The sequence below is a fragment of the Suncus etruscus genome, chromosome 6, assembly GCF_024139225.1.
Source record: "Suncus etruscus isolate mSunEtr1 chromosome 6, mSunEtr1.pri.cur, whole genome shotgun sequence".
Taxonomy (NCBI): Eukaryota; Metazoa; Chordata; class Mammalia; order Eulipotyphla; family Soricidae; genus Suncus; species Suncus etruscus.
Window position 1 is genome coordinate 31,999,481 of NC_064853.1, and position 143,015 is coordinate 32,142,495.

General features: G+C 44.3%; 4 protein-coding genes, 1 long non-coding RNA gene and 1 other non-coding gene across 11 annotated transcripts in view; 3 read left to right on the top strand and 3 right to left on the bottom strand.

Moving 5' to 3' along the window:
• MAST2 (microtubule associated serine/threonine kinase 2) overlaps nt 1–238 on the bottom strand; it is a 163,713-nt gene extending 163,475 nt beyond the window's left edge. For both annotated transcript variants that reach the window (XM_049774613.1, XM_049774612.1), the window contains exon 1: nt 1–238. This exon is cut by the window's left edge and continues 11 nt beyond it. In XM_049774613.1, coding sequence (XP_049630570.1) covers nt 1–157 — 157 coding nt within the window. In that variant the 5' untranslated portion in view covers nt 158–238.
• Nucleotides 239–48,779: 48,541 nt separating this feature from the next.
• Nucleotides 48,780–99,728, top strand: IPP (intracisternal A particle-promoted polypeptide). Of its 2 annotated transcripts, XM_049774766.1 has the most exons (9): nt 48,780–48,984; nt 51,628–51,966; nt 63,582–64,013; nt 69,708–69,863; nt 77,031–77,198; nt 81,828–81,965; nt 84,784–84,906; nt 87,998–88,218; nt 99,389–99,728. In XM_049774766.1, the coding sequence occupies exons 2-9, from the start codon at nt 51,675–51,677 to the stop codon at nt 99,611–99,613; spliced, it is 1,755 nt and encodes a 584-aa protein (XP_049630723.1). In that variant the 5' UTR covers nt 48,780–48,984; nt 51,628–51,674; the 3' UTR covers nt 99,614–99,728. The 2 variants fall into 2 exon arrangements, with proteins under 2 accessions (XP_049630723.1, XP_049630724.1); XM_049774767.1 differs by lacking the exon at nt 69,708–69,863.
• A 990-nt stretch (nt 99,729–100,718) lies between these two features.
• Nucleotides 100,719–100,825, top strand: LOC126012939 (U6 spliceosomal RNA). The gene has a single exon (XR_007497281.1). It is a non-coding gene; the product is annotated as a U6 spliceosomal RNA (small nuclear RNA).
• A 3,559-nt stretch (nt 100,826–104,384) lies between these two features.
• Nucleotides 104,385–110,443, bottom strand: TMEM69 (transmembrane protein 69). Of its 2 annotated transcripts, none has more exons than XM_049775015.1 (2): nt 110,371–110,443; nt 104,385–105,171 (listed from the first exon to the last, which is right to left on the bottom strand). In XM_049775015.1, exons 1-2 carry the CDS (start codon nt 110,410–110,412, stop codon nt 104,461–104,463), a joined length of 753 nt encoding a protein of 250 aa, XP_049630972.1. In that variant the 5' UTR covers nt 110,413–110,443; the 3' UTR covers nt 104,385–104,460. The 2 variants fall into 2 exon arrangements, 1 of the variants encoding a protein (XP_049630972.1); XR_007496747.1 differs by lacking the exon at nt 110,371–110,443 and adding an exon at nt 108,659–108,902 and having other exon boundaries at nt 105,037–105,171.
• A 24-nt stretch (nt 110,444–110,467) lies between these two features.
• On the bottom strand, nt 110,468–115,455 carry LOC126011443 (uncharacterized). Of its 2 annotated transcripts, none has more exons than XR_007496755.1 (3): nt 115,390–115,455; nt 114,595–114,655; nt 110,468–110,509 (listed from the first exon to the last, which is right to left on the bottom strand). It is a non-coding gene; the product is annotated as an uncharacterized LOC126011443 (long non-coding RNA). The 2 variants fall into 2 exon arrangements; XR_007496754.1 differs by lacking the exon at nt 110,468–110,509 and adding an exon at nt 113,064–113,171.
• A 23,072-nt stretch (nt 115,456–138,527) lies between these two features.
• The window catches only part of GPBP1L1 (GC-rich promoter binding protein 1 like 1), a 37,340-nt gene continuing 32,852 nt past the window's right edge, over nt 138,528–143,015 (top strand). For both annotated transcript variants that reach the window (XM_049774822.1, XM_049774823.1), the window contains exons 1-2: nt 138,528–138,559; nt 138,671–138,785. In XM_049774822.1, the coding sequence (XP_049630779.1) occupies nt 138,726–138,785 (60 nt within the window). In that variant the 5' untranslated portion in view covers nt 138,528–138,559; nt 138,671–138,725. The remainder of the gene's footprint in view (nt 138,560–138,670; nt 138,786–143,015) is intronic.

The following is a 143,015-nucleotide window of genomic DNA, read 5'->3' on the forward strand; positions in this document are numbered from 1 at the left end:
CCTCTGACCCCGAGAGCCGGCTGCGCTCCTCCGGCCGCTGCCTCCCGGGCGGAGCTCGCCGGCGCGGCGGCAGGGGCTGCGGCAGGGGCTGCGGCTGGGGCTGGGGCTGAGGCAGCTCCGGCGGCTGCGGCCGATCGCGGCCCCGGCTCCGCTTCATAGCTGCCGACTCGGGCCCCCGCGCGGGCGAGGCTCAGCGCCGCCACAGACCCGGCCGCGCCGCCGCCACCGCCGCCACCACTCGGCGGCCCCGGGGCCGAGCGCAGCCCGCGGCCACCATGACCGCGCCGAGGCGACCCCCGCCCGCCCGGCTCGCGGCCTCCCGCCTCAGGGACGCGGCCGCATCGCCGCCCGCCGCCTCGTCTTCTCTCTCTCTCTCTCTCTCTCGCTTTCTCTCTCTCTCACACACACTCCGACCGCCTGCCCCGCCCCGGCTCTCTCTCTCTCTCTCTCTCCCCCTCTCTAGCTCTCGCGTGCGCGCGCCACAGGAGGCGGCCCGCCCGCCCGCCTGCCCGCCTAGCGCCTCGGCCGCTTTTCCCGCGCACGCGCACGCGCACGAGCCGGCGAACGGTCGCGCGAGGCCCCGCCCGCCGCCCAACCGCGCCGCGCCGGCGGCGGAAGAGGGCGTGGCTACGCGCCGGCCCCGCCCCCGGACGCTCTTTCATTGATGTTTTTGACTTTCTTTTTTTTTTTAATTGAACCGTCCATTCATGAAATGGTGCGGCCGGCTTGACTTACCCCTGCTGGGATGCATCTCAAGTGCGTTAGGAACCATCCGGAGAGCCTCCAAGGAAGGGAGAGGTTCGGGACGGGATGGAGGCGGATTAAAGAATTTAACGTTGGGGCCCGAAAGAGGGTGTTCGCTTGCCTGGCACGCGGCTGATCCCGGTTCGATTCCCGGCCTCCCCATATGGGCTTCTGAGCCTGTCTGGAGTGATTTCTGAGCGCAGAGCCAGGAGTAACAACCCCTGTGTGCCTCTAAATGTGGGCAAAAAAATAAACACTAAAACTAAAGAATAGGAGAGCTGAACAGCAGAGATTGCCTTGTTTGCGCTGACCCGTATTTGATCCCCACTTTCCCATTGGTCTCCCCAAGCATCGCCAGGAGTAATTTCTGACTGCAGAGGCACTTCTAACCCCTTGTATGCCGGATATGGCACGTACATACATACACACTTAATAAGTAGGGGCCAGAGTGATAGTAGAGCTCTTGCATTACAACTGGTAGACTTAATTTTAATCCCCTGAGCCAACCAGGAGTGGTCCCAGAGCACAGAGCCAGGATCCCTGAGCATCATCAGGTATGGAGATATGGTACCAAAAATAAATAAATCTATGAGGCCAGAGCGGTGGCACAGGGTGTAAGGCGTTTGCCTTGCCCACACTAGCCTAGGACGGATCTCGGTTTGATCCCTTGCCTCCCATATGATCCCCCAAGCCAGGGGCAATTTCTGAGTGCATGGCCAGGAGTAATCCCTGGGCGTCACCGGGTGTGGCCCAAAAACAAAACAAAACAAAAAAAAGAACTTACCAACCTTCATCTGATCGTGCTTTAGAAGCAGCTCTGCTCAGTCTTACATTTTAGGTAAGAAGACAGAAATGGGAGCCTGTCCTGGCACTCATCCCCAGCACTATTGGTATGGCCCTGTTTGCCCCCTAAGTACCTCCCGGCCTACCAACATTTCTTCAGGCTGAGTGAAGAAGTGTTGGCAAGCAACAGCCTGAGCATTTGACTACTGCCAGGATGAGTATCATAGGAAGTGACTCCTGGCTCCCAAGCACTGCCAGGGAAAGGAGGCCTCACACACACACACACACACACACACACACACACACACACACACACACACACGACAAATAGAGGAAAAGAGGAGGACACACACACACACACGACAAATAGTGATGTGCATCTGCTCTCTCAGTGACTAACAGAGAAAGGATTTTAGGCTTTTCTGTACCTTTCTCTATTTTCTGATGCTTTCAAAAAATGAGGGTGTGAAAAGACCTAAGAAAGAAGAACAAGTGATGAATTCCTTCAGGAGGGAAGAAGAGGACAAAGAATCTTCCAGAAGATCCTTTGAATACTCATTTCCCCACTGACAATGAAGTCATAGTATTATAGCCCCATCCAAGCTGACCACAGCCTCCAGCTGTGGCCTAAGCAGCACAGCAGGCCACTTCCAGTGACTCATCTGCTCAGCAACGTGTCTATGGTTCTGCCTTGCTTCGTCCGCCGCCTCCTTCAGGCCTTAGCTAGTCTACCACAACATTGTATTTTTCTCCTTTTCACTTGACCAGAGTTCTTTCCCAGAAGCCTTTCCTGGAGAATTTGCCCTATTTTTTTCTTGGACATCCTTCCTGAACACTTTTTTTAGAAGCAGTAATATAGAGTGCCTATGGAATACTACTGAACGCCCTAGCTTCAATTTACACACATAAACAAGAAGTGGGTTTGTTTTACATTAGTAGTTTTCCTTAGTTAAGGAAACTGGCCCAGAGCCTGAATGATAGTACAACAGGTAGGGCATTTGTGTTGAGCTTGGCCTACCGGGGTCCCCATACCCAGCATCCCTTATAGTCCCTCAAGCACCACCGTATTTTTTTTCTTTTTCCCTCCCCCTTGCACCACCATATTTAATTTCTGAGTACAGAGCTAGGAGTAACTGCTGAGCACCACAGGGTGTGGCCCAAAAACAACAAAAAGGAAACTGTGACTCAAATTCTATAAAGTGCTCAGTATGACATAGCTAAGAAGGTAACCCCAGGGCTCAAACAAAGGTCTATCACACCAGAACCTACATATACAATCAATGTGGTCTTACAGCCTTCACCAGCCTGCTCCTGTATTCCATGTTTCAGTTCCTCCCCACAGGCTTGCCATTTGCCACAACTTGAAACCTGAAAGTCTTCTTAGATTCCTTCCTTTCCCTCCCTTCCCTATTACCAATGAATAAACAAGGACTTTTGCTTCTGTAACTTCACTATCTCTCCAGTCTATCTTCTCTTACCAACCCACTGCCACCACCTCAGCTCAAACCTTATCTTCTCTCACCTACTTGGCTGAGAAAACTTTCTAACCTGTTTAACCTACATTCAGTGCCTTTCTACTCAACAACATCCTCAATAAAGTCTGTAAAAAAATATTGATATAGGAAAAAAATATATTGATATAGGAATCGTGGTAGTAGTAGGACATAAAGCAAGTCCTTGAGTTCATTCTCAACATTATATAACCCCCCCCCAAGTACTGCCAGGTATGACCCTGGTACCCCCAAGCACTGCTAGATGTGACTTCTATATTTTATATTTTAATAGGCAAATAAAAATGCCATGTAACGAAGCCAGAGAGATAGTACAGCAGATAAGGATGTTTGTCTTACACGGTCAACCCGGGTTCAATCCCAGGCATCTCTTATAATCCCTCAAACTCCCAGGAGTAATTTCTGAGTGGAAAGCCAGAAGTAAACCCTGAACAACACTGGGTGTGTCCCCAAAAAACAACAAAATTAACATGTGACATTACTCTTTATTTATTTATTTATTTATTTTGGTTTTTGGGCCACACCCGGCAGCACTCAGGGGTTACTCCTGGCTAGCTGCTCAGAAATAGCTCCTGGCAGGCACAGGGGACCATATGGGACGCAGGGATTCGAACCAACCAAACGCCGCTGTACTATCTCTCCGGGCCCAGGACAAAAAAAAATTTTAAATTAAAAGTCAGGGGCCGGAGAGATAGCATGGAGTAAGGCATTTGCCTTTCATGCAGAAGGTCATTGATTCGAATCCCGGCATCCCATATGGTCCCTGAGCCTGCCAGGAGCGATTTCTAAGCATGGAGCCAGGAGTAACCCCTGAGCGCTGCTGGGTGTGACCCAAAAACAAAAACAAAAAAATAATAAAAGTCAGATGGAGGGGCTGGAGTGGTTTCACAGTGGGTAGGGTGTTTGCCTTGCATATGGCAGGCTCAGGGTTCAGTCCCCAACATTCCATATGCTCTCTTGAGCATTACCAGGATTGACCGCTGAGTGCAGAGTCAGGAGTAAGCCCTGAGTACTGCAACGTGTGGTCCAAAAACAAACAAAAAATCAGATGGAGGGGTTGAGAGGTAATGCAAGGGATTCACTGCAGCCCAACCCTGTGGTTCCTGGCACCATTAAATCCCAAGCAACAAAAGCACCATCAAGCATTATCCCTAGCACAAAGTCAGGAATATCTCCTAAGTATTGCAGTACAGCCAGGTGTAGCACAAACACCAAAAATAAATTAATTGGTATTTTTGGGTGGGGTCACACCCAGCAGCACTCAGGGGTTACTCCTGACTCTACGCTCAGAAATCGCACCTGGCAGGCTCAAGGGACCATATGGAATGCCGGGATTCGAACCACTGTCCTTCTGCATGCAAGGCAAATGCCTTACCTCCATGCTATCTCTCCGACCCCAACTTAATTGATTTTTTAATTTTTTTTTTTTTTTTGGTTTTTTGGGCCACACCCGGTGTTGCTCAGGGGTTACTCCTGGCTGTCTGCTCAGAAATAGCTCCTGGCAGGCATAGGGGACCATATGGGACACCGGGATTCGAACCAACCACCTTTGGTCCTGGATCGGCTGCTTACAAGGCAAACGCCGCTGTGCTATCTCTCCGGGCCCAATTTTTAAAATATTTAAGTGTTTGTTTTGGTTTGGTTTTGGTTTTTGGTTTGGGGGCCACACCCAGTGACGCTCAGTAGTTACTCCTGGCTATGCACTCAGAAATTGCTCCTGGCTCAGGGGACATATGGGATGCTGGGGACTGAAACAGGTCCTCCTGGACAACTGCGTGCAAGACAAATGCCCCATCACTGTGCTGTCGCTCTGACCCCAATATTTTTTGTTGTTGTTTTGTTTTTTGTTTTTAGGTTACACCCGGCGTCACTCAAGAGTTACACCTGGCTCTACGCTCAGAAATCGCTCCTGGCAGGTTCCGGAGACCACATGGGATGCCAGGATTTGAACCACAGTCCTTCTACATGCAAGGCAAACGCCTTGCCTCCACGCTATCTCTCGGGTTCTCTGACCCCAATATTTAAGTGTTTTCAAAAGTTAGAGGGCCGGGAAGGTGGCACTAGAGGTAAGGTGTCTGCCTTACAAGCGCTAGCCAAGGAACGGACCGCGGTTCGATCCCCCGGCGTCCCATATGGTCCCCCCAAGCCAGGGGCGATTTCTGAGCACATTGCCAGGAGTAACCCCTGAGCATCAAACGGGTGTGGCCCAAAAACCAAAAAAAAAAAAAAAGTTAGATGGAGGGCTAGAGAGTTCAATGGTCTGAGAGCATTCTGAAGTCCTGGGTTCAATCCCCAGGATCCCCTGAGCACAACTAAGAAGGACCCCAAGTACCAACCCCCTGAGCACTATAGAGTGTGGCCACTGTGCTGAGACCATTAATCCCTAACAATTACTTCCCTGGCACTACCCTTAGTTCTAGCAGCAGTTTATATTTTCAGTAGAATATAGCAAAGGTTGGAGCCAGAGCGATAACACAGCAGTAAGGCGTTTGCCTTGCACACAGCCAACACAGGACTCCTGGATCCCGGTTTAAATCCTGCCATTCTATATGGTCCCCCAGCCTGCCATGAGTGACTTCTGAGCACAGAGCCAGGAGTAAACCTTGAGTGTCGCTAGGTGTGACCCCCCCCCACCAAAAAAAAAAAAAAAAGAAAAAGAAAAAGGGGCTGGAAAGATAGCGTGGAGGTAAGGCATTTATTTGCCTTGCATGCAGAAGGATGGTGGTTCAAATTCCAGCATCCCATATGGTCCCCCAAACTTGCCAGGGCGATTTCTGAGCATAGAGCCAGGAGTAACCACTGAGCGCTGCCAGTGTGACCCAAAAACAAAACAAAAACAAAAAAAAAAAGAATATAGAAAAGGTGATATTACATTATGATTATGATTACATTACATTATATATGACTCTTCTTGCACATACAGGAAATCTTTGACAACAAACAAAAAAAGTTGGCCATCTTAGGTCCAAACAGGGATTGGAAAGGCAGTCTTCAAAACTGTCAGATAGCAAGCTCCACTAAGTGCTTGCTGGAAAGTTCTAAGACACTCATCACCACTAGTCCCATACCACCATCACACAAGATGGTGTGCTATTACCACATCTATTTACAAAGTCTTCCAGTCTTCATACTTGCATCACCATTACAGATTCATGGTCTCTGTCGAGAGAACTTATGATTCAGTCTTGGCAACTTAGAGACAGTTCTAGTCTAATTTCTCATCTTGCATTATAATGACTGGGTGTATATGGCACAGACTTCTCAGTACTAATATGTTCTCCAACCCCTGTTGTCACACTTTTGCATGATCCCTTCCCCCAAGTAACAGCAGGATTTGTGACTTGATTCAACACAATAGAATATAACAACATGGGGCTGGAGAGATAGCATGGAGGTAGGATGTTTGCCTTGCATGCAGAAGGACGGTGGTTCAAATCTTGGCATCCCATATGGTCACCCAAGCCCGCCAGGAGTGATTTCTGAGCGTAGAGCCAGGAGTAACCCCTGAGTGCAGCTGGGTGTGACCCAAACACCAAAAAAACAAAAACAAAAAAACAAACAAAAAAAAACAGAAATTCAAAGCTATGATACTACAAATTTTAGGAACATATACTCAGCTGCAGGGCCTCCTGGAAGAAGTCATCCTTACAGGGAACGATAGAGGGTCAGTGATAAGGCAGGCTATTGGAGAAATGTGATTCTGGGTGACGGAAGCAGCAAGTGTGGCTTTGGTAGGGTGAGGCTTGGCCCATTCTCTCCTCCTGATGGGCTGGATCAATGGTGCATTGGTAGGGCATTTGCCTTGCACACGGCTGACCCAGGACAGACTGTGGTTCAATCCCCAGGTGTCCCATATGGTCCCCCAAGCCAGGAGCGATTTCTGAGCATGTAGCCAGGAGTAACCCCTGAGCTTCACCGGGTATGGCCCAAAAAACAAACAAACAAACAAACAAACAAAAAACAATAAAGGTAAACTCTCTCCTCCCAAGATGACCAGCTTTGTGCTGCATAAGCTGGCATAGTCATAACTTTTCATGACTAGGCTTACATCTCACTCAAGAAAAGAGTGAGCAACAAAGATTTTTTTGAGAACAGAAAATCCTTTTCCTTTGGGTAAAGCTCAGACAAAATTTCTTTCCTTTAGGATGATGACCAAAGCAGAGTTGAAGTTCTTAGTCCTATACATTTTCAGATACCATACGGTAGCTTACCAAGAAAATTATCAGTCTCAGGACAAGTTTTCCAAAGAAGCCACATCTTAAAGATCCATAATTCAGTTCATCCCTTAAACATTCAAATTAAAGAGGGCCTAATTATAATACTTTTCCCTGGGTAATTATTGCTTACTCATATGTTTAAGGTGAATGCTCACAGTTTTTAGGGGGCTGCAGAATTTCACACCCCTTCTTGGGGTAGTCAAATGCTCACAGCTTTCTTTCCCACCATTGAGCCAGAAGAGTTCTGTGGAGCCAGACTTCTTTTGACAAATACCAGAGCAGCTCACACATCTGTGGTACATAGAGAAACAAGAGAATAGACGGTATTCAACTATTACAAATCCTTGACTCTGAATTACATACGTGAGGTTACCAAGCAGAGGAGAAGGAAGAGGCAGACCAGAAGTAATATGAGGATATATGTGAAGAATATTGAACACTTTGGGGGAGGGTTGAAGTGCAGAAAATGTACATCAAGATCATAAATGTTGTAAATATATTACTTAAATATACTAATAAAAATAAATTTAGGGGCCGGAGAGATAGCATGGAGGTAAGGCGTTTGCCTTTCATGCAGGAGGTCATCGGTTCGAATCTCGGCGCCCCATATGGTCCCCCGTGCCTGCCAGGAGCAATTTCTGAGCCTGGAGCCAGGAATAACCCCTGAGCACTGCCGGGTGTGACCCAAAAACCACAAAATAAATAAATAAATAAATTTAAAAAGAATTATGTACTGGCAGAATTAGCTGTTTTGGGACATGAGCAGATGTGAGGGAAGTGGATAGAAAAGGAAAAGGAGCTGTAATGAGCATTGCCACACATTTTCTCAGTTCCCAGACAGTGCCTATAAAAAAGTTGCATCATTTTGGACTTTAAGTTACTGAACTTAAAACTTACTTTCCTAAAAAATAATTCTATGCAGCAGATATTGAGTCATAATAACTTCTCTCACCACTGGAAGGGTTATATATCTCTTTAGGAGTGCACAGATGAAAGTCAAAGTTATTTCTATGTCTTTATTTATTTCTTTTTTGTTTTTTTTTAGGGGGCCACACCCAGTAGTGCTCAGGGGCCACTCCTGGCTCTGTGTTCAGAAATTGCTCCTGACAGATACAGGAGACCGTATGGGATGCCAGGATTCGAACCACCGTCCTTCTGCATGCAAGGCAAATGCTCTATCTCCATGCTATCTCTCCGGCCCTCTACATCTATATCTATGATGTTATATAACATACAATAGTATACTTATCATTCAGGGTATGTAACTGAAATGAAAGCTTAAGAAAGTCTAGAACAGAGGTTGGAGCGACAGTAGAGTGGTAGGGCATTTACCTTGCATACAGCCAACCCAGGACAACCCCGGTTCGAATTCCGGCATCCCATATGGTTCCTGGAGCCTGCCAGGAGTGATTTCTGAGCATAGAGCCAAGAATAACCCCTAAGCCTACCAGTGTGAACAACAACAAAAAAAAAAGTCTAGAACAAAGCCTGACATTTGAGGAATGGATAGTGAGTGAAAATTCAGTGAATGAAAAATGAAGATGGGGGGGGCCGGGCGGTGGCGCTGGAGGTAAGGTGCCTGCCTTGCCTGCGCTAGCCTAGGACGGACCGCGGTTCGATCCCCCGGCGTCCCATATGGTCCCCCAAGAAGCCAGGAGCAACTTCTGAGCGCATAGCCAGGAGTAACCCCTGAGCGTCACAGGGTGTGGCCCAAAAACCAAAAAAAAAAAAAAAAAAAAGAAAAATGAAGATGGGGCCAGAGTGATAGCACAAAGGGGAGGGTATTTGCCTTGCACGCAGTCCACCCCAGTTTGATTCCCAGCATCCCATATGGTCCCCCAAGTCCACCAGTAGTGTTTTCTGAGTGCAGAGTCAGGAGTAACCCCTGAGCACCCTGGTGTGACCAAAAACTAAAACAGAACAAAAAAAGAGGAAGTCAATATCTGAAAGCATCTTTACAGATGTTCCATTGCTACAATTGTACAGGACTTGAGACTTAACGAAGCATTATCATTTCAGAACACAGTAAAACATTTAAACCTGTAGCACCAATTATAATAATATAACTAAATGTCTATGAAATAGAAAAAAGTAAGAAAAAGAAAGTAAATGTTGTTTTTGATGTGACCACTTCAAATGCTCAGGACTTACCAGGACTCTGTCATGCAAAGCATGCACTCTATCCCTTTGAGTCATCTCCCTGGCTGATCTTCATTCTTTCTCATAGTCTACCAATTTTCAAAATAATGATTGCAATGCTCTCTCCAACCCCCAGTAAGTTTGGGAGGTATATAGTTATGATCTCATGATTTCAATCCTTGTTAGTAATTTTTCTTCGATGCTTAGATAATTTTCCCAGGTTTGTTTTTTAGGTTTTTTTTTTTTTTTTTTTTTTTGCTTTGTTTTGTTTAGTTTTGTTTTTGGGTCACAACCAGCAGCGGGTGTTACTCCTGGCTTCACGCTCAGAAATCGCTCCTGGCAGGCTTGGGGGACCATATGGGATGCCAGGATTTGAACCAATGACCTTCTGCATGTAAGGCAAAAGCCTTACCTCCATGCTATCTCTCTGGACCCTGTCCCAGGCTTTTAACTCTAAATTTTTTAATCAATTTTAATTGAATTTGAGACCAGTTGGAACTCCTATAGATTGACCTTTCCTTTTTCCTTTCTTTCTTTCTTCCTTTCTTCCTTCCTTCCTTCCTTCCTTCCTTCCTTCCTTCCTTCCTTCCTTCCTTCCTTCCTTCCTTCCTTCCTTCCTTCCTTCCTTCCTTCCTTCCTTCCTTCCTTCCTTCCTTCCTTTCTTTCTTTCTTTCTTTCTTTCTTTCTTTCTTTCTTTCTTTCTTCTTTCCTTCTTTCTCTTTTTTTCTTTCTCTTTTTTCTTTCTCTCTATTTTCTTACTTTCTTTCTCTTCTTTTGTTCTTTTTTTTTGGGGGGGGGGTTTGGGCCACTCCCGGCAGTACTCAGGGGTTACTCCTGGCTGTCTGCTCAGAAATAGCTCCTGGCAGGCACGGGGAACCATATGGGACGCCGGGATTCGAACCAACCACCTTAGGTCCTGGATCGGCTGCTTGCAAAGCAAACACCCCTGTGCTATCTCTTCGGGCCCTCTTTTGTTCTTTTTCCTCTCTTCCTCTCTTCCTTTCTCTGAGCAATTCTCAGAGGTCCAGGGATCTGAGCATGGAGCAATGCTCAGGGGACACAGGATCCTTATACTTGGCCAACCTAGAAGGACAATTCAGTGTTAGGATCTGAAAAAGTAGTACTGCTTGAGCTTCAAGTACCCCCTGATTGGGGGTCCATATGCGACCCAGGGGCCCAAGCAATAGTGGTAAGGCATTTGCCTTGCATGTGGCCAACACAGGACAGAACCTGGTTCGAATCCCATCATCCCATATGGTCTCCGGAGCCTGCCAGAAGTGATTTCTGAGTGCAGTGCCAGAGTAACTCCTGAGCACCACAGCCGGGTGTGACCCCTTCCAAAAAAAAAAAAAAGGGTTACAGACAGTAATATTTATGGGGGCTATACTGTGCCAGGAATTAAACTTAGCCCCCTGCTAATGCAAAGCATGCCCCACTTGACTCCTCAACTGTTTTCCTGGACCTATATTCTACAGCTTTTTATCTTTTTTGGTAAAACCCTGAAATCATTGAATATTTCTTTTTAGAAAAGAATGCCCCAAGATTATCTTGTACATTCCCTATATCAAACCTGGAATCAGCCCATTTCCTTCTTTCTGATGCATTTTTAAAATATAACTGATTACCTGATAAAGGATACTTTTAGTGTTGGGAGGTTGTTGGGGCCACACTTGGAGATGCTCAGGGATTAACTCCTGGCTTTGTTTTCAAGGTTTTCTCCTGGAAGTTCTCAGAGGAACATATACCATGCCACAAATCAAACTAGGGTCAGCTGTGTGTAAGGTAAGCACCTTAATCGCTGCACTACCTCTTCAGAGACTAAATGATATATTTAGCTGACTAGCTGTTTAAACTGAACATTGGAAGTTATCCTTTAAGCAGCTGACTCTCTTATCCATTACATAAAATCAATTACCAAATTTTTTATTCGTTTGTTTTTGGGCCACACTCGGTGACGCTCAGGGGTTACTCCTGGCTATGTGCTTAGAAATCACTCCTGATTTGGGGGTCCATATGGGACGCTGGGGGATCAAACTGCGGTTTGTCCTAGGCTAGCACAGACACCTTATGCCTTGCACCACTGCTCTGGCCCTCAATTACCAAATTATTTCATGTCTACCTATAGAAAAAAATTGTATTAATTTTTTTTTTTTTTTGGTTTTTGGGCCACACCCGGTGACGCTCAGGGGTTACTCCTGGCTATGCGCTCAGAAGTCGCTCCTGGCTTGGGGGACCATATGGGACGCCGGGGGATCGAACCGCGGTCCATCCGAGGCTAGCGCAGTCAAGGCAGGCACCTTACCTTTAGCGCCACCGCCCGGCCCCTGTATTAATTATTTTATTGAAACACCTCGGTTACAAGATTGTTCATAATACAACTGCCTTATTTTTCCTCCACACTTCAAAGTTGTTCATGATTGAGTTTCAGTCGTACGAAACTTCACTTGTGAACATTTGCTGCCACCAATATCCCCAGTTTCCCTCGTACCTAGAAATACATATTACCATTCTCCCCCCAACTGCCCTTGGTAGACATTCTTCTCCTTCTCATTCTCATTCTCCTTCTCCTTTTCCTTCTTCTTCTTCTTCTTCTCATTCTCCTCATTCTCCTTTTCCTTTTCCTTCTTCTTCTTCTTCTTCTTCTTCTTCTTCTTCTTCTTCTTCTTCTTCTTCTTCTTCTTCTTCTTCTTCTTCTTCTTCTTCTTCTTCTTCTTCTTCTTCTTCTCTTCCTCCTTCACCTTCTTCTCCTTCCCCTTCTCTTCCTTTTCCTTCTCCTTTCTCATTTCTTCTTCCCTCTCCTCCTTAACTTTCTTTCTTCATTTTTCTTCTTTCTTCATCTTCTTTCTTTTTTTCTACTTTACTTCTTTTTCTTCTTTTTTCTTCATCTTCTCTCTTTCTTTCTCTCTCTTCCTCTTTTTCCCTTTTAGACATTGTGGCTTGCAATACTGTTACTGAAGGAAGTGATGCCTATCACTTTATCTTCTTTCAGTACCCAGTTCTTGTCCAGAGTGATCATTTCCAACTATCACTGTCCTAGTGGTCCCTTCTCTGCCCGAAATATTCCCCCACTATTTGTGGCAAGCAACCTACCATGGACTGTCCTTCTGGTATTTGTCTCTATTCTTTCTGGATACTATTAGCATACTATCTTATTTAGAAAAAAATTTTATCCCTTTTTATTGCTACTGCTGCCTCTCTAGGTCAGAATATATCATCTTTCATTTGTACACTCTAAATGACCTCTTTAAGAGAGAGAAGAAAAAAAAGTGTCTGCCATAAAAGCAAGCTGGAGGCAAGGGTGGTTGTAGAGGTAGAGGATGTGAGGGTAACTGGGAAAATTGGTAACAGGAAATGAACATTGGTGAAGGAATGAGTGTTGGAACATTGTATGACCAAAACTCAACTATCAACAATTTTTGTTTGTTTGTTTGTTTTGAGGACACACACAGAAGTGTTCGGGGATTACTCCTGCCTTTGCTCTCAGAAGTTACTCCTGGTAGGCTAGGGGACCATATGTGATGCCAGAGAACAAACCCGGGTTAACCATGTGCAAGGCAAACACCTTACAGCTGTATTATCACTCCAGCCCCACAACTATCAACAACTTTTTAACTCTATAGCTCACATAGATTTAATTTTAAAAAATGTAAGAAAAAAGGGGCCAAAGCAGTGGCACAAGTAATAAGGCATCTGCCTTGCCCACATTATCCTAGAACTGACCGAGATTCAATCCCTTGGCATCCCATATGGTCGCCCCAAGCCAGGAGTTCTGAGCACATAGCCAGGAGTAACCCCTGAGCATCACCAGGTGTGGCCCAAAATCCAAAAAGTAATTAAATAAATAAATAAATAAATAAATAAATAAGAGGCTGGAGAGATAGCACAGTAGTAGGGTGTTTGCCTTGCACACAGCCAGTCCAGGACAAACGTTGGTTCAATCCCTGGCATCCCATATGGTCCCCCAAGCATTGAGTGATTTCTGAGTGCATAGTCAGGAGTAATCCCTGAGCATCACCGGGTGTGGCCCAAAAACAAAACAAAAAAAGAAAGAAAAATAGACTCACCCAATGTAATTCTTCTGACTAAATCCTAGAATTCTATTCTTTTAAATAAAGTAACCCCTTCTAATTATTTTACCAATTTTTATTTGCTTTTTCTAATTCATTCATTGTCCAATACTTTAATTTAATTTATTTTTTGTTTGTTTTTTTGGGGGTCACACCTGGTGGGGCTCAGGGGTCACTCCTGGCTCTGTGCTCAGAAATCGCCCTTGGCAGGCACATGGGACTATATGGGATGCCAGAATTTGAACCACCGTCTGTCCTGTGTTGGTTACATGCAAGACAAACACCTTACCGCTGTGATATCGCTCTTGCCCCTTTATTTATTTTTGAGGGGGGTTGAGTCACACCCGGTGGTGCTCAGGATTACTCCTGGCTCCATGCTCAGAAACTACTCCTGGCAGGGTCAGGGGGCCATATGGGATGCTAAAGATCAAACCCAGCTAGGTCCCAGGTCGGCAGTGTGCACGGCAAATGTCCTACCAGTGTGCTATTGCTTTGGCCCCCCAATACTTTTTTTTTAATATAAGTTAGGAAACTTTGATTAATATAGTAACTGAAGGGACCAGAGCTATAGTGCAATGGTAGGGTGTTTGCCTTGCACATGGCTGACCCAGGATGGACCTGGGTTCAATCTCCAGCGTCCCATATGGTCTTCCAACCCAGGAACTATTTCTGACCACATAGCCAGGAGTAACCCCTGAGCGTTACTGGGTGTGGCCCAAAAACAAAACAAAATAAAAAAAAATAGTAACTGAAGGGTTACCTGAAAGGTAGTGTAGCAGGGAAGGTACCTATCTTGCACATGACCTCTCTAGATTTGATTTCCAGCATCCTATATGGTCCTTCAATCCCTGCCAGGAGTGATTACAAATCATGGAACAGGGCATAATTCCTGAGCACAGCTGAATGTGGCTCTAAAACTAACAAATAAAGTAAATCCATAATACAGTTACTGAGTACATATTCTTATAACATGCTTTTCAAATGAAAAAGTCAAATGGATTTGTACAAAAATGTAATCAAGTAATTTTTTTTTGCTTTTGTTTTTGGACCACAGCTGGTGGTGCTCAGGGATTACTCCTGACTCTACTCAGGAATTACTCTTTTTTTTTTTTTTTTTTTTTTTTTTTTTTTTTTTTGTTTTTTGTTTTTTTGTTTTTTTTGGGCCCCACCCGGTGACGCTCAGGGGTTACTCCTGGCTATGCGCTCAGAAGTCGCTCCTGGCTTGGGGGACCATATGGGACACCGGGGGATCGAACCGCGGTCCGTCCTAGGCTAACGCAGGCAAGGCAGGCACCTTACCTCTAGCGCCACCGCCCGGCCCAGGAATTACTCTTGTCGGTGCTCAAAAGACCATATGGAATATTGAGGACCAAACCCACAGCCATTTTTGTTTTTTTTTGGGGGGGGCCACACCCGGTGATGCTCAGGGGTTACTCCTGGCTATGTACTCAGAAATCGCTCCTGGCTTGGGAGACCATATGGGACGCTGGGGGAATGGAACCTGGGTCCATTCTAGGCTAGCGCCGTCAAGACAGACACCTTATCGCTCAGCGCCACCACGCTGGCCTCCACAGTAAAAACAAAACAAAACAAAAAAAAAAAAAACATAGGGGCCGGAGAGATAGCATGGAGGTAAGGCATTTGCCTTGCATGCAGAAGGACTGTGGTTCAAATCTTGGCATCCCATATGGTCCCCCGAGCCTGCCAGGAGCAATTTCTGAGTGTAGAGCCAAGAGTAACCCCTGAGCGCTGCCGGGTGTTACCCCCCCAAAAAAATAAAACAACAAAACAAAACCAAAACAAACAAACAAAAAAAACATAATTTGGGCCGGAGAGATAGCATGGAGGTATCTCCATACTAGGGCTTTTGTCTTGCATGAAGAAGGACAGTGGTTCGAACCCCAGCGTCCCATACGGTCCCCTGAGCCTTCCAGGAGGAATTTCTGAGTGTAGAGCCAGGAGTAACCCCTGAGTGCTGCCGGGTATGACCCCAAAACAAAACAAAACAAAAACATAATTCAGGGGTCAGAGCAATTGCAAAATGGTAGGGCATTTGGCTTGTACAAGGACAACTAAGATTTGATCCCTAGAGCCCCATATTGTCCCCTGAGCATCGCCAGGAATATAGAAGCAAGAAAAAAAAATCAACATACAGCTTAAAGACAGAATAAATTTAAATAAATTTAAATTAAATTAAAAATTTAAATAAATTTAAAAATATGACATTGTAGTGATCAACAACATATAAGAAAATCCATTTAAAAAAAGTAGAAGAACAGATCCTGGCTTCTGGCTCTCTCTCGATCCTCTCTTGAGCTGGAGGCTAGCTCTAGCCGGCATGGGATTGGGGGAGACCTCATGTGGAAGGCCTTCTCCCTAACTTCTTCCCCTCTTCTGCCCATGGCCTCCAGGCCTTCTGGGGTGGCAGCCCAGGCGGCCAGAAATGATTGGTTCAAACTTGGGCTGTGCTGAGATTTGCTCGGTTGCGCTAAGTTTGTCACTGGCAATTTCTGACCACTCTGCATATGAAAAAACCGCGCGGGGGCGTGTTCCTTATCTTTATGTTATGTTTTGCGTATCCAGAATGTCCATTTTGTATTCTGCCCTTTTCCACACCCCTTCAAAGCTCATTTTTACTCCTTAACTCTCTCACCCAAACATCACTAACACACATTACTCTTTTTAACTTGAGTATTGCACAATCCTAATCACAGACCTAAGCCGTGCATTGTGTGTAACAACCCTGAACTGTTTCAAAAGACATAAAATGGACACGTATGTCTTTAGAATATTTTGTCTTTCCCTGACAACTATAAGTCTTACTAAATATTCTCTTATACAATGACAATTCTAACCACTTTTTTTTTTTTTTTTTTTTTTTGGTTTTTGGGCCACACCCGTTTGATGCTCAGGGGTTACTCCTGGCTATGTGCTCAGAAATCGCCCCTGGCTTGGGGGGACCATATGGGACGCCGGGGGATCGAACCGTGGTCCTTCCTTGGCTAGCGCTTGCAAGGCAGACACCTTACCTCGAGCGCCACCTACCCGGCCCCATCTAACCACTTTTTGTCTTCTCTTTATGAGCTGTTCAACAAGAAATTTTGGTGAAAAGAGTCCCCCAGTTTAATGCTTATGATTGAACCATGTCATGGGGATTATTGGACTTGTTCTTATGTCCCCCATTTGCACCAATAACGCCACGTGGCATTGCTCCTTTTTTGCATAGGCACATTAAAATGAGAAAATACTATACATACAAATAAGATCCTATCTAATAGAGATTGGAATACACAAATCTTGTAGTGCAAAGGGATCTTACACCCTGAACATTGACATAATGACCTGGCACAGGCCTCAGAAGAAAGGGCATTTTCCATTCACCCCTGAACCAGGGAAGCCATCCATGAAACATCCAGGTTTGTCTATAACATCACCTGGAAGCAATCCTCTACCACGGAAGACCCTACCACTGCTCAGACATTGACCTGCTCAAAAGAGACTTCCCTTAACACTGAGAAGACTTAACAACAACAACCTATTACAGGACAGGGTTTCCTGCATTGCCCTTTAATGGTGAGGTGAAATGAGAAGATGCTCCACATCATGACTTCAATGTAGGATATGCAGATTCCAGGATCTTTAATACAGAAACATGATACCAACAACAGAGATTGTGTGAAAAGTGTGTTGGCACTACGGACAATGTCTTGGATTGGACGATAACTTGCCTGGAGCCTAGAGTTGGTCTTATGCCAGGAAACTTCAGGGATAGGATCTCTTTGTATTTAGGCCAAGGTTATTCCTTTCCATGTCTCTCATATTTTGGTGGGCCTATGCAAACAACAATTGCCACTCTAACACCCTTTTTACTGTGCTCCTTTGACTCTAATCCTTAAAAAAACCACTTAAAATTTGAGGTTAACTTAAGCTAATATGCATGTACATGGAAATGTAAAAAAATACTATGCCTCTAATGTTTAAGGAGTTACATAAGTTTTATGGCTTTAGATTGCCTTGTGTGCTGTTAAGAAATATTATAATGTGTTACAATCTGGGGACTTGAGGGACAAAGTAATTGTACATGGATTCTGTTTTATTTGTCTTAACATTCTTTGGCTGAAAGTTCAAAGTTATCAGCAAGGGGACTTCTTCTGAGAATTATGTTATGGGTGATTGTCCTTCCACTGTAACTTTACCTTGTTCTCTTTCTTTGCATCTTTGTTCTCATAATTCAAAATAAAAAAATTAAAAAAAAAGTAAAAGAAAATCTATTTAGCCCTAACACTTCTAGATTTTTTTTAAGTCTTTTTTTTTTTTTTTCTTTGGTTTTTGGGCCACACCTGGCGGTGCTCAGGGGTTACTCCTGGCTGTCTGCTCAGAAATAGCTCCTGGCAGGCACGGGGGACCATATGGGACACCGGGATTCAAACCAACCACCTTAGGTTCTGATCGGCTGCTTGCAAGGCAAATGCCTCCGGGCCCCTTTTTTTTAAGTCTTAATAGACTTGGAAATGCATTTTTTGTTTTGCTTTTGTTTTTGTTTTGTATCAAACCCAGCCATGCTCAGGGCTTACTCCTGGGTCTGTGCTCATGTGTCATTCCTGGCGACATAGGGGACCACATGGGGTGCTAAAGATTGGACCACATGCAAGGCAAGAACCTGGAAAACTCTTAGTAAACTTTAGTTGTTAATTGTATGAGTCTCAAACATTTCTTCCTTTACTTTGTTCTCTCCAAGGATTGACTGGTGCAAATATTTCTAAAGTTTAGTTGATGGGAGCAATATGGAAAGTTTGTTCTCTTTTGAGCAGCTTCTCCCATACTGACTGTGTCTGTCCTTTCCACAGTTCCTAGACTCACTTGTATAGCTTCCTCCTTAATTCAACTCCCCCAGGGCAGTCCTTCCCCCTAAAGTTTCAGTTCCTACTGCAGGACCCCAGCTCATGTTTCTTTCTATTTATTTATTTTTGGGTCACACCCAGCAGGGCTCAGGGGTCACTCCTGGCTCTACGCTCAGGAATCGCCCCTAGCAGGCCACGGGAGACCATAATGGGATGCTGGATTTGAACCACTGTCCTTCTCGCAAGGCAAACGCCTTCCCTCCATGCTATCTCTCCGGCGCCCCAGCTCATGTTTCTTCTTTTTCTTTTCTTTCTTTCTTTCTTTCTTTCTTTCTTTCCTTTCTTCTTTCTTTCTTTCTTTCTTCTTCTTTCTTTCTTTCTTTCTTCTTCTTTCTTTCTTTCTTTCTTTTTTTCTTTTTCTTTCTTCTTTCTTTCTTTCTTCTTTTCTTCTTTCTTTCTTTCTTTCTTTCTTTCTTTCTTTCTTTCTTTCTTTTCTTTCTTTCTTCTTTCTTTCTTTTCTTTCTTTCTTTCTCTCTTCTTTCTTTCTTTCTTTCTTTCTTCTTTCTTCTTCTTTTCTTTCTTCTTTCTTTCTTTCTTCTTTCTTTTTCTTTTCTTTCTTTCTTTCTTCTTTCTTTCCTTTCTTTCTCTCTCTTTCTTTTTCTTTCTTTTTTTTTTTTTGGTTTTTGGTTTTTGGGCCACACCCGTTTGACGCTCAGGGGTTACTCCTGGCTATGTGCTCAGAAATCGCCCCTGGTGGGCCCGGAGAGATAGCACAACAGCGTTTGCCTTGCAAGCAGCCAATCCAGGACCAAAGGTGGTTGGTTCGAATCCCGGTGTCCCATATGGTCCCCCTTGCCTGCCAGGAGCTATTTCTGAGCAGACAGCCAGGAGTAATCCCTGAGCACCGCTGGGTGTGGCCCAAAACCCCAAAAAAAAAAGAAATCGCCCCTGGCTTGGGGGGACCATATGGGACGCCGGGGGATCGAACCTCGGTCCGTTCCTTGTCTAGCACTTGTAAGGCAGACACCTTACCTCTAGCGCCACCTTCCCGGCCCCTCTTTCTTTTTCTTTCTTTCTTTCTTCTTTTCTTTCTTTCTTCTTTCTTTTTCTTTCTTTTTCTTCTTTTTCTTTCTTTCTTTCTTTTTCTTTCTTTCTTTCCTTCTTTCTTTGTCTGTTTCTTTCCTTTCTTTCTTTTTTCTTTGTTTCTTCCTTTCTTCTTCCTTCCTTCCTTCCTCCCTTCCTTCTTTCTTTCTCTTCCTTCCTTCCTTCCTTTTTTTCCTTCCTTCCTTTCTCTCTCTCTCTTTCTTTCTTTCCTTCTTTCCTTCTTTCTTTCTTTCTTTCTTTCTTTCTTTCTTTCTTTCTTTCTTTCTCTTTCTTTCTTTCTCTTTCTTTTTTTTTTTTTGTTTTTGTTTTTGGGGCCACACCTGGCGATGCTCAGGGGTTACTCCTGGGTGTCTACTCAGAAATAGATCCTGGCAGGCACGGGGGGGACCATATGGGACACCAGGATTCGAACCAACCACCTTAGGTTCTGGATCAGCTGATTGCAAGGCAAACACCACTGTGCTATCTCTCTGGGCCCTCTTTCTCTTTCTTCCTTCTTTCTTTCTTTCTTTCTTTCTTTCTTTCTTTCTTTCTTTCTTTCTTTCTTTCTTTCTTTCTTCTTTCTTTCCTTCTTTCTTCTTTCTTTCCTTCTTTCCTTCTTTCTTCTTTCTTTCCTTCTTTCCTTCCTTCCTTCCTTCCTTCCTTTCTCTCTCTCTCCCTCCCTCCCTCCCTCCTTCCCTCCCTCCCTCCCTCCCTTCCTTCCTTCCTTTCTTTCTCTCTCTCTCTCTCCCTCCCTCCCTCCCTCCTTCCCTCCCTCCCTCCCCCCCTTCCTTCCTTCCTTCCTTCCTTCCTTCCTTCCTTCCTTCCTTCCTTCTTTCTTTCTTTCTTTCTTTTTTTTTTGTGGTTTTTGGGTCACACCCGGCAGCGCTCAGGGGTTATTCCTGGCTCCAGGCTCAGAAATTGCTCCTGGCAGGCACGGGGGACCATATGGGACACCGGGATTCAAACCGATGACCTCCTGCATGAAAGGCAAATAAATGCCTTACCTCCATGCTATCTCTCCGGCCCTCTTCTTTTTATTTTATTTTTTTAAGTGCTCCTCTGATTCTTCAACCCCTAGAGATAATGGAGGTCTCCTGCTCTTGCTAATTTCCAATCTGCTTCTTCATCTCTTTCTTTTTTATTATTATTATTATTATTTTATTCATCTCTTTCTTTTCTTTCATTTCCTTTCTTCTTGCGTTCTGAAGAAAGTTTTTCTGCTTGGGAGGTACAGGTTACTTTTTCACCAAAGCTGACAGAAAGGAAAGACAGGAGTCCGGTCTTCTATAACATTCTGTAGTCTGGAACAGCTCTGTTTTTGTTATTGTTGTTGTTGTTGTTGTTTTTGGCCCACACCCGTCTACACTCAGGGCTTACTCCTGGCTATCTGATCAGCAATAGCTCCAGGCAGACACAGGGGACCATATGGGACATCCTGGATCAGCTGCTTGCAAGGCAAACGCTGTTGTGCTATCTCTCCAGCCCCGATGGAACAGCTCTTTTAATCTCGAATTCCTAGAATGTCTAACTTCAGATCATTTTTGGGAGTTAGGATTCACGTTTGGGTCATACCTACTGGTACACAGAGCATGCTTCTGGCTCTGTGTTGGCATTTATTTTTTTGTTTTTGTTTTTGTTTTTTTGGGTTTTTTTTGGTTTTTGGGCCACACCCGGCAGTGCTCAGGGGTTACTCCTGGCTGTCTGCTCAGAAATAGCTCCTGGCACGCACGGGGGACCATATGGGTCACCAGGATTCGAACCAACCACCTTTGGTCCTGGATCGGCTGCTTGCAAGGCAAACGCCGCTGTGCTATCTCTCCAGGCCCTGTGTTGGCATTTATGCCTGTCAATGTAATGATGTGATGCTAGGGATTGAACTCAAAGGGCTTCCAGGTTCCTGGTTGCAAAGCATGGACTATCTCTCTGGTCCCTCTAATCATCTATATATGGGAGGAAATGTAATTGCTGTATAGTTATTTCTGTTAATTACTTGCAGCTGAACACATCCCTAAGCAATAAAGAAATGTTGTGGAAGGAGCCTACAGTTACTCACAGATACATAAACTGGATACAATAAACATACATAAACAAATACAATATACTGTTCTCAGACAGTTGTAATAATGTCATAGATTGTAATTGTAATGTCATAGATCTTCCCACTTCTATTTATTTTTTATTTTTTTATTTTTTGTTTTTTTTTTGGGTCACACCTGGCGGTGCTCAGGGGTTACTCCTGGCTGTCTGCTCAGAAATAGCTCCTGGCAGGCATGGGGGACCATATGGAACACCGGGATTCGAACCAACCACCTTTGGTCCTGGATTGGCTGCTTGCAAGGCAAACGCCACTGTGCTATCTCTCCGGGCCCAGATCTTCCCACTTTTAGCATACTTCACAGTACACTAGGTTTGATCCCCGGCATCCCATATGGTTCCCCATGCCCACCGGGATTCATTTCCTTTTTTCTTTTTTTTTTTTTTTTTGACACTTGTGTTTTATTTTATTTTTATTATTATTTTAATAATATAATGAGAACAATGTGAATTACAAGTCTTTCACAGTTGTAGTCAAGGTACATAGTGACAGTGAATTAGGGCCATTCCCACCACCAGTTTGACCTCCCTCCGCCCATACCTCTACCCTCAGCCCCCTGGGCTGCTAGTGTAACAGATACCTTTTGTGTGTAGTTTGTTGTAGTTTGGGTTTCTTGATTCTATTGTCATAGACTTTGGTTTGGGTATTTAGATTTCACCATTTTTTTATTTCCACTCAATGCTCCTGAGACCACTTGGCCCCTGGGTTCTATCCACTTTTTTTTTTTCTCAGTTTGTAGGAAGACATATAAATAAGAGGCAGGGCTGAAGAAATAGCATGGAGGTAGGGCATTTGCCTTACATGCAAAATGACGGTGGTTCGAATCCCGGCATCCCATAGAGTCCCTTGAGCCTGCCAGGAGCGATTTCTGAGCATAGAGCCAGGAGTAACCCCTGAGCACTGCCGCATGTGACTTAAAAAGAAAAAAAAAAGCAGGAGGGAGCTCCTGTTTAGAAGCTATAAATATAAAAAAATTAAAAGAAGAAAAAAAAGGGGGAGCTGGAGAGATAGCATGAAGGTAAGGCATTTGCCTTTTATGTAGAAGGTCATTGGTTCGAATCCTGACATCCTATATGGTCCCCTCTGCCTGCCAGGAGTGATTTTTGAGCATAGAGCCAAGAGTAACCCCTGAACACTGCCAGGTGTGACCCAAAAACAAAAATAAAAGAAAAAAAAAAGAAAAAGAAATAAATAAATGGGGGGAGATGTGGCAAGTTTTTGTATTTTGTTGTGTGTGTGTGTGTGTGTGTGTGTGTGTGTGTGTGTTTGCATAGGCACAGTAAATATTGGGGAAATTAGAAAGGAAAGTCCATTCTCTGAGAGCAAAGCCAAGAAGGAGTAATCCCTCAGTGCCTCCAGGTGTGGCCCAAAAACAAACAAACAAACAAACAAAAAATGAAGTATATATATACTTCTTTTTTCTTTGGGGGGGGGCCACACCCGGCGGTGCTCAGGGGTTACTCCTGGCTGTCTGCTCAGAAATAGCTCCTGGCAGGCACGAGTGACCATATGGGACGCCGGGATTCGAACCAACCACCTTTGGTCCTGGATCGGCTGTTTGCAAGGTAAATGCCGCTGTGCTATCTCTCCAGGCCCAAGAAGTATATATACTTCTTAGTATACTGAGAAGTATACTTAGTATACTTTTCTTCGGACTAGAGAGAAATACAGAGAGTAAATCACTTGTCTTGCAGGCAACCCATGCTAGTTTGTTCCCAAGCACCACTTGAGTGCTATCCAAATCCACCCACAAACTTCGCCAAAGAAAATTATTGTTCTACCTTGGCTTTCTTTATTCTCCAGACTTACACAATAAAGAATATGGTCTACGAGACTTCTTCAATTAACTTCTTTAATATTGGAGGTGGGTGGGGAATGTTGGACTACACTCTGCATTGTTCAAGGACAAGTCCTGGCTCAACATACTTAGAGGGCAGGCAGGATAGCGAAGCGGTAGGGTGTTTGCCTGGCACATGGCAGATCCAGGACAGACCTGGTTCAATCCCCAGTGTCCCATATGGTCCCCCGAGCCAGGAGCCAAGAGCAATTTCTGAGCGAATAGCCAGGAGTAACCCCTCAGCATTACCGGGTGTGGCCCAAAAACAAAAACAAACAAAACATATCTGGGAGCTGGAGAGATAACATGGAGGTAAGGCATTTGCCTTTCATGCAGAAGGTCATTGGTTCGATTCCCGGCATCCCATATGGTCCCCCAAGCCTGACAGGAGAGATTTCTGAGCTTGGAGCCTGGAGTAACCCCTGAGCACTGCCGGGTGTGACCCAAAAACCACACACACACACACCCCAAAATACTTAGAGGATCATGTGCAGTGCTTGAGACTGAACTAAAGTTGGTAGCATGCAAGTCAAGTGCTTGGACCTCTGTACTATCACTCCAGTTCCAATTTCTTTTCTTTTCTTTTTTTTTTTTTTTTGTTGTTGTTTTTTTGGGCCACACCCGGCCGTGCTCAGGGATCACTCCTGGCTATCTGTTCAGAAATATCTCCTGGCAGGCACAGGGGACCATATGGGATGCCTGGATTTGAACCAACCACCTTAGGTCCTGGGTCGGCTGCTTGCAAAGCAAACGACGCTGTGTTATCTCTCTGGCCCCTCCAGTTCCTCCATCCCCTCCAGTTCCTCCATCCCCTCCAGTTCCTCCATCCCCTCCAGTTCCAATTTCTAATTTTTTTTACAATTAAAGTAATGTTTAGTGCTGGAGTGATAATACCAGGTAGGGCACTTGCCCTGCATGCAACTGATCTGGGTTTGATTCCCATATCCCCTATGATACTCCCAGAGCCTTCTCGGAGTGATTTCTAAGTGCAGAGCCTGAAGTAAGCCCTGAGAACTACCAGTGTTGCCAAAAGACCAAATAAATAAATTAAATTAATTAAAGTTAAAAATGTTGAGGGCTGAGGCTGGCGAGGTGGCGCTAAAGGTAAGGTGTCTGCCTTGCAAGCGCTAGCCAAGAAAAGATCGAGACTGCGGTTCGATCCTCTGGAGTCCCATATGGAGTCCCAAGCAGGGTCAATTTCCAGCGCTTAGCCAGAAGTAACCCCTGAGCATCAAACGGGTGTGGCCCGAAAAACCAAAAAAATAAAAATAAAAAAATGTTGAGGGCTGGGGCCAGAGAGATAGCACAGCTGTGTTTGCCTTGCAAGCAGCCGACCCAGTACCTAAGGTGGTTGGTTCGAATCCTGGCGTCCCATATGGTCCCCCGTGCCTGCCAGGAGCGATTTCTGAGCAGATAGCCAGGAGTAACCTCAGAGCACCGCCAGGTGTGGCCCAAAAACAAAAAAACAACAACAAAAAATGTTGAGGGCTGGAGCAATAGCACAGCAGCTAGGGCATTTGCTTTGCATGTGGCAGAACCCAGATTTAATTCCCGGCATTCCATATGGTTCCCCGGGTCTGCCAAGAATGATTTTTTTTTGGGGGGGCCACACCCATTTGACGGTCAGGGGTTACTCCTGGCTATGCGCTCAGAAATCGCCCCTGGCTTGGGGGGACCATATGGGACACTGGGGGATCGAACCGCAGTCCGTCCTACGATAGCGCTTGCAAAGCAGACACCTTACCTCTAGCGCCACCTTCCTGGCCCCAAGAATGATTTTTGAGCAAAGAGCAAGAGCAACCCCTGAGTGACGCTGGTGTGGCCCAAAAATCAAAACAAAATGTTTGCAAGAGGACTAGAGAAATAGTCAATAGTCTAAAGAGCATGTCTTTCATGTAGGAGGCCCAGGTCCAATTCTCAGTACAAGGTGCCCTGAGCATTGTCAGAGCAACCACTGAGCACAGATTCAGGGTTTTTGTTTGTTTTTGGGTCACACCTGGTGACACTCAGGGATTACTCCTGACTATGCTCTCAGAAATCACTCCTGAGGGGCCGGAGAGATAGCACAGCGCGTTTGCCTTGCAAGCAGCCAATCCAGGACCAAAGGTGGTTGGTTCGAATCCCAGTGTCCCATATGGTCCCTCGTGCCTGCCAGGAGATATTTCTGAGCAGACAGCCAGGAGTCACCCCTGAGCACCGCCGGGTGTGGCCCCAAAACAAAAACGAAACAAAACAAAAAAAATCACTCCTGACTTGGGGGACTATCCGGGACGCCAGGGGATCAAACCGCAGCTCGTCTGAGGTTAGCACGTGCAAGGCAAATGTCCTACCATCTACACCACTGCTTCGGCCCAGATTCAGGAATATTAAAATAAAAAAATAGCTACAATTACTGAAGAGAGATCATCCTCACATTTTTGTTCTTAAGTATAAAAGGCAAGAACAATTCATTGACCTGGTTTGAACCAAATGACTTCCCATGATTCTATCAGAAACATATGGGAAAATATGCAATACAATTGTCAGCTTGATCCATCTGATTAGAATTGGAAGCTAGGTACTTCCCACAATAAAAGTGATGATGGTGGCTGGAACAATAATACAGCGAGTAGGGCTTTTGCCTTGCATGTGGTCCACACAGGTTCGATCTTCACCATCTCATATTATCACCCCTAAGCACCATCAAGAGTAATTCTTAAATATAGAGACAGGAGTAATCCCTAAATATCACTGGGTGTAGCTTCAAAACAAAACAGTGATGAAGGGCCAAAGAGACAGTTTAAGGGCCAAAGCGATGGCGAAAGCGGTGAAACGTTTTGCCTTGCATACACTAGTCTAGGACAGACCGCAGTTCAATCCCCGGTGTCCCATATGGTCCCCAAGCCAGGATCAATTTCTGATCACATAGCCAGGAGTAACCCTTGAGGGTCACTGGGTGTGGCCCCAAAACAAAACAAAACAAAACAAAACAAGAGACTGCCCAGAAGGTAAGGATCTTAATTGTCATGAGGCCCTACTAGACTTATTCTGTCAAAATTTTCTCAAAGCTAAAATTCAGGAAAATGTTTGATGGAGAACTGAATTTACAAGATTTATAGTGAAGGGGCCGGAGTGGTGGCGCTAGTGGTAAGGCATCTGCCTTGTCCACGCTATCCCCCAGTGTTCCATATGGTCCACCAAGCCAGGAGCAATTTCTGAGCACGTAGCCAGGAGTAACCCTTGAGCATCACCGGGTGTGGCCCCAAAATAAAACAAAACAGAAAAGAATATAGTAAAGGGAAACTAACATTTTCTAAATACCCACTGCCTACCCAGCATTTGTTTTATTTAATACTTATCAGGCATCCTGTGAGAAACATGGTGACCATCATTCCTCAGGCATATGATACCAAATAAAAATCTGAAATAGGGGCCAGAGATATAGTACAGTAGATAGTGTTTGCATTGCTCAGAACCAACCAATATTTCACTCCTGGCATCTATTATGGTCCCCTTAGCACTGCAACGAGTGATTTCTGAGCACAGAGCCAGGAGCAAGTTCTGAACACCACCTGGTATGATCCTCCCTAAACTAAAATATTTTTATCTTGCTATTGTTTTATTTTGTTTTGTTTGGGGGCTATACCCAGCAGTGCTCAAGGGTTATTTCTGGCTCTGTGCTCAGGAATCACTTATGGCAGGACTTGGAGAACCATATGTGATGTCAGGGATTAAATTTTGGTTGACTGCATGCTAGGCAAATTGTCTGCTCACTGTACTATGCCTATGGCCCTTTAAAAAAAAATTTTTTTTTGTGGTTTTTGGGTCACACCTGGCAGTGCTCAGGGGTTATTCCTGGCTCCAGGCTCAGAAATTGCTCCTGGCAGGCACGGGGGACCATATGTGGCGCCGGGATTCGAACCGATGACCTCCTGCATGAAAGGCAAACGCCTTACCTCCATGCTATCTCTCCGGCCCCCCAAAATTTTTTTTAACTTAAGGATTCTAGGGCTGGAGAGATAGCACAGCGGTAGAGCATTTGCCTTGCATGTAGTCGACTGAGGACAGACAGTGGTTTGAATCCCGGCATCCCATATGGTCCCCTGTGCTGGCCAGGAGCAATTTCTGACTGCAGAGCCAGGAGTAACCCCTGAGTGGTATCGGGTGTGACCCAAAACCCAAAATAAATAAATAAGTAAAACAAAATAAAAATTAAAGATTCTGGGGCCGGGCGGTGGCGCTGGAGGTAAGGTGCCTGCCTTGCCTGCGCTAGCCTAGGACGGACCGCGGTTCGATCCCCCCGGCGTCCCATATGGTCCCCCAAGAAGCCAGGAGCAACTTCTGAGCGCATAGCCAGGAGTAACCCCTGAGCGTCACAGGGTGTGGCCCAAAAACCAAAAAAAAAAAAAAAAAATTAAAGATTCTGATTAGTTCTACTTTGGTCATGTCTCCTGTAGATCAATCCCTGAATAAGGGAAATGAAGTCTTATTAACTATGTATCTAGTTGTTCGAATTCCGGCATTCCATATGGTCCCCCATGCCTGCCAGGGGCGATTTCTGAGCATAGAGCCAGGAGTAACCCCTGAGCACTGCCCGGTGTGACCCCCCTCCTAAAATATATGTATCTAGTGACCAGAGCAACATGTTACCCAAAAAAGAGGATTAAAAAATGTGTTGATTAACCTACAGTATTAGTTATAAAAGATGAAAGTATTGAAGCTTCCATCTGCCACAGGGACCTTTCCTTTTATAATATAATATTTTATAGTAAAGATTGCTTTCTGGTGTCTTTGGAGCTGGATTCCCAGATCCTAAGAACTCTTTCTGCTTTCTGGCTGAGAGCTAACCTGAAACTGAATAGTTAGCAGGATCTAGTTAGCACATCTGGGTGGATGTGCTCCCACCACTAGGTCTTCAGGGCTGATGTTAGGACAGATAGGGCATTTCAGGTCTAGGCAGAATCCTTATCAGTCCCAAGCAACTGCAGTTGTTTGGAGACCAAAACACAGTCACACCCCATTTATTTGACTGACTTCATTACCAGAACTCCTTCTAATTTAGCTTTCTTCCTTTTACTCCCTTGTTAAAAGAGGTTTGATAATTATCCTTCAAAAATAATTTGTGAATTCCTACTATACTATATGATATGCTGAGACACCTTAAATAATTTAAGAAATAATTTTATAGTCGGACAGATAGATAGTACAACAGGTAGAACATTTACCTTGCATAAGCCAGCTGGAATTCAATCCCTAGAAGATAGATTTTTGGTGCCCAAAGCTCCTCTAGAAGTGATCCCCAAATGCAAAACAGGAGTAAGCCCTGAGCACAATTAAAACGAAACACACAAAATATAGACTAGAAAGCTAAGGGGCTGCTGAGATATAGTTTTCAATATGTTGAGTGCATTTTCTGCATGCAGGAGACCCAGATTTGATTCCTGGCACTGTATGTTCCCTCTAGAATCACCAGGAGCAACTCCAAAGCACTGAGCCAATAGTAGACCCTGAATTCCTCCAGGGGTAGCCTCTCCCAAAAAATTAACAAAAAATAAAACAAAAAAAATTCAGATCTTGGGAGCCAGTATGTGACTCAGAGATATGGGGACCAGAGTTCAATTCCTGGCACTGCAGGCAAACAAATACAAACAGAAAACCTGTAGAGGTTTAGATGTATAGAGGTCAACCTGACCACAGGAAGCTTTCAATGGATCCTTTTTAGCTCCTTCCTGACTCTCAAGTGTGCAGAACACTGAACAAAGCAAGAGTGACCTACCAGGTATGGTTTTCAATATCTTGGCTCATCCTTTTTTCTGAATCAGTCACCAGAAAAATATCGGACATTTTATTTTTTTTTAAATGGAGCCTATCCAAATAATTAAGATATGACTTTTTTTTTTTCTGGAGGTGGACTTTATACATGTCTCTGCTTGTCAGCTTGCTTGCACTTTGGCCCAGGGCTGAATGATTTTAGCCTCATCTGCCATCCATGCTGTTGGCTGTTTTCATTAGCACAGAACTTATCAACATCAAGAAGGGCTGATAGCAAGGTCAATTGCTTAAGGGCATAGATGGCTTCCCATAAAGCTGTAGAAATAGTCTCTCTGAGAATTCTTCTCTGCTCAATTCTGTTATTAAGGAAAGCCATTGAGCTAATTTTCTCGACTAGAGTAGACCACTCCTCAACTCTAATATTTCTAAATAATAATAGTTAATGAGGGTTCAAGAGTCAGAGGTACAAGGCTGGAGAAATAGTACAGGAGATATAATCTTGTATGTGACAGCTTCTACTTAGTCTGATTTAATCCCAAGCATCACATATGTATGGTCTCTTGAGCACCATCAGGGAGTGATTCTTTTTTTTTTTTAATCTTTATTTAAACACCGTGATTACAAACATGATTATAGTTGTATGATTACAGTCATGTAATCCCCCCTTCACCAGTGCAACATTCCCACCACCAATTTCCCAGATCTCCCTCCTCCCCACCCCCCTACACCTGTACTCGAGACAGGCTTTCTACTTCCCTCATTCATTCACATTTTATGATAGTTTTCAGTGTAGTCATCTCTGCAACTGCACTCATCACTCTATGTGATGAGCTGCATGTCCTGAGCTGCACCTACCGGCCCTCATCTCTCTTGTCTCTGAGATATTGTTAAAAATGTCCTTCATTTTTCTTAAAGCCCATAGATGAGTGAGGGAGTGATTCTTAAGTGAAAAAAAAAAAAAACAGAAATAAATCCAGGTGGGTGTGACTTCCAAACCAAAAGCAAGAGAACAAACAAAAAGAATATGGTGGGGAGGGAAGAGGGAGAAGAATCTGGGGATTATAACACTCTCTGGTATCTCCCATGAGCTCAGAATACTAAATCCTGTTTGTACTGTGTGTGGGATAGAAGGACAAAATGGTATTATTGGCTGATCAATCAGGGAACTGAATTTTTCCAATGTGAATGTTCAACCTGTCAAAACTTTAATCTTCATAGGGCACAAGTAGAAATCTTCTTCCAATTTTGAGTAAATGAAAATCAAAAACAGGGGCCGGGCGGTGGCGCTGGAGGTAAGGTGCCTGCCTTGCCTGTGCTAGCCTTGGATGGACCGCGGTTCGATCCCCCGGTGTCCCATATGGTCCCCCAAGCCAGGAGCGACTTCTGAGCGCATAGCCAGGAGTAACCCCTGAGTGTCACGGGTGTGGCCCAAAAACAAAACAAAACAAAAAATAAATAAAGCCATGCATTCCCTCTCATTGATGATGAGGAGAAATGGTAACAAATCTGCAGGCAAAGCAAATGAAACTTCCAGAGTAGTCTCTTTATGCACTATGGCTGCTGTACTCAGAACTGGTGAAAAGGCTAAAGCACTGCGAAGGAGCGATAGCACAAAGGGTAGGGCATTTGGCTGACCCAGGTTTGATCTTCAGCACCCCGTATGGTCCTCTGAGTCTGCCAGGAGTAACCCTTGAGCACCACCAGGTGTAGCCATAAAATTAAAAAACAAACAAACAAACAGGGGCTGGAGAGATAGCATGGAGGTAGGGTGTTGGCCTTGCATGCAGAAGGACGGTGGTTAAAATCCTGGCATCACATATGGTCTCCCGGGCCTGTCGGGAGCGATTTCTAAGAGTAGAACCAGGAGTGACCCCTGAGCACTGCCGGGTCTGACCCAGAAATCAAACAAACAAACAAACAAACAAAAAAACAACTAGAGTAAGAGAGGAAAAGCAGGGCCCGGAGAGATAGCACAGCGGCGTTTGCCTTGCAAGCAGTCGATCCAGGACCTACGGTGGTTGGTTCAAATCCCGGTGTCCCATATGGTCCCCTGTGCCTGCCAGGAGCTATTTCTGAACAGACAGCCAGGAGCAACCCCTGAGCACCACCGGGTGTGACCCAAAAACCAAAAAAAGAAAAAAAAAAAAAAAGAGAGAGAGAGAGAAAAAAAGCAAACACCTGCCTGTGGTCTCATCTTGTGTAAGGAAATCTCTGTGCTTATTAATGACTTGGGATCACATGGCCTATTGAGTCAGGTTGTTAATAAAATGTTTATATTCCCATATTTTACAATGAACAATAGTCCTGGAGGTATGGATACTTGTGTCTGCTGCAAAACTACAGTGGTTGGAGCATAAGAATTATAAAGTTTTCCTGGATTCTTCTTGTTGTTACCAAGTGTTGTGGAGGTAGGGAGAGAGGAATGAAAGTTGGTGAAGGGTTTTGTTAGTTTTGTGGTTCAAATAATCAAATCCATTGAACCAGAGCCATAGTAAAAGAGGTAAAGCATTTGCCTTGCAAGCAGTCAATCTGGATTTAATGCCCATCATCCCAAAGTGTACCCCATGCCTGCCTAAGTGATCCCTAAGTACAGAGGTAGGAGTAACTTCTGAACATTGCTTGGTGTGGCCCAAAAGCAAAAACAAAACAAGAACAAAATGTTTAGAATGTTCCTTAGGGCTGGAGTGATGGCACAGCAGTAAAGTGTTTGCCATGCATGCAACTGACCGGGGACGGACCTGGGTTCGATCCCCGGTATCCCATATGGTCCCCCAAGCCTGCCAGGAGTGATTTCTGAGCATAGAGCCAGGAGTAACCCCTGAGCGCCTCCAGGTGTGCCCCCCACCCAAAAAAAATAGAATGTTCCTTAGATTGCCAAGTTCTTTTATGAATAAGGTATTTCCCCCGTCTTTTATCTGACTGGGGAATAATAGCTAATCAAAGACAATCACCTTTCCCTACTTCAGCCAACCTACTTGTGTCACTGTGTATTTACATATATCAGTCAGGGTCATTGTGTCAATATGCACGTCTCTGTAGATATATGATGTGTATATTTAATTTGTGGGGCTGAGGAGAATACCATATGGGTCCTTTGCTCTGTTATCTGTATCAAGTTTCAGGTGTCTCACCTCCCTAGCTGCTCTGGGATCCTAGATATGGGAGAAATTAGAGGAGTAAATTATTCAGACAGTCCTTATGCTTAGGGCCAACTACCTAGAGCAAAGTGTAAGCTAAACAGACTATCATTAGCCAGGCATAGCCTGGACCTGAGCCTAAAGGCTGGAGAGAAGTTAGGATACAAAACAAAACAAAAGTAGAGAAAGGTGAGGTTAAGAATAGGATTGGGGGCCGGGTAGGTGGCGCTGGAGGTAAGGTGTCTGCCTTGCAAGCGCTAGCCAAGGAAGGACCGCGGTTCGATCCCCCGGCGTCCCATATGGTCCCCCCAAGCCAGGGGCAATTTCTGAGCGCTTAGCCAGGAGTAACCCCTGAGCGTCAAAAGAGGTGTGGCCCAAAAACCAAAAAAAAAAAAAAAAGAATAGGATTGGGCACCTCAGATGCTGGAATCTTGAGCCAAGAACTGCTCTTTTCTATTAAATGCTTTAGCCATATAATGATTTTCCAGTTCCCTATCTTAGGAGACCCAGATTGATTACACAGAACTTCCTGGATAGTCCCTATTTAATGCCAGCTCAAACTGAAGCAGAGCCAAGCTGCAAAGTAAACTGTTTGGATGAAGGCAGAAGTTTGGCTTCCCTGGGACCCAGCACAGCAGTCGGTCTCTGGGCAGCAGCACTTTCCATGTACAGGAAATTCACTAGTCACTTTGGTCATACAGGAAGCAATCAACCTCACAGTGCCAATGTTGTGTGTTTGCAAAAGGACAAACAGTTTATGAGTTCCTTTAACTCAATGAACTTGAAATATAGCCATAGTTATTCAATAAGTGTACTTTAACTATATTCTTTGTCTCACTTACTCCTCATTTTGGGCTTTTGGGGGTATCTATGTTACAGATGATGTGATATATAGCTTAGAAACTAAGTGATCTTCCTGTGGCCATAAAACTGGTGTACGTTTAGTTTTGTCCGTTTCCAAAGTCAGAAAAGCCTGACTTATGTTTTTTTTCTAAATTAGTCTCCATGGTGTCCCTTCCTGGAGACTCCATAGGGAACCTTGGAAAAACTAAGGTTCACTTTGGGGCCCTATAAAGTCTCTAAACCTGACTTTCTTCAAGTAAACAGAATTCTGAACCACATGGTGCCAATTCATCTTGCCAATATGTCCCAGAAACTTTGTATGAATTGGAACAGGGAAGACCTGTGGGTAAGATGTCTCAGATGATGTGTAGAGGTATTAAAGAAATCTTCCTCAGAGGTTGGAGAGATAGTATAGTGGGTAGGGAACTTGTCTTGTACCCAGCCAACGTGTGTTCAATTCCCAGAACCCCAGATGCTCCCCAGGATTAATTCCTGAGTACAGAACCAGGAATAACCACTGAGCACTACAGGATGTATTCCAAAAACAACAACTACAACAATAACAAAAACCTTCCTGAGTGTTTAAAGCTGAGACTGTTTCAATTCAGCAGGAAATAAGTAGAAAGATCTCCACAACCATTCCATTAGAACCAAGGTACAAGTTCTATAGTCCTGGTAAGAAATCTGGATGCCCTTACTTCCTGGGTCTGAAAATGGCAATCTTCTAGAAGATTCTCAAATTCCTAACAATACTGATTCTAAATTGTAGAGGAATAAATGAAAAGAGGCCACATGTATGCATTTCTTTTCTTTTCTTTTTTGGTTTTTGTATCACACCCAGCAGCGCTCAGGGGTTACTCCTGGTTCTATGCTCAGAAATTGTTCCTGGCAGACTTGGCGACCATATGGGATGCCAGGATTCGAACCACTGTCCTTCTGCATGCAAGGCAAATGCCCTGCCTCCATCCTATCTCTCTATCCCCATGTATGCATTTCTTTGTTCCTTTAGTTTTCTGCCTTTTTTTTTTTTTTGGTGGGGTGGACACCCAGTGATGTTCAGGGGTTACTCCTGGCTCTGTGCTCAGAAATTGCTCCTGGCTCAGGGAACCATATGGGATGCTGGGAATCGAACATAGTTCCATCCTGGGTCAGCTGTGTGCAAAGCAAACGCCCTACTACTGTGCTATCGTTGTGGCCCCTACTTTTCTCTATTTCAGAAAGCTTCCTGACTCACTGACTGCAAGGAATCACAAGCCAAGGTTTTTTTGATGTTTGGGAATTCAACCCATAGGCAGTAAGTACATACCATGTAAGAGCAAGGCTTAGCAGCCTCACTTGGAGATGTTGAAGTAAGGTAGAATATTTGAAGTGCAGCTAAGAGGATGGAGAGGGACTAAGTCTGGACTTGGCTGATAAAATATGCTCATAATGAAATTTTTGGTCATAGAGAGAATCCAAGCACAAACCTTTGCAATTAGGTAGAGGCAACAAAGGCAGCAAACCCCCAGAGTAGTGATAACTGGGAGGAATACCTGGTCAAACAAATCTGAGATCACTGTACAGAGCTCTAGGATCCCCTATAGATCAAGATAAAAAAAAGAGTTGTAGAATGATCCTGGGCCTCTTTATGGAGACTAAAAGGGTCCCGAGAGAGCTCATCTTGCAGAGTCTGGTCATTGAAGTCATTTGTAGGTCTCCCAAACTACAAACCAATATGTGTACAAGATTTGCTCTGCGGTAATATTTATAATGACAAAAAATGTGGAAAGATCCAAAATGTTATCAATGGGAGAATGTTTGAAGATCTTCCCCCTCCTGAAAATGAGATATGCTCTGCTGCTCTAAAAGGAGAATTATTGTTATCTAGTAGTTCCACTTCTAGATACACTCAAGTTGCAAAAGTTATATAGGGTCTGGAGAGATAGCACAGTGATAGGGCGTTTGCCTCAAATGCAGCTGATTCAGGACAGATGGTGGTTCAAATTCCAACATCCCATATGGTCCCACATGCCTACCAGGAGTGATTTCTGAGTGCAGAATCAGGAGTAACCCCTGAGTGCCATCGGGTGTGACCCAAAAACCAAAAAAAAAAAAAACAAAAAAAAAAGAAAGAAAAAGTTATCTATTATTTTTAGTTGGAAGTATGAAGTGAAGACCATACCCAGTGATATTTAGGGATTACTTCTGACTCTGTGCATCCAGGAATCACTCCTGGATGGTGGCAGGGATCAAGCCAGGGTCAGCATTATGTAAAGGCAAGTTACTTAACCCTGTGCTATCTTTCTGGTTATGCTTAAATGAAAAAGGACTTGATTGGATAATTTTTGAAGGGGTCTCACAACTGGTGGCGCTCAGTACCTACTCTAAGCTCAGAGATCATTCCTGGTGGGCTTAAGGCACCATATGTGGTGCCAAAGATCATACTGGAGATGGACATACACAGGCAATTACTTTAACCCCTGTGCTATCTCTCTGGCCTATTGACTCGATATTTCAAATAAATCTCATGGTCAACTCAACTTTATTCAGGATATCCAACACTTGGAAATTCACTGATAGATAAATTGATAAATAAATGTGTTAGCTACATACAATGAAATGTTATTCAATTATTTTTTTATTTTGGTTTTGTTTTTTGGGTCACACCCAGCAGCGCTTAGGGGTTACTCCTGGCTCTACGCTTAGAAATCTCTCATGGCGGGCCGGGCGGTGGCGCTAAAGGTAAGGTGCCTGCCTTGCCTGCGCTAGCCTTGGACGGACCGCAGTTCGATCCCCCGGCGTCCCATATGGTCCCCCAAGCCAGGAGTGACTTCTGAGCGCATAGCCAGGAGTAACCCCTGAGCGTCAATGGGTGTGGCCCAAAAAAACAAGAAAAAGAAAAAAAAAGAAAAAAAAGAAATCTCTCCTGGCAGGCTCAGAAGACCATATGAGATGGAGGGATTCTAACCACCATCCTCTGCATGCAAGGCAAATGCACTACCGCGGTGCTATCTCTCCAGTCCCCGGATTTTTATTTTTATTTATTTATTTTTTTTGTGTTTTTTGGGTCACACCCGGCAGTGCTCAGGGGTTATTTCTGGCTCCAGGCTCAGAAATTGCTCCTGGCTAGCACAGGGGACCATATGGGGCGCCGGGATTTGAACCGATGACCTCCTGCATGAAAGGCAAACGCCTTACCTCCATGCTATCTCTCCGGCCCCAGGATTTTATTTTTATTTACAGGATGCTAGTGGTTAATGAAGGTAGTTTCAGTTGGGGAAGATAAAGTTCTAGAACAGATTAAAAACAACATAAAGGTAGTAAATGTGTGAAAGTAAAGTGCCAGTTAATTATATATGTCCACATGGTTAATATAATAAGTTTACTTTGATTTGGGTATTTTTTGGAGGGGAGAGGAGAACATCCAGTGGTGCTCAGAAACTACTCTCAACTTAGTGCTTGGAGGTCATTCTCAGTTTGGTGCTCAGGAGGTTATTCCTAGTGGTATTCCCAGGACCATGCTATGCCAGGATTGGGGTTCCCACATGAAAAGAATATGCTTCTTTGGGGCTAGAGAGCAAGTAAGGGAAGTACACTCAAGTGACCGTGGTTCAGCATCCAATATGCTCCTCCAAGCACCAACAGGAATGATCCTGAGTGCAGAGCCAGGAATGACTGCTGAATATTGCTGGGTGTGGCCCCCAAAACAAAAACCAAAACAAAACAAGCATGCACTTCTGCCCTCTGCTGGGTGGAAGAGGGGCCATCTCTTCCTCTTTAAGTATTAAGTTTTTTATATATGTCCACAATAAAAAAAAAAGTTAAGCATATGTTCTATTTATATTATGTTCTGACTTCCAAGACATACATATATTTTTGTTTGTTTGTTTGTTTGTTTTGGAGCCACACCCAGTGACGATCAGGGGTTACTCCTGGCTATGTGCTCAGAAATCTCTCCTGGCTTGGGGGGCCATATGGGACACCAGGAGATCAAACAGTGGTCCATCCTAGGCTAGCACTTGCAAGGCAGACGCCTTACCTCTAGCGCCACCACTCCGGCCCCTCCGAGACATATATTAAGTGAAAAAAGCAAGATATAGAATAAACACAAAGCATACTACTTTTATACTTTCTTTTGTTTGGGGATCACACTTGGTAATGCTCAGGGATTACTCCTGGCCCTGAGCTCAGAAATCACTCCTGGCAGGCTCCGAGGACCATATGGGATGCCAGGAATCGAACTCAGGTTGGCCACATGCAAGGCAAATGCCCTACTCATCATGCTATTGCTCCAGTCCCATGTTATTTTTCTTTCATAAAATGTAGTACGCTGGGGCCGGAGAGATAGCATGGAGGTAAGGCGTTTGCCTCTCATGCAGGAGGTCATCGGTTCGAATCCCGGCGTCCCATATATGGTCCTCCCGTGCCTGCCAGGAGCAATTTCTGAGCCTGGAGCCAGGAATAACCCCTGAGCACTGCCGGGTGTGACCCAAAAACCACAAAAAAAAAAAAAAATGTAGTACGCTGGTCTAGAGCAATAGCACAATGGGTAGGTCATTTGCCTTGCATGTGTCCAACCTGGGTTCATCCTTGGGCATCCCATATGGTCCCCCAAGCCTGCCAGGAGTGATTTTTGTTTTTGTTTTTGTTTTTGGGCCACACCCAGTGACACTCAGGGGTTACTCCTGGCTATGCATTCAGAAATTGCTCCTGGCTTGGGGGACCGTATGGGACATAGGGGAATTGAACTGAGGTCTTTCCTAGCTTAGCCACATGCAAGGCAAACGCCTTACTGCTGTGCTATTACTCCGGCCCCTTGGGAAATTTCAATTCTTAAAAACACAAAGGCCTGCCAGGTTTTCCACCTATTTAGGACAATGGTTCTTTGTCCTTCCTAGCTGTGTACTGGAAGTACCTGGGGATTCTTTAGAAGCTAAGAAGCTGTACCCTACTTCAAACCAATTTAATCAGTATCTTGAGGGGGGGGGCTTAGGCAGGGTGTTGTTTTAAAATCGCCTCAGCTTTTTATGGACATTCTTATGGACAGTCAGAACTGAGAAGTATAGACCTTGAAATTGTCTTTGAAAAGTACTTTGAGAAAAAAAGGCCCAATTGGAAAAACATCCTGTTTGAGGTGAGATTCTCTGGCTAAACCCAACTACTGGAAGTCCTGAAGCTGACCCCTTGAGGAAATATAATCCAGATCACAAGATGTCCAGCCAGCAATTACCTCTCTTCTCTTAACCAAAATAAAATCCTGATAAAGGTCAAAGGCAATACATGTTTAAGATAAAGAGTGGTCCTCAACCAAAATTCAAGACATCTTAAGCTATAAGGGAAGTAAGAACAATGGTTAACTGTGAACTTTGAGTTCAGTTCTGTTGTGTGTAAATAAACCACCTTACTTACCCTTGGCTTTTCTAATGAGTTGCTTGCCAAATTAGTATATACAATGACTCGGCAGAATGGGCAGTTCTGGGCTGCTTACACACACATACAAAAAGCAGTAGGTACTTCAAATAATTTGCTGAAACTTCCTTCCCTCTATAGCCTTCTTCCTGAAAAACCACAGACTGCATTGTTTTCTAACTCTGTATTTCAAGGTTATATTCAAGGATTATATCCCCTTGAACAATAAAAGATAATCGGGGGGCCGGAGAGATAGTATGGAGGTAGTGCATTTGCCTTGTATGCACAAGGACGGTGGTTCGAATCCCGACATCCCATATGGTCCCCCGAGGCTGCCAGGAGCGATTTCTGAATGTAGAGCTGCAGGGTGTAACCCAAAAACCAAAAACTAAAAGATACTCTTTTGTTCGTTTGTTTTTGTTTTGGGGCCACACCTGGCGATGCCCAGGGGTTATTCTTGGCTCTGTGCTCAGAAATTGCTCCTGGCAGGCTCGGGGGATCATATGGCATGCCAGGAATTGAACCCAGGTCTGTTCCAGGTCAGCTCCGTGCAAGGCAAACGCCTACTGCTGTGCTATCTCTCCAGTTCCAACTCTTTTATTTTATTTGTTTTGTTTTGTTTTGTTTTGTTTTGTTTTGTTTTGGACTTCACCCGACTATGCTCAGGACTTCTTCCTGACTCTACTCATGGATCACTCACTTCCAGCAGTGTTTAGGAAACTATATGGGGTGCTGGTAATTAAAACTTGGTCATTTGGTCTCATATGGTCCCCCGTGCCTGCCAGGAGCTATTTCTTAGCAGACAGCCAGGAGTAACCCCTGACCACCGCCAGGTGTGGCCCAAAAACCAAAAAAAAGAAAAAAGAAAAAAAAAAAAAACTTGGTCATTTGCGAGGCAAGGCAAGCATTCTATTCACTATACTATCCATTCAGCCCTAAGAAAGTTTGTTTTGGGGGCCGGAGAGATAGTATGGAGGTAAAGCATTTACCTTGCATGCAGAAGGTCAGTGGTTCGAATCCCGGCATCCCATATGGTCTCCCGAGCCTGCCAGGAGCGACTTCCGAGCATAGAGCCAGGAGTAACCCATGAGCGCAGCCGGGTGTGACCCCCCCCCAAAAAAATAAGACATTTTGTTTTGGGGCCGGAGCGATGGCGCTAGAGGTAAGGCATCTATCTCCCTTGCCCATGCTAGCCTAGGATGGATGGCGTTTCGATCCCCCGGCGTCCTATATCGTCCCCCAAGCCAGGATTGATTTCTGAGTTCATAGCCAGGAGTAACCCCTGAGTGTCACCGGGTATGGCCCCAAAACAAAAACAAAACAAAAAACAAAAAATAAATTTTTTTTTCTGTTTTTTTGGTTTTTGGGCCACACCCGGCAGTGCTCAGGGGTTACTCCTGGCTGTCTGCTCAGAAATAGCTCCTGGCAGGCACGGGGATCATATGGGATACCGGGTAATTCTACAGTTAATTTTCTATTCAAATCTAGCAGTGCATGGAGCATATGGGATGTCAGGGGTTGAAATCAGGTCAGCTGCATACAAGGCTACCTACCTGCTATACTATCTCTCTGGCCACAGCAGATTCTTATTAGACCATCTTTTCCAGAACTCAAGAGAAAAAATAAATCAGAGTGAACTTCTGATTTGTAATTATACTCATTATAAAATTGATTGTTTAATTATAAGTCTCCATTTGTAGTCTAACACTCTTCAAAGGAAAACATTAATATTCTACAAGTTGTGTAGTAACAAATCAGAATCTCTAAAAATATGTTCTAAATCAGTAGCAATTATTTTGGCATCCAAATTGTGGTCTCTATGTACAGTTTTCTATTAAAAAATTGGCTGGTCCCATGGCAGTGGTTTATCAGAACTTATTAATGTTAGTATCACAAAAGTTTGTATATAATCCTCCCACAGCTCAATTTGACTGACTTAAAAAAAATAGTGTACTGTGGCCAGAGAGGTAGGGTGTTTGCCTTGCAAATAGCTGACCCAAGACCAATGACAGTTCGAATCCCGGCATTCCATATGGTCCCCCGTGCCTGCCAGGAGTGATTTCTGAGCACAGAGCCAGTAGTAACCCCTGAGCATCATCGGGTGTGACCCCCCCTCAAAAAGAAGTTGAAAAAAAAATAGCGTACTTGCTTTGCATGCAGCTAACCTTGGTTCAATTCTCAGTACTTCATATGATTGGTCCCTGAGCACTACCAACAGTAATTCATGAACACAGAGCCAGGAACAACTGCTGAGCATTGCTAGGTGTGACCCAAAGAACAAAAACAAAAAGGATCTAGAGCTTCTTGGAAAAATTGCTTCCAGGGAAAAAATGTCAAGGGTTGGAGAGACAGTACAAGGGATAAGTATTTGTCTTGAATGTAGCCATCTCTCGAGCTCAAATCTCAAGCATCACCAGGAGTAAGCCCTGAGCACCACTGGATATGGCTTCAAATTAAAATCATAAATAAATGTCAAGATGAGCTTGATTTATCTTAACTATACTTAAAATGTAATCAAAGACTACTTGGTGTTTGGGAGCTAGAGACAAAGTAGAGCCAGTAGGGCACTTGTCCACAGCTTTTTTTTGAGGGGGTTGTCACACCCGATGGCACTCAGGGGTTACTCCTGGCTCTGAGCTCAGAAGTTGCTCCAGGCAGGCTTGCTGGGATTCTAACCGGGTCCACATTGTGTTGGCTGCATGCAAGACAAACGCCTTACCACTGTGCTATGGCTCCAGCCCCTCCAGGAGTAATTCTTTTTTTTTTTTTTTTTGGTTACTCCTGGCTTCAGGCTCAGAAATCGCTCCTGGCAGGCTCAGGGGACCATATGGGACTCCGGGATTCGAACCAATACCTTCTGCATGAAAGGCAAACGCCTTACCTCCATGCTATCCAGGAGTAATTCTTGATCACAGATTTGAGTAATCCCTAAGAATGGGAAGAGTGGGCGGGAGAGATAGCATGGAGGTAAGGCGTTTGCCTTTCACGCAAAAGGACGGTGGTTCGGATCCTGGTATCCCATAAGGTCCCCTGTGCCTGCCAGGGGCGATTTCTGAACCTAGAGCCAGGCGCAACCCCTGAGCACTGCTGGGTGTGACCCAAAACAAAAACAAACAAAAAAGAATGGGAAGAGGAAAAGGAGAAAACGGGGGAGGAAAAGGAGAACAAACAATTCGATGTTTATGTGTGTGGTGTGTGTGTGTGTGTGTGTGTGTGTGTGTGTGTGTGTGTGTGTGTGTGTGTGTGACACCTGGCTGTCATTTCCAGTAGTAGAAGGAACCATGCAGCACCAGGGATTGAAACATGGGTTTCCACATGCAAAACTATGTACCCTGGCCTTTTAAATCTCTCTGGCCCTTTGACTGGAATTATATGTGAACATGTGTGAAAGTCAATTGTTATTTGTAAACCAATGTTTCCAAGTGACAGTTTGGTTTCTGACAGGCATTTATTCTTACAAATAACAGTAACAACAAATACACACAATTGCATGACTCTTCACTCAGAAGAAAAGTTCTAGCTTACAAGCTCCTACATTTAATAATGCTTTTTTGTTTTTGTTTTTGTTTTGTTTTTGGGCCACACCCGGCAGCTCTCAGAAGTTACTCCTGGCTTTCTGTTCAGAAATAGCTCCTGGCAGGCACGGGGGACCATATGGGACGCTGGGATTTGAACCAACCACCTTGGGTCTTGGGTCTGCTGCTTGTAAGGCAAACACTGCTGTGCGATCTCTCCGGCCCCTTAATAATGCTTTTTGCCTTTATATCTTATGATTCTTATTTCTTTTGCTAGGGCTGGAGAGATAGTGCAGAGATTAAGTAACTTGCATATAAGGGCCCGGAGAGATAGCACAGCAGCGTTTGCCTTGCAAGCAGCCGATCCAGGACCAAAGGTGGTTGGTTCAAATCCCGGTGTCCTATATGCCCCTCGCCCCCCATGCCTGCCAGGAGCTATTTCTGTGCAGACAGCCAGAAATAACCTCTGAGCAATGCCGGGTGTGGCCCAAAAACCAAAAAAAAAAAAAAAAAAAAAAAAAAAAGATACTTGCCTATGGCCAAACCTGATTAGATTCCCGACACTCCAATATGGACTCTTGAGTACTGCCAGGTGTGATTCCTTAAGCACAAAGTCAGGAGTGAGTCCTGAATACTGCTGGGTGTGACTCAAAAAGCAAAAACAATGAACAAACCCACAATGATTTCCTTAACTGTTTCTTTTCTGACCAAGTGTAAGGTAAGCACCTTGCCTGATGTACTGTCTCTCATTCACACACACATAGACATATATGTACAAATGTGATTATTTGGGAGCCAGAGTGAGTACAGCCAGAGAGAAAATACAGTGGGTAGGGCACTTGCCTTGCATGTGAGTGATCTGAGTTCAATCCCTGGCATGCTATGGTATCCCTAGAACTAATAAGAGTAATTCCTGAGTGCAGAGCCAGGAGTAACCCCTGAGCATTGCCAGGTGTGGCACAAAACAAAACAAACAAAGAATGCCAGTTATTTCCAAGACAGTATGAAAAAACAAGATAGGGTAAGTGGCCTTATCAGATAGACTTATTATAAAAGTATAGTAATTAAAGCAGTAAGGCATGGATGACTAAATCAATGAAACTGAATAGTGAATTGATCCCAACCCTAAGAAAACAATATGGGAGAGAACTTACATTGCATAACAGTAGAAGAAATATGAACTATTCAATACTATAAATAATACAATTAGTAGTTAAACATATAAAAGGAGGGGCCGGCGAGGTGGCACTAGAGGTAAGGTGTCTGCCTTGCAAGCACTAGCCAAGGAAGGACCTTGGTTCGATCCCCCGGCGTCCCATATGGTCCCCCCAAGCCAGGGGCAATTTCTGAGTGCTTAGCCAGGAGTAACCCCTGAGCATCAAACGGATGTGGCCCGAAGAACAGAAAAACAAACAAACAAACAAACAAACAAAAACATATAAAAGGGGGGCTGGAGAGATAGCACAGCGGCGTTTGCCTTGCAAGCAGCCGATCCAGGACCAAAGGTGGTTGGTTCAAATCCCAGTGTCCCATATGGTCCCCCGTGCCTGCCAGGAGCTATTTCTGAGCAGACAGCCAGGAGTAACCCCTGAGCACCGCCGGGTGCGGCCAAAAAAAAAAGAAAAAAAAAACCATATAAAAGGACAAAATAAGAAACTGAAGCTCTCTAAGTCGTTACATCAAAAAATGATCCCTAGTCACTTAAAGTAAAATGTTGAAGTTGAGAAGAGATGATATAGAGGGAAAGGTACTTGCTTTGACCTGAGTTGGATTCCCAGAAAGGCACATGGTCTCCTGCATGAGTGTACCCTGAGCACAGAGTTAGGAGTAAGTTTTTTTTTTTTTTTCAGGCCACACCCGTTTGATGCTCAGGAGTTGCCCCTGGCTTAGGGGAACATATGGGATGCCAGGGCCAGGGAATTGAACCGCAGTCCTTCCTTGGCTAATGCTTGCAAGGCAGATACCTTATCTCTAGCGCCACCTTGCCGGCTCCAGAAGTAAGTTTTGAGCGTACCTGGATATGGACCCAAACAAAAATAATAATAGAAAAAAGAACTTAAATATTATCAGTTTTTGGGCTGGAGAGATAGCACAGCGGTAAGGCGTTTGCCTTGCATGTGGAAAGTCACTGGTTCAAATCCCGGCATCCCATATGGTCCCCCGAGCCTGCCGGGGCGATTTCTGAGTGTAGAGCCAGAAATAACTCCTGAGCATTGCCGGATGTGACCCAAAAACCAAAAACCAAAAAAAAAAAAAAAGAATACTAACAATTTTTGGGGCCAGTGAGGTGGCGCTAGAGGTAAGGTGTCTGCCTTGCAAGCGCTAGCTAAGGAAGGACCGCAGTTCGATCCCCTGGTGTCCCATATGGTCCCCCGAACCAGGGGCAATTTCTGAGTGCTTAGGCAGGAGTAACCCCTGAGCATCAAATGGTTGTGGCCCAAAACCCCCCCCCCAAATTATCAGTTTTCTTTTATAGCACTTTAGTTAATAGAAAATCAGAAGTTTCTATGTGAGGCTGAACCCCAGTTCGATCACCAACATTCCTCCAGCACTGCCAAGTGTGATTTCTGAGTACAGAGTCAGAAGTAACCCTTGAGCACCGCGGGGAAACAAACAAAAACAAAAATTTCAAAAGTTTTTAAGGGTTCGGGGCCAGAGAGATAGCATGAGGTAGGGAGTTTGCCTTGCATACAGAAGGACGGTGGTTCTAATCCCAACATCGAGCCTGCCAGGAGGATTTCTGAGCTTAGAGCCAGGAGTAACAACCTGAGTGCTGCTGGGTGTGACCCCCCCCCAAAAAAAAGTTTCTAAGGGTTCAAGTCGCATCTGCTAGGTGATGCCATAATTTAATTTCATTATATCTAATTTTTTTTTGTTTTGTTTTTGGGCCACACCCGGCGGTGCTCAGGGGTTACTCCTGGCTGTCTGCTCAGAAATAGCTCCTGGCAGGCACGGGGGACCATATGGGACACCGGGATTCGAACCAACCACCTTTGGTGCTGGATTGGCTGCTTGCAAGGTAAACACCGCTGTGCTATCTCTCCGGGCCCTCTAATTTTTTTTTGTTTTTGTTTTACAGGCCACACACTTTTGATGCTCAGGGGTTACTCCTGGCTAAGCGCTCAGAAATCACTCCTGGCTTGGGGAGGACCATATGGGACGCCGGGGGATTGAACCGAGGTCCTTCCTTGGCTAGCACTTGCAAGGCAGACACCTTACCTCTAGCACCACCTCGCCGGGCCCCATATCTAAATCTTCTGACAGTTTCCCCTAGCACTTTTTAATAAGGAACTAGAGGGGCCGGAGTGGTGGCGCTAGAGGTAAGGCCTTGCAAGTGCTAGCCTAGGATGGACTCGGTTCGATCCCTGGAGTCCCATAGGGTCCCCCCAAGCCAAGAGCGATTGATTTCCGAGCGCATAGCTAGGAGTAACCCCTGAGCGTCACCAAGTGTGGCCAAAAAAAAAAAAAAAAAAAACTCAAAAAACTAACCAAACAAGAAAGAAACAAATTAAAACAAATAAGGAAATAGAAAAAAAGCCTGCCGGCTAGGTGGCGCTAGAGGTAAGGTGTCTGCCGTGCAAGTGCTAGCCAAGGAAAGATCGCGACCGTGGTTCGATCCCTTGCGTCCCATATGGTTCCCCCCAAGCCAGGGGCAATTTCTGAGCGCTTAGCCAGGAGTAACCCCTGAGCATCAAACGGGTGTGGCCCGAAAAAAACAAAAACAAAAACAAAAAAAGAAAAAGAAAAAGAAAAAAAGCCTCCAAAAATGTGTGCACTGATGAGTCAGTATAACATAGTTTTTGTGTACAATGCTTCTGTACTGCGGGCTGGGGTGAGAGTCAAAAACATTTGAAAGTGAGTAAACTAATCTATGATGCAGTTCAACAGTAAAAACAATCAATCAGACTTTCTGGTTTCTTCCTTCTCTCGACAGCCTTTCGCAGTGCTCTGCATAATCAAGAATAGGAAGAAGAGTCAGGCAGAGTTCATCTCTCTTTCTCTCTTTTTATTTTTTCTTCCTCTCAATAGGAGACCGTTGCTTATTGCCTTTGGAAGAGCTCAGTTTACACACTTGATCTCCATCAAACAACCAAGATTATTTTTTTAGAATATAAGTTTTTTTTTAATTTTGATAAATAACTTATCTGTTACAAAGATAGTTTTACCCAGCTTAAAATCATAAAACGGTTGACTCAAGATCTCCAAATAACGTGTTTTTTATTAATAAAACGAGTAAGAAAAGGATTTATCAATCTTCACAGAGACTTGCAGATAAAGCTGGAAAAAAAAAACAAGGCCTATTTTTGACAAACAAAATGCATCCAATGTAGGGGTGGATAACCAAGATGTTTTTAAAGTTCAAATTTCTGTTCCCTTTTGTCATCTCTTTCTTAAATACATCCCTGGACTGGGGCTGGGGGGACGCCCGCCACACGCACGCGTGCATACACAGAATGTAAGGCAGAGGCGAGGGCGAGCGGGCCAGCAAGCCACAGGCAGGCAGGAACCCGGCCGGCTAGCAGCGGGCATCAATCACCCTGAGGCCGGGGCGTCAGACGGGCCGCGAGCGGAAGAGCACGGCGCATGCGCAGAGCGGTCAAGGCCCGGCTGCGCGCCAGAGGCTCCCAGGACCCGGCCCGGCGTCACCTGCGGCCCAGACGCTCCAGCGCGGCTCCGGGGCCGGGTTTCTCCCGCCTGCAGATCCGGAGCTGGCTGCCGGCATTTGCCCGGGAAGGCGGCGGGTAAGGAGGGCCTGCGCCCGGAGTAAGCGTCTGGAAAAGGCTTGGGGCTTTCCCCCTCGGCCCTCTGAGGTGGCACCCCTGGGGGTGCCCCGAGACCCCCTTGGAATTCCTCGGGGCGCCCCTCACCTCCAGGGCGAGCCCGCGGCCTGGCCCTGCCCTCAAATATGGCCGAGAGATGCTTGTCCGGCTATTTAGGGCCATTTTTGAGGTCGTCGCCCTCGGTGTCGCAGCAGCCCAGGGACCCGACCCGCCGCCTCTTTGGGGCCTGGGGGGCGGCTGCACCGACTGCTCCCTGGACTTTTTGCTGGAAACCCTCTGCTGCAGTTTTTGTTCCCCGGTGCTCTGAACTCAGGGTCACCAGGCTGGGGTTCTCTGCACTTTTGCCTTGCCTTTCCAGCTGGGGCCTCTCGAGCCTGGGCCTCAGGCCCACCTGTCTGTCTCCCCTTTTGGAAATTAGGGTCCCCTAAGATGCCGCTTTTGGGGATCGAAATATATACGCCACTGCCTGTGGCTGGCGGCCCCCGGCCACGCAGTTTTGCAAAGAAGCGTGGTCACTGCTTTTGAGTAACTGAGGGGATGGTCAGGGGACTCCTGATTTGTAACCCAGAGGTAACATTTCAGCTTCATCGTGGTTTGACGCCTTGAAGTTGGAAGCAGAGAAGCTATCTATCTTGTGATTTTTTTTTTTTAAACCAACCAGGCCTCCCAATTGCACCCAGGAAGAAGAGATCCAGAATAGAAAACAAATACGTCAGCCATACCATCCATGTTTACTAACAGCTGTGGGTCAATTTTCTATGTAGAGAGCAAAATTGTGTGTGTTTGTTTTTTAATATGCTAGTTCAGTGGAATAGGATGATATTGATATGTTCTGCAGATGTGAGTGGTCCCCCTGGGACCTCTCAGATTTATCAGTAATTTAAGTCCCAAATAATCATGATCCAGTCCTGATAGCAGCACCCAGAAATTTGTTTCTGTTATCAATTCTCTTTGATATCTAAACCACAAAATCTTAGTTTAAATCTCTAGTGTGCGGGTACAACAGGTAGGACCTGGTAGGTCGTTTGCCTTGTACACAGCAGACACGAGTTCGATTTCCAGTGTTCCCATATGGTCCTCCGAGCCTTCCAGGAGTGATTTCTGAGCGCAGAGCCAGGAGTAACCCCTGAGCGATGTCAGAGGTGGTCAAAAAAACAAACAAAACAAAATCTCCAGTGTGGGCTTTTTTTGGGGGGGTCTTGGGTCACACATCGCTCAGGGGTTACTCCTGGCTCTGAGCTCCTGGCAGGCTGGGAGACTATATGGGATGCTGGGAATCGAATTCGGGTCCATCCGGGTCAGCTGTATGCAAGGCAAACGCCTTACCCGCTATGCTATCACTCCCACCCCTCCAGTGTGCTTTATCTTATTTTTATTTATTTACTTATTTTTGGTTTTTGGGTCACACCCGGTAGCACTTAGGGGTTCCTCCTGGCTCTATGCTCAGAAATCGCCCCTGGCAGGCACATGGGACCATATGGGATGCCGGGATTCGAACACCATCCTTCTGCATGAAAGGCAAACGCCTTACCTCCATGCTATCTCTCAGGCCCCTTACCTTATTTTTTTTTTTTTTTTTTTTTGGGCCACACCCGGTAACACTCAGGGGTTACTCCTGGCTATGCGCTCAGAAGTCGCTCCTGGCTTGGGGGACCATATGGGACGCCGGGGGATCGAACCGCGGTCCGTCTCCTAGGCTAGCGCAGATAAGGCAGGCACCTTACCTCCAGCGCCACCGCCCGGCCCCTCTTACCTTATTTTTTAATTTATGAGTTTCATGGTTCCCTGAATAGAAAAGGTAACTTGAATTTATTCCTTTCATTTTCATTATTGATGCTGAGAGCTTTTTTCCCCCAGGAATTTGTTGCCTCTGCTCACAGGAAGCTCAAATAGCAGTTTTGAAGCCTGACTACTGTTCTGTATACCCTGGTGAGCGCGCGTGATGAACACAAAGGCCCAGGTCCAGATTTGTGTGTGTGCATTTCAAAATCTTTTCCTTGTAACCTGGCCTAATACTTCCTGTGCATGTGATATGGTGGGAAAGCCCAGGATTTAGAGTATGAAGGCCTGAATTCAAAGACTGTACTCAGTCTTTGTACTCGGTTTACTAGCTGTGCCTTTAGGGAGCTTTGATCTTTGTTTTCCTAATTCAAATAACTATCTCTTTTTCTTTTCTTCCAGTCTCTTAATTATTGTGAAGTGAATTAGCACAATAGTCAAAAAGTGAACAGAATTTAAAGCCAACTAAGGTATTATTTTTATTTCTTATTTATTTCACAAACATTTGAAAGCCTAATAGATTGGGAAACAAAAGTTGTTAATTTAGTATAATCCCTATACTTTAGGGACTACCCTCAGGCCAAAATGATAGTACAGATGTCTAGGCCCTTGTTTTACATTATAGTCCTCCTAGCACTGCCAGGAATGATCCCTTAGTGTAGAGCCAGGGTTATGCTAGGAACAAAGATGGATGTGTCCCAAAAGTTACATAAAAAAGACTCAAGTATATTTCTGTGTGTGAACATGTTTGTATATCTCAATTAGGTTGGTAGACTGACAATCTAGAATAGGACATTCTGTAAAAAATAATTTAAATAGGGGCCTGGAGAGATAGCATGGAAGTAAGGTGTTTGCCTCTCATGCAGAAGGTTGGTGGTTCGAATCCCGGTATCCCATATGATCCCCCGAGCCTGCCAGGAGTGATTTCTGAGCATAGAGCCAGGAGCAACCCCTGAGCACTGCAGAGTGTGACCCACAAAAGCAAAAAAAAAAAAAAAAAAAAAAAAAAAAATTGGGCCGGAGAGATGTGGTAGGGTGTTTGCCTTTCACGCAGGACTAATAGTGGTTCAAATCTCGGCATCCCATATGGTCCCCCAAGCCTGCCAGGAGCAACTTTTGAGCATAAAGCCAGGAGTAACGCCTGAGTACTGCCAGGTGTGACCTAAAAACCAAAATAAAAAATAAATAGGGGCCGGGAAGGTGGCGCTAGAGGTAAGGTGTCTGCCTTACAAGCGCTAGCCAAGGAACGGACCGCGGTTCGATCCCCTGGCGTCCCATATGGTCCCCCCAAGCCAGGGGCGATTTCTGAGCACATAGCCAGGAGTAACCCCTGAGTGTCAAACGGGTGTGGCCCAAAAACCAAAAAAAAATAAAAATAAAAAAAAATAAAAAATAAAAAAAAATAAATAAATTTAAAGAGAACACTGACTCAGAGGAGAGAGAACTAGAGAATAGTCCCTGGGAGGAATTATATGATGGGGTTTTGGATTAGATCCAAGATACAGAAGGAAAAGTTAGGAAGGGTACCATTAAAGAGATACTTTTTTGTGTGTGTGTATGTGGTTTTTGGGTCACACCCAGTAGTGCTCAGGGGTTATTCCTGGCTCCAGGCTCAGAAATTGCTCCTGGCAGGCACGGGGGACCATATGGGATGCTGGGATTCGATGACCTCCTGCATGAAAGGCAAACACCTTACCTCCATGCTATCTCTCCGGCTCCAAGAGATACTTTTTTTTCTAGAGAAGAAATGCAAAATGTTAGATTTTTGTAGTATTAAGTTCAAAGAGGAATACAGGGGCAACAGATGTAGCTCAGGACAAACTCCTAATGAGGTCAGAGGACCATATTGGATAATGGAGATAGAACCCAGATCAGCCATGTGCAAGGCAAACACCCTTGAAAAATTTTTCTTTTTTGGTTTTTGGCCACATCCGGTGACACTCAGGGGTTACTCCTGACTATGCACTCAGAAATTGCTCTTGGCTTGGGGGACCATAGGGATGCGGGGGGATAGAACTGCGATTTGTCCTAGATCAGTTGTATGTAAGGCAAATGCCCTACCACTTGTGCCTCTGGCTCCAAAATTTTTTAATTTGTAAATAACCCTTAGAATATAAAGCCCCTTAAGGATTGTAATAATATATAGTACAGTGCATAGGTAGGGCAATTAAACTTGCACACAGATGTTCGGATTTGATTCCCCCAGAAACCCATTTGGTCCATGGCTCCCCATCAGGAGTGATCCATGAGTGCAGTAGTAGGTGTGGCCCCCCCAAATAAACAAAAAATAGGGCCCTGAGAGATAGCACAGTGGCGTTTGCCTTGCAAGCAGCCGATCCAGGACCAAAGGTGGTTGGTTCGAATCCCGGTGTCCCATATGGTCCCCCGTGCCTGCCAGGAGCTATTTCTGAGCAGACAGCCAGGAGTAACCCCTCAGCACCACTGGGTGTGGCCCAAAAACCAAAACAAAACAAAACAAAAAACCAAAAAAACAAAAAATAACTTTCCTTTCCTAAAAGAGAATTTTGTTTTGTTTTTGGGTCACACCTGTAGCGCTCAGGGGTTGCTTCTGGCTCTTTGCTCAGAAATCACTACTGGAAGGCACAGGGGACCATATGGGATGCCAGGATTCGAACTATCGCTGATCCTGGGTCAACCGCTTGCAAGGCAAACACCCTACTGCTGTGCTATCTCTACAGCCCCCTAAAAGAGAATTTTAATAAGATAGCCTGATCACAATTGCTTTTTGAAAATTTATTCTAGTGGTTATGTATATTTTCTAACTACGGAGTACAAAGTCTTTTTTTCTGCCTTTGTACCTTTCTTTTCTTCACAGCACCCAGAAGGTTTGTGACCATAAACTCTTCATAGTGTCATAGTATTTATCTGTCAGTCTCCTATTCAAGTTTAACATTTCTGCTGTGAAGTATCTTCCAGTTATTTAGACTGTTAATAATAGTAGTACATAGTTTAATCTTTGTTTCATGTATATTTATATCCCTAAATAGATGATAGAACTCCTTGAGAGTAGGAAATGTTTCATATATGTGTGAATCAGAGACATGTTAAAACATAAAAATATGTTGCTTGGTCTTTTCTATTTTTGTTTTTAGGGGTAGGACCATATTATGGGTGGCTGTCCTTTAAAGTAATCATCATCATGGCTAATGAGGGCTGTTCCAAGGCTGCTGATAATCCTTTTCCAACGGATAAACATGCCCAACTCATCTTGGCCCAAATCAATAAAATGAGGAATGGACAGCACTTCTGTGATGTGCAACTGCAGGTTGGGAAGGAAACATTTAAAGTTCATCGGCTGGTTTTGGCTGCCAGTAGTCCTTATTTTGCAGCTTTGTTCACTGGAGGTATGAAAGAGTCCTCAAAAGATGTTGTGCAGATTCTAGGAATTGAAGCTGGAATCTTTCGCGTACTTCTAGATTTCATTTACACAGGTATGTTAAGTGAACCTGTTGCATCGAATGAAGACTGATATGATCATGTACACTGCCATGGGAATATAAATTAATCTAAATTTTATGGAAAGTAAATTGGCAATATGTGACTATCAGTCTTTGGAAAGTCCAGTATCTTTGGATCCAGCCAGTATTCCTTTTATAGGAATCCTAAGAAATCAATTAGTACTGCAGGCAAATATTTGTGTACCAGGATATTTATTGTAACTTTATTTTAGCATCTATTGAGTACAATCTAACTGTTCCTCAGTAGGTTATGTGGTTAAATAAATTATGATACATGTATATGTAATGGAATATTTTTTAGACCTTGCAGATGATAAAAGCATATATATTATAGTGGGAAAATGTTTACAATATTCTAAATGAAAAGTATCTAGATATAAATATGACCCGTTTTGTAAAAATAGAAACATTTGTGTGTATGTTGATAGAGTTTATATCTAGATGATGGAAATGAAAGGTTCTTTTATATCCTCTTTTTAGTTTTTCCCTCCAAATGTTTAGAGTTAGCATGTGTACCTTAGTCAAAACTTATTTTTTAAATGTTTTGAATATTTTTATTGATATTAGAAAGTGTGCACAAAAACTACTGTATATAAAGTTAGTCTATGTATAATATAAATATACATGAACAAGAAGTTTAAAAGAAATACACTAAAGTGTTAATAACAGTGTATGTCTGTGTATGGGATTATGTGTGATTTTTATTTGAATGCTTTTCTGCCTTAAAGTTTTTTCCACAGTAAACATATGTACTCTTATAGTCAGAAAAATGTTTGAAAACAAAGAATATATTGGTTTGATACAGTTTCAAGAATACACTGTGTACTCCTTAAAGGAATACAGCAGATCTTTGAGTAATGTCCATTTTAATGTCATTTTGTTATAACATTGATGAAGAAAACAAATCTGGCCGATATTGACCAAAACATAGTACCTTGTTTTTGTTACGTGTCTTTTTGCTTGTCTTTTTTTTTTTTTTTTTTTTTGTGGTTTTTGGGTCACACCCGGCAGTGCTCAGGGGTTACTCCTGGCTCCAGGCTCAGAAATTGCTCCTGGCAGGCACGGGGGACCATATGGGACGCCGGGATTCGAACCGATGACCGCCTGCATGAAAGGCAAACACCTTACCTCCATGCTGTCTCTCCGGCCCCTTTGCTTGTCTTTTCACTTGTCATTTTGCTAAAGTTGCAGTTTCCAGAAGCTACAAAAATGTTGAGTGAGGACTTAATGAAAAATATGTGGACCGATAAAAGTTTATTTTTTTTTTAATGCATGGCATTTAAACTTGGAAAATGACTAAAAGGTGATTTCTCTGTGCTGTTTCATATTCCTTTTTGGAAATTTTCAGAAAATGAGTAACTCGTTATTTGGGTATTGTAAAAAAAAAAATGCCTTTTCTCTGCTGAAAGCAATGCAGCTCTGCCTATTGCCTGATGTATTGAGGGATTCTTGACCTTACTTTTCTACGTGACTTGTGTGAGCTAATTAAACTGCTTCGTAAATGCCCTTGCTTCTCTTATTTACATAGTATTAATCAATACAGATTATACCAATGAATTAATGCTGTATCACATAAAAACAACAAATGCCAGAGCTATCTATCCTATTTCTGTGTCAGATAGTCGTAATGAAAGCTACTTAGTAAAAGAGAAAGTCCACAGCATCCTTACCATTATTGCTGGTGATTAATGTACTTCCACCAAGAAGAAAAAAGTAAAGGTAAAATCCAAAGATATAAAAGGTATAGAGTTATCTATAGGGAGGGGTTAGCACTGTAAATATTGACATTTAAGTCTAAATTTGGTATAAGAGTGAAGACATCTTTTGGCTGCTAGAAGATAATAGGAGGTATTTGTTTTGTTGGTTTTTGAGACACATCTGGGAGTGCTTAGGGGTTACTTCTGGCATTGAGCTCAGGGATCACTCCTGGCAGGCTCAGGGGGCCAAATGGGATGCTGAGGATCAAACTTGGGTAGGTCATGTGTAAGCTGGCCTCCTACTCGCTTTGCTATCATTGTGGTCCCACGTTTATTTTTACACAAAGATAAATTCACAGTAGGCATTCAAGTACTGGCACGGTGCCTTCACGATGTCTGTTTTTTTGGTTTTTTGTTTTTGGGTCACACCCAGCGGTGCTCAGGGGTTACTCCTCGCTGTCTGCTCAGAAATAGCTCCTGGCAGGCACGGGGGACCATATGGGACACCGGGATTCGAACCAACCACCTTTGGTTCTGGATTGGCTGCTTGCAAGGCAAACGCCACTGTGCTATCTCTCCGGGCCCCTTCACGATGTCTTTAGTATCCTATTAGTCTTCTAGTGTTTTGCTTTCATCGTCTAGTTAATAGTTTCCAATATCATATCACAAAACTCTTTAATTCTTTTGTTTTTGTATTTTGGTTTGGGGCCATACTTGTGATACTGAGGGCTTACTCTTGCTCTACACTCAGGCATCACTGCTGGTGGGTCTGGTAAACTGTATTGGATGTCAGGGGTCTAACTTGGGTCAGCCACTTGCAAGGCAAGTAAGTGCCTTCCCTGCTGTACTATCTCTCTGACCCCTACCTATTCTACTTTATCTCCGACCCAAGAATATATATATATATATATGTATATGTATGTATGTATATATATGTATATATCTATACACATATATATGTACGTATATTTATTGGACAGGAAACTTGGTAGCTTTTTTTTTTTTTTTTTTTTGGTTTTTGGGTCACACCCAGCTGTGCTCAGGGGTTACTCCTGGCTGTCTGCTCAGAAATAGCTCCTGGCAGGCACGGGGGACCATATGGGACACCAGGATTTGAACCAACCACCTTTGGTCCTGGATCGGTTGCTTGCAAGGCAAATGCCACTGTGCTAACTCTCCGGGCCCAACTTGGTAGCTTTTAATATATTAGGGATTTTTTTTTTTTTTTTTTTTTTTTTTGGTTTTTGGGCCACACCCTGTGAGGCTCAGGGGTTACTCCTGGCTATGCGCTCAGAAGTTGCTCCTGGCTTCTTGGGGGACCATATGGGACGCCGGGGGATCGAACCGCGGTCCGTCCTAGGTTAGCGCAGGCAAGGCAGGCACCTTACCTCCAGCGCCACCGCCCGGCCCCGGGATTTTTTTTTAATTTAGGTAGTTATGTTTGAAACCAGGGCCTCAACATTCTTTTTTTTTTTTTTTTATTTTTGGGCCACACCCGGCGGTGCTCAGGGGCTACTCCTGGCTATCTGCTCAGAAATAGCTCCTTGCAGGCACGGGGGACCATATGGGACACCGGGACTCGAACCAAGAACCAACCACCTTTGGTCCTGGATCGGCTGCTTGCAAGGCAAACGCCGCTGTGCTATCTCTCCGGGCCCGGGCCTCAACATTCTATCTGTGGATATTATCATTCTAATTCTGAGCAGTATCCCAACCCTACAATTTTTGGAGCCATACCTAGTGGTGCTTAGAACTTACTCCTGGCTCTAATCAGGGATCAGTTCTGGCAGGCTCAGGAAACCACATAGGGTGCTAGGGATTGAACCCAGTTTGTCCACTTTGAGACAAACATCCTACCCACTATACTATCTCTCCTGCCTGCCAGTCCCACAATGTAGCATATTCCCTGGGGCCAGGAGTGTAGCTCAGTAGTAATATACATGTTTCTCATATCTGAGATTCTGGGTTGCTGGCATCAAAACATACAAAAAGCCCTTTTTTTATTTTTTTAAATTAGGGCTCTTCTTTTGTTTCTTTTTGTTTGTTTCTTTTTGTTTGTTTGTTTGTTTTTTGGATCCATTTGGCGACACTCGGGTTACTCTTGGTTCTGTGCTCAGAAATCGGGGACCATATGGGGAGGCCTGGAATCAAACACGCATCCGTCCTGGGTCAGCCATGTACAAGGCAAATGCCCTACTGCTGTGCTACCACTCCGGCTCCCAAAAACCCATTTCTTTTTTTTTTTGTTTTGTTTTGTTTTGTTTTTGGGTCACACTGGGCAGTACTCAGGGGCTACTCTTGGCTTTATGCTCAGAAATCGTCCCCCAGAAGACTCTGGGGACCATATGGGATGCCGGGATTCGAATCACTGTCCTTCTACATGCAAGGCAAATGCCCTATCGCTGTACTATCTCTCCGACCCCCCCCCTTTTTTTTTTTTTTTTGGTTTTTGGGTCACACTTGGCTGTGCTCAGGGGTTATACCTGGCTTTGCGCTCAGAAGTTGCTCCTGGCAGGCTTGGGGACCTTATGGGATGTTGGGATTCGAACCACTGTTTGTCCTGGGTTGGCTGCATGCAAGGCAAACACCCTACCACTGTGCTATCCTCCAGCCCCAAAAAGCCTTTTTTTTGTTTGTTTTTTTTGATTTTTAGGCTACCCCCGGTGACGCTCAGGGGTTACTCCTGGCTATGCGCTCAGAATCGCCCTATGGGACGCTAGGGGATCGAACCACGGTTCGTCCTAGGTTAGCACGTGCAAGGCAGACGCCTTACTGCTTGCGCCACTGCTCCAGTCCCCTCAAAAGTGCCTTTTTTTTTTTTTTTTGATTTTTGGGTCACACCCGGCGTTGCTCAGGGGTGACTCCTGGCTGTCTGCTCAGAAATAGCTCCTGGCAGGCACGGGGGACCATATGGGACACCAGGATTCAAACCAACCACCTTTGGTCCTGGATCGGCTGCTTGCAAGTCAAACACCGCTGTGCTATCTCTCCGGGCCCTTTTTTTTTTTTTTGAGGGGAGTCACAGCCAGTAGTGCTCAGGGGCCACTCCTGGCTATACGCTCAGAAATCGCCCCCTGCAGGCTCAGGGGACCATATGGGATGCCAGGATTTGAACCACCATCCTTCTGCATGCACACCCTACTGCTGTGCTATTTCTCTGGCCCAAAAATGCCTTTTTTTTTTTTTTTTTAGTTTTTGGGCCACACCCGGCGGTGCTCAGGGGTTACTCCTGGCTGTCTGCTCAGAAATAGCTCCTGGCAGGCACAGGGGACCATATGGGACACCGGGATTCGAACCAATCACTTTTGGTCCTGGATCAGCTGCTTGCAAGGCAAACACCGCTGTGCTATCTCCCGGGGCCCTAAAAATGCCATTTCTTAATTGATATACTTTCTTTTTGGGGTTGTGGGATCATTAAAACCTGTCTGTAGACTTATCTGTACATCACTAACTGCTCAGGTCTAATGAGTATCTTTTTTTTGGGGGGGGGGTACACCCGGCAGTGCTCAGGGGTTGCTCCTGGCTCTACGCTCAGAAATCGCTCCTGGCAGGCTCAGGGGACCATATGGGATGCCGGGATTCAAATCATCGACTTTCTGCATGAAAGACAAATGCATTACCTCCATGCTATCTCTCCGGCCCCTCCAATGGGTATTTTAATTTCCACCTTAGATTTTTATGCACTTAACTTAAATTTAGAAATGTGGGTTTAGGGGCTGGAGTGATAGCACAGTAGTAGAGTGTTTGCCTTGCACGTAGCTGACCTGGGATGGACTTAGGTTTGATCCCCAGCATCCCATATGATCCCCAAGCCTGCCAGGAGCAATTTCTGAGCACAGAATCAGGAATAAACCCTGAGTGCCACTGGGTGTGGCCCAAAAACTAAAAACAAAATGAAAAAGGAATGTGGGTTTGTGGTCTTGCCCACTAATTAGCTATTGTGAGACAAGGCATTTTATTTAACTTTAGTTTATTTCTTACTCTTTTTTTTTTTTTTTTGGTTTTTGGGCCACACCCTGTGACGCTCAGGGGTTACTCCTGGCTATGCGCTCAGAAGTTGCTCCTGGCTTCTTGGGGGACCATATGGGACGCCGGGGGATCGAACCGCGGTCCGTCCTAGGCTAGCACAGGCAAGGCAGGCACCTTACCTCCAGCGCCACCACCCGGCCCCTATTTCTTACTCTTTCAACAGGTAATTATTGAATTCTTTATGTTTTGGATTTTGGGCCACACCTCATGGTGCTTAAAGGCTACTTCTAAATGTACTCTAGAAACCCTGAGGTGTCTGGATCAAGCCTAGGCCTCCCATGTTTAAAATTCTTGAGTTACTTTTTATGAGGTAGAAACTGGGGACATAACAGTAAATGAGATTGTCATAGGCTCTATTAATAGCATTTTGTTTTGCTTTTGGAGGTACTTAGGAACTGCTCTGGCCCTGGTGCTCAGGGGACCTTGCAGTGTTGGAGTCAAACCTGGGCCTCCAGCATGTAAAACATACATTCCAGCCTTTTGAGTCATCTCTCTGGCCCCTACCTTAGAATTGTATAGGTAATGCAGATTAGATACTTATAAAATAAAAAAAGCTAGTGAAAAACACATTTTTCATCAAAAGTGCATCATAACATTTTATAATTCAATTATTCTTTTTATTTGGTTTGTTTTTTGTTTTATGGGCCACACCCGGTGATGCTCAGGGGTTATTCCTGGCTATGCACTCAGAAATCACTTCTGACTTGGGAGACCATATGGGATGCCAGGGGATCGAACCGTGGTTCGTCCTAGGCCTTACCCCTAGACAGACGCCTTAAGCCTTGCACCACCGCTCTGGCCCCTAATTCAATTCTTCTTCTTCTTCTTCTTCTTCTTCTTCTTCTTTTTTTTTTTTTTTGTTTTTGTTTTTGGGCCACACCTGGCATTGCTCAGGGGTTACTCCTGGCTGTCTGCTCAGAAATAGCTCCTGGCAGGCACGGGGGACCATATGGGACACCGGGATTCAAACCAACCACCTTTGGTCCTGGATCAGCTGCTTGCAAGGCAAACGCTGCTGTGCTATCTCTCTGGGCCCTAATTTAATTATTGTTTTGTTTTGTTTTGTTTTGTTTTGTTTTTTGGTCAGCATTCAGGGATTACTCCTGGCTCTACACTCAGAAATCGCTCCTGGCAGGCTTCGGGGACCACATGGGATGCTAGGATTCGAACCACTGTCCTGTGTCTAAGGCAAATGCTCTACCACTGTGCTATCCTCTGCCCCCTCAATTCAATTATTCTTTGTTTTTTTGTTTTGTTTTTGTTTGGTTTTGGGATACACCTGGTATCGCTCAGGGTTCCTCCTGGCTCTATGCTCAGAAATCACTCCCAGCAGGCTCGAGGGACCATGTGGGATGCCAGGATTCCAACCACTGTCCTTCCGTATGCAAGGCAAGCAACCTACTGCTGCGCTATCTTTCTGGCTCCAATTCAATTATTCTTACTCACATATTTAGTAAATTCTCATTTTGTCCAACTAAGTCTTATCTCATTTTCTCTGCAAAGAGTATTATTTTCTTACATATACTTTAGAAAATTTTGTATTCAATGGACTCATAGTCTTTTCAGCATAATTTTTTTCTTTTTTTGGGTGGGGGGTGGAGTTACACCCAGTGACGCTGCTCAGAAGTTACTCCTGGCTATGCACTCAGAAATCACTTCTGGTTTGGGGGACTATATGGGATGCTAGGGATCAAATCAAGGTCTGTCCTGGGTCAGCTGTGTGCAAGGCAAATGCCCTACCACTGCACTACTGCTTTGGACCTTTCAGTAAAATCTTTTTTTTTTTTTTTTTTTTTTGGTTTTTTGGGTCACACCCGGCGTGCTCAGGGGTTACTCCTGGCTGTCTGCTCAGAAATAGCTCCCGGCAGGCACGGGGGACCATATGGGACACCGGGATTCGAACCAACCACCTTTGGTCCTGGATTGGCTGCTTGTAAGGCAAACGCCGCTGTGCTATCTCTCCGGGCCCTCAGTAAAATCTTTTAGTCATTCTTTGATTTAGAAAATTTTTTTTATGTCTGGAGTGAATACAGCAGGTAGGGTACTTGCCTTGCATGTGGCTGACATGGGTTTGATCACCAGAATCTCCTATGGTCTCCCAAGAGCACCATTAGGAGTAATTCTGGAGTAGAAAACCAAGAGTAACCCCTGAGCATCTTTGGTGTGACCAAAGGAAAGAAAATAAAAACAAAATAATTTTTTTTATTATCTAAAGCAGGGGTCCTCAAACTTTTTAAACAGGGGGCCAGTTCACTGTTCCTCAGACCATTGGAGGGTCTGACTATAGTAAAAACAAAACTTATGAACGAATTCTTATGCACACTGCATATATCTTATTTTGCAATGAAGAAACAAAACAGATACAACATGTGGCCTGCGGGCCATAGTTTGAGCTAAAGTATGGGAGACATTGAGACTACAAAGGGCAAACTTTGCCTCAGTAGACATTATAAGTCTAATGGAAATACAAATTCAAATTGGTTAGTGGAGTGAATATTTAAAAAGGAATAAAGAAATGGGCCAGAGAGATAGTACAAGTGTTAAGGTGCTTGCCTTAAATCCTGCTAACCCCAGTTGAATCTTGGGCACCACAACATATAGTCTCCTGAGCATTTTTAGAATTACTGCTTGGCACTATCACATGTATTCCAAAGTCCTGCGCCCCCCCCAAAAAAAAAAAAAAAAAAACAAAAGGGAAAGTATTAAAGATTAAAGGAAGGGGGACTGGAATGTGGCTTAGCAGTAAACTGAATGCCCAGTTTATGAGAGCTGGGCTTGATCCCCAGTATCACCAAAAAAAAAAAAAAAATTCCGATTAAGTAAGAGAATTACAATTTTTTTCCTTTTCTTTTCTTTTTTTTGGTTTTTGGGTCTCACCTGGCAGTGCTCAGGAGTGACTCCTGGCTCCATGCTCAGAAGTCGCTCTTGGCAAGCATGGGGGACCATATGGACGCCGGGATTCAAACCAATGACCTTCTGCATGAAAGGCAAATGCCTTACCTCCATGCTATCTCTCCGGCCCCACAATTTTTTTTTTCTGTCTAAACAGAATGGACTGTTTTAAGCTCTACAAAAGATTTTTTTTTTTTTTTTTGGTTTTGGGGTCACACTCAGCAGCACTCAAGGGTTACTCCTGGCTCTATGCTCAGAAATTGCTCCCATGTGCTCGCTTCGGCAGCACATATACTAAAAAAAGAAATTGCTCCTGGCAGGCTCGGGGGACCATATGGGATGCCGGGATTTGAACCACCGACCTTCTGCATGCAAGGCAAACACCTTACCTCCATGCTATCTCTCTGGCCCCCACGTATAACTTTTTCATAATTTACTATAGGGACTCTGTCTATTCTCCCCAGTGTCTAAACTTGTTGGATGTGTACAACCTTATGTTAAAAGCATAGACTTTAGGGGTTATGAAGATAGCTCAAAGGTCTAGAGTGTATATCTGGGTGTATGAGGCCTTGAGTGGATTCCTGGCCCTATCAGAGAGGCCCTGGTAGCCCCCCACACTGCTATACCTGAACATTGAACTGACCAGTCTATATAGCCAGGCTGAGTATTATCAAGGGGTGAGACCTACTTGCGAGTTCCCACCCTCCATGCCAAAAAGTACCCAAAGGCATTGATGTCAATTCATTCCCTTCAACTCAATCCTGTGACTTGGAGATAGGATATCTAAACTTTGTGCTTTATTTTGATTTATTTTTGGAGTTTGGGGGCCACACCTAGATGTACTCAGGGTTTAATTCTGCTCTGTGTTCAAGGATCATCCCTAGCGGTACTTAAGGGACCATATGGGGTTCTGGGGGACCAAACCCATGTTGGCTATGTGCAAGGCAAATACCCAATTTGCTGTATTCTTTCCAACCCCCATTTTTTTTTTTTGTTTTTGTTTTTCTTTGGCCACACCTGGTGACGCTCAGGGGTTACTCTTGGCTATGCGCTCAGAAATTGCTCCTGGATTGGAGGACCATATAGGACGCTGGGGGATCGAACCGCAGTTCTTCCTAGGCTAGCATGCACAGGCAGATGCCTTACGCCCTGTACCACTGCTCTGGCCCCCCAACCCCCACTTTATACTTTCTTTTTCTTTCTTTCTTTCTTTCTTTCTTTCTTTCTTTCTTTCTTTCTTTCTTTCTTTCTTTCTTTCTTTCTTTCTTTCTTTCTTTCTTTCTTTCTTTCTTTCTTTCTTTCTTTCTTTCTTTCTTTCTTTCTTTCTTTCTTTCTTTCTTTCTTTCTTTCTTTTCTTTCTTTCTTTCTTTTCTTTCTTTCTTTCTTTCTTGTTTTGGGGCCACACCTGATAGAGAGTTCTTAGGATTTACTCCTGTATCTGCTCTCAGGGATCACTTCTATTGGACTTGGGACCATATGGGGTACTGAGGATCAAGCCACATGTATCCTGTCCACTGAATTATCTCTCTGGCCCCATCACTTTGTGTTTTCTTACTTCCTCCCTTCCTCCTCCCTCCCTTCCTTTCTCTAACCTTCTCTCCCTTCTTTCTTTCCTCCTTCCCTTCTCTCCCGTCCTTTCTCTACCCTTCTCTCCCTTCTTTCTTCCCTCCCTCCCTCCCTTCATTCCTTGTCATACCCAGTGATACTCAGTGGTTACTCCTGACACTGAACTAAGGAATTACTCCTGGTAGTGCTTAGGGACCATAAGGGATGCCTGGGATTGAACCTGGGTCAGCTGCATACAAGGCAAGCATGCTTTCTGCTGTACTATCTCTCCAGTCCATTTTGCACTTTTAAGAATAAAAATTGGGGGCGGGTGAGGTGGCGCTAGAGGTAAGGTGCCTGCCTTGCAAGCGCTAGCCAAGGAAGGGCTGCGGTTCAATCCCCTGGTGTCCCATATGGTCTCCCCAAGCCAGGGGCAATTTCTGAGCACGTAGCCAGGAGTAACCCCTGAGCATCAAATGGGTGTGGCCCGAAGGAAAAAAAAAAGACAAAAAAGGGGCTGGAGAGATAGCATGGAGGTAAGGCATTTGCCTTGCATGCAGAAAGTCAGTGGTTGGAATCCTGGCATCCCATATGGTCCCCCGAGCCTGCCAGGATTCAAACCACCGACCTTCTGCATGCAAGGCAAATGCCTTACTTCCATGCTATTTCTCCGGCCCCTTTTTTGTCTTTTTAACATTTGAACTTAATTTAATTTTTGGTCTTTGAGCCATACCTGACTGGACTAAGGACTTACTCTTTGCTCTGTGCTCATGGACTACTACTGGCAGTGCTCAGAGGACATTATTTGGTGCCGATGATCAAACCCAGGATAGTATCATGCAATTCAAGTACTCTACCTTTTATACTATCTCTCTGGCCTCTCAGAATTCCCTAGGGTTGTATAAAGTGACATAAATATAAAAATATAAAAAGACATGAGCAGGGCCCGGAGAGATAGCACAGCGGCGTTTGCCTTGCAAGCAGCCGATCCAGGACCAAAGGTGGTTGGTTCGAATCCCGGTGTCCCATATGGTCCCCTGTGCCTGCCAGGAGCTATTTTTGAGCAGACAGCCAGGAGTAACCCCTGAGCAACGCCGGGTGTGGCCCAAAAACAAAACAAAAAAAAAAAGACATGAGCATATAAGTTAGGCTTGGCTTACTATAAATTTTCAAAAATTCCAGTTATTTCATAGATAGTTATTTAGATTTATACTCTTTCTACAAATCCTTTAATATATGCCTATTTATTTAAATTTATATATTTATATATAAATTATATATTTATATTTACATTTAATAAATAAAATTTCTTTAATATATGTCTACTTTGCAAATACTAACCTATCAGTGGAATGAATGATTATTTTTTACTGTAAGTTATATGTTTTTTACTTTATTGATGATATTTTCCTCCCTACTTTTTAGGTATAGTGAACATAGGTGTGAATAATGTACAAGAATTGATTATTGCTGCAGACATGCTACAGTTGACTGAAGTTGTTAATCTTTGCTGTGAATTTCTGAAAGAACAAATTGATCCTCAGAACTGCATTGGGATCTTTCAGTTCTCTGAGCAAATTGCCTGCCATGATCTTTTGGAATTCACAGAAAACTACATTCATGTTCATTTCTTGGAAGTTCACAGTGGGGAAGAATTCCTGGCACTTACAAAAGATCAACTTATCAAAATTTTGCGAAGTGAAGAGCTTAGTATTGAGGATGAGTACCAGGTCTTCTTAGCTGCAATGCAGTGGATTCTGAAAGATCTGGGAAAGAGAAGAAAACATGTAGTAGAAGTGCTAGATCCAATTCGATTCCCTTTAGTACCTCCTCAGAGGCTTTTAAAGTATATAGAAGGTAAATATTTTTTAATATATCTAATTAGTTATTCATTGAGCTTTTCTCTGAAAGATAATGAAGGTTTTTTTTTTATTTTTTCAGTTAAATAACATTGAATGATCACTTGTGTAAGATATGTTTCATTATTATGCAGTAGCATTTCAGTATTTCCACTAATTTAATTTTTTTAATTATTATTTGGATTTGGGATTCAGATTGTATCCAGTGGTGCTCAAAGTCTACTACTGGCAGTGCATGAAGAATAGGGCTGGCAACGTCTAAAACAGAGCATCCATAAACCCCTTTGCTAACTCTCCAGCTTAGGATTCTGTGCCCAGCATCATAAACATATATATAAGTAATGATAATTTTTAAATACTCATTAGGTTTGCAAACTGAAAAAATAAGTCATTTTTTTAATGGATAGGACTTGGACCACACCCAGATGTACTCAAATATTTAGGGGACTGTCTGTAGTGCTAGAGATTGAACCTAGGTTGGTCATGTGCAAGGCAAGTTCCTTACGGGCTGCTTTATTTTTCCAGCCCTCTTTGAGCTCTTTTTAAAGAAATTTTAGTAAATTTAGTAAACAATTTCAAGATTGTATTTTTTTTTTTTTTTGGATCACACCCAGAAGTGCTCAGGGGTTACTCCTGGCTTTACACTCAGAAATCGCTTTTGGCAGGCTCGGGGGACCATATGGGATGCAGGATTCGAACCACCATCCTTCTACATGCAAGGCAAACACTACCTCCATTCTAACTCTCTGGCCCCACAATTTCAATATTGTTGATAGTAATGTTTACCACACATGTAAACCTTACCCACCACCAGTGTCAGCATCCCTCCATAGGTATCTCCAGATTCCTGTTTACCACCACTTATGACCCCTTAGCAAACTCAGGTGAACAGGAGAGATAATCCAGTATTTTATCTTTTTCCCTTGATTCATTTTTTTGAGAGGGGCCACACCCATTGACACTCCTGGCTATGCACTCAGAAATCGCTCCTGGCTTGGAGGACCATATGGGGCGCCGGGGACAGACCCCAAGTCCATTCTAGGTCAGCCATGTGCAAGGCAAACGTCCTACCGCTGTGCTGTCACTTTAACCCCCTCTCCCTTAATTCTTTTTGCATATTATGATACCTGCTAATTTTTTGTTCGTAGCAATGTACTACAGAAATTGTTTTTTTTTTTTTTTTTTTGGTTTTTGGGTCACACCCGGCAGTGCTCAGGGGTTATTCCTGGCTCCATGCTCAGAAATTGCTCCTGGCAGGCACGGGGGACCATATGGGACGCCGGGATTCAAACCGATGACCTCCTGCATGAAAGGCAAACGCCTTATCTCCATGCTATCTCTCCGGCCCCAGAAATTGTTTTTTTATAATTGAATAGTATGCCATTGTTTCATTATTTGTTAATATTTTGTTGGGCACTAGATTGTTGGATTGTTTCTATATCTTGGCTATTATGTATAGTGCTGCACTGATGATAGTAGGTTAACTTATTTTAAAATTTGGGCCAAACCCCAAATGAGCTTACTTCTGGCCCTGAGGTCAAGAATCACTCTTAGCAGGCCCGGAGAGATAGCACAGCGGTGTTTGCCTTGCAAGCAGCCGATCCAGGACCAAAGGTGGTTGGTTCGAATCCCGGTGTCCCATATGGTCCCCCGTGCCTGCCAGGAGCTATTTCTGAGCAGACAGCCAGGAGTAACCCCTCAGCACCGCCGGGTGTGGCCCAAAAAAAAAAAAAAAAAAGAATCACTCTTAGCTAGGCTTGGGGAATCATAGAGGGTGCCAGAAATTGAACCTGAGTGTGCCACCTGCAAGCAAGTGCCTTATCTGCCCTACTATCTCTCTGATCCTTGACCAAAGGAATTTAAACATCTTTTGAGTGAATCTTTTTATTTTGTTTTGTTTTGTTTTGGGTCACACCCAGCATCGCTCCTGACAGGCTTGGGGGACCATATGGGGATGCTGGGATTTGAACAGGGGTCCTTTCTGTGGTGGCCGCGTGCAAGGCAAATTGCTCTGGTCCCTTGAGTGAATCTTTTAGGGCTCTTGGTGTAGATGCCAAGAAATGATATCGCTAGGGGCCGGAGAGATAGCATGGAGGTAAGGTGTTTGCCTTTCATGCAGAAGGTCATCAGTTTGAATCCCCGTGTCCCATATGGTCCCCCGTGCCTGCCAGGAGCAATTTCTGAGCATGGAGCCAGGAGTATCCCCTGAGCACTGCCGGGTGTGACCCCAAAACCACAAAAAAAAAAAAAAAAAAAAAAAAAGAAATGATATCGCTGAGAATATAGGAATACTAGTGGAAGCAAATTGATACTGGTGGTAGGATTAGTGCTAGAACATTAAGTGTCTAAAACTCAACTATCAATAACTTTGTATTAATTAACTTTTTTTATTAGTATTGCTTCAGAATATAGGGATAAGACTGATACATTTCTTGGGGCCAGAGAGATAAATAGTACAGTGAGTAGGGGGCTTGTTTTGCACATGGCTGATATGGGTTCAATTCTGGGCATCATATATAGTTTCCCAGCACCACCAATAGTTCCTGAGTGTAGAGCCAGAAGAAACTCCTATGTAGAAATTCTCCATTATCCAGTAGATTACTATGGCAAGCTGCAAGTCGCCTGCTGCATGGCTGCAAGAGCCCAAGGCAGCCAGGGCCTGGTGGATCACAGGGTCTGTGGGGTGCTGGGTAGGGCCTTATGCCCACCCAGGGATGTCAACATTACGTAGTGACTGCCATTCCAGGAGAGAGAGATAAGATAGTGAGAGAGAGACAGAGAGAGAAGAGAAGAGAGAAGTAGAAACCAAGTATACTTTTTATTCCTCCTAAAGTCTGAGGCCTGCCACTGCTGCCCAGTGGTTTCTGAGAGAGAGGGACAGATAGATGGAAATTTACCTGCCAAAGGTTGGTGGGGGAGGCCCTGGTGCAAGAAAGAGAAAGGAATAGATAGAAAGCAGGCATCATATCTCTGCTGATTTATTACCCTTCAACCCCCCACCCCCGCCTTGGCACTGCTCTGGACACTATTCTAGACCCCCATTATATAGGTCCAAGTTTTTTCTTTTATATTCAGTATGACAAGAGAGCATGTCCAGGTTCAACTGTCTACAGTGAGGGTATCCAAGGGGCGTGTCCAAGTCTAACTGCCATTACATCAACACCCCTGAGCATTGCCAAATGTGGCCAATACCCTTACTGCCAAAAAAAAGACATGTTTCTTTGTTAGCAAACGTTGTACCTTAGCACAAATTATAACATACTTTGTTTGGACTGTGAATATATTTAGCAGTGGAATATTGGATTGCATATTTGAGGCATTTGGTTCAATTCCAGATTTCACTGTCTTCCTCCAAAAATCCTTTCCATTAGGTCCTTATCTTAAAGTTTGCCAATTGTACACACGTTGACTTATATCTCCAGTTTACCTTCTCAGGTGATAACCCTTTTTCTTTTTCTTTTTCAATTTTTATTTTATTGACACCATTGTGATCTACAAAGTCCTTCATAGTTTCAAATCTACAGTGAATCAGGGCCATTCCCTCCACCAGTAGTGACATACCTCACCAAAGATCCCAAAGTGCATCCTATACCACTACTCTGCCCCCTGGCCTGCCAGTATGCAGGGCCATTTAAGTTTTTGGTTTTTTTTATCCCCGTTTTTATCCCCACCAGTTCACCAGAGACCACTTGGCCCCTGACTCATCTTTTCTTCTTTCTTCTTACTTTTATAGAAAAATGCAGAAATATGAGGTAAAACAAAGTAATACGTGTCCCAAAGTTCTATGAAAAAGGCAGGACCCCTATTTAAAAGATAAAAAAGAAAAAAAAATAGAAAAGAAGAAGAAAAAAAAAAAAACGGAGGGCAGCTTTTTTTGCATAGGTGCAGCAAAAATTGGGGAAAATAGAAAGGGAAAACCTTTGGCCTAAAAACAGGGAGACCTTATCCATGGAACATCCTGGCATAAACCAGCTACAGACTTTGGACATATTAAGTTGTCTAACCCCAAAGTCTTTCTTCATGGTCTCAGTAAAAGTTCTCAATCAGAGAACCCTTTTTTCAAGGATATTCTACTTTCTATTAACCATGCTCAAAGTCTTTTTAGGTGATGGGCTTCATATAGTGAGATATTTTGTCTCTTTAACTTTTTTTTTTTGGTTTTGAGGCCACACCTGGTATTACTCAGGGTTTACTCCTGGCTCTGTGCTCAGAAATCACTCCTGAGGGCCCGAGCAGTGGTGCAAGTGGTAGGTCATTTGCTTTGCACACACTAACCTAGGACAGACCACGGTTCGATTCCCTAGCATCCCATATGGTCACTCAAGCCAGGAGCGATTTCTGAGTGCATAGCCAGGAGTAACCCCTGAGCGTCAAACGGGTGTGGCCCAAAAGAAAAAAAAAAAAAAAAGAAAAGAAATTGTTCCTAGCAGGCTCGGGACCATATGAGAATGCCAGGGATTCAAACCTGGGTTCATCCTGGGTTTGGCCACCTGCAAGGCAAACGCCCTACTGCTGTGCTATCTTTCTGGTCCCTGCTTTAACTACTTTTTTGTTTTGTTTTGTTTTTGGGTCACACCCAGCATTGCTCAGGGGTTACTCCTGGCTTTACACTCAGAAATCGCCCCTGGCAGGCACAGGGGACCATATGTGGGATTTGAACCAACCACCTTAGGTCCTGGATCTGCTGCTCGCAAGGCAAATGCTGCTGTGCTATCTCTCCAGTCCGAATAAATACTTTTTTTAAATAAATTTTTAAAAATTCATTAGAAAAGGGGCCAGAGAGATAGCATGGTGGTAAGGCGTAGAAAAAAAATTCATTAGATAATTGTGATCCTGTTTCACTTTGCCATTTTTATTTAGAAATCCTCAGACATATGGTTTTAAATAGGCTGTCATGAAGCATATTTTGGGGGTTGTTAGTAGTCAGTGTCAGGCCTTGTACATGTAAAGCATGTGCTCCTATAAAGCATTATTTTGCTTGTTTGTCTGGGGATTTATTTTTTGCTATATCTGGTGTTGCTCAGAAGTCACTTATAGCTCTGCGCTCAGGAATCACTCCAGAGGGTGCTCAAGAGACTATAAGGGGTGCAAGGGATCAAACCCAGGTCATCTAAGTGCAAGGCAAGTTCTCTATCATGGTACTTTCTCTCTGGCCCCCTGCAAGGCATCATCTAAAAATATTTAAGGAAATATATACTCTTGGGGCCGGGCGATGGCGCTAGAGGTAAGGTGCCTGCCTTGCCTGCGCTAGCCTTGGATGGACCGCGGTTCGATCCCCCGGCATCCCATATGGTCCCCCAAGCCAGGAGCAACTTCTGAGCATTACCGGGTGTGGCCCAAAAACAAACAAACAAAAAAGGAAATATACTCTTTAGAAGCATTGATTAAATAATATAGGAAATAGGGCCAGAAGATGGCATGGAGGTAGGGTGTTTGTCTTGCATGCTGAAGGATGATGGTTTGAATCCTGGCATCCTATATGATCCTCCAAGTATGCCAGGAGTGATTTCTGAGTGTAGAGCCAGGAGTAACCCGTGAGCGCTGCTGGGTGTGACCCAAATACCAAAAAAAATTATAGGAAATAAATATCATTGATGAATCATGTTGTTTTAATTAATTGTATCATTATGGAAAGATATTACTTCAATATTTAAATTTTGTTTTAATATTATCTGTTTAAATATTGTTTTAGGCATATCTGACTTTAATCTTCGTGTTGCATTGCAAACACTTTTGAAAGAATACTGTGAGTTATGCAAATCTTCCAAAGAGAACAAGTTTTGTAGTTTTCTGCAGACATCTAAGGTTCGACCACGCAAAAAAGCAAGAAAATACCTGTATGCAGTAGGTAAGAAAAGTAATGGGAAATATATATATATATTTGTTGTTGTTGGTTTTTGGGTTTTTTGGGGGAGGGTCACACCTGGCAGCGCTCAGGGGTTACTCCTGGCTCTACGCTCAGAAATTGCTCCTGGCAGGCACAGGGAACCATATGGGATACCTGGATATGATCCACCGTCCTTCTGAATGCAAGGCAAACACCTTACGTCCATGCTATCTCTCTGGCACTGGGAATTTTTTTTTTTTTTTGGCTACACCCAGCGGTGCTCAGGGGTTACTCCTGGCTGTGCTCAGAAATAGCTCCTGGCAGGCACGGGGGACCATATGGGACACCAGGATTTGAACCAACCACCTTTGGTCCTGGATCGGCTGCTTGCAAGGCAAACGCCGCTGTGCTATCTCTCCGGGCCCGGGAAATATATTTTTTAGGTTGAGCCTAAAGACTATATTATTGTAGTATTTTGTTTATTTTGGTTTTGGGGCCACACCTGGCAGTGCTCAGGGGTTACTCCTGGCTCTGCACTCAGAAATTGTTCCTGGCAGGCTCGGAGGACCATATATCGGGATGCTGGGGATCTAACCGGGTCTGTCTTGGGTCAGCCACATGCAAGGCAACAAACCCTGCCCTGCCACTGTACTATCATTCTGGCTCTGTATTGTTGTATATTAATATTTTATTTTTATTTGTATATACTAGAATATGCAGTCGTGTCGAATATACATGTTCAATTTTACTTTTTTTTTTTTTTTTTTTTTTGTGGTTTTTGGGCCACACCCAGCGGTGCTCAGGGGTTACTCCTGGCTGTCTGCTCAGAAATAGCTCCTGGCAGGCACGGGAGACCATATGGGACACCAGGATTCGAACCAACCACCTTTGGTCCTGGATAAGCTGCTTGCAAGGCAAACACCACTGTGCTATCTCTCCGGGCCCATGTTCAATTTTACATATAGAATATGTATTTCAGGAGGCCAGAGAGATAGCATGGAGGTAAGGTGTTTACCTTGCATGCAGAAGGACGGTGGTTCTAATCCTGGCATCCCATATGGTCCCCGAGCCTGCCAGGAGCGATTTCTGAGTGTAGAGTACAGAGTAACCCTTGAGCGCTGCCGGGTGTGACCCAAAAACCAAAAGAAAAAAGAAAAGAAAAGAATATGTATTTTAAATTGTGTTTATAGGGGCCAGAGTGATAGTACAGCAGGTACGGTACTTTCTCTACATGAAGCTGACTTGGATTCATTTTCCAGCGCCATATATGGTCCCACTGAGCACTACTAGGAGGAATTCTTTTTTTTTTTTTTTTTTTTTTTTTTGGTTTTTGGGTCACACCCAGCAGTGCTCAGGGGTTATTCCTGGCTCCAGGCTCAGAAATTGCTCCTGGCAGGCACAGGGGACCATATGGGGCACCGGGATTTGAACCGATGACCTCCTGCATGAAAGGCAAACACTTTACCTCCATGCTATCTCTCCGGCCCCCTGGAGGAGGAATTTTTAACCACAGAGCAAGAATGATCCCAGAGCACCACAGGGTATTCCTCCACAACAACAAATTAAAAATAAACAAATTGTGTTTACAAATACAGTATATAGGGGCCGGGAAGGTGGCGCTAGAGATAAGGTGTCTGCCTTGTAAGCGCTAGCCAAGGAACGGACCGCGGTTCGATCCCCCGGCGTCCCATATGGTCCCCCCAAGCCAAGGGCAATTTCTGAGCACTTAGCCAGGAGTAACCCCTGAGCGTCAAACGGGTGTGGCCCAAAAACCAAAAAAAAACAAAAACAAAAACAAATACAGTATATATACCTAAGATTAACAATTTTTCTTTTGGGGCCGGGAAGGTGGCGCTAGAGGTAAGGTGTCTGCCTTGCAAGCGCTAGCGTAGGACGGACCGCGGTTCGATCCCCGGTGTCCCATATGGTCCCCCAAGCCAGGGGCGATTTCTGAGTGCATAGCCAGGAGTAACCCCTGAGCGTCAAATGAGTGTGGCCCAAAAACCAAAAAAAAAACAAAAAAAACAATTTTTCTTTTTTGTAGTATCCAAGATCAAAAGTAGGTGTCATTGCCATGCAAAAGCTTTGCCAGTGAGCTTTATCCTCTGCCCCCAAAGCTACCTATGTGACATGTTATTCTTTTATTTAAACTATTAGGTTTCAGAGGCCGGAGAAATAGCACGGCGGTAGGGCATTTGCCTTGCATGCAGCTGACCCAGGACAGATGGTGGTTCAAATCCCGGCATTCCATGTTTCCCCAGAGCCACCAGAAGCGATTTCTTTTTTTTTTTTTTTTTTTTTTTTAATGTTTTTTTTTTTTTTTTGGGTTTGGGGCCACACCCGTTTGACGCTCAGGGGATACTCCTGGCTAAGCGCTCAGAAATTGCCCCTGGCTTGGGGGAACCATATGGGACGCCGGGGGATTGAACCGCGGTCCGTTCCTTGGCTAGCGCTTACAAGGCAGACACCTTATCTCTAGCGCCACCTTCCCGGCCCCCAGAAGCGATTTCTAAGCGCAGAGCCAGGAGTAACCCCTGAGTGCCACCAGGTGTTACTAAAAAACCAAAAATAAATAAATAAATATATAAAAATTATTAGGTTTCATAGGTTACCTAGTTACCATCAAATAGTTGTCTCAATAAATGCTATTTGGGGCCTGGAATTTTAGATAGTATAGTGTGTAAGGCACTGACTTGTATGTGGTAGACTTGGGTTCAATCCCCAGCATCCCATATGGTCCTGTGAGCACTGCCAGGAGTGATTTTGAGTGCAGAGCCAGAAGTAAGCCTGGAGGTCACTGGGTGTCAGCCAAAAAACAAAAATATATATTATAGTAAACTTAATAATATAATTTGAATATGTAAATATTTATATAACTTATATAAGCTGTAGCACAAATATATAATTTTTGTCATGCTAAATCTTTTTTTGTTTGTTTGTTTTTTTGGTTTTTGGGCCACACCCGGTGGTGCTCAGGGGTTACTCCTGGCTATCTGCTCAGAAATAGCTCCTGGCAGGCACGGGGGACCATATGGGACGCCGGGATTTGAACCAACCACCTTAGGTTTTGAGTTGGCTGCTTGCAAGGCAAAAGCCGCTGTGCTATCTCTCTGGCCCCAATCTTTTTTATTTTTTATTATTTTTAAAAAACTTTATTTAGGGCCCAGAGAGATAGCACAGTGGCGTTTGCCTTTCAAGCAGCCTATCCAGGACCAAAGGTGGTTGGTTTGAATCCCGGTATCCCATATGGTCCCCGTGCCTGCCAGGAGCTATTTCTGAGCAGACAACCAGGAGTAACCCCTGAGCATCGCCAGGTGTGACCCAAAAACCAAAAAAAAAAAAAAAAAAAAAAAAAAAAAAGAGGGGCCGGGCGGTGGCGCTGGGGGTAAGGTGCCTGCCTTGCCTGCGCTAACCTAGGACGGACCGCTGTTCGATCCCCCGGCGTCCCATATGGTCCCCCAAGCCAGGAGCGACTTCTGAGCGCATAGCCAGGAGTAACCCCTGAGCGTCACCGGGTGTGGCCCAAAAACCAAAAAAAAAAAAAAAAGAAATTTTATTTATAAAAAAAACTTCATTTATTTATTACTTGATTAGTTTTTGGGCCACACCCAGCAGTGCTCAGGGGTTACTCCTGGCTCTGCACTCAGAAATCTCCCTGGCAGTCTGGGGAACTATATGAGATTCTGGGAATCGAATTGGGTCCCTCTGGGGTCTGCTGCATGCGAGGCATACACCCTACCGCTGTGCTATCTCTCTAGCCCCCACTAAATCTTTTTTAAATGATGGGTTGTACAGAGAAATTAAGTTCACTTTTTTTTTTTTTTTTTTTTTTGGTATTTGGGCCACACCCGGCAGTGCTCAGGGGTTACTCCTGGCTGTCTGCTCAGAAATAGCTCCTGGCAGGCACAAGGTACCATATGGGACACCAGGATTCGAACCAATCACCTTTTGGTCCTGGATCGGCTGCTTGCAAGGCAAACACAGCTGTGCTATCTCTCCGGGTCTGTTCACTTTTTTTTTTTTTTTTAGTTCACTGTTTTGTTTGTTTGTTTAGGGGTTACACCTTGCTGTGTCCTGACTTGGTGCTCAGGAGCCCATATGCAATGCTGAGGATTAAATTTGCATGCTAGGCAAGGTGCCCAACCTTCTGTACTATCTCTTTAACCCCATACTGACACCCCTATATTTTTAGTTTTTCATTCACACCCAGCAATGCTCAGCAGTTACTCTTGGCTCTGCACTCAGGAATTGTTCCTGGAGGTGCTCAGGAAACCATATGGGGTGCCAAGGATTGAATTAGGATAGGCTGCATGCAAGTCTAGCACCCTTCCTTGCTCCAGCCCCATAATAATGAAACATAACTAGACAGATAAGCAACTTCTAACATTACAATTTCTCTAATAATTCTGCTTTAACTAGAACCAGATTATAGGATGCAGGTTAACTTTGTTTCACACTAGTAATAATCTTTAAAGAAATGACAGATTTTTTTTGGGGGGGGGCCACACCCAGTGATGCTCAGGGGTTACTCCTGGCTCTCTGCTCAGAAATCACTCCTGGCAGGCACAGGGGACCATATGGGATGCCGGGATTCGAACCACCATTGATCCTGGGTCCTGGGTTGGCTGCTTGTAAGGCAAATGCCCTACCTTTGTGCTATCTCTTTGGCCCCAAGAAATGTCAGATTTAAGAATTAGGGGATTGATTGGGGCCGGGCGGTGGCGCTGGAGGTAAGGTGCCTGCCTTGCCTGCGCTAGCCTAGGACGGACTGCGGTTCGATCCCCCGGCGTCCCATATGGTCCCCCAAGAAGCCAGGAGCAACTTCTGAGCGCATAGCCAGGAGTAACCCCTGAGCGTCACAGGGTGTGGCCCAAAAACCAAAAAAAAAAAAAAAAAAAAGAATTAGGGGATTGGGGCCGGAGCGTTGGCACAAACGTTAAGGTATTTGCCTTGCCCACATTAACGTAGGATTAACCACAGTTGGATCCCTCAGTGTCCCATATGGTCCCCTAAGCCAGGAGAAATTTCTAAGCGCAGAGCCAGGAGAGGAGTAACCCCTGAGCATCAGCGGGTGTGCCCCCCCCCCCAAAAAAAAAGATTATGGGGGCCAGAGCTATTGTATAGTGGGTAGGGAAATTGCTTGCATGCAGCCAACTAGAGCTCAATCCCCAGCATTCTATATATGGTCCCCGGGCCCACCAAGAGTGATTTCTAAGACAAGAGCACCACCAGGTGTAGCCCAACATCCCCACCACCTTCCGCAAATTAAAAGAAAAAAAAAAAAGAAAAATTATGTATGTGACACCAAAGAGATAACTCAGTGGACTGGAACACATGGTTTGATTCATGCAGAGGCCAAAACACATGATCCACTGAGAACCACTGGGAGAAATCACCAAGCACAGAACTGGGAGTAGCTCCTGAGCACCACTGGATATTGCCCCCAAACAAACAAAAAAGAAGAATGGAGGCCCGGAGAGATAGCACAGCGGCATTTGCCTTGCAAGCAGCCGATCCAGGACCAAACGTGGTTGGTTCGAATCCCGGTGTCCCATGTGGTCCCCCGTGCCTGCCAGGAGCTATTTCTGAGCAGACAGCCAGGAGTAACCTCTGAGCAACGACGGGTGTGGCCTAAAAACAAAACAAAACAAAAAAAAAAAAAAAAGAAGAAGAATGGATGTATAAGGGCTGGAGGGTAACTCAGTGTAACTCAGTGGTAAAGCTTATATCTTAAATGTGTGATCCTTAAGGGACTTATTAAAGGAATATGTAGAGCAGGCTTGCAAACACTTACTCTTTCAGTAAAATAGTTATAATGAATAAATAAAATTGCTTCATTATTACCAATTCTGTGTTTAAAAGTAAAGGTTTTTGGGTCAGAGAGATAGCACAGTGGTAGGGCATTTGCCTTGCAAGCAGCCAACCCAGGACCAAAGGTGTTTTGAATCCGTGCATCCCATATAGTCCTCTTGCTACCAGGAGCGATTTCTTTTCTTTTTTGGTTTTTGGGCTACACCCGGTGGTGCTCAGGGGTTACTCCTGCTTGCAAGGCAAACACCGCTGCTGTGCTATCTCTCCGGGCCCGTATCTTTTTTTTTTTTTTTTTGGTTTTTGGGTCACACCCGGCGGTGCTCAGGGGTTACTCCTGGTTGTCTGCTCAGAAATAGCTCCTGGCAGGCACAGGGGACCATGTGGGACACCGGGATTCGAACCAACCACCTTTGGTCCTGGATCAGCTGCTTGCAAGGCAAACGCCGCTGTGCTATCTCTCCGGGCCCCTTTTATTTCTTATATCACATCTGGCAGTGCTCAGTGGTTGCTCCTGACTTTGCATTCAGAAATTACTCATGGCAGGCTTGAGATCATATGGGATGCCAGGGTATTGAACTTGGATCTGCCTTGTGCAAGGCAATGGCTTCTAATGGTGTCTCTTGTTATAATGAAAGTATCTTGGAAAATATTTAATGGGATTGTGCTATCTCTCTGGGCCTGAGATTTCTTTTTTGTTTGTTTGTTTTTTGGGCCACACCCAGTGATGCTCAGGGGTTACTTTTGGCTATGCTTAGAAATTGCTCCTGGCTTGGCGGTCATATGGAACACCGGTGGATCGAACCACATTCCGTCCTAGGCTATCATGGGCAAGGCAAATGCCTTATCGCTCTGTGCCACCACTCAGGCCCCACCAGGAGCGATTTCTGAGCAGATAGGCAGGAATAACCCCTGAGCGTTGTGGCCCAAAAAACAAAACAAAACAAAAGTAACGGTTTTCAGGGCCGAAGTGATAGCACAGCTATAGGGCATTTGCTTTGCAAGCAAACAATTCGGGGTGAACCTGAGTTCCCATATGGTCCCTGAGCCTGTCAGGAGCAATTTCTGTGCACAGAGCCAGGAGTGACCCCTGAGTGCCGCTGGCTGTGCCCTCTCTCCCCTTCCCCCTCAAATAAAGTAAGGGATTTGGGCCTTTGGGCCGGAGTGATAGTACAATCGTAGGTCGTTTGCCCTCTTGCACACAGCTGACCTGGGACCTACCGGGTTTGATCCCTGGTATTTCATATGGTCTCCTGAGCCTGCCAGGAGTGATTTCTGAGCACAGAGCCTAGATTAACTCCTGAGCACTTCTGGGCGTGGCCCAAAACCAACAAAAAAGTAAGAGATTTGCTTTATGCCTCTTTTTCTTCCTTTGGTCAGGTGGATATACTCGATTGCAGGGAGGACGTTGGAGTGATAACAGAGCCCTCAGCTGTGTAGAACGTTTTGACACCTTTAGCCAATACTGGACTACTGTGTCTTCACTTCATCAGGCTCGATGTGGACTGGGAGTAGCAGTTCTGGGAGGGATGGTCTATGCTATTGGAGGTAATAATGAAAATATTTTGTTTCCCTCATTAGTTTATAGCTATAAAAAAGCTTTATTCTTCCTTAGCTTTTTGTGTGGCTGTGTTGTTATTGTTACTGTTGTTGTTGCCTGGGATTAAAACTCAGAACCTCACACATGCAAGGCAAGTGTTCTATTGCTGAACTATATCACTGGCCCTAAATTGATTGCTTTCTTACATGCCACACATTTATATATTTATTTATATATACATATATAGCAACATATATGTGTTGCTAGGTATTATGGAATATATATTGATATAAATTAACTTAATAAATATTTATTAAATAAATGAAAGACAGAAAATATCAGATATTAAATATTTTAGACCATAGAGATATTGTATCAAGACAGATCCCTCATATTTTATTTTATTGAAAAGTTTTCTATAAAATATGGCACCAAAATTTTTGCTGGCATTTATTAATTTATTTTGTTTATCTGGGCCACATTAGGCTGTGTTCAGGGCTTACTCCTGGCTCTGTGCTTAGGGATCATTCCTGGTAGGCTCAGGGAACTATATGAAGCGCCAGGGATTGAACCGGATTAGCTACGTGCAAGGCAAGCACTTTATCTGCTGTACTACTTTTCCAACCTCAATCTTCCTTTATTTATTTTTGTTTGTTTTGTTTTGTTTTTGGGAAACACCTGCTTGCATTTAGGAATTAATTCTGATGGTTACCAGAGACCTAATGGGATTTGGGGACCAAACAGTTATGTGTAAGACAAGTGCCCTACCTGCTGTATTATCACTTCAATGTCTTTATTTGTGTGGAGTTTTTTGTTTTGTTTTTGCTTTACTGGGCCACACCTAGAGGCATTCAGAGTTTACTCCTGGCTCTGCACTTGGAAATCACTCGTGGCAGGCTTGGGAGACTATCTGGGATTTCGGGGATCAAACCCCAATTGGCTGCATGCAAGGCAATCACTTTGGCCCCTTGGTTTCTTTTCTGTTGTTGATAAATCCTGATTCAATTCTGGTTTTACTCATTATTTAGGGGTTCATATGATGCCAGGGAATAAAACTGAGACTCCTGCATGCAAACTATGTACTCCAGATCTTTGAGCTATCTCCTAGGCCCCTTTTTATATCTTTATAAAGAAATTCTTTCCAAAAAAAAAAAAAAAATTTTTTCCTACTTCAAAGTCATGATGATCTATACCTTTTTTGTTTTATAGATTTTCCATTTACATTTATATTTGTAATCCACCTGGAATTGAGTTTATGGATAGTCTGTCATTGTTAGTTATTCCAATGTAAGACTGTTGTGTTCTGATTGCTCTGCTTGTTAGTCTTTTTGTTTTGTTTTGTTTTGTTTTTGGGTCACACCCGGCAGCACTCAGGGGTTACTCCTGGCTCCATGCTCAGAAGTCGCTCCTGGCAGGCTCAGGGGACCATATAGGATGCTGGGATTCAAACCAATGACCTTCTGCATGAAGGGCAAACGCCTTCCCTCCTGCCATCTCTCCGGCCCTGCTTGTCAGTCTTTTTAAACCATTATTTTTATTTTATTTTATTTTATTTTAGGTTTTGGTTTTTGAGTCACATCTGGTGGCACTCAGGGGTTATTCAGGCTCTGTGCTTAGAAATCACCCCTGGCAGGCTCAGGGAACCCTATGGGATGCCAGGATTTGAACCACCATCCATCCTGGGTTAGCCGCATGCCAGGCAAACATACTACTGCTGTGCTATCTCTCCGGCCCCTAAACCATTCTTATTATTCATAATAATACTCTATAAGGGCCAGAGTGATAGTACAGGGGTTGATAGTACATGAGTACATGATAGTACAGAGTGATAGTACATGCCTTGCATGTGGGCAACCCTAGTTTTGATGTCTGCCGCCTTAACATTGCAGAGGCAGCCCTGGACGTCCTTGAGCATTGCTGGCTCTGGAGATCTGCAAGCACCAGATATCTCCTGATACTGCAGGGCCCAAGCAGCACTGTATCCTCAGGCCCTTACATTTAATCTCTGGCCCAGGTGGGCAAGAATAACTATGAATGTCCATCTAATTACTGCTTGGGAAACCCCTCCCCCAATACTATATGATTCTAATTATAAGGTATTTATAGTAGTTAAAAATCATAAAAGCAGGGGCCGGGCGGTGGCGCTAGAGGTAAGGTGCCTGCCTTGCCCGCGCTTGCCTTGGACGGACCGCGGTTCGATCCCCCGGCGCTCCATATGGTCCCCCAAGCCAGGAGCAACTTCTGAGCGCATAGCCAGGAGTAACCCCTGAGCATCACCGGGTGTGGCCCAAAAAGCAAAAAAAAAAAAAAAAAAAAAATCATAAAAGCAGGGGCTGGAGAGATAGCATGGAGGTAAGGCGTTTGCCTTTCATGCAGGAGGTCATCGGTTCAAATCCCGGCGCCCCATATGGTCCCCCGTGCCTGCCAGGAGCAATTTCTGAGCCTGGTGCCAGGAATAACCCCTGAGCACTGCCGGGTGTGACCCAAAAACCACACACACAAAAAAAAAAAAAATCATAAAAGCAGGAAACATTGGCAAAGGTTGAGCAGAAGAGAGATTTGGGAAATTACTTTTAATATGTATGTTGTTTCAGTTTTTCTTTTTTTTTTTGTTTGTTGTTTTTTTTGGGGGGGTGTGGTCACACCCTGCAGCGCTCAGGGGTTAATCCTGGCTCTGTGCTCAGAAATTGATCCTGGCAGGCACAGGGGTCCATATGGGATGCCAGGATTTGAACCACCGTCCTTCTGCATGAAAGGCAAACACCTTACCTCCATGCCATCTCTCTGGCCCCAGTGTTTCAGTTTTTCAAGATGAAGAGAATTTTAGGAATGAATGACTGTGGTGAGTGAAAAATATGTGAATGTGTTTAATGTTACAGAATTGATCACTTGGAAATAATTGAGATAGTCGGCTAGAGAGCTAGTATAGGGGTTGAGGTTTTGCATGCAGTCAACTCCAAGTTCAGTACCTGGCATTGCTTAGTGACCAGAGCACATGAGATCTGGAAGTAGCTCCTTAGTACCACTGCATATGGCCTAAAATGTCCCCCCAAATATTTAGAGAGCTAGAATAGTACAAGGGTTAAGGTATTTGCCTAGGGGCTGGAGAGATAGCATAGAGATAAGGTGTTTGCCTTGCATGGAGAAGGTCAATGGTCCAATCCCGGCATCCCATATGGTCCCTGGAGCCTGCCAGGAGCAATTTCTGAACATAGAGCGAGGAGGAACCCCTGAGCTCTGCTGGGTGTGACACAAAAACCAAAAAAATAAAATATGAGGGAAAATATAAATTTTATAATGAAAATGACATAAATTGCTTAGGTGATAGAATTATAAAAGAATAATAGGAAAATTGTGTCTGCTTCATCAGTGCTCTTTAATAAATTCAATGCTCTTGAGCCACGGTACTTTTATGGCATATGCATTACATGGCCCAATCTGGTTTGATCTAGAACCCCATGACCTTTGAACATCACTAGATATAATTCTAGAGGCCCCATATGACCCTGAGCACCACTTGGGAGCCTTCACCCCAAAAGAAGAAAGATGATATTATTTTTGTTTGTTTGTTTGTTTTTTGGTTTTTGGGCCACACCCGGTGACGCTCAGGGGTTACTCCTGGCTATGCGCTCAGAAGTCGCTCCTGGCTTGGGGGACCATATGGGACACCGAGGGGATCAAACCGCGATCCGTCCTAGGCTAGCGCTGGCAAGGCAGACACCTTACCTCTAGCACCACCGCCCGGCCCTGAAAGATGATATTATTAAAAATAGTGATGGAGGGGCTGGAGAGTTAGGATGGAGGTAGGGTGTTTGCCTTTCTTTTTTTTTTTTTTTTGGTTTTTGGGCCACACCCGGTAACGCTCAGGGGTTACTCCTGGCTATGTGCTCAGAAGTTGCTCCTGGCTTGGGGGACCATATGGGACACCGGGGGATCGAACCGCGGTCCGTCCAAGGCTAGCGCAGGCAAGGCAGGCACCTTACCTTTAGCGCCACCGCCCGGCCCCGGGTGTTTGCCTTTCATACAGAAGGTCGGTGGTTCGAATCCTGGCATCCCATATGATTCCCCGAGCCTGCCAGGAGCGATTTTTGAGCATAGAGCTAGGAGTAACCCCTGAGTGCTTCAAGGTGTGACCCAAATTCCCCCCCCCCCCAAATAGTGATGGAAGGCCACAGAGATAGCATGGAGGTAGGGCATTTGCCTTGCATGCAGAAGGATGGTGGTTCAAATCCCGGCATCCCATATGATTCCCCGAGCCTGCCAGGAGCGATTTCTGAGCGTAAAGCTAGGAGTAACCCCTGAGTGCTGCTGAGTGTGACCAAAAAAAAAAAATTAAGTGATGGCAGAGCTAGAGCATAGTGGGTAGGGCATTTGCCTTGCATACAGTTGACTCAGGTTCAACTCCAAGCATCCTATATGGTTTTCCCTGAACACTATCAAGAATAATTCCTGAGTGCAGAGCCAGGAATAACCCCTAAACATTGCTAGATGTGGCCTATAAACAAAACAAAACAAAAAATAAAGTTATGATAGGATTTTTGAATTTTTGATAATATAGAGTGCTTCCAATTATTATATTGTGGTTCGATTTTTATCATAACTAAACCTTCTCCTTTGTTTTTCCTTTATTAATGCAGGTGAAAAGGATTCAATGATATTTGACTGTACTGAATGCTATGACCCAGTAACTAAACAGTGGACAACTGTAGCTTCAATGAATCACCCCCGTTGTGGCTTAGGAGTTTGTGTGTGTTATGGGGCTATTTATGCTTTGGGTAATTATGCAGTTTAATTTAATTATATATCTAATATTACTTAAATCTTTAGATTCTGATTATATCAGAAATGGGTCTTCCCTCCCACGAGGTACTTATCTTTTTTCAACTTTATAAATGCTTACTCTATTTTTCTGTTTTGGTTCCAGATATCAAAGCCAAGGCTTCATATAAGGGAAGCATCTGTTCTGCTCCTGGGCTGCATGCATGGCCCAAAATCTTTTTTTTTTTTTTTTTTTTTTTTGGGTCACACCTGCCAGTGCTCAGGGGTTACTCCTGGCTCTATGCTCAGAAATAGCCCCTGGCAGGCACAGGGGACCATATGGGATGCCGGGATTTGAACCACCATCCTTCTGCATGAAAGGCAAACACCTTACCTTCATGCTATCTCTCAGGCCCCCCAAAATCTTATTCTTTATTTCTTTATTTTTTGGTGTAACACCTGGTGGTGCTCAAGGGTTACTAGCGGCTCTCCTCTCAGAAATCGCCTCTGGCTCTGGGGACCATATGGGAAGCCGGAGATCAAACCCATGTCTGTCCTGGGTCATCCACATGTAAGGCAAATGCCTTACCACTGAACTACCGCTCCAGCACCCAAAATCTTATTCTTAAAATTGTATTACTTGGGAATATTTTCAAGAATGGATTTTCTGGGGCCAGAGAGGTGGCATGGAGGTAGAGTGTTTGCCTTGCATGCAGAAGGATAGAGGTTCGAATCCCACATCCCATACGATCCCCCGAGCCTGCCAGGACTCAGTTCTGGGCGCAGAGCCAGGAGTAACCCCTGAGCACTGCTGGGTGTGACCCTAATACCAAAAAAAAAAAAAGAAAAAAAAAGAATGAATTTTCTGTCAGCAACAGAGAATTGGGAAACACTTTATTTGCATATGTAAGACCTTTGGTTTGATTTCTCAGCACAATACACAACAATCTTATAAATCTATATTTAAATCTATCTTTCTATATACATATATACATGTCCTGAGATGTCTAATATAATAAACTGTTGGCTAGTTAAATTAAACTCATGATTAGGGGCCGGAGAGATATCATGGAGGTAAGGCATTTCTCTTGCATGCAGAAGGACGGTGGTTGGAATCCCAGCATTTCATATGGTCTCCCGAGTCTGCCAGGAACGATTTCTGAGCGTAGAGCCAGGAGTAACCCCTGAGTACTACCGGGTGTGACCCCAAAACCAAAAACGAAACAAATAAATTAAGATTAAACTCTGAAATATAGAATATGTTTTAAAGGGTAGTTTTTGCAACTTAGCACATTTATTTATTTATTTTTCTGGGCCACACCCGGTGATGCTCAGGGGTTACTCCTAGCTATACGCTCAGAAGTCGCTCTTGGCTTGGGGGACCATGTGGGAGGACGGGGGGATCGAATCGCGGTCCATCCAAGGCTAGCGCAGGCAAGGCAGGCACCTTACCTCTAGCGCCACCGCCCTCTAGCACATTTATTTTTATTTTTTATTTTTATTTTGGTTTTGGGTCAGACCTGGCTGCTCTCAGAAGTTACCACTTCTGGCTCTGCACTCAGAAGTCGCACCTGGCAGGCTCTGGGGACCATATGGGATGTTAGGGATTGAACCCAGGTCTGTCTTGGGTCAGCAGCCTGCAAGGCAAACACCCTACTACTGTGCTATCGCTCCAGCCCCAACTTAGCACATTTCTTATGCAAAATGATGGGTTTTGGAGATAAAAAAAATGATTTTTTGGTGTGTGTGTGGTTTTTGGGTCACACCGGCAGTGCTCAAGGGTTATTCCTGGCTCCAGGCTCAGAAATTGCTCCTGGCAGGCACAGGGGATCATATGGGACGCTGGGATTCGAACCGATGACCTTCTGCATGAAAGGCAAATGCCTTACCTCCATGCTATCTCTCAGGTCCCTTTTTTTTTTTTTTTTTTTTTACTTTTTTAAGGGGAGTCCTCTGCAGTACTCTTAACTCTGGAGTCAGGAATTACTCCTAGCAGTGCTAGGGAGATCATATGAGATGCTGGGGATCAAACCCAGGTTTACCACATGCAAGGCAAGTGCCCTATGTGCTGTATTCTTTCCCCAGACCCTTTATTTGCTTTATGTTATGTAGTGAAGACTAGACAGAGTTCTATTCACAATAAAGGACCTGAATTCTACTCACAGTCAAATTCTAATTTTGGGGAGCTAAAGAAATAATACAATTGTTAGGCATTTGCCTCACATGCAGCCACCCTAAGCAATGAGTGATCCCTGAATAGAGAGCAAAGTAAATCCTGCACACTGTCAGGTGTGGCCCAAAAACTAACAAAAAAATTCTGATTTTTTTTTTTTTTGTTTGTTTGTTTTTGGGTCACACCCGGCAGTGCTCAGGGGTTACTTCTGGCTCTATGCTCAGATGCCGGGATTTGAACCACTGTCCTTCTGCATGCAAGGCAAACACTTTACTTCCATGCTGTCTCTCAGGCCCCCCAATTTTTTTTCAGCCCCAAAATTCTGACTTTTTATATGGCTTAAGCACCTTTCTGATTTTTTTTTTTTTGGTTTTTGGGCCACACCCATTTGATGTTCAGGGGTTACTCCTGGCTATGCGCTCAGAAATTGCCCCTGGCTTGTGGGGGGACCATATGGGATGCCAGGGGATCGAACTGTCGTTCGTCCTACGCTAGCGCTTGCAAGGCAGACACCTTACCCTAGCGCCACCTTCCCGGCCCCCACCTTTCTGATTTACATTATAGTCATCCATAATGTGAAGTAAAAGATTAGATAATTTCTGCAGAATTTTCATAAATAAGCTTCCTTTATCCTGGAAATAATATTTTTGATTTGGTTACAGGTGGATGGGTTGGAGCTGAGATAGGAAGTACTATTGAACGATTTGATCCTGATGAAAATAAATGGGAAATTGTTGGCAACATGGCTGTGTCACGCTACTATTTTGGGTGCTGTGAAATGCAAGGTAATTGTTTTATAAAATGCTTTCCCCAAATTTTTTTCTGAAAATGTTTTTAATTTATTTTAATTAATTAGAGTAATTATTTTATTTATATCTCCTGAGTAGTGCTTAGGACTGGGGACCACAGTTCAGTTAGCTAGGATATACAATTCAGTGTTCTCACTTAGTGTTGCTGGGAGCCTCATAGGCTATACCTACTGGTGCTTGGAGGATCAAGCAGTGCTGGAAATGACCAGGTTCCTCTGGGAAGGCTTTTATCTCCTGACCACTGAACTATGCTCCACCCAAGCACACGCAAAAATGTCTTTTAAAAAACTTTTTGCTGGGGCTGGAGAGATAGCACAGCAGTGTTTGCCTTGCAAGCAGCCGACCCAGGACTTAAGGTGGTTGGTTCGAATCCCGGCATTCCATATGGACCCCCTTGCCTGCCAGGAGCTATTTCTGAGCAGATAGCCAGGAGTAACCCCTGAGCATCGCCAGGTGTGGCCCAAAAACCAAAAAATAAATAAATAAATAAATAAAAAAGATACATTTAGGGGCCAGTGAGGTGGCACTAGAGGTAAGGTGTCTGCCTTGTAAGTGCTATCCAAGGAAGGACCTTGGTTTGATCCCCTGGCGTCCCATATGGTCCCCCCAAGCCAGGGGCGATTTCTGAGTGCTTAGCCAGGAGTAACCCCTGAGCATCAAACGCGTGTGGCCCAAAAAAACCAAAAACAAACAAACAAAAAACTTTTTGCTTTTATTGTTGGTATTGCTGATTGAAATTGGTTATTATATATGCAGGGTTTACACTCTACCACTAACCTACATCCTCTGAATAAAGTATTTTAAAAAAAAATTGAGTTTGGGGGGGCCGGAGAGATAGCATGGAGGTAAGGCATTTGCCTTTCATGCAGGAGGTCATCAGTTCGAATCCCGGCGCCCCATATGGTCCCCCGTGCCTGCCAGGAGCAATTTCTGAGCCTGGAGCCAGGAATAACCCCTGAGCACTGCCGGGTGTGACTCAAAAACCACAAAAAAAAAAAAAAAATTGAGTTTGGGGCCAGAGAGATAGTACAGCAGTAGGGCATTTATTTGCCTTGCACACAGCCAATTCAGGACAGATGGTGGCTAGATTCCCGGCATCCCATATGGTCCCCTGAGCCTGCCAGAAGCGATTTCTGAGTGCAAAGCCAGAAATAACCCCTGAGACCACCAGATATGGCCCCCCCAAAAGTTTTTTGTCTACAAAATTGAACTTACATGGGGTGGGACTAGGAGGAGTACTTGGAACATTTGTGGAGGGAAGCTGGCTGTCTTGCAGTGTGAGAATGATATATCCATGAAACATATGGATAACAGTACTATGAACCACAGTATCTAAATAAAATGGTTTAAAAATAAAATAAAGGGGGCTGGAGAGATAGCATGGAGGTAAGGCATTTGCCTTGCATGCAGAAGGATGGTGGTTTGAATCCCGGCATCTCATATGGTCCTCCGAGCCTGCCAGGAGCAATTTCTGAGTGTAGAGCCCGGAGTAACTCCTGAGCCATGCCGGGTGTGACCCCAAAAAAAAATAATAAAATAAAGGGGCCAGAGAGATAGCATGGAGTAGGGCATTTGCCTTGCATGCAGAAGGATGGTGGTTTGAATCCCAGCATTTCTTATGGTCCCCCGAGCCTGCCCGGAGTGATTTCTGAGTGTAGAGCCAGGAGTCACTCCTGAGCGCTGCAGGTGTGACTCAAAAACCAAATAAAGTAAAATAAAAATAATAATGATAATAATGGGTAATAATTCAAATGTGCTTTTCCTTAGTGGGGTACTTTGTCTATCTGGATTTTTAATCCTAGTTATTTGTTTTGAAAAAATTATATTAAAAAAATTTTTTTTGTTGTTTGGGCCACACCAAGTGGCCACACCTGAGCATTGCCAGGTGTGACTCACAAACCACAACAACAAAAAGAAAATCTTTGTCTGACTGATTGTTTTATCATTATATTATTTGAAAATGGGCCCGGAGAGATAGCACAGCGGTGTTTGCCTTGCAAGCAGCCGATCCAGGACCTAAGGTGGTTGGTTCGAATCCTGGTGTCCCATATGGTCCCCCATGCCTGCCAGGAGCTATTTCTGAGCAAGCAGCCAGGAGTAACCCCTGAGCACCGCTGGGTGTGGCCCAAAAACAAAAAACAAAAACAAAAACAAAATTGAAAATAGAGACCAGAGAGATGGCATGGAGGTAGGATGTTTGCCTTTCATGCAAGACGGTGGTTCGAATCCCGTCCCCCGAGCCTACCAGGAGCAATTTCTGAGCATAGAGCCAGGAGTAACCCTGAGCGCTGCCGGGTGTGACCCTCCCAAAATAAATAAATAAATAAATAAATAATTTGAAAATAAATTCACACATTATGCCTCCCCCAGACAAGGAAATAGTACAGGGATTGACACTGCCCTGCACGCTACCAACCCTGCTTAGATCCCTGGCACTATATATATATTAGCAATGAGAATGGTTAGTGTTCACAGAGGCAGAACCAATGAATACCTTTGGGAGGGGCCAAAAACCAAAACCTTAAAATAAAGAAATAATTCACACCTCTAATTCTTAGCAACATGTTTAAATGTGAGCTATGATAAATTAGACAGAAATAGGGGCCAGAGAGATAGCATAGAGGTAGGGCATTTGCCTTGCAGCAGAGGGACGATGGTTTGAATCCTGGCATCCCATATGGTTCCCTGAGCCTTCCAACAGCGATTTCTGAGTGTAGAGCCAGGAGTAACCCCTGAGTGCTGCCGGGTGAGTTCCAAAAATCAAAAGAAAAAAAATTGTTTCTCATCTTTGTCCAAGAAAATGGAAACAAAAATAAGAAAATGGGACTACATTAAACCAGAAATCTTATGTACCTCAAAGAAAATGGTGACCAGGATTCAAAGACTACCCATGGACTGAGAGAAACTATTCACCCAATACCTATCTGATAAGGGATTGATATCTAAGATGTATAAGATACTGGTAGAACTTAACAAGAAAAAAAAATCTAACCTCATCAATTAATAGTTATTATAAATATTTGTTAAATTTTTCTATAGCATCTGAACAAAACTGTTCCACTTTCAGGTTTAATTTATGTAATTGGAGGAATCAGCAATGAAGGAATAGAGCTTCGTTCTTTCGAGGTTTATGATCCACTTTCCAAGCGATGGTCTCCACTTCCTCCCATGGGAACTAGAAGAGCTTACCTTGGAGTGGCTGCACTCAATGACTGCATCTATTCTATTGGAGGGTGGAATGAGACAGAAGATGCTCTTCATACAGTAGAAAAGTATTCCTTTGAAGAGGTAGGTTGGATAATTTCAGATGTTTAATACCCTGTTACTCTTTCAGTGTTTGTGAGATCTAGAATAATGTGTATTCTTTTCATTCATGAGATTAATATTGATGAAGGCTTTCATCTTTTTTCCCCAAGAATAAGCTTTTTTTATGGGGGGGGGGGGCGCATTACACTCAGTGGCACTCAGAGATTACTCCTGGTTCTGCACTCAGAAATCACTCCTGGCAAGCTTGTAGATCCACATGAGATGCCTGAAATCGAACCAGGGTCCACCTGGGTTTACTACAGCATGCAATGCAAACACCCTATTGCTGTGTTATTGCTCCAGCACCAAGATAAGCTTTTAAGGTCATTTTTCTATTAACATTGATTTTTTTATTCCATTGACTTCTGTTCTTATTTATTTTCCATTCATTTGTTTTAGGTTTAATTTGCCATTTTTTTGTTTTGTTTTTGGGTCATACCTGGCAGCACTCAGAGGCTACTCCTGGCTCTACGCTCAGAAATCGCCCCTGGCAGGCTCAGGGAACCATAAGGGATGCTGGGATTCGAACCTCCGTCCTTCTGCATCCAAGGCAAACACTTTACCTTCATGCTATCTCTCCGGTCCCATTAATTTGCTTTATTATTAATTTTTTGTGATGCTAGGGATTGAACCCAGGACTTCATACACTTGCAAATACCACTGTGATACAACTCATGCCATCTTTTTCTAGATTTTTTTTTTTTTTTGGTTTTTGGGTCACACCCAGCAGTGTTCAGGGGCTACTCCTGGCTCTACGCTCAGAAATTGCCTCCGGCAAGCTCAGGGACCCTATGGGATGCTGGGATTCGAACCTCTGTCCTTTTGTATGCAAGGCAAAGCCTTGCCTCCATGCTATCTCTTCGCCCCCCCCCTTTTCTAGATTCTTAAAATGAAACTTAGATGTTTTAGTTTATTGTTTTATGAGGGGGCTTCCCAAATAGTAGGTTCAGGGGATAAGAGGTTCACTCAGTGTTACTCAATTAACCATCATGTTTCAGTGTTGGGGTCTGACAGTATAGTATTGCTTGGACTCAGTGGTGCTGAGAGCCACTAAGACCACTGTGGCAGTACTCAGGGACCTCTAATATTATCCTGGCAGTGAATGGAGGGACCATATAGTACTCAGATCAAATCTGGGACCTTGAACATGCAAAGTATGTTCCTCCTTCATATATTGTCTAGTTATATTTGGGCCACAGGGAGTTGTACTGAGGAGCTATTTCCAGCATAGTGCTAAGAAACCTTGCAGTATGAGGGATGGAACCTGGTGGAACCTGGGCCTCTTGCATACAGTGAATGTGCTGTATCCCCTAGCTAGGTGAACTAGCTTTCTTCTTGTTCTATATTAATTGATCTTAATCCTTCCTTTTATATCTCACAAAACTATCAAATCATAAATTGTTTGAAGAACTGCTTTGCCTGCACATTGTGTTTTGTTTTGTTTTGTTTGTTTTTGGTCTATTTCTGGATCTGAGCTCAGGGATTGCTCCTGGTAGATTTGAGGGAACATATGGTATGCTGCAGATCTAACCCAAGTCAACCATATGCAGGGCAAGCACCCTACCTGCTGTGCTCTCTGGCCTCCATATATATATATATATATATATATATATATATATATATATATATATATTATATTTTTTTTGTTTTTTGTGCCACACCCGGCGGTGCTCAGGGGTTACTCCTGGCTGTCTGCTCAGAAATAGCTCCTGGCAGGCACGGGGGACCATATGGGACACCGGGATTCGAACCAACCACCTTTGGTCCTGGATTGGCTGCTTGCAAGGCAAACGCCACTGTGCTATCTCTCCGGGCCCTGATTCTACTTTTTTTGTTTGCTTTTTTGGGGGGCCCACACCAAGTGACCCACAGGGGTTACTCCTGGCTATTCACTCAGAAATTGCTCCTAGCGGGCCCGGAGAGATAGCACAGCAGCGTTTGCCTTGCAAGCAGCCGATCCAGGACCAAAGGTGGTTGGTTCGAATCTTGGTGTCCCATATGGTCCCCCGTGCCTGCCAGGAGCTATTTCTGAGCAGACAGCCAGGAGTAACCCCTGAGCACAGCCGGGTGTGGCCCAAAAACCAAAAAGAAATTGCTCCTAGCTTGAGGGACCACAAGGGACATCAGGGATCAAACCAAGGTCCTTCCTGGATCAGCCGTGTGCAAGGCAAACGCCCTACTCCTGTGTTATCGCTCTGGCCCCAATTGACTCTACTTGTATTCCATTTGAACAAAGAACATAATTTGTATAATTTGTCTTTTTTGTTTTTGGTTTTTTTTTTTTTGGTCACATCCGGCAGACTCAGGGTTTAATCCTGGTTCTGTGCTCAGAAATCACTCCTGGCAGGCTCAGGGGACCATATGGGATGCCGGGAATTGAACTCGGGTCCATCTCGGTAGGTAGGGTGTGCAAGGCAAATGCCCTACCACTGTGCTATCACTTCAGGTCCTCCCTTTTTTAAATTTTTCTTGATGTACCTAGAAGGGACTTATATTTTGCTGAGTTGAGTTTAGCTTTATAAATGTTAATTAGATCAAATGTATTTGATTTATTCGTCTTCCCTTCAGCTTATCCAACTCATTGACAAAACTTTCCAATTGTTTTGCCAATTACTAAGTAGTAGTATTGATAACTTCATAGGTAATCATGGATTTGTCTGTTTCTTTCATTTCTGTCATGCTTGTGATATGCGTTTTGACTGTTAATAATGAACAGATTATTGTTTTGTTTATCTTTGTCTCTGATAATCCTTGTTCTGAAGTCTGTGTCTGATATTAATGTAGTCAAGCTTTCTTTTGGTTAGTTTTTGCATGGTTTATCCTTTCTACTTTAATACTATGTATGTCTGTAAACTACAATTATTGTAAGGTAATGTGGTTATTGTGATTTGTGAGTATGTATAGGCATATGTGAGAGAGATTTTATTTTTCCAAGTCTAGCTTAAGCTCTTAGAGATGAAAAGAGCTTTCTTTCTTTTTTTTTTTTGGGGGGGTCACACCCGGCAGTGCTCAGGGGTTACTCCTGGCTCCAGGCTCCAAAATCGTCCCTGGCAGGCACAGGGAACCATATGGGATACCGGGATTCAAACCACCGTCCTTCTGCATACAAGGCAAATGCCTTACCTTCATGCTACCTCTCCAGCCCGGAAAAGAGCTTTCAAGGCCTGAGATCACCTTCACTGATGAGGGAAGGCCTTGGTTTCAGTTACAACCTGATGTCTGAGCCATGTGAGAGCTGTGGACACACCTTTCCTGGTCAGCTGTAGGGTGAGGTTGTTGTCTCTGGAAGACAGGGGTATCCGTGGGAGGCAGGGTGTTTTTTTTTTGTTGTTTTTTTTTTGTGGTTTTTGGGTCACACCCTGCAGTGCTCAGGGGTTACTCCATGCTCAGAAATTGCTCCTGGCAGGTACGGGGGACCATATGGGACGCCTGGATTCGAACCGATGACCTTCTGCATGAAAGGCAAACGCCTTTACCTCCATGCTATCTCTCCGGCCCCTGCAATTTGTTTTATACTTAATCACTGCTATACTGGCCCGATCTTGCTCATTCCGTTTTGGGATCTGTATCTTTCTCATGTAGCCGCCATTCTGGCCTTGGTATTGAGGTGCCCATAGTTGAAACAGCTTTGGAATAATATCTTTCTCCCTGAGCCCAGAAGTCAACCATTCACATGGCCTGTTTTGGTGTCTCTCAGCTTCCAATAACTTTTTTTTTTTGGTTTTTGGGTCACACGGGCAGCGCTCAGGGATACTCCTGGCTTTATGCTCAGAAATCGCCTCTGGCAAGCACAGGGGACCATATGGGATGCTGGGATTTGAACCGATGACCTTCTGCATGAAAGGCAAACACCTTACCTCCATGCTATCTCTCCGGCCCCCAGCTTCCAATAATCTATGAGCTTCTCTGCGTAACCCTTCATCTTGCCCATGCGTGCTCAGGACGCCGCCTCAATACATTCCTGTCCAATCAGTGAACCAGTGCTGTTAGTAGGTTCAGTTCCATAGTAGGTGGATGAGACACTTGGGACCAAGGCCCAGACAGTGAAATATGTGGCCATGGAGATGGCGGTGGCAACTGTCAGCTGTATGTTGGCTAGCTCCTCTGGCTCCTGACCAGCTGTTGTGTATGTAAACATTTCCATGGGATTATTATGTTACTGATCCTATCCTCATAGGTGATAGTGCCCTACCCTAGAGTGTGACCTGGCATTCTGCTCCCACCCTAGGGTGGTACCTGATTCTGATGTATAAAAGCAAGGGTCTGTGGAAGGCAGGGGCTTTTTTTGGGAGGACTGATTCTGGGGCTTTTGGCTTCAGCCTTATCCACTGAATAAAGCTGATATCTTCTGAAGCCTGACTACCTGTTAGCTTTATACCCACTGCATTCACCTCAGGGTGAACAGGGTGGCAGGCGCATGTTCTGAGCTGGTGGAGAACGACCTCATCCTCCATCTCTCCATCATTCAGCCCCATAAAGAACTGACTTGCAACAACCAGCCATAACTGTATTGTACAGTTATTTCTTCAACTAGCTTTTGGTGGTTGCTGTGAGGATTATATTATCTAAAAATAGGTATTAATCAAATCTACTTCCATATATTAGTTCACTTTTAGTGTTAGAAACTTATGAAAAATTGAGGCAGGAGAGATAATATATGGGTAGGGTACTTGCTGTGCATTTGACTGACCTGGGATTGATTCCCAGTACTACATATACTCTCCGGAGTTCCACGAGGAGTGATCCCTGAACACACCAGGTATGGCCCCCAAACAAAAGAAAAAGAGCTAGCGGAGGGGTTTAGAGCAATAGCACAGCAGGTAGGGCGTTTTTCTTGCACTTAGCTGACCCAAGATTGACACTCAGCAGCCCATATGGTCCCTGGAGCCTACCAGGAATGATTTTTGAGAGGAAAGTCACTAGTAACCACTGAATACCTCTGACAGGTATGACCCCAAAACGAAAGAACAAAAGGAACCTAAAAGATAGTTTGATAGGTTTTAGGGCATGCTTTTCATGCAGGTGGGCTGCTGTCCATTCCCTGCTTAGCATGATCCCCTATGCACCTCAAGTAGTGACCCTGAGCACTGATCCAGGAGTAGCTCCTAATCCCAAGAGTGTGGCTGATATTTGTCATTCCATATGCTGATGCAATATATCATATTAATTGACTTATAAATATATTGAATCATCCTTATATTCCTGGGGTAAGTCTCATTGACCTTGCTAGTGGACTCTCTAGGGTAGACTTTCTAGGCTGCTATTTAAGGGAACATCCAGTGCCAGCAATCAAACTGGGGTCAGCTACATACAAATCATGCATCTTAAACCTTAATATCCCTTCAGCTCCTAGGACATTTGGAGAGATAGAGCAAGTATTTTTATTCCAGAGGAATAAGAAACTTGGGTATAGAGTGGCATATTACTACATAGTAAATAACAGATCCAATTTGTCTAGGGATTGGAGAGATAGCACAGCGGTAGGGCATTTGCCTCTCAAGCAGCCGATCCAGGACGGACAGTGGTTCGAATCCTGGCATCCCATATGGTCCTCGTGCCTGCCAGCGATTTCTGAGCGCATAGCCTCCGGAGTATCCCCTGAGCACAGCCAGGTGTGACCCAAAAAACAAACACAAACAAACAAAAAAACAAGACCTTTAAAAAAAAAGTTGGAGAGCATGTGAAGAAAAAGGAACCCTCTTATACTACAATGAAAATGTAAGTTGGTGCAATCATTTTGGAAAAAATTAAGGAGCCTCCTTAGTAAGCTAATGATAGAGCTATCATGTGACCCAGCAATCCACTTTTAGGTATCTATTTCAAGTGTGTGGAAACATGACAAAAAGTTATATGTACCCAGATGGTTTGCAGCATGAAACTACGGAGGGCTGGAGAAATAGTTCAATGGGTTGGGCCAGAGCACTGGTTTGCATGTAAGTAGCCTAGATGTGATGCTGGGGGTACTTATAAATGCCAGAGATTAAATATTGGTCAGCTACATGCAAGGCAAGCCCTACAATCACTGTATTGTCTTTTTGTTTTATTTTGCTTTGTTTTTGGGCCGCATCCTTCGGCACTCAGGGGTTACTCCTGGCAGGCTCAGGGGACCTTATGGGATGCTGGGAATCGAACCTAGGACTGTCTCATGTTAGCTGCATGCAAGGCAAACACCCTACCACTATGCTATCTCCCCCACCACCACCCCAAACTATTTTTTTTAATAATTTTTTAATTTTGAATTATGAGAACAAAGGATGCAAAGAAAGAGGATAAGGTAAAGTTACAGTGGAAGGACAATCACCCATAACATAATTATCAGAAGAAGTCCCCTTGCTGATATCTTAACTTTGAACTTTCACCAAAGAAAGTTAAGATAAATAAAACAGAATCCATGTGCAATTACTTTGTCCCTCAAGTCCCCAGATTGTAGCACATTATAATATTTCTTAACAGCACACAAGGCAATCTAAAGCCATCAAACTTACGTAACTCCTTAAACATTAGAGGCATAGTATTTTTTACATTTCCATGTACATGCATATTAGCTTAAGTTAACCTCAAATTTTAAGTGGGTGCGTTTTAAGGATTAGAGTCAAAGGAGCACAGTAAAAACGGTGTTAGAGTGGCAATTGTTGTTTGCATAGGCCCACCAAAATATGAGAGGCATGGAAAGGAATAACCTTGGCCTAACTACAAAGAGATCCTACCCCTGAAGTTTCCTGGCATAAGACCAGCTCTAGGCCTCAGGAAAGTTATCGTTCGCTCCAAGACATTGTCCGTAGCGCCAACACACTTATCACACAGTCTCTGTTGTTGGTCTCATGTTTCTGTATTAAAGATTCTGGAATCTGCATGTCCTACATTGAAGTCATGATGTGGAGTGCCTTCTCGTTTCACCTCACCATGAAAGGGCAATGCAGGAAGCCCTGTCCTGTAAGCAGGTTGTTGTTGTTGTTAAGTCTTCTCAGTGTTAAGGGAAGTCTCTTTTGAGCAGGACGATGTCTGAGCAGTGGTAGGGTCTTCCGTGGTAGAGGATTGCTTCCAGGTGATGTTATAGACAAACCTCACAATTAAGGGGCAATACAGCAAGCCCTGTCCAGTAAGCAGGTCATTGTTCTTGTTGTCTTCTCAGTGTTAAGCGGTGTCTCTTTTGAGTAGATCGATGTCAGAGCAGCTGTAGGGTCGTCCCTGGTACAGGAATGCCTCCGAGTGATGTTATATACAACCTTGGATGTTTTGTAAATGTCTTCTGTAGATCAAGGGGTAAATGGAGAATGCCCATTCTTCTGAGGCCTGTGCCAGGTCTTTATGTCAATGTTCAGGGTGTAAGGTCTCATTGCACTACAACATTTGTGTGTTCTCATTTCTATTAGATAAGAACTTATTGGTATGTATAGTATTTTCCCATGTTAGTGTGCCTACGCAAACAAGATATAAAGCCACGTGGTGCTATCAGATATATGGGGGCATAAGAACATTTCCAACAAGACCCATGACTTGGTTCAAACATAAGTATTAAACTGAGGGATTGTTTCACACCAAATTCCATATTGAGCAGTTCACAAAGAGAAGATAAAAAACATGGGGGGGGGGGAATCATCACTGTATAAGAAAGTATTTAGCAAAAGTTATAGCCGTCAAAGAAAACACCCATAAAATGATGAAAAGATATGTGTCCTTTTTATGCCTTTTAAAATAGTTGGGTGGGTGTTAACTCTAGGGCACCACTTTGGTCTGTGACTTAGGACTCAACATTACTTAAGTTAGAAAGGGTAAAAAAGGAATAATGATGATAGGAGTTAAAGAAGTTAAAGAGAAATATGAACTTATGAAGGGGTATGCAACAGGGCAGAGTACAAAATGGACATTCTGCATACATAAAAACATAATTCAATGATAGTGAGTACTATTAATGTTTCTTGTGAGAGTACGATTAATGTTTCTTGTGAGAGTACTATTAACGTTTCTTGATTTTGAAAATGTAGACTGGACAGAGATTACCAGTGCCAGCCAAACCTCCTCCTGCTAGACTCCCGGCTCCCAGGAAGGAGAGATCCTTCAAGAAGCTGGGAGACCAGAAGTTCAGAGCCCCACCCAGACCCTCCCTAAGGAGCCGCATGGATAGTGGGGGAAGGCCTAGGGTACCTTCAAGCTCCACCAAGGGACCCAACTCACCGGCTTGCCCAGGCGTGTGGCCCCGGGAAGCCCTGGAGATCTGGAGCAAGGCGGCAGACGGGTGCTGGGGTTACCCAAGTCCCGCACCCCCCCCTAGGCCTGGCCAAGCAGGCCTCCGGCATGGCAGGGGCCTGCCAAACCTCCTCCTGCTAGACTCCCGGCTGGGAATCGAACCTAGGACCGTCTCATGTTAGCTGCATGCAAGGCAAACACCCTACCACTATGCTATCTCCCCCACCACCACCCCAAACTATTTTTATGGTTCCTTTTCCCTCCAAGTTTTTTTCAGAGAATAGAGTATGCCAAACAATATAAAACTCTTTTTCAGTTTGTTTTGTTTTGTTTTTGAGTCACACCTGGTTACACTCAGGGGCTACTCTGACACTGCTTAGAAATTACTCCTGGGCTGGAGAGATAGCATGGAGCTAAGGTTTTTGCCTTGCATGCAGAAGGTCAGTGGTTTGAATCCCAGCATTCCATATGGTTCCCCAGGAGCGATTTCTGAGTGTAGAGCCAGGAGTAACCCCTGAACACTGCCAGGTATGATCCAAAAACAAAAACAAAGGGGCCGGAGAGATAGCATGGAGGTAAGGCGTTTGCCTCTCATGCAAAAGGTCATCGGTTCGAATCCCGGCGTCCCATATGGTCCCCTGTGCTTGCCAGGAGTGACTTCTGAGCATGGAGCCAGGAGTAACTCCTGAGCACTGCCGGGTGAGACCCAAAAACCAAAACAAAACAAAACAAAACAAACAAACAAACAAACAAAATAAAAAGTCAATTGCTGTTCGTTATATTCTCTTAGATATTTATAAAGCCTATTAGCATATTAAATACTTGAAAAATTTTTTCTGTATATAAGCTTTTTTACATTAGAGATTTGTGAACTTGTGCTTTTGTTTCATATTTGTATGAGGGTAATCTATTCCATAGAAAGTGTTTCTCAGGGGGCAGGAGAGATAGCATGGAGGTAAGGCGTTTGCCTTTCATACAGAAGGTCATCGGTTCGAATCCTGGCACCCCATATGGTCCCCCGAGCCTGCCAGGAGTGATTTCTGAGCGTGAAGCCAGGAGTAACCCCTGAGCGCTGGCGGTGTGACCCAAAAACCAAAAAAAAAAATAAAAAAAGAAAGTGTTTCTCAGGGGGTCAGAGTAGTAATATATTGGGTAGGGTGTTTGCCTTGCTCTCAAACAGCCAGATTCAATCCCTGGCTTCCCTTTTGGTCTCCTGAGCAAGTATTTTTCAGGATGTAGTCCTATCTATATAGGATTTCTAAATTATTTCCTGATTCTAATCTATATTTATAACCATGAGTATATTTTTCAATTATTTCCTGTTAAACTCACTACATTGTTTATACCTACTTGAAAATTCACAGACAGCCAGGAGTAACCCCTGAGCACCACCAGGTGTGGCCCAAAAACCAAAAAAAGAAAAAAAAAATTGGCCCGGAGAGATAGCACAGCGGTGTTTGCCTTGCAAGCAGCTGATCCAGGACCTAAGGTGGTTGGTTCGAATCCCGGTGTCCCATATGGTCCCCCGTGCCTGCCAGGAGCTATTTCTGACCAGACAGCCAGGAGTAACCCCTGAGCATCACCGGGTGTGGCCCAAAAACAAAACAAAAAATAAAAAAAAAGAAAATTCAAAATTTTGAATGGGTATAGCTGAGCAGTAGAGCATTTGCCTTGCATGTATGAGTTCTTGGACTTTTTTTTTTTTGGTTTATGGACCACACCTGATGACGCTCTGGGATTACTCTTGGCCATGCGCTCAGAAATCACTCCTGACTTGAGGGACCATATGGGACGTGGTCCTTCCTAGGCTAGCGTGTGCAAGGCAGATAGATGCCTTACACCCTGTGCCATCACTCTGGCTCCGATTTGATCCCCAGTACCACACACACAATTCTGTAAGATGGGGCCAAAGTGGTGGCACAAGCCGTAATACTAGCATAGGACAAACCATGATTTGATCCTCTGGTGTCCCATATAGTCCCCCAAGCCAGCAGCGATTTCTGAGCACATAGCCAGGAATAAATAACCCCTGAACACCAGGGTTACAGTTGCCCCCACCTCAAAAAAATATGTAAGATGGACAATGGAGATAGCTCAGAAGACTGAAGGGCATGCTAGTTGAATGTGTGCACCAACACTTGTCAACAGTTGTCTCCTGAACACTGAGTATATTCAGGAGTAATCTCTAATCACTGAGTTGTAAGTAGCCCTTAAAACAAACAAAATGACGGGGGCCGGCATGGTGGCGCTAGAGGTAAGGCGTCTGCCTTGCCAGCGCTAGCCTAGGATGGACCACGGTTCGATCCCCCGGCATCCCATATGGTCCCCCAAGTCAGGAGCGACTTCTGAGCGCATAGCCAGGAGTAACCCCTGAGCGTTACCGGGTGTGGCCCCCCAAAAAAAAACAAAAAAAAATGTTGAATGTATGTATTTATATGACTGCATTGTGAGTTTGAATATTAAACGTTTAAAGATACAAAGTAGGGGCCGGAGCCATACCACAGTGGTAGGGCGTTTGCCTTGCACTCGGCCAAACCAGGACAGACCCCAAGTTTGATTCCCGGCATCCCATATGGTCCCCAGAGCCTGCCAGGAGTGATTTCTGAGTGCAGAGCCAGGATTAACCTCTAAGTGCCACAGGATGTGACCCAAAAATAAAAACCAAAACCAAACAAAAAGACACAAAGTAGGACTGGACTGGAGAGATAAGCAGTGGGGAAGGCACTTGCCTTGCATAGAGCTGACTTTTTTTTTTTTTCCTCTTGACTTGGTTTTAATCCCCAACATCCATATTGTCCCCCAAGTCCCAACAAGGAGTCATCCCTGAGTGCTGAGCAAAGAGTAAACCTGGGCATTGCTAGATGTAGTCCCAAAACAAAAAGGCCCAGATATCTGATTGTTGAGCTGTTTATTCTGTTATGATTTTGACCTGCCTTTTTTTTTTTTTTTCCCATCCTCTTTCCAGGAAAAATGGGTTGAAGTTGCCTCAATGAAAGTGCCTAGAGCTGGTATGTGTGTTGTAGCAGTCAATGGGCTTCTGTATGTTTCTGGAGGACGATCTACCAGCCATAATTTCTTGGCCCCAGGTACCTTGGATTCAGTTGAAGTTTATAACCCTCATTCAGATACATGGACAGAAATTGGGAACATGATCACCAGTCGCTGTGAAGGAGGTGTTGCTGTACTGTAACAGAAGAAATATTTTGAAAATATAGGATCTGCTCTTTTGCAAGTCAAACATGTATTTGGTACTAGGACCCTGTAGTTTATTGAATTTTCACATATTTAGTAGATAAATGGCAAAATGTTTATTTTTAAGATTTTAATTGGATTAATATAGAACTCATAAATTTTCAAGTTTGCAAGTAGAAATGCTTTCTCTGTCCTAGAATTATTTAATTCTCTAGTCCTACAAGTGTCAAGTACTATTTGTAAAAATAATTTGCTGTTGGGGCCGGAGAGATAGCATGGAGGTAAGGCGTTTGCCTTTCATGCAGGAGGTCATCGGTTCGAATCCCAGCGTCCCATATGGTCCCCTGTGCCTGCCAGGAACAATTTCTGAGCCTGGAGCCAGGAATAATCCCTGAGCACTGCCGGGTGTGACCCAAAAACCACACACACAAAAAAAAATAATAATTTGCTGTAAGTTTCCTGGAAAATAGTCCTGTCATTTCTTTTTCAGTTCAATTGAAAGTTTGACATAATTTTTATGTAATATAGGAATATCAATTATACAGTTTAAAGATGTTTATTTGGGCATAGTATGTGGCTCAGTGGTATAGCACATATCTTGCATGTATAAAGTTTTTTTTTTTTTTTTTTTTTTTTTTTGGTTTTTGGGCCACACCCTGTGACGCTCAGGGGTTACTCCTGGCTATGCGCTCAGAAGTTGCTCCTGGCTTCTTGGGGGACCATATGGGACGCCGGGGGATCGAACCGCGGTCCGTCCTAGGCTAGCGCAGGCAAGGCAGGCACCTTACCTCCAGCGCCACCGCCCGGCCCCGCATGTATAAAGTTTTCATTTCAAAAATGTATTTATAGAAAAAAATATAAATACAGAAAAATGTATTTACATTCATGTGATTTTTTTCTTATTTTGGTTTTTGGGTCACACCCGTCAGTGTTCAAGGGTTACTACTGGCTCTATGCTCAGAAATCACTCCTGGCAGGCTCAGGGGAACATATGGGATGCCAGGATTTGAACCACCGCCCTTCTATATGCAAGGCAAATGCCCTACCTCCATGCTATCTCTCCAGCCCCCAATTTTTCTTTTTTTTTAATATATTATAAATTAGTGCTTGCTTCGGCAGCACATATAGTAAAATTGGAATGATACAGAGAAGATTAGCATGGCCCCTGTGCAAGGATGACACGCAAATTCGTGAAGCGTTCCATATTTAAAAATATAAATTATATTCATATCCAATGGTGCTTATATAGTAAGTATGTTTTAAATATTCAAAATATTATAGGGCCAAAGAGATAGCAAAGCGGTAGGACATTTGCCTTGCACACAGCTGATCCAAGACAGGCGGTAGCTCGAATCCTGGCATCCCATATGGTCCCCCGTGCCTGCCAGGAGTAACCCCTGAGCATAGAGCAGGAGTAACCCCTGAGTGCTGCTGGGTGTGACCCAAAATCCCTCAAAATAATAAAAATTTAGTTAACTCATATTTATGAATTCTGTCTTTTTTTAAAAATAAATCCGTATTTAAGCACCATGATTATAAGCAAGTTTGTAGTTGGGTTTCAGTCATAAACAGAATACCCCCTTCACCAGTGCAACATTCCCACCACCAATGCCTCCCTCTCCCCCCACCCCTGCCTGTATTTGCGACAAGCATTCTACTTCTCTCATTCTTTAACAGTCATGCTAGTTGTTAATGCAGTTATTTCCCTAATAGCATTCAACACTCCTTGCGATGAGCTTCAAATTGTGAGTTAGTCCTTCTGGCCCTTCCAGCCCTTAATTCTATTGTCTCTGGGCCTTATTACAATGTCTTTAATTTTTCTTAAAATCCATAGATGAGCGGCTGGAGCCGTGATGCTAGAGGTAAGGCATCTGCCTTGCAAGTGCTAGCCTAGAACAGACTGATGTTCGATCTCCCGGCATCCCAAGACAGGAGTGATTTCTGAACACATAGCCAGGAGTGATCCCTGAGTGTCAACGGTTTTTTTTGTGGCCCAAAAACAAAAACATAGATGAGACTATTCTGTCTCTCTCTCTGTCTCTCTGTCTCTGTCTCTCTCTCTGACTTATTTCACTCAACATAATAGATTCCATGTACATCCATGTATAGGAAAATTTCATGACTTCATCTCTCCTGATGGCTGCATAATATTTCATTGTGTATATGTACCACAGTTTCTTTAGCCATTCATCTGCTGAAGAGCATCTTGGTTGTTTCCAGACTCTGGCTAATTGTAAATAGTGCTGCAATGAATATAGATGTAAGGAAGGGATTTTTTTTTTTTTTTTTTTTTTTTTTTAGGAAGGGATTTTTGAATTGTATTTTTGTGTTCCTAGGGTATATTCCTAGGAGTGGTATAGCTGTATAATAGGGGAGCTCAATTCCCAGTTTTTTGAGGAATCTTCATATTGTTTTCCATAAAGGCTGAATTAGACGGCATTCCCATCAGCAGTGAATAAGAATCCCTGTCAGCACTGATTGTTCTTGTTATTTGTGATGTATATCAGTCTCTGGTGTAGAGCACAATTTTTCATGGCCATAGTTTAATCTACACAGCAGAAACATGATAAAACTTCTGCCTTTTTAATTTTTTTTTTGTTGTTGTTTTTTTTTTTTTTGGTTTTTGGGTCACACCAGGCAGTGCTCAGGGGTTATTCCTGGCTCCAGGCTCAGAAATTGCTCCTGGCAGGCACGGGGGACCATATGGGACGCCGGGATTCGAACCGATGACCTCCTGCATGAAAGGCAAACACTTTACCTCCATGCTATCTCTCCGGCCCCTAATTTATTTTTTGGACAGGGAGAAATTAGAGCTATACCTAGAATTCTCTGGGGTTGCTCAGCTGTGCTGAGGACAGTGTAGTGCTTGATATTGAACCCAGGTCTCTCACATGCAAAGCATGTTCTAGCCCTCTGAACTATTTCTTTTTTTTTTTGGTTTTTGGGCCACACCCGGCGTTGCTCAGGGGTTACTCCTGGCTGTCTGCACAGAAATAGCTCCTGGCAGGCACAGGGGACCATATGGGACACAGGACCACCTTTGGTCCTGGATTGGCTGCTTGCAAGGCAAACACCGCTGTGCTATCTCTCCGGGCCCCTCTGAACTATTTCTATCCTGAGCTATAAACTTTATTAGCAGCAGATATTGGGAGAGGTATATGGGAAATAACTATTTAGATATATCAACCTTTACTTATGATAAAAAGCATTTAAAAAAAGCTTCTCTTTTTGTTTATGAGCTACACTTGGTTGTACTCAGATCTGACTCCTGTGTCTGCACTCCTGGATGAAGATACTTATGGACCCATATAAAGTGCCAGGGTTCAAACTTGGGTCATCCACATGCAAGACAAGTGCCCTATCTGAACTATATCTCCAGACCCTCACTCATCTTGTTTGGTTTTGGAGTCATACCCAGCAATGCTCAGGGATTATTCCTAGCTTTTTGCTCCAGGGAGTGCTCAGAAGGACATATGAAATGCTGGGTATAGAACCAGAGGTTGGCTGCATTCAGACAAGCACCTCGTCTCTTTGACTCATTTCTTCCCCCTTTTTTTTTTTTTAATTTTTGGCCTTGAGCCGGAATGGTAGTACAGTAGTAAGACCTTGCACGTGCTGACCCAGGATGGACACGGGTTTGATTCCTGGCCTCCGATATGGGTCCCCCAAGCTAGGAGTAATTTTTTTTTCTTTTTTTTTTTTTTGCTAGGAGTGATTTTTGAGTGCAGAGCCAGGAGTAACCTGAGTGCTGCTAGGTATGGCCCAAAAAATGAAAACAAAAAGAAAAAAAAAAAGAAAAAATAATTTTTGGTCACACGCAGAGCTTACTCCTGGCTCTGTGCTCAGGTATCCCTGGCAGACCCATGTGCCATGTACCATATAGGGTACCAGGGATAGAATCTGGGTCAACTACATATAAGTCAAGTCCCTGTATCCCTGATGTTGAGAATGCAAGTGAGGGGGGCCGGGCGGTGGCGCTGGAGGTGCCTGCCTTGCCTGCGCTAGCCTAGGACGGACCGAGGTTCGATCCCCCGGCATCCCATATGGTCCCCCAAGAAGCCAGGAGCAACTTCTGAGCGCATAGCCAGGAGTAACCCCTGAGCGTCACAGGGTGTGGCCCAAAAACCAAAAAAAAAAAAAGAGAGAATGCAAGTGAGCGCAGAGCCAGTAGCAGCCCGAGCACTGCTGGGTGTGACCCAAGAACCAAAAAAAAAAAAAAAAAATTTAGATTGGCCTACAAGAATATTATAACTACATGCAGTTATTAAGCTCACAAAGCATGTATTTTTGAAAGCTGTGTCTCTTTAGGTTATTCTGAATAAATCACACACTGTTTCCTCACTGAAACAAGATTTTATGAATATAAGCTTTCTTTCCTTCGGTATCAATCATTCTATGGTCATTTTAGCACAGATTTTAACTAATAAGGTTAACAGTGATCTGGGTAGGGGGTGAGTAGGTCTTGCATGCAGCAGACCCAGGTTCAATCCCTAAAAACAAACATAAAAAAGATTATAAAAGAATTGCCACAGAAATATAAAAAACAGAATTTATTGTCTGTTTTGGTAGAGGTGATTTCTTCTGAGACGTCTGAAAGGATAATGTTCTAGGTTTTTCTCCTTGGCATATAGATGACAGTCTTTATATGCAAATGGCATTCCCATCATTGTTTCAAAAGTTCCCTTTTTAAAAACACTGGTAATATTACATTATAGTTTACCAACAGTACTCAATTTACCACCGTAGCCTCTCTTTTCACAGGAAAACTATCATTAGTGGAGGTAAAAATGTCAAAGAGAAGCTGAAAAGGTGATGTCACAAGCTAATATCATCTGAGGTTTATATTTATCCTACATGAGTAGGTCTCTTGGGACCTTTCTCTGGATAAATATCTTTAAGTAGTAAAGTAATTATAAACGAAAAAAAGGCCACCAAAGTGACTAGTATCCTCAGGGCTTTGAACCAATTGGGATAATGTGGCAAAAGAAAAAGTTCAAGGTGTAATGCTATCCCCAAACCTATTATTACAAAAACTATAGCTTCACTGAGTTTGTCTGATACTAAGAAAGCAAACCATGAAAATAAAAGTGGAGTTGCACTATTAGCCAAATTAAGATAATCTGGTTTAGCAGGACTACCTTCTGTCAGAGCAAAACCCCATCTAACCCCTCCCAAGAAAGATAAGAAACTAGCTCCATAAGCCATTTGAGCAAAAGCTAAAATAGGGATATAAGACTTTGTTATTGCCATGACCAGTGGTGGAGCAACAAAAGGGATTAGTCCTGCCAGAGTTAAGTATAATGCTGGCTTTGGGCTGTCAAGGAGGTAAGTGATGCTGCTTGGTGGCCTGGTTGGAGGTACTGGTTGCTTTTGCTTCTTAAAGTTGCAAGGAGAAGTATGATAGTTCTGAATCTTGCTTGTAAACAGTGGGTATGGCGAGAGAAGACAATGCCTTGGAAACAAAGGGGGGGCATATTTCTGGAGACATGTCTTGAGACAAAGTGTATCTGTTCTTATACTGAACCTTCTTCTGACTGTAAAAGGAGACTTCAGTATCTAGAAAGAAAATAGAACCAGAAGATTTTTTAATATGTAATACTAAACTTCATTGTTCATGCCAACCTGAAGCAAGAGAAACCATCTATAAAAAAAAAAACACATCTATCTTTTATTATCTCATCAAATTTTACAGAAAAAATGAACTGATTGCATCACTGTTGACTAATAATTAAATAGCTATTTAAAATACCAAAGAATGGGCTGAGCAACAATACAGTAGATTGGGCATTTGCCTTGTACACAGCCAACCTAGGTTTGATCCTGGCATCCCATATGTATTCCCAAGCACTGCTAGGAGTGCTTTCTGAGTCCAGAGTCAAGAATAATCCCTGGGCCCGGAGAGATAGCACAGCGGCGTTTGCCTTGCAAGCAGCCGATCCAGGACCAAAGGTGTTGGTTCGAATCCCGGTGTCCCATATGGTCCCCTGTGCCTGCCAGGAGCTATTTCTGAGCAGACAGCCAGGAGTAACTCCTAAGCACTGCCGGGTGTGAGGCCCCCCCCCCCAAAAAAAAAGAATCCCTGAGTATTTTCTGGGTGTGACCCAAACCATAAGCCAAAAAAGCTACTAAATATAAAAACTTCTAGGAGCCAGGGAGATAGTATAGTGGATAGGGCATTTGCCTTGCACAGGGATGATCCAGGTTCAATACCTGGCAAATCCTCGAGCCTGCTGGGGTAATTTCTGAGCCCTGTTGCATGTGGCCCAAAATCAAAACAATGAACGAAAAAACCTTCTAAACGGGCCAGGAATGTGACGCAAGCGGTAAAGCATAGGCTTTGCACATACAAGTCCCTAGCTTTTTTGTTTTGTTTTGTTTTGTTTGGGGGCCACACTTGGCGGTGCTCAGGGGCTACTCCTGGGTCTGCACTCAGATATCACTCGTGGCAGGTTTGGGGGGACCATATGAGATGCTGAGAAATCAAATCGGTGTCTGTCCTGGATTGGCCATGTGCAAGGCAAAAGCCCTATCTCTCTCTGGCCCTTTTTTTTTTTTTCTTTTTACAGGCCCTAGCTTTAATACCAGTCTCCCATGGTTTGTACACAGCACTGCCAGTTTTGGTCCCCACAATAAAAATAAAGAGGGTCTGGGCGGTGGTGCAAGCAGTAAGGCCTTGCCCGTGCTATCTTAGGACAGACCACAGTTTGACCCCCCAGCAACCCCCAAGCCAGGAGTAATTTCTGAGCGCATAGCCAGGAGTAATCCCTGAGCGTCACTGGATGCGCCCCCCCCCCCAAAAAAAAAATAAATAAAAAGTAAAGAGGGTCAGGGAAAAAGGGTACACATGCTTTGCATTCAGGAGTCCTTATACATATCCACATCATACAATTCCCTCAGAACCACCAGAAGCAAGCCCTGAGCACTGCAAGCTGTGTCTAAGTTGGAGGATATTGAGAGCTTGTTTGGAGGTTCTAGCAGGGGAGCGCAGCTACTCGTATACCCTTGACTGAAGAACAGTCCATCTCTATTTAGGGAAGCCCGTCCTCCTAGACCAAGGGCGCAGCTTCGGGAGGGACACACATGGAGCGATAAGGGAGGAAGGGGACACCCGCCTAGCCAGCCAGATCAGCCGAATCAACCCTGGTGATCAATGGGGTGACAGATGTCGCAGCCAGATGGCCCTCACATCCATAAGTTGGAGGATAAAAATAGAAGACAATGGGCTGGAGAGTGGTACAAGGATTGCACGAAGCTGATCCTTGTTTGATCCTCAGAACCTATTGTCCCGAGTATAAAGTGAGCCCCTCAGCACAGGTTGGATGGCCCAAACACCCTGCCCCTGTCAAAAAAAAAAAAATAAAATCAAGTCCCTCCTCCCCCAAATAGTATAGGAACCAGTAAGTTGGAGCCAGACGAATGGCTCAGTGGCAAAAGTGTCTGCCTTGGGGATCAGGTATAACTGTGAAAGAGCTTGCCTTACAAGTCTGAGGCCGGTAAGGTTACATGTCCGATCCCTGGTATGGCCCCATATGAGTATGATCCCAATAGAACTGCTGTTTAGAATCTCCTGTACCACAAGTAAATATGCCATCTGTGGTGCAGCTCAATGAAATGTGTATTGCCTTAGCAAGGCAATCAAATGTATGCAACTTCTGGTCATTGATACAACAGTAACACCAACAACAAAAAGAAGAGAAGGGGGGCTGGAGAGATAGCATGGAGGTGGGGCGTTTGCCTTGCATGCTTCAGAAGGATGGTGGGTTCGAATCCTAGCATCCCATCTGGTCCCCTGAGCCTGCCAGGAGCAATTTCTGAGTACAGAGCCAGGAGTAACCCGAGTGCTGCCAGCTGTGAACCAAGAAAAAAAAAGAAGAGAAAGGGATGGAGCCGGAGGGATAGCACATTAGTAGGGCATTTGCCTTGCACTGGGCTGAGCCAGGATGGGTCCCCTAAGCCCGCCAGGAGCAATTTCTGAACACAGAGCTGGGAGTAACCCCTGCCCACTGCTGGGTTGGCCCAAAAACAAAGACAAGAAATGGAATTTGAAAAAATAAGAGGAAAAGCAGCATCTCTTTTGCAAGTATTAAGGCACAAGTTTGATTCCTCCTTCTGCCCTCATGTGCCAAAGCTTGGTCCTAGCAGTTCTGGAATCCCCAGCCTAATAACAAGCAAAGATCTGGCCCATCAGTAAGGTGAGTGCAAGCACTCTTACTAAAGTGTGTGACCAGTGACTAATGCAAATAAAGACATGAGCCAAGACCTCAAATGCCAGAGAACACAACCAGGTTATGCAAGAGGGAATTAGGCCATGGATGTCACTTAGCAGTAGAGCACTTATCTTCATGCATGAAATGCTTGTGTTTGATCTGACACTAAACACAAATACATGTACACAGACACAAAATACATGGACCCAAAAAACCAAAATACACAGACCGGAGTGGTAGCACAGCAGTAGGGTGTTTGCCTTGTATGCAGCTGACCCAGGACGGACACGGATTCCATCCACAGCATTCCATCTGGTCTCCTGAGTCAGGAGTGATTTCTGAGCGCAGAGCTAGGAGTAACCTCTGAGCATCGCCACTTGTGGCCCAAAAAACAAAAAAGCAAAAACAAAAACAAAAACAAAAATCCCTCCAAAAAACCAGATACAAAATATGGAAAGTGTCTGAACACCACTACTAAAGGAGTAAAACCTCTGTCAAGCATATGTGCAAATACAACCCAAAGTAAGGACCACAAGAGACAGCGGGGGGGGGGGGGGGGGAAAGAGGGAGAAAAGGAGAAGTAGATGGAGAAGGGAACAGTGATTTTGTGTCAGTCTATCAGTATTATTCCAAAGATAAATAATTGAAGGAGGAAAGGTAAAAAGACTTGAACCTGAGATTTAGTTATTTTCCCTTCTATATGGCCTCTTCTATTTATATATTGCAAAAGAAAGAGCATTAATACTGGTAAAAGATTTTAACTCGAGGAACATAATCTGTCTTCCAACTTTGCTTTATAGAAGCCAGAGGCATAGTACAGTGGGTAGAGTGCTTACCTTGCAAGTGGTTTGATCCCTTGCACTCCATATGGTTCCAAGTCTCATCAGGAGTGATTCCTAAGTGCAGAGTCAGGAGTAAGCCCTGAGAACAGTCATGTGTAACCCCAAACCAACCAATAAACTTCTAATTTTTCTTTATAAATCACACATCTTTGTTTGTGTAGTGTTAGTGACTGAACTTGGGTCATGTTAAAAAAAAAGTGCTGTACACAGAGTAGAGAGATAAGACAGTACAGGACATGTCCATATTCATGTGGCAGACCCAGATTTGATTCCTGAGAAAAGTCAGGTCTGGCTCAAAAACCAATGTGCTCTACCACTGAGCCCCAGCCTCAGATTACACACTTTTCATAATTCCTTGTCTTTTATTTTTTTAGAGGGCCACACCCATTGGTGCTTAGAATTACTTCAGCTCTGCTCAGGGATCACTCCTGACAGGCTCAGGGGACCATATGGGATGCAAGGTTTAAACCTGGGTCAGTGTGTGCAAGGCAAACACCCTATCCACTGTGCTTCCTAACACTTTTGTCTTTTTCCCCCTTTTTTTGGGGGGTGGGTACTGGCCAGGAATGATCTCTGAGCACAGAGCCAGGAGTAAGTGAGCAGGCTGGGTCTGACTCAAAAAAATCAAAGCCAAAACAAATAGGGCTAGAGTGATAGAACAGAGTGGGTTATCTCTCTTGATGCAGCAGACCCAGGTTTGGATTCCTGGCATCCCATATGGTCTCCTGAGCCAACCAGGAGTAATTTCTTTTCTTTTTTTTCCGAGGGGAGGAACCATACGTGGCAGCACTCAGAGGTTACTCCTGGCTGTGTTTAGAAATCACTCCTGGCAGGAGGCGGAGAGATAGCATGCAGGTAGGGTGTTTGCCTTGCATGCAGAAGGACATTGGTTTGAATCCCGACATCCCATATAGTTCCTTGAGTCTGCCAGGAGTGATTTCTGAGCATAGAGCCTGAGTGAAGCCAGATATGACCCAAAAACCAAAAAAAAAAAAAAAAAAAAAAAGGCAGGCTCGGGGAACCATTCGAGATGCCAGGGATTGAACCTGGGTTGGCTGCATGCAAGGCAAGTGCCCTACCCACTGTGCTGTTACTCTGAGCCTCTCAAGAGTAATTTCTGAGTACAGAGCCAGGATTAACCTCTGATCACAACTGGGTATGACTGAAAAACCAAAAATAGAAAATCAAATTAAAAAAAGGATCATTACTGGCAGTGGTACGGGGACCATCAGATCTGGGTGTGCCGAATGCAAGGTAATACTCTACCTGATCTACGATATCTGGCCCTGTTGTTGACACTGCAACACTTTTCTGCTTGATAGTTCACTTTAGAATTTACCACTTAACGGAGCCGGAGAGATAGCATGGAGGTAAGGCGTTTGCCTTCCATGCAGAAAGTAGGTGGTTTGAATCCCAGCATCCCATATGGTCCCCTGAGCCTGCCAGGAGCAATTTCTGAGCATAGAGCCAGGAGTAACCAACCCCTGAGTTCTGCTAGGTGTGACCCAAAAAAAAAAAAAAGTAGAATTTACCACTTGATATATTAAAATATTTTAGTATTACTAAACAGTATTACTAAATATTAAATTATTTTAGTATTACTCAACAGAATAAATGAGGATATGAAGTTTCATCTTCTTTTTCCTGCAATTATTCCAGTTAAGCAATACCAGAAAATAGATTCAAATATGTGGTGAATAACTTACCTTGGAAGATGCCTGAGAAAATTTTTGGATGAAATGAAGCATACTGTATGTTATTGAAAATCTTGCTAAAAAAACGATGTCAAACAGTTTTGATTAATATATTATATAGAGAGATGATCTGAATCAGAGAAGCAGATTGCTGTGAAACAAAAAAATACATGATGTTACTTCATTTACTCAATGTTCTACATTATTAAAAAGAAAAAAATTGTTTTTAAGTTTTTGGGCAATACCCAGTAGTGCTCAGGGGTTACTCTTGGCAGGCTTTGGGAACCATGTGGGATGCCAGGGATTGAAACCTGGATCTGTCCAGGATTGACCGTGTGTAAGACAAACACCCTACCACTGTGCTATCGCTCCGGCTCAAAAAAAATTTTTTTTTTTTTTTTTGGTTTTTGGGCCATACCCGGCGTTGCTCAGGGGTTACTCCTGGCTGTCTGCTCAGAAATAGCTCCTGGCAGGCACGGGGGACCATATGGGACACCGGGATTCGAACCAACCACCTTTTGGTCCTGGATCGGCTGCTTGCAAGGCAAACGCCATTGTGCTATCTCTCCGGGCCCAAAAATAAATTTTTTTAAATAATTACTTTTTGGTTTTGGCCATACCTGATGGTACTCAGGGATTACTCCTGGCTCTGTACTCAGGAATCACTCCTGGCCGTACACAGGAGACCATATAATGCCTTTTGTTTTAATAACATACTTGAATAGTTGGGGGTGGGGCTACTCCTGATAGGGGTCTGGCAGTCCCGAAAAGTGTTCAGGGTATGGGACCATGAGCTGCCTGGTTTTCAACAAAGCCAGGGTTTTAACATAATAAGTATACAGCACATTTAAGCTATTTCATCAGTCACTTATTTGTAATTAAAAAAATTAATTCCGGGGCCCGGAGAGATAGCACAGCGGTGTTTGCCTTGCAAGCAGCCGATCCAGAACCAAAGGTGGTTGGTTCGAATCCCGGTGTCCCATATGGTCCCCCGTGCCTGCCAGGAGCTATTTCTGAGCAGACAGCCAGGAGTAATCCCTGAGCAATGCCGGGTATGGCCCAAAATCCAAAAAAAAAAAAAAAAAAAAAAATTAATTCCGGGCCCGGAGAGATAGCACAGCGGCATTTGCCTTGCAAGCAGCCGATCCAGGACCAAAGGTGGTTGGTTCGAATCTCGGTGTCCCATATGGTCCCCCGTGCCTGCCAGGAGCTAATTCTGAGCAGACAGCCAGGAGTAACCCCTGAGCACCACCGGGTGTGGCCCAAAACCAAAAAAAAAAAAAAAAAATTAATTCCTGGGGCCGAAGAGATAATACAGTGGTAAGGCGTTTGCCTTAGATGCAGAAGGATGGTGGTTCAAATCCCAGCACCCCATATGGTCCCTGGAGCCTGCCAGGAATAACCCCTGAGCAGTGCTGGATGTGTGACCCCCCAAAAAAAAATTAATTCCTGAGAATTCATTTCTTTGAAAGCCATATCTTTTGTTTTTGGTTTTATGTTTTTTTTTTTTTTTGGGGGGGGGGCATCCCAGCAGTGCTCAGGAGCTACTCCTGGCTCTATGCTCAGAAATTGCCCCCAGAAGACTTGGGGGAACATATGGGATGCTGGGATTCAAACCACTATCCTTCTGCATGCAAGGCAAACACCCTACGGCTGTGCCATCTTCAGCCTCCCCCCCCCTTTTTTTTGTGAGCCAACTCCTAAATGCTCAGGGGTTACTCCTGATTATACACTCAGATATTACTCCGAGTGGAGTTTGGGAAACCATATGGAATGCCTGAGGTTGAACCCAGCTCAACCATGTTCAAGACAAGTGCCTTACCTTACATATTATCTCTCCAACCCTGTTTTTGTTTGTTTCTGTCTTTGGGCCACAACTATGGTATGAGGGCTTACTGTTGGCTCCATGTTCAGGGATCATTGTTGGTGGGCTTAGAGAATATGGGGTGCTGAGGATTGAACATGGGTCAGCCATGTGCAAGACTAGTGTCTTACCTGCTGTATTATCTTTCCAGCCCCCTAAACAATGCAATTCTTTTTTTGTTTTTGGGTTAGTCTTGTCTATACTCAAGGATCACTCCTGGAAGAGACTGGGGAACATATATGCTACCAAGGATTGAACCTGGAAAGCTGTGTCTAAGGTGAATGTCTTACTCACCCTGTACTATCTCTCTGGCCTTGAAAATAATGTCTGTCGGGGCCAGAGTAGTGGCGCAGAGTGGTAAGGCGCCTGGCTTGCCGGCTTTAGCCTAGGACAGATCGCAGTTCGATCCCCGTGTCCCATATGGTCCCCCCAAGCCAGGAGCAATTTCTGAGCACATAGCCTGGAGTAACCCCTGAAAATCACCTCCAGGTGTGGCCCAAAAACCAGAACAAAACAAAACAAAAAATCAAAACCCAAAAACTAAAGGTCAAGGGAATAGAGTGAGTAGGGTACTTGCCTTGGATGTTCATCCCAGGTTCAATCTTGGCAGCCTATATCATCCTGAGCACTGCCAGTAGTGATTCCTGAGCACCACAAGGTGTAGCGCCCCCAAAACAGAAATACTGCTAAAGGGCCAGGCAGATAACTCCCATGGAAAACCACTCATTTAACATGAGCTCTATACTTAGTCAATGAGCCCACCCTATCCACCCCATACCTAGCAGGGGTACCGTAGGTATAACCACTGCTGGGACAGAACTTTTGCCAAGCTCACCTTGAATGTACTCTGCACCAAAGCTTGTACTTCTGCTATGTATCACCTTGAATGTAGTAGTCCCTATATCTCTGATTCCAGCCAGCAGGGTGTGGCTCACATAAAAAAGGAAATCTTAAAAATAAAATACTGGGCCCGGAGAGATAGCACAGCGGCGTTTGCCTTGCAAGCAGCCGATCCAGGACCAAAGGTGGTTGGTTGGAATCCCGGTGTCCGATATGGTCCCCCGTGCCTGCCAGGAGCTATTTCTGAGCAGGCAGCCAGGAGTAACCCCCTGAGCACCGCCGGGTGTGGCCCAAAAACCAAAAACAAAAAAAAAAACAAACCTAAGAATACTGAAAAATCCGAAGGTCATGCTCTTTTCTGTTATCTATTTTGGGGCATAATTTAATATATCAGGTTTTTTTTGACCCATATCCAGTGATGCTCAGGGGTTACTCCTGGCTCTATACTCAGAAACTACTCCTGGCAGTGGTCATGGAACCATATAGGATGCCAGACAGCAAGTCTGGGTCAGCTTCATGTAAGACAAGCACCCTGGGGCCGGAGAGATAGCATGGAGGTAAAGCGTTTGCCTTTCATGCAGGAGGTCATCGGTTCGAATCCCAGCGTCCCATATGGTCCCCCGTGCCTGCCAGGAGCAATTTCTGAGCCTGGAGCCAGGAATAACCCCTGAGCACTGCCTGGTGTGACCCAAAAACCAAAAAAAAAAAAAAAAAAAAGACAAGCACCCTGCCTGCTGTGCTCTCTCTCCAGCCATGCAGTATCAATTTTGTATTGAGAGTACAACTATTAATTTAAAGTACATACTGTGAATTCAAACTGGGCTGAAAGGGGGCTGGGCGGTGGCGCTGGAGGTAAGGTGCCTGCCTTGCCTGCGCTAGCCTAGGACGGACCGCGGTTCGATCCCCCGGCGTCCCATATGGTCCCCCAAGAAGCCAGGAGCAACTTCTGAGCTCATAGCCAGGAGTAACCCCTGAGCGTCACAGGGTGTGACCCAAAAACCAAAAAAAAAAAAAACAAACTGGGCTGAAAGCCTGGCCTCCACACACTTAATAGCTGTGTGATTTTTTTTTTGTTTGATATTAGGGTTCCACACCTGAGTCCTCAAATTTTATTCCTAGCTTAGCAAAGAGGTCACTCCTGGTAGGACTTGGGGACCATATGGGGTGTTGGGAATTAAACCCAGGTTGGCTTCATGCAAAGCAAGTGCCCAACCCACCTTACTATAACTCTGGCCCTAATAGCTGTGTGATTTGGAAAAATCTATAAAATCTTATTATGATAAGGCTCATCTTTGAAATAAGAATTATAGTAATTACTTCCAGTTACTTCATGGGGTTGTAAGAATTAAATGAGGTGACACATATAAAGAGCTGAGAAATGTCCCTGTCACTACATAAGTAGACAAAGATATTAGTTATTCCATTTTACACGTGAATGAATGGTTAAAAAATACTGTTGAAGCCCTAGGGATGTCTTTATTCTATACATGAAGAAATGATGGAACCACTTAATAGTGGGTTAATGAACATACCTTGCAAAGCAGCTGACTCTGATTCAATTCTGGCTCAGCTGAGCACCACCAGGAAAGACCCCTGAACACAAGAAAAGAGTAAGCCCTGATGATAGCTGAAAGTGAACCCCGAAAGAACCCTTATCCCCCAAAGAAACAAACAAGGAGCCTTGGTGAACCTCTTGAGTAGATCGTAGATGTCACCCGTAAACACCTCCTACATATCAACACACTTTCAGCAAGGCCCACCTTAGTTCAAAATCAGCTGCCTAAGGGCATACCAAACCATTGAGAAATCATTTCTTCCACCCAGTAAGGACTCTAAGCAGTCACGTGCTTTCCAAGGCTCGAGCGAAAGGTGTTTGACAAACCCTCAAGCCCAGGAGCAGCAACAGGCGAGATCACTAATGGCCAAGGCTCAGGGTGAACAAGCTCATCTTTTCAACTGTCTCCAACTTGTTTGTTTGTTTGTTTTTGGGTCACACCCGGCAGCGCTCAGGGGTTCCTCCTGGCCCCACGCTCAGAAATCGCTCCTGGCAGACACGGAGGACCATATGGGATGCCGGGATTCAAAACACCGTCCTTCTGCACGCAAGGCAAACGCCTTACCTTCATGCTCTCTCTCCGGCCCCCGTCTCCAACTTTTTTACACACCGTCGCAAAATGCAACACGGCAGCAGCAACGGGAAAATAAATGGGCGGAGTCTGGGCACAAGACTGCGCCGGACGTGTTGCCTGACAGCGTCCGCGGGCTTTCAGTTTGGTGCCCCCCCCCCATTTCCAACTGGCATCATGTGGCACCTACGCTCTACATACTTGCCATGATCGCGCCTGGAAACGCCAGAAAGCTGAGCTTCGCGAGGACCCAGGTGCCCGGGGAAGCCACTTCCGGCGACCGAAGCGGAACGGCCACTTCCCGAGACCCGCAAGAAAGTGTGTCCGGGTGGGGACTCGACCCGGGTTTCTTGGTTCCTACGAAAGTCGGCTTTCGGTTGAAGCGATTTTTAACTTCTTAAGCCCACTGAGAACTTAGGATATCGAAGCTTCCTTCTTTCTGTATTCTAGAGTTAGACGCTAGCTAACTAGCGTCCGACAGAGCTCGGGAAAGTCGAATGCAACTACTGAAACCGTAACTGGTGGCGGAAGAAAGTTTGGAGAGATTTGGAGTTTTTGTGTGTGAATGAGCCAGAGGGCATGCTTGCCATCTCTGGAGCTCATTCTCTGCAAAGGGCTATCGATTTCTAGAATGGACGAGGCAAACTATTATTACTTTAAATTAAATAAATAGTAGGGACTAGAGAGAGTGCAAAAGCGCTGAACGCATCATGATCCCACCAGCAATCCCAACCAGAAGCGACTCCCGGCGAAGAATGTCAAGTGTGGCTCCAAAAAAAAAAAAGTAATAATCCTACTTTACTTTCAATTCTCTTTGATGATCTGGAAACTTAGTTAAAACAAACAAACAAAAAAACCAAAAAGCACAGGACACAGATTTTCACTTTCATTAAAAAGAAAAAGAAAAGTGGGACCCTGGTCTGGCACAACTTTGATCATTCCTTCTCCTCTTTATCTTTGGTCTTAGATTTGACCTTGGGAAGGTCCCTTCCCTCCTCTGGGCCTCAGGAAACAGCACCAGGCTTAGTATCTAAGCCCATTTCTGAAGCAAATCAACAGGACAGCTTAAGGAGCCCAGGAAGGCCAATGTCATCATTCCTCCGGATTTGAGATCAATCTGGCTTCCTGGCGGCCGGCCCATCTTTATATACGTAAGGCTGCACTTCCTTCCCGTGAGACGGGCAGGGCTGGCACGGCATCTGCAAACTAAACTCTTGGCCAAGAGCAACTGAGTGGAAAGCGTCGGTTTTGCCCTCATTTCCTCCTTCTAGCAGCTCCGCCTCCTTCGGGCGCCGCTGGCCAATGAGAGACTCCAGATCCGACCAACCGCCTTTGGGCCCCGGCGGGGGCGTGGCCAGGGCGTCACGTGACGCCGACTGGGGGCGGGGCCCCCAGTCGCAGCGAGTAGCGCGTCGGACCGGCCGCGCGAGCCCCCAGAAGCCCGCCGAGGGGCCCGCTGGGAAGTGGAGTCTGGACGCGCGCGCACGTGAAGCGAGGCTGAAGGAGCAAAAGCTGCGGAAGGGCTCGGAACCTCCCGAAGCGGAGCGGCATTCGGTACTTGGCGGGGGAGGGTGAAAAAAAAAAAGTATCCGGGTTCGGGGCAGGAAAGAAAAAGAAAGAGGTGCACACACAGGCCACAGTCCGCGCGCCCGAATCCGAGTGAGAAAGAGGAGCTTAATAACAAACTGCTGCCCTCCCTCCCTCCTTCCCCCTCCGCGGCCGCGTGAGGAAGGAAGGCAGCGACCACGCGCCGAGCAAAACCTGAGGGGGTTGGGGGCGGGGCTTAAAAAAAAAAAACAACGGCCGTTTTCCGGGTCGAACGTTGGCGGCGGCGGCGGCGTGGGGGAACCGGCGGCGCCGGGGGCAGGGGGAGGGGCACTCCCCGAAAGGCCCTTCTGCGCAGGCGCGTGCGCTCCGGTGGGCGGGGTCATCTGGTGGGGGGCGTGGCGAGTCGGTGGGCGTGTGTGAGGCGGGGTTGGCCCCGCCCCCTTGGCCCTCCCCCTCCCCTTGGCCCCGCTCGGCCCCTCCCGGGCACGGTGTGGGCCGGGCAGCCATTTTGGGGCGATCTTTGTTATGGTTGTGTGTGTGTGAGTGTGTGTGTATGAGTGCGTGTGTGGGCTGCTCTGGCTCCTTGAGGAAAACGCTCCCTCCCTCCGACGCGGCGTCCGGACCCCCCCCCCCGAGCTGAAGCCCCTCCCGGTGAGTGGGGAGGGGGGAGTCCGCGCCGGTGCGGGCGGGCGGGGGGGGGGAGACTCCGCCCGCCGCTGGCTTCAACCGGCCGCGTCCGGCTGAGCGAAAAGTAGTTGCGAGCAGCTTTTCACACGCGACACACACAGGTGGTTGCTCGCTCGAGCGTCTCGTCTCGAGTCGCCGACCGGAAGGAGCCGGAAGCGGAGCCCTGGGGGTTGGGGGTGGCGAGCGCTCCTCCGCTTCCACTTGAACTTGGCTCGCGGGTCGGCTGCGCTCACCTGCGGCTCTCGGGCTCCTCTCCAGGCGGACGCTCCGAATGCTCCGTGCTGGGCCGACTAGATCTTATTAAGGGCTTTAAAAAAATTTTTTTTTTATTTCTTCCCTCCCTCAAATTTAAGTCAACGTTTTATTTAAATTATTTTCTTCCTTCCCTCTTTTAAATTTTAGTCATCCTCCCCCCCTTTTTTTTTTCTTTAGTTTTTTTTTTCTTCTTCCCCTCCTCCTCAAGACGGAAAAAAAAATGGAAGTGCAAGTCTAAATGGAAGTGGCGACCCCAAAACCTCGTGCAAGTTCCCAGGTTGGAGACTTTTTGGGAAGAAAGCTTACTGGACTCCCTCCACCTTCTCGCTTTCGGGGTGTTTTCGTTTCTTTCCAAGCCTCGTCTCGCTCCTCTTCCCCACACCCCCTTGGCTGGTCGCTGGCCAAGTGTTTTAACGAGTCAACTCCCCCACACACCCCCCCTTTTTTTTTTTTTTTAAAGAAAAAAGTCGAAAATCTGCATTTTCACGTGGTGAGGCTGCAGCGAACCTAAAATGGCTGGATCTTAGGGAAGTGCTCTAGGAGCTTCGGTGACTTGAGTATTTAGGTTCACTTGTCTTCAGGTTTTTTTTTTTTTCCCTTTTCCTTAGTTTCTCCTATGGATAAACTTGAGCTGTTGTCTTGCCTTGGTGGCTTCTCAGTCTCTCCCCACGCAGCGTCCGAAACCAAAGGTGAAGGAAGCTTCAGGAGTTTGCTTCCTCCCAAGTTTACCGGGAGAAAGGAGGTGGTGGCTTCTTGTTTTGGTTGTTGCTCTTGGTGTTGGGAATCGGCTGTATTAGCGTCTCTAGTTTTGAGGTTAGTCTGTCAGCCCGGTGGAAATGCTGCTTGTTGCCATTGGGTCGCATTTGCTCACCCGGAAAAATTTAAACACACACACACACACACACACACGATTCTCGGAAATTTGGGACTTTTCTTACGAGCGAGTGAGGCAGTGATAAACTAGTTTCGGAGAGACTTGATGGTTGTGCCCTTTGGAACAAAAGCTTCTCTTTTTTTTTTTTTTCAAACCATTAGGTGTAGATGGTTGGCTGAAAACAAAACGGCATAAATTAGAAACCAAAAGTGGTGGATTTCAGTTTCAGTGCCAGAGTTTCAATTTTCTGCTTTAAAGATAAAAATGAGAAAATGCTAGTTGTGAATAAAAACTAACTCATCTTTCCTGTACTATCAGTTGTATTTGTTTTTTGGGGTCACACCGGCGGCGCTCAGGCTTTGTGCTCAGAAATAACTCCTGGCAGGCTCGGGGGACCATATGGGTTGCCGGGATGCGAATCAGCTGCATGCAAGGCAAACTTGTTACCCCTGGGCACTCTTTCCGGTTTAATATCAGTTTTAACTTGTCAGCTTACAATTTTTTTAACACAAAGGTTTTTTTTTCTCCATTCCTGTAGTTTTTTTTGTAAACTATTGAACTGATTTAGATAGTTCTACAGAAAAACACTTAAAGTGCTTTATAAAATTTATGAACCAGTCGTTTATTTTTGTTTGTTTTGGCATCATTACTTAATGGGCCTTACCAAGGTGGGAGAGATCTTACCATAGTCAGAAAATTTTGCATGTTTGTGTAAATATTCTTTCAGTTGCATTTGAGTATGAAAAACTGGTATCTATAGAGTAAGTAAATTTGATAGAAAGTTTTTTATCTTGAATTCTCTTTACTGTTTTTCTTAATTTGTCCAACACTTGACTAAGGACATGTTCAACCGTTTTAAGAAGTTGGCAAATGAAATTTGGTGTACTTTTTATTTTGGGGGCCACACCCGGTGACACTCTTGGCTATGCACTAAGAAATCGTTCCTGGCTTGGGGGACCATATAGGACTCCTAGGGTTAGCGCATGCAAGGCAGACGCCCTACCGCTTGCGCCACTGCTCTGGCCCCAGCACCAGCTCCCTCATTTTTATTTTAATTATTAGTTAGCCTTTTTCCCTTTAAAATTAGATTACTAGAGTGTAAATATTTGTTTTTAGAGATTAGTATTTCCCTACCTCATCAAAGTGTCAGTATCCTTTTAGTATACTATAGTATATAGAGTATATATAGACCCTTCTGTAGTGGGATCTTTCTTTTCCCTAATTCATAATGCACAGTTAAACAGTTCTAGCAAGTGAGTGAATTGACTGTTTTTCTTTTTTTTTTTTTTGGGCGGGGGAGGGTGTTTGGGCCTCACCCAGCAGTGTTCTGGAGTTACTACTGGCTCTGCACTGAGGAATCAATCCTGGTGGTGCTCACGAACCATAGAGGATCACAAATCCTGCTTGGCCCTGTGTAAGAAAGCATCCTACCTGTTGTGTTATCCCTGGCTCACTTGTCCTTGTTTTTTCCTTTATCTTTGCTAAATTATATTCAGTTAATTGTCAACATTCTATAAGGAATGACTGGTACGTTTTGTTGATTTATTCTTCTGAAGTAGTATTTTTTTTTTTAATCACACCTGGCAGCGTTCACACTCCTGACTCTACGCTCAGAAATCACTCCTGGCCTGCTTGGGGACCATATGGATTGCCAGTATTCGAACCACCGACCTTCTGCATGAAAGGCAATGCCTTACCTCCATGCTATCTCTCCGGCCCGTTTTGAAATATTTTTTTTTTTTTGGTTTTTGGGCCACACCCGTTTGACGCTCAGGGGTTACTCCTGGCTATGTGCTCAGAAATCGCCCCTGGCTTGGGGGGACCATATGGGACGCCGGTGGCTAGCGCTTGTAAGGCAGACACCTTACCTCTAGCGCCACCTTCCCGGCCCCTTGAAATTTTTTTATAGTTGAGGGAATGGTGTCAAAGACTTCTCCAGCCAGTAGATAACATAACCTGTATCCCAATCAAAATAATTTTTTTTGTTTTGTTTTTGTTTTTGGGCCACACCTGGTGATGCTCAGGGGTTACGCCTGGCTGTACACTCAGAAATCGCTCTTGTCTTGGGGGACCACATGGGATGCCGGGGATCGAACCGAGGTCTGTCTGGCCTCTAATTCTTTTTTCTTTTATGTTTTGGGCCACACCCCATGGTTCTTAGCACTTACTCCTGGAGGCCTCCAGAGACCATAAGGTTTGGAGGATGAACGTGCCAAGAACTAGACTGATGCTAGACTATACTATTGTTTCGGCCTCTTTTTTTTCTTCGATATTTTTTTGGGGGGGGTGTCAGATGCCACTCAGATCTGTATTTGGTAGGGTTGGGAGATCAATGGGATGCTAAAGATTGAAACCTCGGTCAATTGCAGGTAAGGCAAGTGCCCTCCCCACTGTACACTCCAGTCCCCTAAGTAATCCTTTTTGGGGGTGGTGTTTGGGTCACACCCGGCAGCGCTCAGGGGTTACTCCTGGCTCTGAGCTCAGAAATCGCTCCTGGCAGGCTCGGGGGACCATATGGGATGCTGGGATTAGAACCACTGACCTTCTGCATGCAAGGCAAGTGTTTTACCTCTATTCTATCTCTCCAGCCCCCCCATTAATCTGTTTTTAAAGTCATTGTGCTTAGGGCCAGAGCGAGATAGCACAACTGTAAGGCATTTGTCTTGCATGCAGATGACCTGGGACAGACCCATGTTCGATCCCGGCATCCCATATGGTCCCCAAAGCCTGCCAGAAGTGATTTCTGAGTGCTGCCAGTGAGGCTCAAAAACCAAAAAAAAAAAGTCATTGTGCTTAGGGTTTTTTGTTTTTTTTTTTTTAAGGAAGGCCGCTGAGCCTGTGTCTGGAGTCTTGGAAGCTTGACCACCTTACATTCTCCTACAAATGGACCTTCTGAGCTTGATTGGAGGTTCTAGCAGGGGAGCACAGATACCTTGTATACTCTCGACTTGAATGGTCACTATTCGGGGAGGGACACACATGGAGCGGTGAGGGAGAAAGGGGACACCTAGCCATATCAGCTGAATCAACCCTGGCGATCAATGGGGTGACAGATGTCACAGCCAGATCACCCTCACATCTTGTGCTTAGTTATTATAGTTGATGTTATAAACTTTGAAAGACAGTTTATTTGGGAAGATGAGAGAAAAAAGTTTTAAGCATCATAGTTGAAAGAATAGTTCATAGAACAGGCAAATCTTGGTGTCATTAGGTTTTTCAAATAGATGAGGCAGGGGCAGAGAGATACCCAGGCTGGAATCTAATGTGTGTGTGTGTGTTTTATTGTGAGTTTTATTTTTAAATTATTTGATTTGTGGGCCACACTCAGTTGCACTCGGGTTACTTCTGGCTCTACACTCAAAAATCATTCCTGGCTGTCTGAGGGAACCATACGGGATGCCATATATCGAACCTAAGTTTCCCTGCTGTGCTATTGCTTCTGCCCCAAAACTAATCAAATTTGAAAAATAATTAAGAAGACTTGGGTTTACTTTTTTTTTTTTTGGTTTTTGGGCCACACCCTGTGACGCTCAGGGGTTACTCCTGGCTATGCACTCAGAAGTTGCTCCTGGCTTGGGGGACCATATGGGACGCCGGGGGATCAAACCGCGGTCCGTTCTAGGCTAGCTCTGGCAAGGCAGACACCTTACCTCTAGCGCCACCGCGCCGTCCCTTGGGTTTACTTTTTTGTCCACAGGTACATCTTAATTGTGAAGTAAAATACTCCTAATACATATTTTTTTTTTATGTGTGTGTGGTTTTTGGGTCACACCCGGCAATGCTCAGGGGTTACTCCTGGCTCCGTGCTCAGAAATTGCTCCTGGCAGGCATGGGGACCATATGGGATGCTGGGATTCGAACCGATGACCTGCTTGAAAGGCAAACGCCCTACCTCCATGCTATATCTCTGGCCCCAATACATAATATTTTATGTGACTTTAAATAACACGAGTCTAGGGACCAGTGTGTGTACAAGTTATTAGGCACTTGCCCTGCACATGGATTTGATCCCTCTATACCAGTGATGGCTTTTTGGGTTCACACTCAGTAGTGCTCAGGGGTTACTTCTGGCTCTATGCTCAGAAATCACTCCTGGCAGGCTCAGGGGACCATATGGGATGCTGGGATTCGAACCACCGACCTTCTGCATGAAAGGCAAACACCTTACCTCAATACTATTTCTCCAGGCCTCAGATGGCTAACCTTTCTTTTTTTTTTTGACTTTTGAGTCACACCTGGCAGCACTCGGGTTATTCCTGGCTCTCTGCTCAGAAATTGCTCCTGGCAGGCATGGGGGACCATATGGGATGCCGGGATTTGAACCACCATCCTTCTGCATGCTAGGCAAACACCTTACCTGCATGCTATCTCTCCGGCCTTAGATGGCTAACGTTTTTGAGCCTGAGTGCTCAAACTGCTGCACAAAACCAAAGAATTTCCTCAAAATACCAGCACGTCAATTAAACCTTAATAACAAGATTTTAGTATCTAAAAACTATAAATTTTATAGATTTATTAATTGTGGACCTTCCAGCGTGCAGCTGCAAGGCCTTTGCGTGCCACAGGTTTTTGCCATCGCACCCTATACCATAAATGGTCTCCTGAATATAGAGATAAAAGTAAGTTCTGAGCACTACTGGATGTGGTACAAAAGTCTGATTATTTACTGTAGCAAAGACTTGATTTTTTTCCTTTCTCACGTTTGGTGGTGCTCAGGGTTTACTCCTAGTTAAGTGTTTAATGTTTCTGGGGGTGGTCTGTATGTAATGCCATAGATCTAATCAGGGTCTCTCTGGCCCAAATAATTAGATTTTAATTGACTGGATGGGCACATAACTTAATTTTTCATAAGTGTTTTTAGGGACTGGTGAGGTAGCAATCATAGGTTGGATCACTGACTGATGGAATACCTGGCATAGTATGTGGTCCCCTTTGAAGTAAGCTTTGAGCACTTCAGGGTGCAGGGCTAAGCGATAGTACAGCAGATCAGACTTGTAAGTGGCCAACCCAAGTTTGATTCCCCAGCATTCTAGATGGTCTCCCAAGCCTCCTAGGGGTAATTTTGAGCTTAGAGCCAGGAGTAACCCCTGAGCGCCATCAGGTGTGGTCCCAAGCCTGCCCCCCCCCCCCCAACAAAAAAGCTGTGATTATTCTTTCTAGGAATTTTAGAGGTTATATTTTAGTGTCTCTTTACTAATGCCTAGGGGCTAGGAATACCTATCTAGGTATACTATAAGACTTTTCTGCTTCCGGCCAGGAGAGATAGCACAGTGGTGTTTGCCTTGCAAGCAGCCGATCCAGGACCTAAAGTGGTTGGTTCAAATCCAGGTGTCCCATATGGTCCCCCATGCCTGCCAGGAGCTATTTCCGAGCAGACAGCCAGGAGTAACCCCTGAGCACCGCCGGGTGTGGGCCCCCCCCCAAAAAAAAAAGACTTCTGCTTCCAAACAATTTAGTGGAGAGATAGCATATGGAGGTAGCACATTGCCTTGCTTGTAGAAGGACGGTGGTTTGAATCCCGGCATTCCATATGGTCCCTCGAGCCTGCCAGAGGGATTTCTGAGTGTAGAGCCAGGAGTAACCCCTGAGCTCTGCCAAATGTCACCCAAAAAATAACAAAAAAAAGGGGCCGGGCGGTGGCGCTGGAGGTAAGGTGCCTGCGCTGGCCTAGGACGGACCGCGGTTCGATCCCCCGGCGTCCCATATGGTCCCCCAAGAAGCCAGGAGCAACTTCTGAGCGCATAGCCAGGAGTAACCCCTGAGCGTCACAGGGTGTGGCCCAAAAACCAAAAAAAAAAAAACAAAAAAAAAACAGATAAATACCAAAAAACATAGAAAGTGGTCTTCCTTTTAAAGGAGTTGGTTTTTGTTTTGGGGCCACATCCAGTGACGCACTACTCCTGGCTCTGAGCTCAGCTCCTGGCTCGGGGACTTTATGGGATGCCGGGGATCGGACCGCAGTCTGTCCTGGGTCAGCGTGTTCAAGGCAAATGCTCTACCACTGTGCCATTGCTCCGGTCCAGAATCTTCGAGTTACTCCTGGCTGTCTGCTCAGAAATAGATCCTGGCAGGCACGGGGGACCATATGGAACACCGGGATTCGAACCAACCACCTTTGGTCCTGGATCAGCTGCTTGCAAGGCAAACGCCGCTGTGCTATCTCTCCGGGCCCAGAATTTTTATTTTTTAACATACTTGTTAAGTTTGCTTTCCTTTTCTATGATAAAATTTCTTTGCCTTTCATTAATCAGAAACAGACAAGACTAAGAGTGTCCCCAAGACAACAGATTATAGTACATTTTCTGAGCAATGTTCTATTTGCATAGAATAGTTGTGGGGGTTCTTGGTTTGATATTTGGGCCAATGAATGGTGTTCAGGGATCTTTCCAAGTGGGTTTGAGGGGAATATTGAGTAACCAGGATCATACCTAATACCTAGATTGGCTGTGTAAAGGCAAGCACCCTATCTTGTACTCTCTCTCTGACCCCAGTTATTCTTCTTTGTAGAAAAATTGAATTTATTTATTTTATTTTGGGGGGGGGTCTCACCTGGTGGCTCTAAGAAATCACTCCTGGCAGGCTTGGGGGGGGGGGTGGAACCATATGGGATCCCAAGAATCAAACTCGGGTCCATCCAGGTTTGGTTGTGTGCAAGGCAAACACCCTACTGCTGTGCTATCTCTCTGGCCCAAATTTAGCTTATCGTTATATTCCAAACTCTTTCATACTGCTTATAAGTCTTTTTTTTTTTTTTTTGGTTTTTGGGCCACACCCGGCATTGCTCAGGGGTTACTCCTGGCTGTCTGCTCAAAAATAGCTCCTGGCAGGCACGGGGGACCATATAGGACACCGGGATTCAAACCAACCACCTTTGGTCCTGGATCGGCTGCTGTGCTATCTCTCCGGGCCCAAGTCTTTTTTTTTTTTTTTTTTTTTTTTTTTTAATTTTTAATCCTTGAAGTATTTTAACAAATATTTGTGGGAGTTGGAGTCAAACCTAGCTGCTGTTCAGGGACTCTTCTTGTCTCCATGCTCTTTATAAAGTATAATCAAATACTTTATAATAAAATATTTAGGTGGGACAGAGATGAAACTTACAGGTAGAATATTTAGTTTGCATGTCTGAGTTCTCTGGCACCACCAAACGAAAGAAAGAAATATTGGAAAAGTTGATTTCTAATTAATTTAAAGTTATTTCAGTATATTACTGCTGTGTGTTTATAAATTATTAGTTTTACCTTCATTTGGGGGGCACACCTGGCAGTGCAGTGCTCTCGGAGGTTCATATGGGATGCTGGGTATTAAGCGCCTTATCCACTGTACTGTCTCTTCGGCTCCATTAGCAGTACCTTTTTAGCGGGGGGTGGGGGGGGATGGTGCATACCTGGCTGCGCTTGGTTTATTCCTAGCTCTGTGCTCAGAGATTACTCCTGCCAGATTCGGGGACCATATAGGATGATAAAGATTGAATCCAGGTTGGCTGCATGCAAGGCAAAAATAAAAATGCCCAACCTGCTGTACTGTTGCTCTGGCCGCATTCCTTAGTTTTACAGTACTTTCCAATTACCATATATACTTGGGTCATACAGGTTAATTTGATTCTGTGCTCATGCACAGAATCAAATGCAGTCTCATGCACTCTCCGGTCGTCTTCTGCTGTCTTCTGGAAGGGGCGGTGCTTAAGCTCAGTCCACAATTCGCCCTGAACTGAACTGTACTGTATGCCACTTAACCTTTTTTGTTTGTTTGTTTGTTTGTTTGTTTTTTGGGTCATACTCGGCAGTGCTCAGGGGTTACTTCTGGCTTTATGCTCAGAAATAGCTGGCTCAGGAGACCAAATGCGATGCCGGGATTCAAACCACCGTCCTTCTGCATGCAAGGCAAAAACACCTTACCTTCATGCTATCTCTCTGGCCCTGCCACTTAACTATTTAACCCACAATATTCTGCGCTTTGTGTGAGACCGAAAGTGGTGGTGATGATCTCTGTAAACTCAGTGATGATGACAATGTCTATGCTGATTCCCTCACATCAGATTCAGCTGAAGCTCTGTTTGGACATCAGATGATGATGAGGAATTCAGTCTTGAAGGTTTTTTTTTTTTTGTTTTGTTTTTTTGTTTTTTTGGGCCACACCCGTTAGATGCTCAGGGGTTACTCCTGGCTACGCGCTCAGAAATTGCCCCTGGCTTGGGGGGACCATATGGGACGCCGGGGAATCGAACCGCAGTCCTTTCCTTGGCTAGCGCTTGCAAGGCAGACACCTTACCTGTAGCGCCACCTCGCCGGCCCCCTGGTTTTGAAGGATTTTAACCTTTGTGATTTAGCTTGTTTACCTGTTTTCTGCACTTTATTTAATGTTTTAAAGTTATTGTTGCTATTTTACAGTTTTTCTTTAGCAATAAATATTGAAAGTCAGTATTCCTCAATTATTGTAATTGTTTTGGGTATATATTTTTATTTTTGAAATTCACCAGTGTCTGCTTCATTTTCAACCTTATCTTATGCTCGAGTCACTAAGTTTCCCCAGTTTTAAGAGTAAAATTAGGGGGGGGTCGGCTTATTCTTGGATCAGCTTATACTCGCACGTGTGTGTGTGGGGGGGGGCAGTTTTAGCAGGTATAGTGGTAAAAGTAATGAAATCATTAAGCTAGAAGCTTTGTAAGAATCATTTATATCAGGGCCCGGGCGGTGGCGCTAAAGGTAAGGTGCCTGCCTTGCCTGCGCTAGCCTTGGACGGACCACGGTTCGATCCCCCGGTGTCCCATATGGTCCCCCAAGCCAGGAGCAACTTCTGAGCACATAGCCAAGAGTAACCCCTGAGCGTTACCGGGTGTGGCCCAAAAACCAAAAAAAAAAAAAAAGAATCATTTATATCAAAAAAAAGAATCATTTATATCATATATGTATATACATATATACCATTATTTTATTTATTTGGCCCTTTTTGGCCACACCTGGTGACGCTCGGGTTACTCCAGGCTCTGTGCTCAGAGGTTCCTCCTTGCAGGCTCCAAGGACCATATGGATGCTGGTATCCATATGGTCGACTAGGATTGAACCGTAGTCGACTGTGTGCAAGACAAATGCCCTACCCACTCTGCTCTCTCTCCGACCCTCATTGTTCCTTTTAACAATTATTTAAATACTCAACCTCTCCAAGTATGTATATAGAAGTTCTAAGAAGTTTAAGTGATTTGCAAAATATAGTGAGGGGTGTGTATTTGTGGGTGAATGGAGGGATGTACACATGAAGCTTCTGGTGATTACAAAGTGAAAGGTTTTTTTTGTTTGTTTGTTGTTTGTTTTTTGTTTTTGGGTCACACCCGGCAGTGCTCAGGGGTTACTTCTGGCTCTGCTCTCAGAAATCACTCTTGCAATGGGGGGAGGGGGAGGGATACCATATGAGATGCCGGGATTTGAACCACCCTCTGTCCTGGACTGGCTGTGTGCAAGGCAAACACCCTGCCCCTGTGCTATCCTCTCCAGGCACATAGTGAAGTTTGTACCACATGAAGAGGGATGGAAGTTCAGAGCATCAATTTGTGGCCTGGGTTTGAATCTCACAGCTACTTACAGCTTTGTGAGCTGGGTAGAACTCTCAAAAATAAAAAATGTTTTGACCTTTTCTTTTCTTTTTTTGCCACACCCAGCAGTCTTAGTGCCTTAATTCTGCCTTTTAAGGATCACTCCTGGTGGGGACCTTAATATAGGACCTTATAGGATTAGGGTGATCCTTCCCGGTTGGTTGCAAGCCAGACAAATGCCTTATACATTGTGTACGCTCTCTTCAGCTCCTATAGAAAGTTTCAGATGAAATTTCGGTGCCTTTTTATTTCTTTATATAAATAGGGATGATAACATTTTCTTATGGGTTATTATGTGAATAAATAAATGTGGTTTTAAAACACTGCTTCACCATAGTAAGAGCATCAATATTGTTGACTGTAGAAAATTATTGTTAATGAATGTTCTTTGATTATACTCGTAATATCTAAACAGAATGTTGTCTACGGAGGTGTTTTTTCCTCCTAGATACTATGATTCTGAAAATTTTTTAGTCAAATTTCACTTTCTTTTTATTGTGGTTTAGGTAAAATACTTACATTATAGATTGTTCTATTTTATTGATTCACAATTCAGGTTCCACAGACTCTGATTGATACTCTTTCAAGTCTTTTTAATTTGTGTTTCTACTTATATTTATTCTTGTACCTCTTTTTTTTCTTTTTTCTTTTTTTTTTTTTTTTTTGGTATCCTGGCTCTGTGTTCAGAAATTGCTCCTGTCAGGCACAGGGCCCCTTATGGGATGCTGGGATTTGAATCACCTTCCCTCCTGGATCTGCTGTGAGCAAGGCAAACACCCTACGGCTGTGCTATCTCTACAGCCCCATTTTTTTTTTTGTATTTTCAATCCCTCACTCCCTTCCGTTTTATTGGTATTATTATGACAGGAATCATACAAAATAGGTGGCTTGTATCCTAGTCAGAAACTATCTTTCTCCTAACACCACTGATTACTAGAACCCAGACACTACTTTTTTCCCCTCTGGGAAAAGATCCTGGAACTTTGCATTAACATTCAGGCACTTAACGTTTATTCACTCATTTAACCAATCTCTGGGCAAAACACACAGCTAGTTCAGTAACAGAACCAGCTAGGGCAAAAGTCTTCTCTTTAAGAGTCCTTATTTTTTTGTTGTTGTTGTTGTTGTTTGTTTGTTTTTGTTTTTGGGCCATACCCAGTGGTGCTCAGGGGGTTACTCCTGGCTGTCTGCTCAGAAATAGCTCCTGGCAGGCACGGGGGACCATATGGGACACCGGGATTCGAACCAACCACCTTTGGTCCTTGATCGGCTGCTTGCAAGGCAAATGCTGCTGTGCTATCTCTCCGGGCCCAAGAGTCCTTATTTTTCAGCATCATTGAGACCGGTCTTATCCTGAGAATGATTTTGTATAGTTGTGATACCCTTTAGAATGTTTTTCCTTTATCACTATGTACCTTAAGTATAACTGAAAGACTTGTAGTTCACATTGGTCACAATAAAAATTAAAATTAAAATGAATGTTTTTTTCTTTAATACCTGCCTTTTTTTTTTTTTAACTTCATAGTGGTCAGTGCCAGAACTATAGGCATCAAATAGACTGCTTGGATACTCACCCATGACTGACCCAGCACCATATTTGGTTCCAAAGTCCAGCTGTGGCCTGCTCTCCCCTCAAAAAATTCCCATTATATTATCAATCATTTTTCTTTTCTTTCTTTTTTGGTTTTCAGGCCACAGCTGTCAGGGCTTACTCATAGGTTTTCTGTAGTCAAGAATCAAATGGTGGGGCTGGTGCGGTGGCGCTAGAGGTAAAGTGTCTGCCTTGCCAGCGCTAGCCTAGGATGGACTGGCAGTTCCATCCCCTAGGTCCCATATGGTCCCCCAAGCCAGGAGCGATCTAAGCGCTTAGCCAGGAGTAACCCCTGAGCGTTACCAGGTGTGGCCCAAAAACCAAAAAAAAAAAAATGGTGGTGTTGGGGATCAAAGCAGAGTCAGCAACCTACATGTCAGATTTCCTTCCTTCCTTCCTTCCTTCCTTCCTTCCTTCCTTCCTTCCTTCCTTCCTTCCTTCCTTCCTTCCTTCCTTCCTTCCTTCCTTCCTCTCTTCCTCTCTTCCTCCCTCCCTCCCTCCCTCCCTCCCTCCCTCCCTCCCTCCCTCCCTCCCTCCCTCCCTCCCTCCCTCCCTGCCTTTCCTGAAAGTACTCAGTTGTTATTCCTATCTCTGCCCTCAGGAATAATTCCTGTGGCTTGGGGCAGGCCAGGGGTAGTGATAGGAGGAGAGAACTGGATGGTCTGGCAAACAGATCATCTGGGATACCATGGATCAAACCCATCTCAGCTGCTTGCCAGACAAGCACCCTACCAACTGTACTATCACTTCAGCCCCATGGCAGTTTTCTTAGCTCCTGTATTATCTCTGGGGCCCTGGCCTAATTCTTTTAAATAACTTTATAGAGAATAATTTAACACCCTCCTACAGAAAAGGTCCACAATTTTACCTCCTCACAATTTAACCTTGTTTGAATGCCAAGCAACCAAATTTGTTCCAGGTCTTTAAATCCTGGACCACACAGATACCTCAAAATTTCATAATAGTCGGGCCAGAGTGATAGCACAGCAGTAAGATGTTTGTCTTGCATGTGGCAACCTGGAACGAATCTGGAGTGATTTCTTGAGTGCAGAGCCAGAAATAACCCCTGAGCACCGCCTGGTGTGGCCAGCCCCCCACCCCCCAAATTCATAGTAGTGTCAGCCCAATAGGATCATAGCATATCTGAAGGGAGAGTTGCATAGGTCACCAAATTCAGTGAGCCTAAACAGTAACACAGAAGGCTCAACTAGCACCAACCACAGCCCAGCAAATCCTAAATGACTTTAGTAACACCATTGAGAGATTTAACAATTATTACAATTGACCACTATTGATCTACATTTTAATAATTCCATTTACCTTCGTTGTGAATTTGAAGTAATTTCATGCCTTCAAATGGGCAGTCTAGGGTGATGGTAGGAAACTGGGAACACTGGCTGAAGTGAAGGTCACACTGGTGGAGGGAGATTGGTATTTAAACACTTAATGCCTGAAACAACTGTTTATGAACAACTGGGCAAATAATTTTTTTAAAGAAAGTGCCCTTCTGGGGCCAGAGCAGTGGCACAAGCGGTAGGGCCCTTGCCACGCTAGCTTGCCTTGCCCACACTAACCTAGGACAGACCGCTGTTCTCTCCCCCAATGTCCCATATGGTCCCCAAGCCAGGAGTGATTTCTGAGTGCATAGCCAGGAGTAATCCCTGAGCTGAGTCATCCGGTATGACCCAAAAACCAAAAGAATTGCACAACAACAAAATTAAAAAGAAAATAGTTGGTAGTGCTGGAGTGATGGTACAGTGATTAAATACTTGCTTTGCACAAATTCAACCTTACTTCTGTCTCCAGTTCCACATATTGTCCCTATAGCCAACGGAGCACAGAGGAGTATATCCTGTACACTGATGACCAAAAACAAAACGAAACAAAACTGAGAAGACAGCATATTCACAAAATACATTTCATTATATTTAATACATTACATATAGCATCAAAAGTTTCTTAGGACCTTTATTTTTCTTCTCATATTTCCCCTATAGATGTTTACAGCCTTGAATTTGGTGTTTCTTACACCTCTGAAAGTAAAGTGTGGAGCAAAGCAAAATAACCTCCAAATTAAAATTAGCATTGGTGACCAGAACTCCCACCAGATGCAAGCATACTTGAATACTAGAAAATGCAGTTTGATAGAAAAATTCTATCAAAACTAGGTCCGGATGGGGCCAGAGAGGTAGCACAGTGGTAGGGTGTTTGCCTTGCATGCAGAAGGATGGTGGTACAAATCCGGCACCCCATATGGTCCCCTGTTTCTGCTGGGGGCGATTTCTGAGCCTGGTGTAACCCAAAAACCAAAAAAAAAAAGGAGAGAATTACAAACCCCAAGTTGATACAGTATCCCTCCATGGATGCAATACAAAGTACAGGGAAGTTGCATTCCCAGAGTAAGAGGAAGGTAACTTCAAGATGAAGTGTTGACAAATGGGTGGTTTTTTTTTTGTTTGTTTTTTTTGTTTTTTCTTTTTGGGTTTTGAGCCATACCCGTTTGACGCTCAGGGGTTACTCCTGGCTATGAGCTCAGAAATCGCTCCTGGCTTGAGGGGACCATATGGGACAGTCAGTCCTACTCTAGCACTTGCAAGGCAGACACCTTACCTCTAGCACCACCTTTCTGGCCCCGTCTTCTTTTTTTTCTTTTTTTTTTTTCTTTTTGGTTTTTGGTTTTTGGATCACACCCGGCGGTGCTCAGGGGTTACTCCTGGCTGTCTGCTCAGAAATAGCTCCTGGCAGGCACGGGGGACCACATGGGACACCGGGATTCGAACCAACCACCTTTGGTCCTGGATCGGCTACTTGCAAGGCAAACGCCGCTGTGCTATCTCTCCGGGCCCTTTTCTTTTTTTTTTTTTTTTTAAAGGGGGGAGGCACAACGGAAAATAACAATACTGCTAATCCTATTTCTCTTTTTGGTCAAGTTTTTATTTGTATCACTGGGCACTGCTGTGGGGAAGAAAAATGCAACATCCCTGGACATTGCCGAGTGTGGCCCAGAAACCCCAAAGAAAACAAAATATTCTTGTGCTGGAGCAATAGCGCAGTGATAGGACATTTGCCTTGCATGCAGCTGATCCAGGTTGGACGGTGGTTCGAATCCTAGTATTCCATTAGCCCTCTGTGCCTGCCAGGAGCGATTTCTGAGCTCAGAGCCAGAAGTAACCCCTGAATGCTGCCAAATGTGCCCTCTACCCAAAAATATCAAGGATGTTGGGAATTTGGTAGATGAATGTGTCATCTCTTAACTATCAAACTTTAGAGCATAATAGCCTCTGTGTCTTAATAACTAGGTGTCTTAAAAGATGAAAACATGGGGGCCGGAGAGATAGCATTTGCCTTTCATGCAGAAGGTCATTGGTTCGAATCCCGGCATCCCATATGGTCCCCCGTGCCTGCCAGGAGCGATTTCTGAGCGTGGAACCAAAAGTAACCCCTGAGCGCTGCCAGGTGTGACCCAAAAAACCATACACACACAAATAAGATGAAAACATGGTGCTAGAGCGATAGTGCAGCAGGTAGGGATTTGCCTTGCCTGTGGCTAACCTAGGTTCATTTTCCTGCCACCCTTATGTGGTGTCCAAGCTCGTCAGAAGTGAGTCCTGAGCACAGAGCCAGGAGTAATTCTCTGACTAGTGGGGCCCAGAAAACTGAAAGAAAAAAAAACACATGAGAAATGTTCTAAAAGAGTTCTTATTTTTTTTTTTTTTTTTGGTTTTTGGGCCACACCCGGTAACGCTCAGGGGTTACTCCTGGCTATGCGCTCAGAAGTCGCTCCTGGCTTGGGGGGCCATATGGGACGTCGGGGGATCGAACCGCGGTCTGTCTCCTAGGCTAGCGCAGGTAAGGCAGGCACCTTACCTCCAGCGCCACCGCCCGGCCCTCTTATTTTTTTTTTTATTTTTTTATTTTATTTTTTTTTTTGGTTTTTGGGTCACACCCGGCAGTGCTCAGGGTTACTCCTGGCAGTCTGCTCAGAAATAGCTCCTGGCAGGCACGGGGGACCATATGGGACACTGGGATTCGAACCAACCACCTTTGGTCCTGGATCGGCTGCTTGCAAGGCAAACACCGCTGTGCTATCTCTCCAGGCCCAAGAGTTCTTATTTTTACATTTTTATTGAGGGTTAACGTTTACAGTAGCATTAGTATGTTTAGGCATGCAACATTACTGTACCACACACATCTGAATGCTAGTATCCATTCATTAACTTTACCAACATTGCTTGAGTCTATATCATATCCTGGGTAAATTTAGTCCTGCTGGCAAAGTTTACTGGTTATTTTAATTTTCTATTTATTTTCTTGCTTTGTTCTTTATATTCTACACATGAGTGAAACAATCTGGTATTTTTAATAGTTCCTTTATTTAGCTTGTCACATACAGATTGTAGAATAATGAAAATTTTGTCTTATTGCATTGTGTGTGTATTTGTGTGTGTGCTTACACACTCTAGTTTTCTTTTTCTTTTCTCCCTTTTTTCTTTTTGGCTTGGTGCAGTGCTCCAAGTACAATACTAAAGGGACCATATGGTACCAGGAATAAAACTTGGGAGTCCTCTGTGTAGACACAGGGGTCCTCAAACTTTTTAAACAGGGGGCCAGTTCACTGTCCCTCAGACCATTGGAGGGTCTGACTATAGTAAAAACAAAACTTATGAACGAATTCTTATGCACACTGCATATATCTTATTTTGCAATGAAGAAACAAAACAGATACAAATACAATGTGGCCCGTAGGCCATAGTTTGAGGACCACTGGGTAGAGCATGTTCATGCATGTCCATGTAGCATCTTTTTTTTTTTTTTTTTTAATATAAATTTTTATTTTGATCATGTAGCATCTTTTGAGCCATCTCCTTGTCTCAATATACTACCATTTTTTGTCTCCTCACCTGTTGGGCACTTGATTTTTTTTTTTCCAGAGCTTAACATTTGTAAATAATGCTGTGATGAATATTGGGTGCATATCTTTGAATCAGTCTTTTTTTTTTTTTTTTGGTGGGAGGGTAATGGTAAAGAGGAGTAACCCCTGAGCATCTCCAGGTGCAACCCAAAATTAAACAACCTGGCTATGTGCTCAGAAATCGCTCTTGGCTTGGGGGACCATATGGGATGCCGGGGTGGGTGGGGAATCGAATTGCAGTCTGTCCTCGGCTAGTGTGCGCAAGGCAGACAGACGCCTTATGCCCTGTGCCACCATTCCGACCCCCCAAAAAGTTTTTTTAAGACACCATGGTTTACAGAGTTATTCATTGTAGGTGTACCAATCTGAAACCCTGGATTAAGGTGTAGCTACCTGAGACCCACCCATTTCTGGGAGGGGTCTTGGGAACCGGATATTAGGTGTGACCTTACCTGCAAGACCCGGCCCATTCCTGGGAGGGGTCTTGGAATAGGTAGATAAACCCTGGAGCCTGGGGATTAAGGGTCGCTCTGCCCTTTCTGCACTGCTGGGCGCTCTGGCTTTTGGGTTTTTGCGTTCTGGTCTTGGACCAGCATGGAGCCCAAAGGGAAGATGGCTGAAAGGAGTTTAGATGCAGGGCCAAGAATAACTAGTGCTTGAAAGGTTATGAGTAGGCCACACACATGTGGTGAACAGGGCATGAATAAAGCTGATGGTTCCTGATACCTGCCTGTGAGTGAGTTCTATACCCATCGCTTTCCTGAACCCCAGACCCGCAGGTAAATGGGGGATGAAGCCACGTGGCCGGGGCCTAAGAACAAAGGCCTCCATCCTTCACCATCCATCGCCATCCAGATTAATCGTTAATTATTTGATACTACAATTCATAGTTGAGTTTTAGGCATATTATATTCCAGCACCTGTTCCACCACCAATGTCAATTTCCTAGTGCCCACAGGTTCCCTCCCACCCCCAACTCCATAAAAAAATTTTTTTAGACAATGTGGTTTATAATGCCATTAAAGGTGGGGTTTTCATGTATTAACAAAATACACTACTTCCTTCAGAGTGTTGTTTCCTTTGCCCCAGTGCTCCCTCATATACTACCCTGCCCTCCGCCCAGTTCCCTTGGTAGGATTTTATACTGAAGACAATTTCTCAGTTTCAGGGTATTTGTTATTCCCTACTTTGTTTCTTTATAGTCTACATGAGTTATACTCTTCAAGTCCATCCATGTAGCACCAAACTGCATGATTGCATCCTTTCTTATAGCCGAATAGTATTCCATTTGTATATATAACAGTATTTTTATCCTACCCATAGTATCTTTTATAATGTAAAAACATTTTAGATTTGATGTGCTCTGAATATTTTTATTTTCACTTTTGTCAGTGAAGTTGAATTATTAAAGACAACTTTGAAGGTTATATCATAGAGATTTTGGGGGGGGGGGCAGGGGGCTACACCCAGTGACATTCAGGGATTACTCCTGGCTATGTGCTCAGAAATTGCTCCTGGCTTGGGGGACCATATGTGATGCCCAGAATCAAACTGAGGTTCGTCTTGGGTCAGTTGCGTGCAAGGCAAATGCCATACCACTGTGCTATCGCTCTGGCCTCAAATATCATAGAGGTTTGTTTTTGGTTTTTTTTTTGGTTTTTGGTTTCTGGTTTTTGGGCTACATCTGGCAGTGCTCAGGGGTTACTCCTGGCTATCTGCTCAGAACTAGCTCCTGGCAGGCAGGGGAGACCATATGGGATGCTGGGATTCAAACCAACCACCTTGGATTCTGGATCAGCTGCTTGCAAGGCAAACACCGCTGTGCTATCTCTTTGGCCCCATCGTAGAGATTTTTGCCTGTGTTTCCTTACTATATTTTATAGATTCTGATCTAACATTGAAGTGTTTAATTCATTTTGAATTAGTTTTTGTGTATGGTTTGAGGTGATGATCTGTTTTTATTCTTTTGCATTTGACTACTCACCATTTGTTGAAGAGGACTTTCTTTCTCTATTCTGCTGATTTCTTTATCCTAAGTTAATTGTCCACAGATAACTTGTTTTTAATGTACCTAGTTGTGGTTAGTACTAAATAATTAGGTAGTTGATAACGGTGATAATCAGCAAATTACATGGTCATGGCAAACTCTTGCATATGTGGAAAAATAAATCTGAGATAATATACATTTTTGGATTTATTACCTTTGATAATTGGAAAAATGATTATAATGTTTTCCCTTTTTGGAGGGGGTCACACCCAGCGACCCTCAAGGGTTACTTCTGGCTCTGTGCTTAGAAATCACTCCTGGCAGGGTTGGGGGACCATTTGGGATGCTGGGAATCAAACCGGGGTCCATTCTGTGTTAGCTGCGTGCAAGGCAAATGCCCTACCACTGTGCTATAGCTATAATGTATATATATATATTGCTATATATAATGACTATATATAATGTTTTTATATATTGTTTGTTTAACTTTATGGGGCCAGAGTGCAGCACGGTGGTTTGATCTCCGTCATCCTTATATGGACCCCTGAGTGCTGCCGGGTATGGCCCAAAAACAAAACAAAACAGAAAAACAGTATGACAGGTAACTCAGAAGGCTAGAGCACATGCTGTGTGCAGAAGGCTCAGATATAATCCCTAGTACTAGTCGTCCCCCCATACCAACTAGAATGATCTGATAGAGCTAAGGGTAGACCTTGAGGCACTGTTGAATGTGGTCCGAACACACACCAGAGGTGGAGTGGGAAGGTTTAGATTTAGGTGACTTTAATTTTTTTGATCATTAAAATAGTAATAAGCTTTTATGTTATTGCTATCAGCATTGACAAAAGTTCTTAAGAAACTTTATCATTTTTGCAATTATGTCTGATTATTCCTCTTGTGATACTTTTTTTAATTTGCAGAGATTGATTCCTGTGGCCTTCTAAATGATTGAATAATGATGAAAATAGACCCAAAATAATAAGTGATTCTTATACTGATGCCATAGAAGAATCTTCATATCACCTCCCAGTAGTTTGATTCAGTCTACTGGAAGGGTCTACAGAACCAAGTGACGTACTGAAAACTTCAGAAAACTGAAGAGAAGAAAACTTGACTTTGGAACTATCTTTCTTCTTGCCCCTTAACATTTTTCTCTCCCTCCCCAATCTTTCTATTTGTTTTAATTGCTTTGAGTTTATAGAGCAGATCAAAGAAAAAAAAGATATATTTGGGAGCTTTATGCCAGAAAATTTAACTTTGAAAGCTGCTATTCTGTGGAGGGGAACTTATATCAAGTTCCTGTCTTTTTTTAATACTGATTTCTCAAGTACTTAGATTTTGAAGTATAGGCAAATTAAAAAACATTCACACTACTATTTAGCAGTTGTGTTTGAATTATGAGATATGTAAATCAAGAGCCTTTCACATCTATGTTTTGCTTCTGGAGTTGACTGCTCAGATCTTTTATAACTCTTAAAAATTGTTATCTTTTACTTTGATGACATAATCTGTCCACATGAGACTATATATCTCTTTCCAGCTATGACCTTGTTATGAACAATTTTTATATTCACTGTGCAGATGTCCATGTATTATCTATTTAATAGTAGAAGTATCACTCAAGAGAATTGAATGAGGTGAACATAAGCATAACTCTACCCCCTTTCCCCCATTTTTAAATGTAACAAAAACTTATCTCCCCCTTCCCCCTTCCCCCCTTCCCCTTTCCCCGTTTGGAAAAGTATCAGAAACTAAATAAAGATGAGCAATCTAGGGAACTGAGAGTGAGCAGCACAGAACCTGGCTTCTTTGCCTTTCATCACAAGATTTGCTGCTGGCCAGCCTAATTAAGCACACTTAACAAGAAAACCTCGAGGAATATCCAGCTGACAAGACTCAAGGAGACAGGACCACAGAGGTTACACTCTGGGGTAAATATTTTTATGTGTTTAACTTTGGGAAAAGGCTCATCATAGATTCCTTTACACGTTGGTAAATCAGGTTATTGAAGGAGTAAATGATTTGAAGTTTCTCATTTTTAGATCCTGGCCATGAGGTTGGATGCCTCACCTTGCTGAAAAGAGACACTGGACCTAAATGGCGCAGCATGACTTTGTTCCTGCTTGGCTAAATTTCTCAACACCACAGTCATCTAAGGTACTATTTTTTGTTCATATAGTGACTATCCAAATATTAGTCCTTTTCATATCCAACTAGTAAATGGCTTTTTTACATTCTGGATGGTTTTGTTTTGTTTTGGTATATTCACCGTTGCCTGAGGATTTCAGATTTTTTCAGGTTTTGTAGAAATACTTTTTTTTTTTTTTTTTTTTTTTTTTTGGTTTTTGGTTTTTGGGCCACACCCAGCAGTGCTCAGGGGTTACTCCTGGCTGTCTGCTCAGAAATAGCTCCTGGCAGGCACAGGGGACCATATGGGACACCAGGATTTGAACCAACCACCTTAGGTCCTGGATCGGCTGCTTGCAAGGCAAACACCGCTGTGCTATCTCTCCGGGCCCGAAATACTATCTTTTAAGAGTAGAGAAATAATTATTCTGTCAAGAAAATTTGCTATTACTACCTAGAATTCCGTGTCTGGTTCAGAGAGAGAGAATTGCCTTGCACATGGCTAACCTGGCTTTTTTCTCAAGGTCCCACAAACACCATAGCTGGGTGTAATCAGAACCACTCCCCCCCAAAACAAAACAAAACAAAACAAACAAACAAAAAAAAACAGGATTCCCTGTCTGGGGTTGATGAGTGTTTGCGTTACACCTGGTTTAATCCTTAGCACTCATTATGATCCCCTAAACCCACCAGCAGTGATCCCTGAGTGCCAAGTCAGAAGTACTTGTCGGATATTGTCCCCAAACCACCTCTATACCCCATTCTCCCAAAAAAGAATTTCATGTTTATCATTACCTAGGATTTTCTTATGTTAACTCTGTATTAGTTTAGCACACTTTAGTATTCAAATCTTTTTTTTTTTTTTTTTTTTCGGTTTTTGGGCCACACCCGGCTATGCTCAGGGGTTACTCCTGGCTGTCTGCTCAGAAATAGCTCCTGGCAGGCACGGGGGACCATATGGGACACCGGGGTTCGAACCAACCACCTTTGGTCCTGGATTGGCTGCTTGCAAGGCAAACGCTGCTGTGCTATCTCTCCGGGCCCAGTATTCAAATCTATCATTGAACACAAGGATCAGAGATTCAAAGGGAAGTGGATTTGTGAAATGAACCTTTGGATTCTGAGATAGTCTAAATTACTAATAAAAGACACCTTTGAGAAGCTAGTAAACTTAAAGTACCTTCTATTTTTGCCCTTTAGGAAAAGAGAAAAGTATCCTCCAAATTGGCCTACCTTATCTTTTAAAATCTGAATCTTTTAGAAGATGTTGCTTATTTTTCTAGAACCACACATTTCATTTAAACTTAAAAACTTTTTGTTTGAGGGATCGGAGAGATAGCATGGAGGTAGGGCATTTGCCTTGCATGCAGAAGACCTTGGTTCAAATTCTGGTATCCCATATGGTCCCTCGAGCCTGCCAGGAGCGATTTCTGAGCGTAGAGCCTGGAGAAACTCCTTAGCGCAGCCGGGTGTGACCCAAAAACCAAAAACAAAGAACTAAAACAAAAAACAACTTTTTATTGTTTTTGTTTTTGGGTCACATCCGAGTGTGCTTAGGGGTTACTCCTGGCTTTACGCTCAGAAATCACGCCTGGCAGGCTTGAGGAACCATATGGGATACCTGGATTCGAACCACTGGCCTTCTGCATGCAAGGCAAATGCCCTACCTCCATGCTATCTCTCCGGCCCCCCCAAAGTAACAACTTTTTGTTTGGGGGCCATGCCTACTATATTTAGCTTTCTAGCTATTTGCTCAGGAGTGACCCCTGGTGGTGCTAAGAATCAAACAAGGAATTCATCTCCAAGAAAGATAAGTACCTTAACCTGTATATTATCTCATCAGCCCCTAAACATTTTAAATTACCGTTATGAAATCCCAAGATATAATGTGACTTGGAGGTAGGTTTTTGGTTTGGTGGGCCCAAGAAATTTAGGTGTTGGATCCTGGAAAATATTTAGAAATATGTAGATCTTTTACCTGCAGAGAAAACACTATGAGGGGCCAGAGCTGTAGTGCAGTGGTAGGGCGTTTGCATTGCACACAATTAACCTAGGACAGACTGCAGTTCGATTCCCCGGCATCCCATATGGTCCTGAGCTCAAGACAGGAGCGATTTCTGAGCATAGCCAGGTGTAACCCCTGAGCATCACAGGGTGTGGTCCAAAAAAAAACAAAAAGAAAACACAATGAGCTAGTGTTTAATAGATAAAATTAAATAGATAGAAATAATTAAAAGGCTGGAGAGAGTACAGTGGATAGTGAGTTTGCCTTGTATAGGATCTATCCATGTTTAATCCTCGGTGTCCCATGTGATCCCTGAGCACAGACAGGTGTGCCCTCCTCAAAAAATTAGAAAATATAATTAATTTCCGGGCCCGGAGAGATAGCACAGCGGTGTTTGCCTTGCAAGCAGCCGATTCAGGACCTAAGGTGGTTGGTTCAAATCCCGGTGTCCCATATGGTCCCCCGTGCCTGCCAGGAGCTATTTCTGAGCAGACAGCCAGGAGTGACCCTGAGCACTGCTGGGTGTGACCCAAAAACCAAAAAACAAACAAACAAAACTCTAATGCTACTGTATCAAATAACTTCACTAAATTAAGTTCTTTTTGGGAGGTGGGGTTTGGATTTTTGGGCTACTCCTAACAGGGTTATTCCTGGCGCAGCACTCAGGATTCACTCCTGGTGATGCTGGTGGAACCATGTGGGATGCTGGAGATTGAACCCAGGTTGGGTGCATGAAAGGCAGGTACCTTAACATCTTCTGTGCTACTGCTCCAACATCATGACTATTTTAAAAAATTCTCTATTCTGGGGCTGGAGAGATAGCACAGTGGTAGGGTGTTTGCCTTGCACGCAGTTAACGCAGTACTGACCTTGGTTTGTTCTCCGGCATCCACATGGTCCCTCAGCCTTCCAGGAGCAATTTCTGAGCCCAAAGCCAAAACTAATCTCTGAGTGCCATTGGGTGTGGCCCAAAAACCAAAAAAATAAGAAAAAATAATAATTATTTAATTGAAGTACTGAGATACACAGAAATACTGGGATACAGTTACATGGTTGAGTTTCAGTCACATAATGTCCAATACCCATTCTTTTGCCAATAACATTCCTAGCCACCAATGTTCCTGTTTCCCTCCTGACCTCTTTCAAGCCTGTGTCTATGGATGGCATTCTTCTCTCCCTTCCCCTCTCCCTTCTCCCTTCTCTCTTCATTTGAGACCCAGTGGCTTGAAATATAGTTACTGAAAGGATATTGTTCATATCACTTTACCTCCTTTCAGCACCCATTTTCTCCAGAGTGATGATCTCCAACTCTCATTGTCTTAGTGGTCCCTTCTCTATACTAACTGCACTTTCCATTATTTGTGGCAAGCTTCCTACCATAGACTTTTCTGTCCTCCTGGCCCTCTTCTCTACCATCTTTGGGAATTATTGCCATCCTGTCTTGTTTTGTTTGTATACCATAAATGATTGAGATCAAATTTTGAAGCCTTGGATTTGATTCCAGAGTCTCCCCTCTCCCATACTAGTTGATGTGGCCCCAAAAAAGAATTATAGATAAAATTATTTGGAGAAGGAAGTGATATCAAAGTCGATCTAAAATACTATTTTCTTTGGGGGGGGTCACTCCTGGCAGTGTGCTAAGAAATCACTCCTGGCAGGCACAGGAGACCATAGAGGATGCCGGAATTCAGACCATCTGCCCTGGATTGGCTGCACGCAAGGCAAACTCCCCACCACTGTGCTATCTCTCCTGCCCCTAAAATAACTATTTTCAGGGGTCAGAGCGGTGGCGCAATCGGTAAGGCGTTTGCCTTGCCCACAGTAGCCAAGGATGGACTTCGGTTCGATTCCCTGGGGTCCCGTCCCATATGGTCCTCCAAGCCAAGGGTGATTTCTTTTTTTTTTTTTTTTGGAGGGGTCACACCCAGCAGCACTCGGGTTACTCCTGGCTCTACACTCAGAGCTTGCTCCTGGCAGGCTCCGGGGACCATATGGGATGCGAGGATTCAAATCACCGTCCTTCTGCATGCTAGGCCAACGCCCTGCCTCCATACTTTCTCTCAGGCCCCGCCAGGGGTGATTTCTGAGCGCATAGACAGGAGTAACCCCTGAGCATCACCAGGTGTCCCCCCCCCCCCAAATTAACTCTTCAAACCATTCGTTATGTAACCTCAAGAAAATTTTTTAGCTTCTTGTGTAAACTGTGCAAGCAATAGTACAGTGTAGAGTGCTTGTTTAAGATGTGGACAATTGGG

What these genes read in the sequence shown, in the direction of transcription:
- TMEM69 (XM_049775015.1), bottom strand. Translation starts at nt 110,412, where the DNA reads ATGCTTCATTTCATCCAAAAATTTTCTCAGGCATCTTCCAAG. An exon ending in TTTCTCAGGCATCTTCCAAG is followed by an intron (nt 105,172 to 110,370) that starts GTAAGTTATTCA and finishes TTTTCTTTCTAG; the next exon opens with ATACTGAAGTCTCCTTTTAC.
- IPP (XM_049774766.1), top strand. Translation starts at nt 51,675, where the DNA reads ATGGCTAATGAGGGCTGTTCCAAGGCTGCTGATAATCCTTTTCCAACG. An exon ending in TGGGGCTATTTATGCTTTGG is followed by an intron (nt 81,966 to 84,783) that starts GTAATTATGCAG and finishes ATTTGGTTACAG; the next exon opens with GTGGATGGGTTGGAGCTGAG. An exon ending in TGGGTGCTGTGAAATGCAAG is followed by an intron (nt 84,907 to 87,997) that starts GTAATTGTTTTA and finishes TTCCACTTTCAG; the next exon opens with GTTTAATTTATGTAATTGGA.